Source organism: Aulonocara stuartgranti, assembly GCF_965226115.1.
Source record: "Aulonocara stuartgranti genome assembly, chromosome: 9".
NCBI classification, from domain to species: domain Eukaryota; kingdom Metazoa; phylum Chordata; class Actinopteri; order Cichliformes; family Cichlidae; genus Aulonocara; species Aulonocara stuartgranti.
In genome coordinates, this window is record NC_138960.1 from 7,245,841 (window position 1) to 7,359,570 (window position 113,730).

The 113,730-nt window shown below is 41.4% G+C and overlaps 1 protein-coding gene and 1 long non-coding RNA gene across 11 annotated transcripts; both read right to left on the reverse strand.

Moving 5' to 3' along the window:
* Positions 1-13,063: 13,063 nt before the first annotated feature.
* LOC309713859 lies at positions 13,064-17,270 on the reverse strand. Of its 4 annotated transcripts, XR_014278713.1 has the most exons (4): positions 17,074-17,270; positions 16,830-17,000; positions 14,599-14,730; positions 13,064-14,510 (listed from the first exon to the last, which is right to left on the reverse strand). It is a non-coding gene; the product is annotated as an uncharacterized lncRNA (long non-coding RNA). The 4 variants fall into 4 exon arrangements; XR_014278714.1 differs by having other exon boundaries at positions 13,064-14,730; positions 17,074-17,268; XR_014278716.1 differs by lacking the exons at positions 13,064-14,510; positions 14,599-14,730 and adding an exon at positions 16,564-16,750 and having other exon boundaries at positions 17,074-17,267.
* Positions 17,271-21,504: 4,234 nt separating this feature from the next.
* Positions 21,505-70,468, reverse strand: svila (supervillin a). 7 transcript variants are annotated; one of them, XM_082547629.1, is made up of 41 exons: positions 69,838-70,467; positions 64,219-64,282; positions 61,802-61,893; positions 60,163-60,226; positions 59,927-60,060; positions 59,119-59,848; positions 54,263-55,132; positions 53,640-53,807; positions 52,994-53,028; positions 50,937-51,001; positions 50,195-50,331; positions 49,212-49,307; positions 48,473-48,779; positions 47,828-47,893; positions 46,593-47,082; positions 45,357-45,516; positions 43,398-43,530; positions 40,884-40,937; positions 39,285-39,356; positions 38,694-38,750; positions 37,208-37,373; positions 36,619-36,702; positions 35,831-35,917; positions 35,122-35,299; positions 34,855-35,027; positions 33,915-34,070; positions 32,795-32,931; positions 32,000-32,144; positions 31,775-31,920; positions 31,435-31,610; positions 31,027-31,180; positions 30,634-30,913; positions 28,561-28,715; positions 28,322-28,427; positions 28,011-28,218; positions 27,798-27,931; positions 25,913-26,068; positions 24,294-24,437; positions 24,007-24,128; positions 23,739-23,894; positions 21,505-22,277 (listed from the first exon to the last, which is right to left on the reverse strand). In XM_082547629.1, the coding sequence occupies exons 1-41, from the start codon at positions 69,893-69,895 to the stop codon at positions 22,191-22,193; spliced, it is 7,002 nt and encodes a 2,333-aa protein (XP_082403755.1). In that variant the 5' UTR covers positions 69,896-70,467; the 3' UTR covers positions 21,505-22,190. The 7 variants fall into 7 exon arrangements, with proteins under 7 accessions (XP_082403755.1, XP_082403753.1, XP_082403752.1 ...); XM_082547627.1 differs by lacking the exons at positions 21,505-22,277; positions 49,212-49,307 and adding an exon at positions 22,284-22,614 and having other exon boundaries at positions 69,838-70,468; XM_082547626.1 differs by lacking the exons at positions 21,505-22,277; positions 47,828-47,893 and adding an exon at positions 22,284-22,614 and having other exon boundaries at positions 69,838-70,468.
* Positions 70,469-113,730: the final 43,262 nt, after the last annotated feature.

Consider the following 113,730-nt stretch of genomic DNA (forward strand, 5'->3'; position numbering starts at 1 on the left):
CTGGCGACCTGTCCAGAATGTATCCTGCCTCTCGCTCTATGGTAGCTGGGCTAGGATCCAGTCCCCCTGCGACCCTGACGAGGATAAGTGGAAGAGACGGATGGACACCATTATCTGTTTCTCCATTCAAAACGGCTCCATGCTGTTGCTAAATCACACAGGTGTGGGATGTGTTATGCACAAATTTTTGTAATTTTTAAAACTTCAGCTCCATACCCATTAACCATGAGACTATGCAAGAGGGAGTTGTAGTTCTTTGAGAATGAGTCCTACTGATTTTGAAGGCTTTTAAAAAAAATAAATGTCCATGAGGCTAACAAAGGTTACTTTGGTGCTTGATTAGCTAAATTAACGCCATTCATCAGGTTGGGAAGATTGTAACTTCTGCCTGTGCTTGTATGAGTTTCCACCCACAGTACAAAAGCATACATCTTAGGTAAACTGGTGAGTCTACATTGAGTGTAGCTAAGGATGTGAGAGTGTGGGGCCATGTGTCTTGATTTCTTAGATCCGTGACGGGCTGGTGACTTGTCGCAGGTGTACTCTGCCTCTCGCTCTGTGACAACAGGGACAGACTCCAGCCACCCACACTCTAAGCTGGATAAGCTTTTAAGAAAATTGATTCTTATTAACATTCTGTTCTCATCAACCTCTGCTGTACTTTGTTTTCAGCGCTCGCTATAACAAAATAACTCATTAAACAGGTGCTTCATGTTGGTGTTATCAGCTGTGTCAGCTGGTGTAACTGTACACTCTATCATTGCTTTTTGCTCCTGCCTGCCAAAAAACATTTAACTTGTGAACTTAACAGCCAACTCAAGAGTATGTTAGTCGGCTCAAAGCAAACAGAGCCTGCTCGAAATCACTATTTTAATCCGTTTTTCAGGTTTTCCATCTGTTTCCTGGGAGTCTGCGGAGGCTTTGCAAATACTGGTTGTATCTGCCTGATGTTAGACGATAGCTTCTCAAGTTGAGTGTTGGGGACGGGGTACGGGTGTCTTTAACAAGTGGACACATGCTCAGACGATGTAAACAAGCTTCATGCATACTCGAGTTGTCACACACATATAAGCATGCTCGCACGCTCCTCACCTCTGTTACGGCTCACCTTCTGGTGCCTGCAGGACAGTTGGATGTGGGCCTTCATCTTCATCTAGTAAACATACACTCTCACTGTCGGGATGACACGCTTTCCAAAGTGCATGCTGAGTCTGAACGAATACGCGTGGACCCACAAATGAACGCTCGCGACACCCCACTGACAGGCGTACAAGTGCACACGCGCGCGACCCCCACAGAGGAAGTGAGATTAGCTTTTTTGCTGCTGCTGTAATTCAGTTACCCCTCACTGCCGGAGGCCAAATGGCGAGCGGGGAGTAGGATTCTGCTGTGTCTGTGCTTTGTGTGGCTGTCGGCTTGCTTATCCCTGCCGTACACAGGTGAGTGTCTTTTTGCATGCCTGTCTACTCAACCCCTCCACATCCCCCCTCCCTGTCTCCACACAGCCTCGACACAACCTGGGTGCCCCCTCGCTGCTAAGCTGCCGCCTTAAATCCACTATTGTGATGGGTAATGTGTGACACGCTTCCCCTTAGGAATATTACCATTGGCATCAGGGTGAAATCTCAAACTCTACAAAAGTGTTTGTATTCATAAAAAGGCCCTATTAGTACCTAAATTATCCAATCCAACTTTATTTAAAAATTACGACAGAGTCGAGCAAACTGCTGTCCAGTTAACAGACAGCAGTAAAATACACAAACACATTAATACTATGGAAGCAGTACTGAACAAATTGGGGAAAACATTTTCCTTCTCTGTTAGCTCCTTTGTTCTTCAGCTCACTAATGGTTTCTTTTTTTTAAAGCTTTTTTTCCCCTGTGTGGCTTTCAATTGTATATTAATTCCTTACATGACAACCTCCCGTCAAAGGGTTTATTTTGCATGTCAAACAGAGCCTGATTTTAGAACAGCTAGAGTAGCTTTGCATGATTCCCAGTTCAGAATAATCCTGCCTTATACTGTTCTTTGGTCTAGGCCTTTCCATTTAAATTTAAAACATGCCATTTTAGCTTCTCTCCCTCTAGGTTGCTCTCTAGTTACGCCAGCTTTAATCTTTATTCTGATTGGTCGGGGTTCTGTACTCCCAGTTCTGAACTATTGGTTTGTTCCAGTTCCTGGTCGGAATTTTCAAGCCCCTTCAACTAGGAATTTGTACTCGGAAAGCCAAAAGAAAACCCACCAATCCCGAGTTAAGAATTCAATCCAAGATGGGGGCAGCGAATGTAAACGGTAGTAAAATTGTAAAACTCGTAATCTATTTGTGACTCACTATAAATAAGCCATAAACAAAGCACTGATCAGGCTCTGTCCATGGATGTGCTACACTGACTTGTTCCTAATATTATAATATGTCCCTGATTCGACCATATTGGGAATATCTCCTGTCTATAACATCACAAAGATGTATAAGTGACACCAGTGAGGAAGTGCAGTATCCTGGATTCTTTCTAATTACGAGTACTGTGAAAGATGTCTGGATGTTTAGAAGTCTGTGGGAAAAGCTCGTGTCTCTTTTGATTCATGATCTCAGTAAACACTTTCCTGATGAGTTTATGGTCTCAATCACTAGTTTCAGTTCCTATTAAACACGATGTTCTTTTGGGAACGATTGTATTCCTGAGCGCTTCGGTGACTTATTTTGGCACATCATTATTTTATCCATTCGGTTGATTAGACCTGTTATTGCTGCTGACCTGTTTCAAATTAACTTTAAAGCATATTAACTTTTTGGCTCCTAATCACACTATACCGGGACTTCTCGATGCCGTGCGAGACTTAAAAAGAAAAAAAGATTAGCTTCATGATCTCAGACAGTGAAAGAAGGGCTGAGAGGGAGAAACTCGGGATGCAACAGTGGAGACAGAATCAAAGAGTAAGTTAATAAGGTGCAAATGAGTGAAGGTTTAAAGAAGAAGATGAAGGCGAAAAAGAGACAGAAACTGATTAGGAGTGGGTCGGAATTCAGCTTGAGAGAGTCTGCGAAAAAAGAAACTGCTCAGGTCTGACTTATCCATTTTTTAAGACGTAGAGTAAATGAGGCCCAGTTCAGAACAGGGTCTTTTCATATAAGGATTTACATTGTGTAACAGCAATATTAATGTATTGTCATTTTACTATTTAAGTAAGCTTTGTAGACACAGCAATAAAATGTTGATTTTTTTTTTTCATCAGCAAGTCAAACTGATCAGATTTCTATGAAGTCATGATAAATAAATTACCCATCAACTTTGAGGTCGGCTGGTCCTTGTGTCCACCTTGATACACCGTAGTAGCCGATGCAAGGGAGGGTTCGGCTACCTGTTATTGTACCCCTACAGCCGTGATCTATGTGGTGTGTTCGCTCTCGCCAACTCTGCCCCCAACAAGCTCAGTAAAAGCTGAAACCTAGGGTACGTTGGCACGGAGGAGGGATTTTTGGGCTGAGATTGTGGTGGCGACACCAACGGGGCCAACCAACAGATCACAGACGAGCGGTGGAGCCAGTGAGCGGCTGGCGTGCCAGAACCAACGTCACTGAGCTGCAAAGTTGCAGTGCACACATACCTTGCATGTAGTGAGTCATGAGTGCGCACACGCATGTATTCACATGGTGGGAGGCAGCTGTCTGGCACAGGTTCACCACAATCCGGGGCTCTGCCTTCCCATCACCGCGGACCCCTTGCCAGGCCAGGCTTGGAAAGAGGTCACATTCTCCAAGGTGTGTCTAAACAGAAATGACATGTGGATGTGCTGGCACGAGATGCCGCTCTCGGCTCTCTACCACCGCATCTCATGCTCCTGCCAGAAAAGCAGCCGTGGTTGTTTTCTTTCCCCCTCTTTTCTCTTCTCTTTTTCTTCTCCCTCCCTGTGAAATGCAGCCCGGTGCCAGAGAAAACAGAATCAGTGTTTGTTTTAATGGTTGTTCCATTCCTCAGGTTTATCCTGACTTAAAAATACCAGTAAAGTGGGGAGCGAGCTTGACAACTGGAATGATGCTTATGTTAATTTGGGTATGCTATTGCTTCTTTTGCCTGAGGAGTTCTCTCTGTCATCTTTCATTAAACAGCTTTTCTACTGACTGACATGTTTGTGGAAATGTATCCCCGTGACTTATTCCCTTCATAACATGACAGCATAGTATTTATGGTATACGATGTATCATCAGATCTTTCTCAGGGCAAACGTCTAATTACACACTGATGGACAGCTCTAATAACAAATGCATGAATTAGTAGAAGGTGTCAAAACACACGTATACACACTGTTTTACAGAAAGAGTAAGATTCAAAAAAAAAAAAAAAAAAACGGGAAAAAAAAGAAGATCTGTTCTGGAGGATGCTGGTGCTGGCCCGATTCCTGATTACTGCGAGCTGTATAATTTGTGAGTGACACCTTCCTGTGAAACAGGATGTCTCCATTTAGACTGAGGTGAGCGGCGCGCATTAAAGATCCCCTCCAGACATCTTTTAAAACATTTAAAAATACTTTGCTTTGAACAATAATCTGTCCGATATGGTATCAGTAGGTGGATGTGTTGCTGGGAGTTTATTTAAGTTGCTTTCTGGATTACGACTGGCTTCCAAGCTAGCTGTGATGTTATAAAATTGGACTTGTACATGCATGTGTTCAGCTCAGACTTGAAGTAAAGTTTTACAGATGCAAATGGAAAAAAAAAAGTAAAGCTTAGATTTTAAAAACTGTCTTTATAGTAAGTGCTGGATGTGATCATCACGTGTTGTGCTCTTGTCTGTTTGTCTTTGAAACAGCACAAGTGAGCACTCACATCGACGGAGCATGTGCTCTCTGGCCAGTCTTCTAGTTAGACACAACATGATGCCCTATGCCTAATATTTTGTTGGTTCCCCTTTTGTTGCCAAAGCAGCCCTGACCCATCGAGGCATGGACTCCACTAGACCCCGAAGGTGTGCTGTGGTATCTGCACCAAGATGTTTGCGACAGATCCTTTAAGTCCTGTAAGTTGTGAGGTGGGGTCTCCATGTTTGTCCAGCACAGTCCCACAGTTACTCGATTGGGTTGAGATCTGGGGAATTTGGAGCCAAGTCCACACTTCAAACTCATTGTTGTGCTTCTCAAACCAATTCTGAACCCTTTTTGTTTTGCGACAGGCTGCATTATCCTGCTGGAAGATGCCACAGCCATCAGTGAGTACTGTTTCCATGAAAGGGTATACATGATTTGCAACAATGCTTCGGCAAGTGGTATGTGTCAAAGTAACATAGATGGCAGGACCCAAGGTTTCCCAAAATCGCCCAAAGCATCACGCTGCCTCTGCCAACTACCTTCTTCCTGCAGTGCAAATATATGAAATATTTAAAAATAAGCTCTGGTATAGTTTCTTAAAATTCCTGAAAAGAATCCAAAAACAGCTGCCGTTTGATTTCAGGGGCTTGATGTTCTTCAATTTCAATTTCAATTTGATTCAATTTTATTTTAAAAACACCAAATATAACCATAGAGTGACAACCCCAACAATCAGATTACCCTCTATGTCCAACTCCAGGCCTCGAGGGCCGATGTCCTGCAGGTTTTAGATCTCACCCTGGGCCTCAATCAAATGATTAGTTCATTACCAGGTCTCTGGAGAACTTCAAGACACATTGATGAGGTAATTTAACCATTTAAATCAGATGTGTTGGATCAAGGACATATCTGAAACCTGCAGGACACTGGCCCTCGGGGCCTGGAGTTGGACACCCCTGCTCTATATGCAACCACTTGGCAACAGTGGGAAGGAAAAACTCCCTTTAACAGGAAGAAACCTCTGAGAGGACTAGGCTCAGAGAGGGGCAGCTATCTGCCATGAGCAGTTGGGAGTGATAGGCTGTAGAAGCTGGAAAAGAGCCAGAGAAAAAGAATAACCAATGATTAAATGCAGAGTGGTGGAGTCCCGGCATAAGGGAGGAGTCAGGGTCACCTGATCCACCTCTAATAATAGGAATGTTTAAAGCCTAATCTTAAAAGCAGGATGTTAGATATTATCAATATTAATATTGTGATATTCATATAAATCATTAAATGTGGGATATTTATGGAAATTAGAAGAGACATGAACCAAAACAGTAAAGCTGTAATCCTGACAATCAAAATAATGAGCTGAAAAAATGTATCCATCGTTAACAGACTTTTTGAAAACGAGACATAAAAAAACTCTTGCAGGTTTAAAAGTCTAACACCAGCAGAGTTTAATGTGTTTCTGGATAAAATATTCCTGCTTTGAGATTTTAAAATGGTAAAAAATGTCAGGGATATCAAGTCAACCTAAAATTTGGAAGCCTAAGAGAAGCAATCCTGCTTTTCAGGGAACAAATTAACTGCTTCGAGAAAAAACATTCAGTACAATTAAAATAAGTAACATCTTAATTCGAAGTCGCTCAAGTCCAACGCTGCTGCTGTGCTTTCCCTGCTGATAAGCTTTTTAAAGCTGACAGCGCAGGATCACAGCTATCTGGTGAATGGAAATGCGATGAAAGCTACCCACACTCAGCGGATTGCTTTGGCTTGCATCATTCTGCATCCCTGGCTGAATTAGTGCTTACTAGGTGGTAATAAAACAACTCTAAGCTGCAACATTGAGTTCAGGTCGAAAATGGCTCAGTACAGTGCGCTGGGAAACTACACTTCTAAGTCTAAGGCGTGTCCAGGTTTGTCGCAGAGCTGATTAAACTCAAACATGTCCTGTTTTTGATCGACTGCCGCCCTGGAAGAGAGCGTGGAACATCACCTGGATCTAGTTTGCACTGACAAATCAAACCCATTTGTGGTGGGTGGGCAGGGAGTTAACCAAAACAGGGACTTTAATCATTTTATGTATGGTAGGAGTTTATAAGTTTTAAATATACATTTATGTGTTCTGGCCCTTATAACTGAGGATAAATCACAGCAGTGATCAGGCTGTGGAAAGGACACAGACACACACTGAACACAGCAGGCCAGGTAGCACGCTGAGCTCAACACAAAGAACAGGGATGAGGTCCCTGGGGACAACATGGAAGTGGACAGGATCAGGTTTGCAGTGGACTTACAGTATGTGTTTCAGAGGATTGCAATGCACGCACAAACTGAAAGGTGAGATGTCATTTGATGCCAGACTATAAATATGATTGTTTTTATTGGCAGTATGGTAGCATTAAATAGCGTGTGATTGCTAGTTTAATCAGAACATGATGGAATAAACTCTGTAGAGCAGTTATGGATTTAAAGATTTCATTTGGCAGCTGCACAGTCGCTGAATTAGTTTTTAAATACACAGTCATATTGTTTATCTGTTTGTGACAGCTGCACTGTCCACCTGCAGATTATCCCCTGAGTCCATTAGCTGTATGTATGGACCCGAGACAGAGAAGCTGCACATTTGTGAGGTTGTGTCAGTATGTCATAATAACCGCACCATTAAAGGTGCACCCTGATGAGACCCAAAAACCAAACATTCAAGCATCACCAGCCCCATCAAGATCACCCGAGTCACTGGAACACAAACATTATAACAAAGAGCGTTGATGATGAGAACTCGCGAGCCCAGAATCCCTAGTCTGGAAAACAATAGTAAAGACCAATAAGCCGAGAACATCAGTGTGCTGTGTGAGAAACATGTATGAAAGTCTGCACGGAGAGCTAGTGTCCACCAGCACAGCATCACAGATGTAGTAAGGACCCAGAACACTGCAGAAGCTGAGGGACACCGAACAGACCCGAAGCCCAAGCGGGGCACCGGCCAGCACGACCCAGGCGCCACAGCCCACCCCCAAAGGCCTCAGACCCCGACCAATCGTGGAAGCGAGAGGCACTCACCCCAACCCAGTGAGCTGGGTGAAGGGACGGGACAGTGGGCACGGAGGGAATGCATCACACAGGCCAACACAATACATGTGTCACGGTCTGCGGAGACAGGCTGTGTGGTGGTGTGTGTGATGGACCCAGGTGCGTACACAAGTGAGTAGACGGGAGTGAACTTAACAGAAAGCGAGCCTTTATTATGGCTGAAGACAAAGTGTACAAACAAAGCAGGGATAGCGTGACTAAACTAGACTATAACTAAACTGGGAAAACTAGTACTGTGACAAACTAAGAAGACTCAGAGACTATGGTGATAACTGCAAAGACTGACCGTGAAAACATGGAGGTGGGAACACAGACGACGCGACACAGACTGAATGAATGAAACACAGAGACTAAATACACATAAGGGATGATCAAGGGAAGTGGAAACACATGAGGGGAACAGATGATACACATGAACCTAATGACAGGACTGGGAAAGTGAAACTACATACACTGACATTAGACACAGACTTTCAAAGTAAAACAGGAAACATGGGGATTAGACGTGACCTGAACTGAACATAACCACACAGACATGACGCATGACAGGTAGACGCACGGACCAGGGAGCCTGAATACAGGAGGAGATGACACAAACAACTAAGAAACAAAGGACTAAACAGCAACCTCGAAATTAACTAGATGAACTAAACTAGGGCACAAATGAATACCAAAATATATAAGAACTCAAACACTGGGTCACAGACCCAGCCCATGACAACATGGGAGGCAGATCAAGGAAAAGGGAAGGGTGGGGAGCCAGAGTGCCAAGTCAGACAGAACTGGCAGGATCTGGCAGTCTCCCCTGACATATCCTGCATTAATCCAGCCCCGCCCGGGCGGTCGACGCAGGCCCCACCCCCAGGACTCACACCAAGCTGGACCAACCCAAAAGCAGTTTTTCAGTTTTTTAAAAAATTGGATAAATATATATTTAAATCATGTATGTTATCCAGCTTCCTGATTGGGGACATCTATAAATTCTTAAAGTTAATTAAGTACATTTTCCTCATGCCTGATTGGTGTGAGCCCCACCTATAAGTGGTTTAGTGAGTTGCATTAAAATTGATGGAAGGTGGAACAGGAGAAAACGAGGCAGTCGCAGATAGTCCGACCACCATCCCAGCCCACCCTCACCACTTACAGTGAGTCGTATTCTGCTCTGCATCAGTATAGTTATGACTCGTATGTGTCAGTGTCAGTGCACTAGTGCTGTGGATTAAAAGAAGCGAGACAGGTGCGGTCATACCAACCCGTTGAGAGATAGTAAAGAAGAGGCAGAGTCATTGACCCCCCATCCTCCCGCAGACCCACAGATCCGGCACCCAGAGGAGTCTCTAGCCCGCCCCCACCAGCGGAAGAAAGAGGGCAGCCCAGAGCATCCACCCGGGAATCTCCAGAGAGACAGAAAGTAACCGATGAATTATGACCGGCGGTTACATCTCCTGCAGTAGTTGCGGTCACAGAGGCGAGGCAGAGGAAAGCAACCAGAAAGGGGTGGAGCTACAGAGAAATCAGGGAGGGGGTGAAAACAAGCCCACCAGACCCACGGCTGGGCCCGTACGTGCAAACTAAGCACAGTCGGCCAAATCAAACGTAATAAATTTTTTAAGGAGGCAGATACTCTTTTCACTAATATTTCTTCAATTGGTATTATTCAACCAGTGATTAATGCTAAGTGATTGCTTGATTTTCTAATAATAAGTATTATTTTCTTGGCAATGGCTGAAGCAGTGAGTGTGGGTTTAGCTCTTTTGGTTGGAAGACTAATTGCAGTTGTCTCACTGAGGAAGCACAAATGAGGAGATAGAGGAAAGCTTTTGAGTTGTTTCAAGCCACGGGTGAACACACTCATAGCTCACTGTAAGGTGGTAGAGAATATTTTGGCTGTCTAATCCAAATCTTTGGAACAGATTAGAGGCTGACATGAACTTTTACCATGAAAGATGTGATGAAGACGTGAGATTCCTTTCTGCTCCCATGTTGTAAAGTGAAGTGTTGCTGTTAAACTGAAAATCTGGATTGTCCCAAATGAGTGAGAAAGCACAGGGTTCAATTAAGGAACTGTATCCACACAATGGTTGAAAAAGGAATTAGGTTACTACGTTTGTCCTGGAATACTAACTCTAAATAGTTCACCAAGTCAGTCACTTTGTTTTTTCTGTAGTCATATCACCAAAAAGTTCACATAAAGCGCTCTGGTACAGGAAAAAGTCTGTCTAAAACTCACATTCACCCACTAACTCAACAGTTATGTCATTAACCTGTCTTTTCAGGAAAATTTTGGCCTTTTAAATTTCAATTTTATTTAAATTGAAACGATGCACCTTCTGTTTTCTTCACCACTTACGGTCATCACAGTGGAGCTTCTTAGCCACGATCTTCAACTAGGCCATCAGAGATAAATGGTTTAACTGTTCTGACTGTGAGGCTATAACAGAAACAACAGTAACACCTAAATTTCATAAATGGTACTAAAGTACAGTTTACATTTACAGTAATAGGGTGACCGTGTAGTGTCCACTCCATGGACAAAGACTTAACACTTTTTTAACATTTAGAAAAACATGTTAATTATCTTCCGGTTTCATTGTGTGATTTATGATTTGAAGTTATTTTCAAAGGCCTTTATTTTTGGGGTAAATAAAGGCCTGCTGAGCAAGTGCTTAAAAGAAGTGTACAGACTTCATAAGACACAAGGTTTAACACAACATTACCACAAACGCCAACCTGTTGGTGGCAAAGCTGAGGGACGACATATCCTTGGAGTAGAAGTGGCTGACCAATCAACTGCCAGCAGCATGGCTAAAGTCATCCAGAGAATGATATGAACCCTGCATTGCGGACTGCATTCTTTCTGCCAACACATAACATTTTATTTTGAGTCCCTTGACAGAGAAAGTTTGGAGCAGCTTGTAGGTCAAACATTTTATCAGTCAGATCAGACCGCCAGCCTGTCCATGTCCTCCTCTGACTGATTTTGTTCAGCTGTTCACTACTCAAAGTAAGTCCTTATTAGCCTCTTTTATTAAATGCTAATTACGCTTCAGACATCAGCCAGATGTTTGCACACTGCAGCTCTCGTGCTCTCCAGATAGCAGCTGTATGTGTGTGTTTGCGTGTGTGTGTGTGAGAGAGAGAGGAGGTGGGATATTAAATGAGTCTCTTAGTCACCTGAGATTGAACTGTGCCATAACAGTGATGGAAATGTGCTGTTAGGGGGCTCAGAGCGTTCAGCTTGTCTCCTCATCACTCTGCAGCGTGGCTGAGGACTTGGACAGGGATTACACACTTCAACATTTGGAGATGAACTAAAGAGAAAAGTGAGGTGTTTTTGTTTCCCCAGCTTTGGGGTTTGGAGAGCCCAACACTGAGGCAGCGAGTCCTAAGGCTGAGTCACTCGCTCCTCTTGGTTACACTGCTTTGTGTTTGTGTTTGGGTCCCTGTTTGTCTCAAATTACACACCTGACACCCCCCCCCCTTCCCTTCAAAAAAGAAAGAAATTCTGACCAGTACGTGTTTTCTTTATGACACAAGCAACCTCTTCCTGCTCCGTAAATCCAAAAATCCACCTCTGGCTTACAAGTGTAGCAGAAAATAACTTGTGCAGCGAGCTGCTGAACAGAAAGCAGGCACAGCCATTGTGTATGTCAGTGGAACTGAGCTGGAATTTTAGCGAACTCCCCTTCACTAAACTACCACCACCCAGCATGCAGCCAGCTCTGCCTTCATCATCACCCACCTGGTTAGCAGCACCCACCCCCGCCCCCTCAAACATCAACTCGTCTGCTCTCCACAGCAGGCTGCCAGGCCCGGGGCTGGGCCACAGGATGGAGGAGCAGGAGGAGGATGGGAGTGTGTTTGTTGGTGTTGATTAGAGGATCAGATCTCTAATGATGCCAAGTGGTGGTGGGAGGGCAGTCTCTTGACTCCGGTCCAAAGGCTTTCGATTTGAAGGTGTGCTGAACACTTGGAAAAGCGCACACACGAATACACGTAATGATGAAGAGCGTGGTAGGGGAGCAGCTTTAAAAAGATACTTTTGATTGATTGGCAGATTCTTCACGCAGCAGCTACACTTCTTTACCCTGGTGAAGGGAATAAGTTGACCTAGACCTGTGCTTTGAGCCATCAATTGCAGAGGGAAAAGAAATTATACACAGGATGTAGCATACACAAGCTGGAGCCTCATAAGAGGGAAATGAATGCCAACATCTCACCAAGCACCACGTAAGTTGTTTTTTTGGGTTAAATCTGGAGTCAGCCAGTCATCAACCTTTATTCTATCCAAAAACTGATTTTTGAATTTTGATATATAACGTAGAGCACAAGGAGTGCAAATGAGTCATCCATGACTTGTTATAACAGCAGTACAGCAGCCAAATCTATATACCACACAATGTGACGCGAACAAATCACCTAGGTACTGTTATACATGTGCTGGTGGTCAGAAAGTAGAGGTTTTTATGTAGAAGTTGGTTGGCAGTAGTGGAGATACAGGTTGGTAGAGGTCAATCCCTGGCTGCTCCAGTTGCACACTGGAGCAGCCAGGGATTGACCTCTACCAACCTGTATCTGTTTGGCATGCACTGCCAAAGTATCCTTGGGCAGGAAACTGAGCCCCAAGTTGCATCCATCGATGTGCGAGTGTAAGCTAAAGCTCTGAGGTGTAGAGTTAAAAAGGACCTAAGTGAATGAGGCGTATTGTAGAGCAGAAAAGTGCGATATAGAACCATGTCCCACTCTGACCACTGAGCCACCAAATGTGGAAGAAAGTGGCAATCTTGCCCCCTGCCTGGCCTCAGTCAACTGGTGCACAAGTGTCAACTTCAACAGGGACTTCATTACACTGTTACTGTTTGTGGCAACAGATGGGAAATGCTGAAATAAAGAAAGAAGGATGTGGTTCTTCAGAGCAAAAGATTGCTGATTGGAGAAACCAATCTGCACATTGTGAAATGGTATCATAACCACTCAGTGACTCCTCTAAGGAACTACTTTGGAGTACCGAGTTGGTGACGCTGAGAGGTGGGACAGCAAGCAAAGGCAAGGCAAGTTTATTTGTATAGCACAATTCAACAACAAGGTGATTCAAAGTGCTTTACAGAGACATTAGAAACAAAAACAAATAAAAAGCATGATTTAAAATTGATTAAAACAAACAAGCAAACAAACTAACTAATAAACAAACAAACAAACAACAGTATATAAAATCAAAACAGATAAAATCAGAACAGTAGATAAAATCTGTAGTTAAATGTAAGTTTTGAAATTTAAGCTTAAAGTGTGGATTTGGTGCTTTATTCAAATGCAGCTGAGAACAGGTGAGTCTTCAACCTGGATTTAAATAAACTGAGTGTTTCAGCTGATCTGAGGCTTTCTGGGAGTTTGTTCCAGATATAAGGAGCATAAAAGCTGAATGCAGCTTCTCCGTGTCTGGTTCTGACTCTGGGAACTGATAAAAGACCGGATCCAGATGACCTGAGGGATCTGGAAGGTTCATACTGGGTCAGGAGGTCACTGATGTATTGTTGCCCTAAACCATTCAGAGCTTTATAGACCAGCATCAGGACTTTAAAGTCTATCCTCTGACGGAGAGGGTAATCACCTGGTTTCCCTGCCCTGCTGTGATTAGGTGGTGGGGATCTGCTTGATTCCTTGATTGCACTGTGGCTGATATTCCACTTGCTGGATATGACCGTTGTGATAGAGGGGCTGATAATATGCTACCGCCTTGGTAATTTCTCACACTTGAATGTTTCAGATCATCAAAATAATTGTAATATTAGACAAAAATAACCCAAGAAATACAAATTTCAGTTTTTAAATCATGATTTCATTTGTTAAGGGGAAAAAATAAATTTAATAACTTTTTGTGCAACCCTGTTAATCACAGTTAATTCATAACTTAATATATCAACATGGCTCCCAAAAAGTACCCCTCACCCCCAGACGGTTGTGCCAGATGGCTACCCCTGAGCCTGGTTCTGCTGGAGGCTTCTTCCTGTTAAAAGGGAGTTTTTCCTTCCCACTGTCACCAAAGTGCTTGCTATTAGGAGGGTCATCTGACCATTTAAGTTTTGTCTGTATTATTCTAAGGTCTTTACATTACAATATAAAGCGCCTTGAGGCAACTGCTGTTGAGATTTGGCACTATATAGAGAAAACTGAATTGAAAAAATGTAACCAAATAGAGCATAATGTATCGCAGAATATATGGTCACATCCTACCTAGCATAAACTCACTAAAAAACACTTATAATGTTGATGTGGGCATTTACACCCAGATGTTCTTGAAAACTTTGTGAACTCCTGATGTAAATAATGACTTATGGTGACAGTAAATGCAAACAGTAATTTTGTAAACAAGAAAACCAAATGGGGGAATCTTCAAATGAAGGACTTGAGTTATGTAAAGTCCTTGTTCACACACTTCCTCCAGGAAATTATGACGTTTATTTAGGCCCGATTCTGTTTTGTCAGTCTCTTCAATTCATCTTCCAAGTAGCTGATATTGTTCCATTATACTCTTTCATAAATACTATAAAGTGTGCAGTGGGGGAGCGGTGAGTATTTCAGAATAAAACTTGTCAAGTCTCTTCTTTTTTAGAAAGATTTTCACCATCAAACTGAAAAAAAAAAAAGCTTATAATTACCCACATATGTCTGTCTGATGTCCCATCTATTACTCGGAACGTGTGCAGAGGAAGTCCAAACCTGTGGAATGAAGTCTAAACTCCTGTAGATCTCATAATGTGGTGTGCAGTCCCCTTCTTTCTTCTCCTCCAGCTGTGGAGCTTCAGGTAGTACAGAGCCTCCATCCAAGCCTTTAAAAGAGATTGTCCAGGTCTGGTCAGGAGACAGGGAAGAGATGCAGTGAGTGAGGGCGACCTGAGGCACGTGGCTACGCTCCACATTATATAAATCCACAGCACTTTTATGGGCTCCATCAGGGTAGAGATCTAAATCTGGGTTAACAAGCAGAGCTTACCGCTAAGAGTCCAGGGCACGAGAAAAGAGAGAAAAAGTCTCCTGTCTGAAACTCATTTCCCATAAATCATCTCGGCTCACACTCTTTGAAGTGGCTTTCTTAGAGTTTGGACAGGAAGTGTCGGGCTTAGGGGTTTTTTTCCAACCCAAAGACAGAGAGGGGAGGAATGAGGAAAGGAAAGGCAAGGAAAGGAAAAACAAGAGAGGAGGAACACATATGTGCTGTGATGCTCAGAGCAAGTAGTAATCCACACATAAATAGAAACGCTGCGCAGCATGCAGAAGAATATGTGCTAAGCCCGGTTTGGACTCTCATTGTTTGCTGCTTGTCATCTTCTGCGGATGCAGGAGAGGAGGAGGAGAGGGGAGGAGTGGCGCGGTGTAGGCTCCCTGCCAAATGCAAATATTGTGGAATAAATGGCGGTAAAGCTCAACCGTTGCCACTTTGCACCTAAGCCTGTGTTGAATTAACACTGCTATCATAAACAAAACATTATGTTAACGCGGCAGCGGGCTGAGCATCGACAGATGGGTAAGAGCATTAGGGAGATACCCGCCAAAGGGTGCTTTTCACCTCCTGTTTGGGCTATTACAATTCACAGGCGAGTCATGGCTGCAAAAGCGCCCATGGCATATGGCCCAGTAAATATTGACTGATATTTTAATTACCCTCTGCATAATCTAATAATTAATCACAAACATTACAGTTTCACCTTTACCCGGTGCCGCTTTTAAACAGGCACAGTCACTTTCTGTGGATTAAGAGTTTTTCATATTTTTAATGTGGCGGCATGGAGCAACACTCTCCTAATGAAATGCCTTCCGGTGCTTTCATTGAATATGTTTTTCTCAGCAAATGTTTCTCTCATCATCTAATCAAATGTTTTCTTTTCTATCACAGTCTACATCTGAACACATATTTGTGGATTTTAGGGCACATTTTACAAATCCGACTGGCTTTCACATGCTTGAAAATAATATTCCCCTGAATTCTATATCCAGGCTGGAGAGACTGGAATTTGACCCAGGACCCTGTGGACCTTCTTCAAAGCGGCCTAAAAGGGAAGCAAACCAGCTCCTAATGACAGACTACATTATGTTGATGAACCCCAAACAGAGGCCTCCATTGCTTTGCAAGTCTATTAGAGAGAGCTCTAGATTTTCTGCCTTTTCTGTGCTTGAACCACAACAGGTTTCAGGTCATGACTGCAGACTGTATATAAAAAATGGAAGTAGCACCCATTGATTTTGCAATTCCACATTTAAAAAAGTCAACACTACCACCATGGTGGGTTTATGGCTTCCACCATGGTTTTATTATTACTGTCTTTTCAACGTTGGAGTTTATTTAAATAAATCCTGCATGTGTATCCTGCAGTCTGGAGACTGACTTGCGTTTAGAGCCAGGGCCAAGTGGCCACCTGAGGAACTGCACGGATGTAGCTGCAGATCTGCATCTCGGACAATTAGCAAAATGTAGGCTCATTTAAAAGCTGGCACAACATTTGAGCGCATTATTTTATGAAAGCAATATTTTCTTTGTAACTGCAGAGATGCATAAAGTTGAAAACAACAGTTTTTTTAACAGATATTTCTTGTTGTCTGAAACAAGCACACAAGCTTACTGTCACGGCTCAACGGCACGAGGGAACAGGGATGGACACAGGCGCAGAAACCAACCCGGAAGCGAGGTGACAGAAAACAAATGATTTATTTCCGCCCACAGGTAAACAAAGGTGAAACACAAAGCGACGCCACCACACTAGTGGCGCGTAGGATTCGTCGGTGATAATGAGGGCGACCTAGACACCTCTAGGAGACGGCTGAACAGCGGGGACAGCGGGGAGGTAGAAACAGGACTAGGTAGGGGCCGGGGGCACTGGAACAAGAGGAGATCACGATCAGAGGGATCCAGCAGACAACCAATAATCCTCCGCAGTTGAATTGAATTGCCTTACTTGGTTTCAGATGGAGGGGACAGGTGGAGCGGAAAACCCGGAAGCGGTCGAGGCGTGGGGAGGCAGGCAGGTGAGCGGTGGGCCGGCAGGCCACGTTGTGTAAGCAGCTGGCGGCCCAGGTCCAGGAGGACGGGAGCGAGGGGAACAAGATCTCCACTCCGGGTGCTATCGCTGAGGAGAAGAAAAGACAGGTCAGTCATCACACGGCGTTAAGACAAGGTTTAGGATGCTCCACTGAACTAACATGGGAATAGCAGATACTCAGGCGATGAGTGGTTGAGAGCGCAGGTCTGATATACCGCTGGCACGATTGCTCACAGGTGGTCAGCCAGGGAGGGGCAACCGGACTCCGCCTAAAGGAGGAGGAGCCGCTGTCTGAGACCTGCAGGTGCCCCACCAGACCATGACACTTACTCTATCTACACTGCTGCGAAACAGTCATTGGCCCACCTTAAAACATAAATTAATTGTCATTAATCACTTCTTTTCTGTTGACTCAATAAATGTAACTTTTTGTGATAGCTTAAATCATCATTTAGAAAATACATTTTCTATTTACTCAGGCTATTTTGGATTAATATTAAAATTTGAAGGAATGCTTTTTCCCAGCACTGTAAGACAGCATTGTCCTCTGGGTAAAACGCTGCCTATGAAATGTGCTCAAAATCCCCAGACTTAGCAGCAGGGTTTTTTTTTATTGAGTTTACTGTGACACATAAATGTTTAACGGGGCTTTTGGAACATTTCAGTCCAAATAAAAACATTTAACACACGTCACAGGAAGCTGATGAATGATGATGTAAGTTGGGAAAATGTTCTAGTGCATAAAATCATCAGGAGGCAAGAAAAGTCTAAATATTTGGCCAATCAGAAAAGAGAAAATACAGGAGGAGTTTCAAACACTGACACTGCACTCATTTTTCCACAGTACAACAGGAGCATCTGAGTGTGCTGCATTCATGTCTTGCATTCTGTAAAGGGGTCGTATGCAAAGAAAAGCTGGTGGAGCTAAGCTCAGAAACTGGGCTCGGAGTCAAAAAACGAGATACAACACCCTCGTGCACACACACACACCTGCAGGGTGCACAGCAGCATCCCACTGTCTTCCAGGAGACACAGAGGGGAGGGATGTGGAGGAGCGGGTGGGTGGATATGCACCGGGTCGCCACATCAAACTCCTCGCAGGCCAGAGGAGTTCAGAGCAGGCATGTGTAACACAGCGATTCAGCATCCAGCAACTTAGCATGCAAGAGAGGGCGAGCAGATGAAAACCAGCGAGAAGCACGCAGAGCCTTGCCAATCTTTTCGGAGAAGGCGGCAGCTTCTTCTTCTTCTCCTCGCTCTTGTTGCTGTTTCTAGGCAGGCTGTTAAAACATTGAGTAACACATTTGAGCAACAGTTGGATGGGTGGAAACCTGCTGTGTATATTGTTCTACTGTGATTGCATGAAATTCCCCTCTAATTGCTCTTGTTCCTCCACACAGGCCAACAGCTGATATTGAGAACATCTGAGAGCTCTTAGTGTGTGTGTGTGTTTATGTGTGTGTGTGTTTATGTGTAGAGTTGGAGGACAGCCTGGAAAATTAGGCAGCAATGTTTGACAGGTTGGACAGCTGATTGTAGCTTTCACCTGCGACTCGGTGTAGGTGGGCATAGAGGGGTCCATAAAGGTGCCATATGGAGACCATACAGACCAAAAGTGACAGGAGACTCTGACAGACGTGCCCCTGACTTCATTTAAAGACATACATCTGATCTTTTTCTTCTGAACAATGCTGTGCTGAGGATTATTATCTTTGTAGTTTTGGAACGTTTCCTCTTAATTTGTCTTTGGAAGATGAAAAAAGTAAAAGCCTGAAAAGAAACGCAAAGATTTAGTTTGGCATGAGAGTGGTGCGGTTAGTGCTGCACCACCCACAGAAAGCAGGTCCTGGGTTTGAGTCCCCCATCTGGTCCCTGTGTAGAACGACATAGCGTTTGACAACTCTAAATCATCTCTCTCTGTGACAGGCTAGAACCTTTCCAGGTCGCCCTCTGTGGCAGGATAAGCCCCCCCCCAAAAGAAATCTGAAAAAAAAGAATCTGAACTGGATAAGAGTTACAAAAAATATAATGCATAATTTTTTCCCTCCTGTTTCTAATAAACTTCCATTGTGCGCATGACATAATCTATGCTTACACAATGACAACCTCTGTGTCGAGTTGTCATTGTGTAAGCAGCTCTATTTAGGTGAAAGTAGCATCACCAGACTGCAAACAAAGTATTGCCTCAGAATCCTAAACCTTCAGAATCTTTAGCATCAGCGTCCTCGGTCAGTCTCAGCCCTCTTTAATAATATTAACAGAAACTAAGGTGACAACACTAATTTAGGGCTGGCTGTGGCTCGGGAGGTAGAGCAGGTCACTTGCTAAACTGAAGGTTGGTGATTTGATCCTTGGCTGCTCTCTGATGTGTTCATCGGAGCAGGAAAGTTAGATAGAAAGCACTCAGGTGTAGGAAAAAACTGCTCAGTAAGACTAGAGCTATATGCAAGCACATTACATGATGTAGTACAAGACCACTTTGCTTCCATTTAAACTCAAACTGTGACTGAACCTTCAGCTACAGCTGAGGCCAAAGAGCGTCAGGAACGCCTCACTCTGTTGTTAGAAAAATATAAAATGGCAGAAAAACTGTCTGAAAGGAAGAAATAATAACTTCAATTGCCGTCCTCTGATCAGACAAATGACTGGACGAGTCACATGCTGGCTTTAAAACTTTGGGAACCTCTTCTTTAACTCCTTTCTATAATATTTGAGCACATCCAAGTCTGCAGACCCAAGAGTTTCTGTACTCATAGAAACTTGTATTTCACTGCCCTCTGCTGGTTGATTAAGAACGGTTGACACTCTGGTCTCACACAGTCCAACACCACTCTGAGTTCTGATTTAAGAGTCTTAGCTTGGTATGCATAACAATTTTGAGACCTCTTCTGAAAGAAGACATGACACCAGAGGTCAGTTAATAAACAACAATATTTAACAGAAACAATTCATTTTTCTTTGAAAATATTCCTTTTGAAACGTCTTGATGTATTCTCAATCATCCAGGTAAGTAAATCTCCAAAAGTTGATTCTGTTCATCTGGACGTAGCGTTTTGTGGGAGAAACGTTTCGTCACTCATCCAAGTGACTTCTTCAGTCTCAGCTGACTGCAGGTTTCCCCAAATCTTATAAACAGTACATTTGCATAATGACTGAAACCAGCCCACTGAAGGATAATGGGCTGGGAGGTCAATAATGGAGGACATCTAAAAGCTGACGTGTACCGTAAATCTACACATACGGATCAGCATTTAAGGTTTGACTCTCATCATCCACTGGAGCACAAACTGGGTGTCATCAGGACGCTACAACACAGAGCGAACACCAAAACGTTTCTCCCACAAAATGCTACGTCCAGATGAACAGAATCAACTTTTGGAGGTTCCTTTTGAAATTTACTATTTAATGATGGCGGAAGTGGGTCCTTGGTTCAAATCCACCTACTGGCTGGGTTTTGTCTGTGTTCTCTCTGGCTTCCTCCCATAGATGTGTATTTAGTGAACTTGGAGCTTTTACATTGCAGATAGGTGTAAATGGTAAATGGACTGATTCTTATATAGCACTTTTCTACTCTCCCGGAGTACTCAAAGCGCTCTATACAACATGCCACAATCACACCCATTCTCACAAGCATTTTCTCTGTACTTAGCGCTTTCTGACTACATTCACACACACATTCATACTCCGATGGAAGCATCGGAGAGCAACTTGGGGTTAGTATCTTGCCCAAGGATACTTGACATGCAGACTGGAGGAGCCAAGGATCGAACCACCATCCTTCCCATCAGTAGGTGACCTGTGAATGGTTGTCTCTGTGTTAGCCCTGTGTCACATTGGAAACCTGTCCAGTGTGTTCCCCACCGTTCATCCTATGGCAGCTGGATCAGGCTTCACCCGACAGACTATACGCAGTCCTGTGAAAAAGTAATTTCCAAAGATCATAGTAATTTGATCTTTTTAAAAAAAAAAAAAATTTTTTATTCTTTTTTAACAAGCAATAAGTGGTAATCACTGTAATGAAATCAGTTCACTATAACAATCAAACGATGGAAACTAGTTGGAACTAAACTGACTTCTCAGCTAAAAGGCTTTTATTTATTTATTTTTTTAAAATCACAGTTTACTCATTTATGCATGAAGGTAGGTCCTCTTTGTTCAAACAGAGAGGCTGTGAGCTTCAGAGTAAGCATGGAGCCAAGCTGCACCCAGCAGGTGAGAAGCTCCATAGAGCAGATACTCCTCACATGACCGCTGGTCAGTGCTGGGCCCAGATACAGGCATGAATCGATGCCCAGCTTTAAATCCAAAAACCACCGTCACCACACAAAAGTGAACGAGCTCTCCCTGTGATGTCAATGAACCTCATGGGAGTAGGTCAGATCTTACACAGACAAATGGATAAATCAGAACTTTAATGTTTACGCGAGACAAATCATTTTCACTATCAAAGAAGGACATGGCCACTGCGACATCAGCCGCGTGAGTTGAGGATCACTCCAAAAACACAAGGGTTTGACAGGAAACTGGAGTGCATGTAGTGTCTGTTTGGTCAGCTGAAAAAGATGAAAGAAAAATGAAAAAACCCAGAATGTTCAGATATCAAACTTTCCAGGTTTATTTCTAGAATACATCTTTATATCACAAAACAGTCTCCAAAATGCAGACTAGGATCTGTATATAAACTGTACAAAGCAAGGCACTATACACTGAAAGAATTAAAAATCAAACATTTCATCATCATCCTTTGTTTGCCTTTAATCAGGTCTGTATCTGTCCCACAGTAATGACACCGTCATTCATATCAAGAGCTTCATTTGATCAGTAAACAGCAAATGGTGATCTGTACAGCTGGAACATGAGACACAAACCTCTGCAACATTTATTATACACTTTATTTTGTTAGGTTTTCAATATCTGTTGAGATTTTTCTTTTTTTTTTAAAAACATTCTACATGGATGTAATATAAATATAATTTATTTTTAATGCACAGACATACATAGCAGAGAGTATCATGTGGAGGGAGTTCAGCAGGCTGACAGACCTGCCGACACCAACATGGCTGCAAGGCTGACAGTGTAAGGTGCTCCTGCTCAAAGTACACAAGTACATACATTAACAGAGTGGGAATTTACATGACTGCCATTAAAACATGCATCCACTCACAATCCTCTCCTACAACCAAAACACTGGAGTATCTTTTCCCCACACATCCAGGCAGCCCCACCCTTGGAGTCTGAGTTTTCTGATGACATCAGCAGCGCCCAGTTTTTCATCATTCAGAAAAGTCCTTTGGCTTTCTTCAAGTTCATCTGCTTCCAGCCGGGCAGAGCGCTGAACTCCTCTTTGCTCATCTCCAGGGCTCTCTGTGGGATCAGTCACACTCAGAATCAAACAGACACGACGCTCTGCTGCACACACTGATCGCAAACTCAAAGTACTCAGTCCTGTAGCCTGCACTGTGAGTGACAAACATCTGAACACATTCATGCATCAGTGAAGTTAAAGACGCATTCGATTTTCCAAAGTGCTCACAACTCCAGGATTCAGTTCACACGCGTGTGAGTTGTGAGTGAACAGCCTGTAACCAAACATGCTATAGTAGAAACACGGTGTTAGAAAGGAGAGAAAATGGGTGACAATGCTGAACAAGGAGTGAACATCCCAAATCAGACAACTCACCTTCCCATAAGCCCCCACACCCTGGAGGGTGGAATCAGTGAAACAGGTAAGTTCATGAAGGGACAAAAGGAGCGAAACATGACACCATTAAAAACAAATGGAAGAAGTTGGAGAGTCAGAAGGAATGAAAGGAGGAATAAACAAGAGAAAAATCCTTAAAAAACAAACAGAAGTGAGAAGTAACGTTTGACTCATACACTGTCCAGCTGTTTGAAAAAAGTCAAACTACACGCTGGCTGCAAAGATGCATGACCTCAGCTGAGAGTCACAGATAAGGAAAAGAAAAACAGAGAGGATAAGATGGAGAATCAAAAGGTGCAGCAGCAGTACTCATGCTCTGGGGAAGGTTGCTAACATTCTGGGTCATTAAACCAAACCAATGACTTGAAAGACAATTTCCCTGAAGTGCTGACTGAGCTGCAAAATTAGGAGGCGATCCTGTCTTGGTTCACCACAACAAGCAACTACTTAATGTACTGTATGCAGCACTTCAGTAGAGGTTGTACTACCTGTTGTTGCCTATGTATGAATGAACTTAAAACAACTTAAAAACAAAAAAAACTGAGGTTCCTTCCTGGTGCTTCCTCACCTCCTATGACAGATTTTCTGGAAAATTAAAAGGCCGCTCCTTCCCTAAGTGCCTGTCTTGTGCTCTCTTACAGTGTTTTACAGTAGTGAATACTAACATTTAGTATTCTAAAACTAGACTACAGTCGATGTAGTCAATCTATGTTGTGACCGGCACAACAGAGTCCAGAGAAACTCTATGAGGACACAAACTTATGTGGCTTCAGAGCGGTTAGCTCGTAATGCCCAAGTTACCAGGTAAATTAATGCTGACCATCATTAGCTGGAGGGAAGCTAGAGCTAATAAAGCCCTTCTGGCCAAATTTAAAAGTGGAGGGCTGACATCAGCAAGTAATTTGATTCATGGTGGTGACCTAAATCGACCCAAGGCTGTTGTTCTTCTGACTGAAATAAGCCAACTAACTCACAAGCCAACACAGACCAACTTTACAAAAAAAGATTGTTGTCAGCTTAGTTGGAAAATGTTTTCTTAGAGACTTTTTGACAAGTCATTTATCAGTTCTAAAACGAAGCAACCTTTAAATAAATCACGGGCTCTTCAAACTGGACATTTTTACCTGGAAGTCCTCATCAGACAAGTAGACCTCCAGGCGGAGGGGATCCACTCCCTCAGGCAGCGGCCGAGCTAGGAGATCGGCCAGCGGATATGTGGTCTTACAGAGCCGGGCCAACACATCCTCCACCAGAATAATCTGATGATAAATTTCTGCCTCCTAGAAACCAAAACAATACAACATAATTTTTTTGAGCTGATATCCAGACGGACCTGTATGCGAGTCTTTGACTTGTGCACTATTTGCTTCATATGTTGATATTAGTACGCACCCTCTCAGTGATCTCAGCGATGTCCTCTCTGTGCTCCCAGCTGGGGAACATGTTTGTGAAGGTGAGTGGCTCCAGACCAGCGTGGATCAAATATGCTTTGGGAGGCTTCTTCTCATTCTTTTCTGAGGAGAAAACGCAAGAAATGCATTTTAAAACAAGCAAACATCCTTCATTAACAACCAAGATTTCATTTATTTATCTGGGTTCCAAGATCCTGGGGTTGGTTTAGCAAAAGTGTCCACAACTACTGGATGGGTTGTATATTTATTAGGAAGAAAGTGGAATACCTCTGCAGTACTGCAGAACCGTCTCCATGGCACACTTCCTGTCCGAGTCCCAGCGGATTCGGGCCGAGCCAGTGCTTTCACTGTCCTGAGGCCACCAGCCCTGCCACAGGTACACCTCATGGTGGTTGTCCACCAGGAACAGGGCTGATAAATAGGTGGAAAAAAAAAAAAAAGACGATCACATCTGGTATGCTTCGTTGTCAGATTTTCAAGTGTTCAGTTAAGTGGTCATTTTTGTTCAGTGCAGCGCTGGACATGACTGATGGATTTGTCCTAACAGTTGAAAACCTAGACCTGCTGGTTCTGGTGAAAACTCTCAGCACACACTAAAGTTGTCATTCCTAGCATTCATTTCAATGTCTCATTATGGGATGTGCCTCAATCTGTATCCCTTCACGAGCATTTATGTCCTCATGCAACTCTTGATTGGCTGGTGATTGCAATGACCATGTTGGACAGAACCATCCACCAACTAGCGTGCACCACTACGCTGTTATTATTCAAACAACTCTTCTTGTTTTGGATCATCTCCCAACCGAGGGCTAAACAGGCTAGTTAGCTTAACTCTCTACAGACAGCTGCATGGTAAGGTAGTTTAAAATGCCAGGCATCACATACAGTCCTCCTTGTTATCACTCCAGCTAGCAGTGACTGAACCCTCTTTCCTCTGGGCTCAACTGTGCGTTGGAACAAAGTATCGAGTAAAGACACCAGGGCTGCTTGTTTTGCTTGAAAAGTCTCCAGCGATGGGACGCTTCTGCTCCAAGTGTAGCCTCAAGCAATGCTCAGGTCTGTGCCCTTACTGCTACTACTGAGATAAGCTTTTCTGGCAAAAACAAACAGCAATAATACAGAGAGAACCCCAACAAGAAGACAACCTCCTTTGAGCAAGCACTTCGCAACAGTAGGAAGGAAAAACTCCCTTTTAACAGGAAGAAACATCTGTCAGAATCAGGCTCACAGGGGAACAGCCATCTGCTGTAACCAACTGGGGGTGAGGGGAGGACGACAGGAAAAAAGATACAAAAAAGACAAAAGAAGTGCTTACCCTGAATAATGACTGCATAGTAGTGCAAGCTACTTAATGGTAGTTGGTTATTGTGGTCACCAACCAATCAGCAGCCAATTAAAGGAGATAAATGGTTTATTTGAACCATGCAAGGAGTCACACCCCATAGTGAGGGGTCTCATGCATCTCATTCTGAGAACTGGAGTTATGGAAGTAACTTTAAGTTATAGGGAAGTGATTCTGGCAGACATTACAAACATTTAATCCTTAATCACACCGCCCTTTGAGATTCTACTTCTTTTTCAATTATTAAAAATATTTGGTCTTCTCTGCTGAGTTTAGCTGAATTTCTAAAGCTGTTTTCATATTAAAAATACTTTATCAACCATGTCCAAAGTGCGACCCTTACTTGTAGCACTCTGGATGCAGCTGATGACATCAGCAAACTTAAAATCTCGAGCACAAGTTAATTGTCACATCCCTCAATAGACAACTACATTTAGAAAGTTGTTGTTCAGCCTGAAAACCTGTTTCAAGAAAACTCTGGACTTGTGTTAAGAGATTAAAGCTGCTTCAAAATGAGTGCAGACACCGTGTGTGTCTACTGTACCTGGTTGGGAAGCTGCATACAGGTCCTCCTGTAGGAAGGGCATGGAGTTGACCTGCTTGGGATCTCTGGCGGGATAGAGAAATTCCACAGCTGCAAACTCTCCTGAACTGCTGCTCAGCTGGTACAGATGAGGTGTGAAATTAAATCTGCCTGGATCTGAGGGTCAGAGGGAGAAACAGACAACGAAATGACAAATTTACAGCTGAAAAAAGTTAAAAGAATTAATACGTACAGTTACTTAAGTGCTGTGTTTTTGTTGTATACTGTACTAATACACAGAGCTTAAATATGTTTTTTCTACCACAATCTAAAATCTGAATTATATGAACAGCTGTGAAATCACAGTAATTCGTGTGTTTTTTTTGTTTTTTTTTTTAAATAGCTGGATACATTCAATGGTTTTTGCTTTTGAAAATTTTTTAAACAAATATATTAGTCAAAAAATAAATGGATAAAAGGAATACTTTGAAATCACATCAGATTTGATCATATCCCGATATAACCTAGGTTACGTATTAGGAACAAAAGGATGCCACATCCTTTGATGGAAACGAAAATTACAACATCAAACTACATACAGCTGAAATCAAAGACAGCCTGAAAACAACTCAAAAATGGCACTCAGTAGTTTGTATGACTCCTACATGCTAGTATGCATGCCTGACAATGTTGGAGCATGTGGCATGTGTCCTGGGGGATCTCCTCCCAGATCTGGCCCAGCCTCTCACTGAGCTCCTGGACAGCCCGAGTTCAACCTGGTGGCGTTAGATAGACCACAACATAACGTCCCACAGATGTTCTATTGGATTTAGGTCAGGCGAGCGTGGGGCCCAGTCAATGGTGTCAATTCCTTTATCCTCCAGGAACTGCCTGCTTACTCTCACCACATGATGCCCAGGACTACCTGCACCAGCGCAAGAATCTAATCCTGATACTTAATAGCAGCCAGAGTGCCGTTGCCATTTTGTTACCGTTTTATGGTATCATGTGACAAGAAGATGATTTCATGGCCACAATAAATGTCATATTTAACAATATTATCCGTAGTCTCCATCAGAACAGGACAATAAAGAAACAATATTATGTGAGGCTGCAGTGTTTGGACTTGCAGGCACAGATGAAAAAAATAAGTCCATGCATCTGCATTAAGTGTTTAGCTTGTGATATTTTCTTAACATCAAAAAAAGATGACTTCCAGTTTTTATTATTACAGAATGACATGCATTTTTGGAGGTTTGATGTAAAATAATTCTGCTCTCTTACACAAATTAAATTCTTCCCAAAGCTTCCCAGATCTGGATCCGTATCATCTGTGCACATTATTATGTCGTTTATACTTTTCTAAGTATTAAAACTGCTATAGATCAAGATTTGCACTTGACTGCTGAAATTACTCTTTTTTTTTTTGGTCGTACTAAGTAATAAAAGCCATCGGTTAATTAAAAACACTAAAAATATCTTTCAGGGGAATAACCTCTGAACAGATATGATATTTACTAGTTCAGTGAAGATGAATATTGAGTTCATGTGCTCAGTAATTCCAGGAGCAAATCAGCATTTTTGCCTTTAATAATTTATTTACTGATGTTTTAGAGGTCCCTTAGAGGTAATCAGGAACAAATTTTGGGCTTAAAAGACTGAAAATCTAATCTCTGTCGTCATGAGTTGAAAAAGCATTATATATTATAATGCTATTCTGCATTATTTTATGCTAAAGTGTGATTTAAAATCCTGCTTTGAACACTGACCACCACAGCTTAAGCTTAGAATATCATATTTACTAGTGATACTATTCAGAAATGCCTGAAATGAGTGAAGTACTTTCTCTACAATTGTGAATGCAGGACTTTTACTTGGAAAGGAGAATTTTGACAAGTGTTCCCACCTTGCAGCATGCAGTCGTAGGCTTTCCTGTCCCGCCTCCCGAGGGCTTCCCAGAAGCCCGTGGGCTCTGCTCCCTCATCACATTCCTGGATGGTGACCTTGCTGCTGCTGTGAAGGCCGGCTTCCAAAGGACAACTGCAAAAAAACAGAGTGTGTCAGACTACGTGGTCACAACTGAACTCCTGACAAGTGGAAAACAGAGGTTTGCACTCACTGTTCTTTGATCTTATTGGCAGCAGTGCGCGCCACCTCCCGCGTGTGCACCTGAGACTTGCAGCCATGCCACAGGTAGATGAGGGCCTGGCTGATGCTCAGCAGCACCATGGAGACTCTTGAGCGCAGGCTGCTGCAGTGACAGGCGACCTCCAGCAGATGGCCCTCTACCTCCACCTCCCCACGCACACAGTACAGACGCCAATCATCTGAGACAAAGAGGGCAGATGAACGGAAGTGAACGAGATGGCCAAGTTATTTGGAGGTGTTTAAAACAAAGAAGTTAAAAGCTGTCCACTGTAGTAGGCTTACTCTGCGAATTTTCCTCCTCCTCTTCCCTCTTTCCTGAGTGGATGACCATCCCTCCCTTGAAGCACTGCAGGAAACATGGAGGCTCCTTTCCCTGCTGGACTTGAACCTAAAAAAACCCCAAAAAAAACAAAAGATGTCAAAGCAATCATACTCCCATAAAATGAAACTGTAGACTAAGAAAGGCAGGAAACAAATTTCTATTCCATGCAAACTTGGTCTTTCAGACGCTCTTGTTGTACCTGTGCTCCACGCTCTTCATCCAGCTCCACCGTCATGAGTGCTGATGTTCCTTTCTCGCTGACGGTGGAGTTGCGGCCCTGCCAGAAGAAGTAGCAGCACTTTTCCTTCCCCGCTCCTGTCGTCTTCAGCTGCTCCGGGTTCTGTCTCTTCCCAACTGTAAGGGAGACATTCATCTGAGGTCTGTGTCTGCACACGGCCACAAAACCATGATTCATGAACATACATGCTGCTCCTCAGTGTCCTAGTAGATGCACCTGTGATATAAATGTGGATATCCTAGGTCCTCTGACCTTGAGGTTAAAGTCATCAGGATTCAAACTCGCCTGAGAATTTTAGTAGATCCATCTACGGTATGAATTAAAAAAAAAATCCTGTTCAAGTTATGAAGATCCGAAATGATTGTCATCTCTGAGCTGATGAGAGGTTTTTGTATCTGCAGGCACGAAGCTGGTGTGTGACTCAATGAACAAACGAGCTCTCTAATAAATCAATAAATGTCTGATCTGCTTCGAACTTGGCAAGCTTTCTGCAGAGTCCAATTTTAGGTCATTTGGGTAATGTGTGGTCTCAATCTTTTCAATGTTGCTAGGCAATAACCACAAAGAATATAGCAGATTATGTAACAGAATAACAAGTCAAATTTAAATGTCTGTTTCTGTATCGATTTTTTAGTCGGTGCCCTTTTCCAAAACTCTTTGACAGAGACCTGGTGCTCATGAATCGACATCTGGGGGGAATTCCACAACAGCAATGATACCGCTGGAAGTACAACTTCCAGGAGAACAAAGCTTCTTAAAACCCTGTTCTGAGGCAAAGGCTGCCAAGCAGCCTTTAATCAGATGTGGCTGGTGATTTTATACATCTGGTTTTTATGTCTTGGTGGACGTTTAAATTAGAGTTCATTTAGATGCTGCTTCAACATAACCGCTCAAATATGCTTCTGAGGTATTTCAAGAAGGCTGCGCAGCAGTGAGACTGATTTATAGACATTTGATCAAAGCCGAAGATATCACAGACCGACTGTCACATAATTCTTCTGATCTTGGAATAGAGTATAGACCATAGTTAGACCCACCTACAAAGCACAGACTGATTGTATGAGAGATTAAGACCATCACCTTTGCTACTGCTTATATTCTGAAAAAGGTCCCTATAAACAAACTAAATCTCATACCATTCTCACATGCTAACGGCACGTTAGTGTGGAATTTTGGATGTAGCTTACACGATAATATTAGTAATAATATACAAGTAGTATTACAGAATTGACAGAACAGAATTTGAGTATTGGGAAAAAACAGTAGTGTACCACCATGGCACCAGACACAGCACTACTCAATTAAAACACAGCAGACAGGTCCAGCATAACCACTGATTTTCTGTGGCTGTCTAAAACTGATCACAGCAGTGGTGAAACCAACTCTTTCTTTCCTCCTTGTACTCTCCCCCTCTTGTATTCTAACAAGCATTTAGTTTGTCTAATCTGTAACATAAAACTGGAGTTTGTGGTATTCTGCTTCACAAGTCAAGAGCAGCGGCAGGAGCTGAGCCAGCTTCACTGAATCTGCAGACATTTGGCTGCGTGGTACATAACTGATTTCACCAACAGTCCTCCCCAAAGGTGTACTTTGGTGTTCTTGGAAGTACTCTGAGTCAGAGAGGATGTGCTATGTGGTTAAATTGGCCTAGATCTGCAGTAACAGACATAAAATCAAGGATCCTGTGGTTCTGTGGTTTAGGTAAACTGGAAATAAATGTATCAGTATTGTAGTCAATACTACAACTCACTCAATAAGACAACTTTTAGCAGTGGAAAAAGCAAAACATTATGTGCAAACTCTGCATACAAATGAAGAAATTATAACAAACATGACTGATATACTGTCTCCACAACTCCATCTGCTGGCCGGTTTGAATGATTGACTCTTCTAAACACATCCCTGCACAAGTGGTAGATTGGACACAATCTACACAAACAAGTCTGTTTTGACTAAAGTGGTCCTTTAGGAATGCAGTTCATCAACTACTGCAAAATTACAAGGTTTACATGAATATATGTGCTCAGTACGCACCAGCAGTGCTGACCATGTATTTCCACTTCACTACATAGGTGTCACCCTCGTGGAACTGGCCAATGCTCTGGCGCGGCAGGCGGCTGTAGTCGAACTCCAGGATGTGCCAGACCTCCACTGCCAGAGTGCTGATCTCGTAGCTGCGCCACTCCTCTGCCTCCACCAGGCCGTAGCCCCGGCCCACATTGAAGCCATCCAGAATGGTGCAGACGGGTGTCTGATGGAGGGTCAGCATCAGTGAGGTATTGCACGCACTGGGCTGATCACGGGTGGGCTGCTCCTGGTGGGGATTGAAGTAGAAGAAAGAAATAAGTGTGCTGAATCTGCTGAAGCATGTTACTCCCACAAAAACAAAAAATGAGGATGTAGGTAGAATAAAGTGTTTGCTGATACCTTTTGATCAGTACTGTGATCGCTGCTGTTTTTTGTAGGACTGGGAGTTTTCCTGGAGTCGCTCCAGTCCAGGAACTTTTCTTTGAACAGGGTGGTCTCATTGTGTTGAGTCAGTCTGCCAAACACTGCCCAGTCAGGGCGACCCTGGCCTTTTCTACATGCGAAGCGGACACAGTGTATAGTGCATTATTATTAAAACCAATGAAGATGCCTGAAACACACTCCTGCAATGTCAGTTAATTTCTGAGGCCTTACTTAGACCAGAAAGTAAAAGAGAAAACATGACCATCTCTTCAAAGCTCTCTGCACAAAGGGCAAAAACACCATGTGTATGCAGACTTCCTGTGATTGACATTCTCAATATCTGTACATAACCATGCATCTAAGCTGTAGTATGTGTTTCCATACTTGGGTATGAGTGGGTTACACTCTCCTGGGTCCAGTGGGTTGATGTCACAGTTTGTATAATCAAAGGTGCCATTCCACAAGTGCTTCGCCAGCTGGAAAGCCACCTTCCTCTGCGCCAAAGTCACTTCCTTCCCGTGCCAAATGTACATCTCACTGCCAAAGTCAAAAACCAGAACCTGCAGAAAACAGAACGTGGTGTTTTCTCCAGAGCATTTATATCACCACTAGAGGGAGCCAAAAGTCATTTTAAATCTTACATGCTTGCACATGATTTTAAAACTTTATTTTAGATTTGAGATGGATTTACAGTTTGCAACAGTTTTAACTTAATTTGTCTCACCTCCTTAGGATTGAGCAGACAACAGCGAGGCATCTTGGCCCAAAAATCATCATCTGGGACCAGTTTGTCATCCATCAGGCGATAAATGCAGTTGGTCTCCACAATGGCGCCCTCGTACAGCTCATCTTCATCTGGCGTTCCTGCAGCTGCAAGAGCAAACATGGAGGCATTGGATTTCATCTTATTGAAACAGTTTCTTGGAGTTTTTCACATTTGAATCCTTACACTGATAACTCGACTGCCCCCCCAGGATCTTCCAGAACTCCTTGACAGCATGGTTTGTGTTAATGCCCTCTTCAATGACTTGGACATAGTTGGCTCGACAACCCAAATCTCTTTTGCTCTGGATGAAATTGGCCAACTCTGAAGCCTGAAAGACAGACAGACACACAGACACACACACACACACAGCATAAAAAAAGTAGACACTTCCATCTTAACAAGTATATTTATCTCATTTCTAGTCAAAATTTATCTCATTACACTTAAAATAAGACAAAATCAGCTACAAAGCAACATTCCAGTAAGATATAGAAACTTCTTCACACGGTGAATCTTGAAACGAGAGAAAAACTAGAGGATTTTCACTTGTTCCATTGGCAGATTTTTTCCGCTTATTTCAATGTAAAATATCTTGTATTAACACACGAAATAACTGTTAGAATATAAAGTACCAAAGTTTATGAAGTGAACTAGAACAACCCCATGAAAGCTGTGGACACCGGCTCACAACAGTCCTTTGTGTCAGATTTAGGTCACTAGTTTATTCAGCTAAAAGGTCATCAGAACACACACACACACCTTCCTGAGCTATGCCACTGTAGCTTCCTCCTAACACTGTTTACATCCTGCACTTGAAGCCCGTCCCACATGCAGCAGTGAGACCCTTATACCACATGATTTCAGTTCTTAGAGGGCTGTAAATTCCCAAACAGTAAGTATACTGTACTCAAATCTAAGCATACCAACAATAAGCCGTTTTGTAATCACTGCTTTGCAGCGCTCTGAGTCGTAACCCACCTTGCTCTTCTCAATAACATTGGCAAACTCTCCGATCCAGATGAAGCAGTGTTGTGGCGTGATGAGCAGGAAACAGTCGCCGCTATTCAGGGAGGATGCTCGCGGCTCCACCAGTCGGGTCTGGATGTGCCGGCGGCCTGGTTTCACACAGACAGGTAGTCAGATCGTCACATTATTGTACTTGCAGTAACAGGGCAAGCATCTGCGAGTCTCACCACTTCATCAAGTATGTTATCTACATTAACTTCTAATTTTCCTGCAAATAAATAAGGGCAGCAAAACAAATATTTGTTAGAGTTTTGTGATTTTAGGATGCTTTTGGCTTCTACCATCTACCAACCATCAGGTTGGGACAGCTAACCTCCAAACAAAACAGTAACCCCAGTGTTGAGGATTTACTCTGCATTACAGACAGCAGGCTTTAGAGGAGTGGATCAGCCTGGGGCAGTGTGAGGCACCCTGGTGAGAATGATTTGGAACCACAGCTGTCACCAACAGACATAAGGAGGAGATGCACAGACATGCTCTCATCTCCAGTTTTAGATATCCTCCGGTCCTCTGGAAAGGACACTCTTGAAGAAGCATCCTCCAGAGCTTTGTGTGAACTGGTTTTTGTTTTTCCGTTCCTTAAACGATTAATTGTAGCAGCTGCTACAGACTCACTGACTGCAATTTAAAAATACTGAGCACACACAGTTTATTAACTTGTTATTCGGTACTACAAATTATTGCCTGGAATTTTTTTTCCACTTTACACTAGCTGCACTGTTTTTATTGTATTTTATTATTTTTCTTTGGCAAAATAACATTCAGCAGGCAGCACAGAGTTTAGCATCTTAGCAAGATGCTGCTAGATTTAAATGTGGGATTAATGGAAATAAACCTGCATGAGTGCTAAGCCTAAAATGTGAACCTGAATTAAAACATTGCAGAATCACAGCACATTAATCAAAGAATTTCTGAAAAACTGCAAAAACCAAAGAGCTATTGTCCTCGCTTTTAACAAAAGTATTCAAATATGGTGCAGTGGACTGAATAAAAAGAAAAGTAGAATTATTCCTGTTGTGAGGGTAGGTGTTTCTGTACATTTAGTGCAGTGTTTCCAGTATCTTTAACTGACCTTTGACCTGCAACAGCATTAGTTTCTTGTAAGGCACAGCGCTGTTGTTGGACATCTGCTCTGAGATGTTGACGCTGCGCAGGTTGACACTGCTGAAGTTCTCCTTGCTGGCCAGACCGGCGAGAGCCACTTCAGAGAAACCAGAGTTCTTATTCACTGCAGGAAAAAGAGCAGAGCACAGAGAACTGACATTAGACTGCAAGAAATACACACAACAATTTTAATTTATTACTCTTCATTCTTATACAGCAAAGACACATCCACCCAGTACACACAGCCATGACCACAAAGCTCTACTGTGTCTCACTACAGCAGGTACTAAAGGTTTAATGCTATGAGAGGAGGTGAAGGAGGATGTTACACATCAAAGAGTGTGGGTTCTTGTCTTCACAGTCAAAACAAGCTGCTGTGCACGTGTAGCTCGTAAACAAAGCTGACTTTTCCGAGGACTGCTCAGCACAATAACAGGAAAGGGACACGCATGCAGGTCTGCTCACATCCCAAAGCAGTGTGCGTGGGTTCATTCAAAGCAAGTGGAGAAGCTTTTAGAGTGCATGATACAAGTGAGCCTTTCTATATGAGAGTGATGCTATATTGCCCTCTTTTTCCATAGAAACACTGACTCAATTGGTCAATACATCTCTCTGTCAATATAAGGGGCAAGATATTTGCATTTGCTGATAACATGAATGCACACATCACAGGGAAGAAGAGAGAAGAGATTTTTGGCCTCTTTGTGCATCTGTCAATTTCACCAGCCTCCCACAACACGGCACAGTTTGACATGCAGGGTAAAGTAGGAATGGCAGTGTCCAATGCGCCTGGCAACAACCGCAGGAATGATAAATTACAACAACCTGTTGGTGCTTGGACAAATAGAGCATCGTCAAGGAGACTGTATATTATTTTAAACAGCTGCTCCTCATCCATCCTCACTCACTCTTCTCAGCCTTCATCCTTTTGCTCTCCAGCAGGCCGATGTTGAGCCTCTGCTCCGTGTACTCGTGTCTGATGTCCTCCCTGGCAGCCAGCATCTTTAGAGGGTTCCTGGATGACTGGACGTTACGTGCTGGGCGCACCGCCCGCTTGTGCTGTACCATCTCTGAGGTCAGCCTGCAGAGAGGTCAGCGGTAAAGGGTCACAGTTAACAGGAACAAGTCTCACCCTCAGTGATGAGTCAAAACCACATCAGGCATCGAGAGCTTACTTTGGCACCTGGGGACCGAAGATGGCATCAAAGTCGTCATCTATCTCCAGCTTGTTGGTGACGGAAGGAAGTTCCTCCACTTGGCGGTAGAACTTGGAAAAAGTTTCGTCTTCGAGGGTCATCACTTCCTTTACCTTCTTTTCCGTCACTGTGATGGTTGCTTCTGGCAGTCCAGACACTGAGGACAGACAGAAAGAAGCGACTCTTTAAAAACCACAAAAATACAGAAAATGGAAATTATTCACTTTCTTTGTGACTTTTAACTGGTGTTTTAACAAGCCCCACTAATAACAACCAACCATTCTGTGTGAGGGCTTTATCTAACACATAATTACACAAATTGACTTTCATTTATCTTAGGTGTCTAACATGATGCTATAGACACAGTCCGCAGTACATGGTTTAGCTGTGGCCTACTGTCTTCTATTACAGGTTGCATGCTGACCTGCACGGGATGAATATGGATCAGATTGTCACACAAGCCCACTCAGAAACGTCCGAGTGAAAAGATCAAAGTTTACCTGGTTCTTCAATATTTAAAAAGAACAGTTTTGCAGCAGCTCCATGTCAAATGTTGCTTTTGTAGAAAATAGTTTGATATCACTTGTATCGTCTAATGATATCAAGAAAAGATAGTTTCTGCAGCTATCAGCTTCCATACCTACATGTAAGCAGGCACCATTAATACTCGTGTCTGTGAAGGACTCACTTTTATTGTTGAGCTTGCCCAGGAATGACTCCAATTTATCCAGCTTCATGTCTGACTCCAGGTTCAGATCTGGCATGGCCTTGATTTCTGCACACGCACACACACACACGCACGCACACGCGCACGCACACGCACACACACACACACACGCGCGCACACACACACGCGCGCACACACACACGCGCACACACACGCACGACAGAGCCAACAAAGTGTTTGATTTTAGGTGAAAAGGAAAGCAACATGAGGTTCTGCTCATACATGTCACGACTAATGTTGCTTCTGTTGACTGAATAATGAGTATAATGGAAAGTTACAGTCACAATGCACTTCCAAGGCCTCCAAATGTGAACTCTTCAGCACTTCAGACTCATGCACATTAGTCCAGGTGATTGCCTTCCCCTGGGCTACGTTCTATTAGGCTTTACAAGCCAATAGAAGTCTCACAGCAACACGAGTCACATTAGTGTTGGTGATATTGGTGGTTTGGATGAGCGGCGTGATAAATGGCAAAAAAGACAAAAAGAGTAAACCTTCAGTATCAGACATCTGTTCCATGTCTTTGGAAAGAAAAGCAAAAACAGAATAACACAAAAGTATACATTTAGCACCTACGCAACATGAGCTCAGAGGCTAACGAGGTAACAAAGTCGCGTCATTAATTTAAATCGGATTTAAGCAATGGCTGAACTCTTAAAGTCCTGAAAAACCCTCCTGAAACCATCTGTTAACATGAAAGCAGGGTGACATGCTCTAACAGGGAAACACAGAAATGAAGTGCAACTGACCATCCTGTGGTTTAGAGATGGCAATGCTGCCATTCTTGGGTTTGGACGGCACAGGATTCTGAAGAGCAGCAGGGGAGGCCAGACCTGCAGCAACAGAGACGTACATATACATGTGATGACTCAGGTACAATCTGAAGGGGAAGGGCTGTTTGTGATTTTAGTAAAAACACAAATTCATTTGTTTTCATAGTTTCACAGGCAGATGCAGTACTATCAGTTTGTAGGTTCACACAGAAAGCAACAGGTGTGGGTGTCTTTGCATGTGTTGTATGTTACAGAGCTCTGGAATAATAAGCAGGAATAGTTAATGAAACTGTCCATCGTTTGCCACGTCAGGGTAAGTGCACAGCTAATGCGGAAAGCTCCAACCATTAAATCATTTCTGCTTCAGCGAAGGCCTTGGAGCAGCTACTCTGGCCTGATGGAGGGAAAACGAGAGTCATTCTCCCCAAGCTGCTAGCTGTGGAGCAAGCTTTTTTTAAGCATTCAGGACACAGAGCTGAGGCTGACGTTAACTCTTTATTGCTCTGCAGCAGTGCATAACGAGCACAGGTATGCCAGTGGAAAGTGAGCGTTTTTGCCCTCTGACCTTTCTTCACCATGCGTGCAGCCACAGTGAACTGGGTCGAGTCATTGGCAGCTCCGTGGCCTTTAGACTTCCAGGATTCCTCTCGGGCCACGATCAGCTGCTTCCTCTCCTCAATGGACATGTGAGCCTCGATGCTCTCAGACTCCATCTCTGCCTCTGCTAACCTCTGAGAAAAGAGGGAGGACAAGTCAGTGTCAAGTGTAAGAGAACACTTCTCAGGTGCCTTACTGCATCATTTGTAATGTGCGATGCATTCCAGGGAGCATTTTGTGAATGGGTAACCCATCACATCCCTGCATTTATTTAAATGTCCTTCATAAAAGTGCTTGCTATACAAACTCAAAGCCCACAGGACAAATATGGCCCTTTACAAATTGTCATATGGCCACAAAATCTTTTAAGACTATTTATAAATTTTACCCTGCTTAGCTGAAGCTGCACAACGATCATTAAGCACCACATTTGGAGTCACACGCCAAATTAAACAGCGTTTCCTGTACTTTCATGGAAGTAAACAGACTGTTGATAACAAGGTCAGAAAGTCTCCAGAGACGTGGGAGACCGAATGCTTCTCGGCATCGACCCACGGATCCATTTGCTGAGATATAAACTCAGTTTTCTATTCTGCACGCCAGCAGAGGTTTGGAGTCGTAGAGGCGCTGCAGAAAGCTGCTGAACTGTAACGCAAAATATGTGTTGGATCCAAATGGCAATGAAGAAGGACGAAAACTGCAGAGAAGCTGCAGTTTATTCACAGCTTTCAGGCGTTTATGCACAGAAACTTGATGCCAGAAGATTCGACTGTACAGTGCAGCTAACTTGCTCTGTTAAAGCTGTAATGTAAAGACAATGATTTTATAAACACCTCCAGTCTCCTAGTAGCTGTAATATTCAGGCTTTTGATTAACGCTGTGGTCAGCAGGGCTGTGAGGTGAGGAAGCGAGGTTGTTGGGCTAAATGGCACGTCCATTAAGTTAACTTTGTATGGACTTCTTAATGCCTGGATGTGGGTTTTATCTGGACAAAAATCAACAACATTTTGGGGAAATGCCAGATGTGATTCTCATTTTTGAGTGTGGCCTTTGAGTTTGACACTGTTCAAACTGCACTCATCACTAAAATCTACCCATCAAAATGGACACAGTACTGTATCTTTTGCAGTCTGTGTGTTTAAATGTTTCCCACATTCATAAACAACAAAGTGCCCAAATACACAAAGAGTACACACAGAGAAAATGAGAAAATCTTTGCCTCACACAGCGCTAAAGTCATTCACCTCTATTTGAACAATATTAAGAAATGACACATGACTGTGTGGGTGTTTAAAGTAACTCGTGACAGTAAAATGGAAGAAGTCTATTGAATATAGCAGACTGCAACTCATGGTGCTGGAGCTTTGATTGCTGTGTTTGTGTGGTGGCTGCCAGCAGTGAGTGGGAGGGGGAGGAATTGCCCAGAAAGCTGTGTATAGCTTCGAAAGGGTCACCTTTCGTCTCCAGGGGTGTTTTTCATCCACCTGCACGGGTCTGCGAGATCTGATGGCCTTCACAACCAGAGGGATGGATGAGGAAGGTAAGAAAAGATGAGGATTATGGATGAAAAGACGGAAGAAAAGATCCAAGCTCTGCACAAGCACGAGAAGCTGCAGGGGCTGCCATGCTGGCCCTGTGCTGATAACGATGTGCGACTTATATCAATATCAGTGTGCTAGTGCCTGAATGGTTTTGCTTCCCATACACCGCAGTGGATTTTAAATCAAAAAGTGCAGACTTCAGCTCTAATTCACCAATTACCAGTTCATTAATTAACCATTAAGGACATTTTTATACAGTCTCAGTTTTTCAGAAACTCAAAAGTAAATGGTGGTGTACAGAGGCAAAAATTAAAGAAATTCCACCACTGTCCAAATATTTCCGAACCTCAGAATGAACACATTAATAATGCATATTAACCACAGTGATGTGGCTAAGGAGCAAAGTTGTAGAATAGGGTTTGTAATGTGTGAGTTTAGTGAAGCAGGTGTGTGAGCAAGTACAACAAGCAATGCAAGGCAGCAAGACCTGTTGACACGTCCTACCTGGCTGGCTGATTCGGTTGCATTGTAAGGAGGCTCAGGAGGAGTAGAGAAAGTAGCAGCAAACACTGGCTCCTATGGAAGCCACAGAAATAGGAAATGTACACATACACATGAAGGGGATGATCAGGAGTATAGCAGCTGCAGGGGTGTCGCTGGGATTTTAGAAACACTGGCATCATGCGAAACAAGGCTTTAATGTATCAGTTTTCTAGTTACATGTAGTGTGAGACTCTTTGCAAAAACAACTGTACAATGAACTCTGCAGCTCTGGAGATTTTTCAACGGGTTTCAGGAAATAACAAGTTGTGTCACAGACGAGGCATTGGGATGATCTCAGTTTGGGGTTAGAGGCTCCAAACTTACAACAGAAAGTCTTCATTCCAGATGACCAACAAGGGAGGGGCTGATGAGGAGCTTGACTTGCATTAGTAAGTAAAGGTCAGGGTATTCTAGCCTGTGTCATATTGAGGGGAGTGTAACAATAAAAGAAAGAGATGATCTAATTTAAAGTGCAGTTCAGTTACTTTGCAGAAACCTTGTTTTGCTGTAACATTACAACAAAATGCAACAGCAGTTATTTAGACTCAAACCTGTCGGGTATGTTATCCACCACTACCATTCATTCAGTCTGGTTCAAGTGTTGTGGGTGAGCATTGTGTATAAGACAATCTGATCTCATTTGGTTGAATGGTTCTCATTAATTACCAAAACGCTGTTGCCTCAGTAGTGTTTCCCCAAGACGTACAGCTGCCTGCTCTACTCTGTATGTGCACAAACATGCTCGCTTAGCTGGTTAACTTCACAGTGAGGGTTTAAAAAAAGATTCACAATATGGTTCTCATGGACATCTTGTTTACTTTTTCCACTGATGTACCATAAGCTGAATTTAAAGAATTATGTCATGTTTGTGTTTTTACCATTTAAAAATTTCCCCGTTAGTGGTTATTGATGGTTTTCCTCACTTTTAATCATTTATATTCTTTCTTGTTACTTGTATCCACCAATGAAACAAACACATTGTGCAAACAATACACATTAATAATAAATTAATAAAAAAATCCCTGCAGCCACATTAATATGCAAAGCCACAGCCCTGAACCACTGGAACAGAGATGAAACTGGAAGCAGATTGAAGCACGCCAAACTGACTCTTGAGATTTTAGACCAACTTTCAGACAAATCTTACGCCACAAGAAACATTTGTCATAAATGTGAGTCGATTAGAGAAGCAGAGGTTGCGTGCCAAAGTCAATATGATAAATGGGAAATTTTTAACTCAATTAAATTAGATTCATAGTGTAAGACAGAACAGGAAATTCTAACACAATTATAAATCTGAAACCTGATGAGCAGTGGTGGGATGAGGAACACAGCATAATTACAACAATCAGAATGATTATTAATACAATTTGTCTTTAAGACACACCCACACGCAGTTCCACCACCAGTACCACCACAAACAGACACACAAACGTAGCTCTGTGTGTTCCACCAAGGCTAAGAGTTTTCAACAGGAAACAAAGTTAAAGATGGAAAAATGAAAACTAAATGCATTTGACACATACGTGCACACACGTTTGGTTTCTGCACGGGCCTTACCCAAAGCTGGTCGGACACAGCAAACTCGTCAATCATCATCATCGCTTCATCATCCTACAGACGAGCAGCCAAAGAAAAAGGGACAGTTCCCAGCATTCATTTCACACACAGGCCAAAGCACATTACTCCCGCTCCCTGTGAGTCTTTACAGATTCTATACTCCAGGTATGACATTTATCACGCGGGTGAATGGTTAATTTCTAGGTAAATATCAAGTTTGTAGTATGTGTAAAGTAAAAAGAAACAAAGTCCATCAAAAAGCAAAGTTGTCCAAACAGCCTTTATTCTGCTCTACTTGCCGTTTTTCTCTGACTCGGTTCTGTATCTGCATTATCTGTAGTTTTGCACTTCTTCGATTCAAAACAGGAAACCTGATGAATCATGTCTACTCGCTCGGATGAATTGGAGGATGGAAACAAGATGAAAAACATCAACTGCCCTTCCCCTTGACCTGGACCCAGCCATCACTTCAAATTGATTAGGTCTTGAAAGATTTCCCTGATTTGATTAAGACATATCTTTAAAAAAACAAAAACAAAAAAAAACCCCAGAAAAAGCTCCTCAATCAGTGTGTCTGATTGCACACGATGAATCAAAGCTACGTAGGTAAAGTACTTCCTGACCTTAAACAAACTACTAACCCAAAATGAAAATATGTATGTGTAAAGCTGTCGAGCTGAGCAAACCTTGATAAGCTGCTGGAAACAAAAACAGCTGTGCCACGGCAGCTGAATATGTCTAAACAGAGAGGTGCGTGTCCTGTGCCTGACCTAACCCTTCCTTCAAAAACAGAAACGCAGTCAACATGCAGAGGAAAGAAATCAGGTTTATTTTTTTATTTTAAAAAAGAAAAAGTAAAGGACATGCAAACAGAGACAAACAGAAGAGTGAAAGTTTACATGTAACATGCAGTTAACTAGAAACAAAGGCCTAGCATGACTAAACACAGAGGCTACATTTTACAGTTCAGTTAGTACAACACTCACATGTAGCTGACAGTTTGAATACTTTTCAACTCTCAGAGAAAAGTTAAACTCTACAAAGTGCTCTCAGCTTTTCTCTGGAGGGGAAATTCATCTCAGTATGTGAGTCATTCAGGCAACAAATAGGATTAAAATCCAACTTAATTAAGCTTCTTTAATATTCATAACAAGTATAAAACATACATGAGGCAAAACTTCAAAATTTGGAAGTCAAAGGCTGCAAATACTCATGTTCAATCATGTGTTCCAAGTTTTTATGAGTGACTGGCTACTGTTTCCAAGATGCTCAAGTTTTTTACATTCTACATTTATATACACACACCCTTCAAATGAGATTAAATCCTGACTGATTAATTTTCACGTTTGTTCTATTAATATTTTATCGTCATAATGCAAAATAAAACTCTTAAACAGCAGGATTATTCTATGTCAACTCCCCCCAAAACTTATTTAGAGACTTGAGATATCCATTTCAAGTACCAGGTATACTATCACAAGTACAGTTATGTATAGTTTATTACATGGCTACATGTAGTAATACATTCATTCGAGCGGGGCTAAATGAATCAGAATTAAGTGAACAGCTTAGGAAGAGTGGCCCTATGAATATTCTAGCCTGCGTGCTTTCACTTTTGCTACTCCAGAAATGATTCATCACAACGCAAAACTGCATTTGTGATTGTCAGCCTTGGGATTATATTACTATTATATAAATAGGGTTTCACTATTTATTAGAAATCTGATAAGCTAAAATGTTGGGATAACGTAAAAGTTACCCAAGTATTTGAACTGCGTGCGTTTAATTTCACTGCATTTATGCATTTTCGGCCTAAAATCAAATTGGATTTTAAAGGTTTGACGTATGAAAAAATTAGTATCCTAAAAAGAAAGGAAAGGAAAGAAAAAAATGTTCATGATTGAATAGTGGCAGCCGCAGGCTTCCATATTTAGGAAATAAAAACAGCATGCCCCATGAAGTATTGTGTGACTGATCCAGACACCACAGTATGTATTCTACTGCCAGGATGGAAGACATGCAGATTATCTCTTGATACAGTCCAAGAACAAAAACATGCAACAGCTGCTTGAGACAGAACAGAGAAAAGAGAAAAAGATCAAAAGACGCAGACAAAAACACGACCTCTCTGTTTAGAGATATTGAAAATTGTTACCATGTTCCTTGTAGCTCTGTTCTACAGAAGTGATTGTTTAAAGGGTATCAGTCTTTGATCAGATTTTTCTTTCTGTACACGTCAGCAATAGAAGATCGAGAACACCTACTGAGCGGCATGATCTCAGAGGCTGACACATTAAATACTTGCTTTCATAATGCGACACAGTCGATCAAATCAAATGAACCAACTCACTGCATCACTTCTGCATTCAGGTCTTGTGGACACAAAGTAGCAGAGTCAGTCATGAATGCATGCTGCTATGACTACGTGCAAAAACATGAGCGATACAAGGGACAACCTCAGGCTTCTCTGTTGACGTGCTAATTCAGCAGTGGGTGCTCACGTCAGGTGGTTACCTTCTTCTTGAAGCTCTGCTCCACCTCCCAGAGTTGAGCATTCTGCTCTGCTGCAGCAATCTTCACCACATCCTGCTTCTTATTGATCCTGTTCCTCCAGTCCTCCTCGCCACTCTTCTTTAACAAGGCGACTCTGAGTGGGGAAGGGGAGAGGATCATGAGCTGTAGCATACAAATAAATGGTATATGGACTGATTCTTATATAGCGCTTTTCTACTCTCCCGGAGTACTCAAAGCGCTCATAATAATAAATAATGTTTTTCAGTTGAGTTTTTTGTAGTTAGAGGACACTTTTCAAAACAAAAAAAACCGCAACAAATCCTTATTTTGGCTAGGCTTTCAAATTTAATCCAGAGCATTTATGGAAAACTTGAGCAATTTGTTTAAGAGGTGAGTTTTATGAAGATGATTTTGAGACACTTTGTCAAACGTGACATGACAAACTGTATGTTAAGGATGGCACAAAAGCAACTACACGCTGTGGTTTTAATGAAGAGCCATTGAGTTTGCAGCTGCAGGCAGACTCTTTATTTCCACATGTGCCGAAGAAATACAAAACCTTACTTCCCCAGAGCTTTTAGCCCAACCTGTCACAATAGTAAAGCCAACAAAAAGCAGCCATGCTCCTCTACATTTATGAATGAGAAGACAGCAGACATTAAACAGAGGCAGCGAGCATGTCGTTTAGGAGCTGCAGAAGTAAACAGTGTACAGACAGAGCAATGACAGCTCTGATCCAATTACACATAAACATTGATTAGAGAAGCCAGTCAGTGTAACAGGAGCTGGGAAAGCAACTCAAACCTCAACCCTGAATTTTTCCATCTTTTTAATAAGGAAAACTGGGATTAGGTTTAAAGTACTCGACAAGTCTAAAAACCTAAACGTGAGCAAGAACAGAGCTTCAATTATTGAGCTCTCATCTGTGAGCTGGGGCAGACAGGACCAATATATGCAAGAGGTCAGGGTCCTGGCTGTGCCCCACTTGCCCCCCCATCACAAGCACCCCTCTGTGACCCAGCGAGGAAATGTCCTGTTCTGCCCCCAGGGCTACACAGCAAATGCAAAAACAGGATGAAAGCAGCACTCAGTCCAACTTGCAAGCTGTATCTGGGATACAGACCCTTGCTCCAGAGAAATGCTTTGAACGTGGGAACGACACAAATTAGTCAAAACATGGTCAAAGAGTCAGATTTACGAGAAGCACAATAACTAGTACAAACTCCACAGGCTTTAACACCAGTTTACATGCAACTTTATTATATCATCAGTCAGTTTAGAGCATGATTAGTGTCCTATGTCTGCCAGTCAACTAGCACGAACAGCTCAATTATCCCAGTATGACATAACAGGACTTATGTAAGGATTTGCTCAGGAATCCAATACTCAGCTTTAGTTTTGTTATATAACAACAATGAAATGTAATGAAAAAAAATCTATAATTTCTTTTCTTTATCATTTTGCTTCTGTTAATACTCCAGACTTCATCCCAGGAAGCTCAACAGTAAAGAAAAAAACCCTCTAATACCCTAAAAACTCCTCCCTCTTTGCCCTCATGATGTAATTTTGAGTCATCACATTTTATCCATTCTTAATTTAAAAGTAAAAGAGCTGATCACAAATGTGCTATGACTGATGACCATTCATGAATAATGAAACCATTGGTCCTAATCATTTAGCATTTTTATGCACCGACGCCTGTTTTCAGTGACCACGGCATTTTGTCTTGAAATACATGTCTTTTCTTTAAAAAACAAAGACATTTAAACTTATTTTTATTGTTAATGAATTTAAAAAAAAAAACATGTAGCTAGCAGAGCAAACCGTGATTTCTTTTGTGTTGCTCTTGTAGGATTAATTTACCGAGAAACAGGTAAATGGTATTCTGCAATACGTGAATATGGTCAGACATGCAGTAAATATATATTAAATCCTATCTTAGCACACTTCCATGCTCACCTCTCTCTGATGGACATGTGTCGGGCCATCATCCTGTCGCTCAGTTCGTCTCCCTGCTCAGGTTGAACCGGGTCAGCTGGGTGTGTGTTGCTGTCTGTGTCTGCTGCTTCGGGGAAGCCAGATGTTGCTCTGGATGTTACCACAGTTGATTCCAGCAGGTCTGTGAGTGTGAGCACACAGAAATAGTGAGAGGAGAGGGGGAGAGAAAATAAATAAATAAATAAAAATCAGTAACTCAGCAGCAACTCCATAAACATTAACTGTGACCGCTTGTATGATCTTTTGAGGAAAATACATTAACTAAGAATCGCTGTGTAGGGTGTAAACCCTTTAACATAACAGTCAGAGGTGTCACAGTGCAGACTCAGCATCTCAAAGCAGCATCGCAGCAATCATCTTTCATGCTCACCGAAATAATCCCGTCCACCTCGTGAGAAGCAGCAAAGACACTTTTCACAGCTTTAAACATCTCTGCCACAGCTGTAATCAAACAACCCACACTGGAGACTCAGGTCAACGCACTATTCCTTCCCCCTGCCCCGAAACAAGTTCCACAGTTCCAGTTTGACTGATTTCTATTTTCTGACAAGCCACATGCTGACACAGAGACAGTGAACGGCCCGGTGTTACTGCAGTGCTCAGATACAAAGGAAGCCTGAAAACCACAGTCTGAACTCAACATTTTCACTCAGACACACAGGAAGTGGGTTGGATTAGAACTTGTTGACGGAAACCGATACCAACTGTTAGCATAGTTTGCTCCTTAAATTTTTAAAACCTATTTTAGTCTTCTGATTAGCTTCACTTTTTTCATTTATTTCTGTTAAACTCCAGTGTTCTACCCAGAAACACTAACTCTGCATGCTAACCAAAATAAGCTTCCCATTTAACACCAAATTAAGTTGCAGGTGCACCTTACTAACCAAGATAACAACCTACTGCTAGCTTTAACCTACAAGTCCACAGCACTACCCTCTGATCCAAATATTTCCAGTTACTAAAAAAAGGAAATATGCATCTAGCCATTCATCCATCCTCTTCTCCTCTTCAGGGTCTATAACACATATCGCTGTTGAATGTTAATATAGACAAGTTACAGTTATCATTCTCCCCAAATCTTAATGTAAACTTGGCAAGTTTATAAACTTCAGTAAAGACAGAACAAACAGCAGAGTAGTTCAGGCAATAAAAAAGCAGACTGATGCTTTTGAGCTCCTCCTCCTGCTGTTTTCTTACCTCCGCTGGTGGCCCTGCTCCTCTGGCTTTGCTCCTGGCTGTCCTGGAGCCTGTGGCTCTCTGAGCTCCACAGCACTTCCTCTTCTATCGCACTGTCCGGCCACTGCTGCAGCTGCTCCTCCTCTGCTTCTTCCTCCTCTTCTCTCCTTTCTCTCCCACTCTGGGGCTGGGGCAGTGCTGTCTGCCTGACTGCTCTCTCAGGAGACGGCAACTTCCTCTTCCCCCCTCCCAGATCAATCTGGTCTTCCCCTTGGGGCAAAATGTGATGCCTATGGTGATCTGAGGATCCCTGGGACCCCCCGACTGGGCCGTCTGGTTGGCGAGGGGGTAGAGACCTGTCAGAGCTGGGATAGGTGGGCTCCACGCAGGCTGCAGTGGATATGTGGATGTCTCCGGCGTGGTCACTGGACACCGTCCCGCCTGCTCTGAGTGCAGAGGAAGACGAGGAAGATAGGTGGTGTCCAAACCGAGAGCCTGTGCCGTTTTGAAGCTGTGTAATGCAGACAGACAAAGAAGTGGGTCAGTTTGCTACAGAGGCTGAGAAACGGCTCGGGCAAAGTGCACACACAAACAATCGAGAGAATAACGCTGACTAGTCACAGCCTGCCTGACTCAGTGCACTTCCTGGGCATCACACAGCAGCCTCTCTTAATGGTCAGCCCACATCACAAAGCCATGCCAGCAGCCGCCGACGCACAACGCATGACAAACACTTTCAGTTTTTAACAACTAGGTTCATAATCCATAGAGGAGAACTAACCTGGCACTTCTGCTGAGGAACAAATGACAAGCAACAGAAAGCAGCCATGTCAAGGAAACTTGCAACATGTATCCATCCATTAACTCGCTTTTGCTTCAAATTTCTCTCTCATACTTCCCCCACAATCAAACTTTCAACCCCTGTGGCTGTAGATGGGAGTTGAACTGCTTTTGATTTCCCTCTTCTTTGTCACAGAGACATCTTTTAAAGCCCACAGACTTGCTGATATGTGTGCTTCATCCATCCACGCCTCTTTATTGAACTGGGGTTGATGACTCAGAGCTTTATCACAAGCTGGGCCATGCAACGTACATTCAGAATGAAATCACACCAATGTGGAGACGAGCCAAAAAAGAAAACACAGAGCGTGTTGTTCACAGAAATGGACGGTCATTTCTGAGAAGAGTGCTCCCGCTGTGTCAGCCTCCACTGATGCAGGCAAGTGGTGGTCGGTGACTGTTCAGAGGAAGCTTACTTGTAGGTCTTCTACCAGACTGTCACACAGCTCCTGCTCATCACTGAGGTCTACGTCTGAGAGCTCCTGGAGCAGAAACACCAGCATGCTGCAGTTCTTGTTTCATGGATTTTCTACTTTAGTAGCAGGAGTTTAATTATAACCCCTGCAAACCCACTGACTAACAGATAACATGTCATCATTGCAACTTCTCAATTTTTCCACCTTTAAATGTTTTTTTCCCTTTTCCATATATCATCACTTCGGTGCTCTCACATTTCTTCATTTTTCAGTGAACACTAGAATAATTCTGTCATATGATTCCATCCATGCCCAGTTGAAACTCTGTTAACATTCATTACCCTTAAACAGCAATCTGCTCCCAGAGCTGGACAGCAGCTGTTTAGTTACATCATCATTTATATTCATTAACAGAATTTTCACTTTTCCTCTTGTGTTCTCTAAAAATATTAATTCACGTACTCTGTGCATAAGACACTGGCTTGACCGAGTAAGTCATGACACATTATTACTACATTTATACTCCACCTTTGTATTGTGTGGCACTAACAGAGTGAATGTGTACAGTAAGAAAGCAAAGTTAAGAGGTCTTCTCCCAGTGAACCGAAGCACTGGAGAAACAAAGTGACCTTGCTGCTTCCCCACCTGTTCCATATCTCCCAGTGTGATGGGCTGTGTCTGGTAGCGAGCGTTGGCCCTCCGCTGCCGCGTGTCCCCTCTTGTGTGGGTGACCCTGGTTGGGGGCTGAGCCAGCCGGTTGAACAGCGCCATCTTTTCAGCCAGGCTGAGGGTGCAGAGGTCAGGCTCCTCCTGAGTCTCGCTCTGCTTTGTATCTTTTTCTTTTAGTGAAGACGTCTGCGTTGGGCCCCGGATCTCCTTGGTATCCTGCGCCCGCCGGGCCTCCCTCACTTGCTCATGGGCAACAGCACTTTGCTGTGAGGATGCCTGCAGGCTGAGGAGGGGAGAAGACATCCAAGAGACAAAGAGGGAGAGGAAAACGGAGACTTCTGTAAGCTTGTGGGGAGCTCATGCAAGCCAGCGAGTGGCATGTCAGAGAGAGTGCATTTTCTGACAGCCAATAAAAGTCGCCAACACAGAGCCAAAAAGGTTTGCTACACATGCAGGGTGAGTCATGCTCACCAAGCAGTGAGTTAAAAACCCAGACGTCCTATCTTAGCAATTAATTCATGTAGTTTCCTCCGATCACACATGAGGGCACCAAACCTTAAAACTGTGCATTAGAACTTTACCAGCAACTCAATCCTATAGTTTAAAACACAGTGAACGAAGAAAAACTGCATAGCAGCCAAGACTCAAACGTGTTAGTCAAACACCGCACTTCGATGTGAGCATACATATCCGTGCACACACGTCTGCTGTGTACCTGTATGGTGGGACAGTGCTGTAAACTAGGGTGGGGCTAGGGACGCGTGCTACGGCAGCGTGAGCGGACACCATTTGTGGCACGTGAGATGGGGCGCTACAGTGGTCAAGGACAGGGACACAGTCATACACACACAGAGGACAGAGAAGACAGGAAGGTGCAAACATGAAGACTAGGATGGTGGTTAAAGTTTCATGTAGATGTGAGGACAGTGAAAAAGTCAGAGGCACAGCTTTCTTTAAGAAACAATTTCACGCAGAAAGAAAGGTTTAAATCTACAAAAACTGGTAACACCCTAGAACTTCATCTTCACAGCAAGGTCTCTCCACAGATGGATGCCTACACACAAGTGCACAGTTGAGTTTGTTCCGCTTTGATAATCTAGGAGAACTTCCCTTTAGAGCACTTTTCAAATAGAACAGATGTGCATGTATTTGCTTTAATGCACTTAAAGATTTTACACCTCTGATTTATTGACCTGATATGTGCTGTCAGGAACACACAGATCTGTAGATGGAGTCTTAGTGGTCATTCCCCGGCCACAGCTTGTGACAAAAAGGGGAGGAGGGTTGAGGTTTTGCTATTATAGCCCCGGAACTATGCAATTCTCATCATACTGAGCGATTAACATTTTTGCTCCTTTTAGATAGTCTCCAGAAACATTTCTTTGTGAAAGGTTTTAAAATGAGTACTATTATAGTAATAAAAATTAAAGTAATGAGAATAAAAACCCACATGTGAAACATTTTCAGAGTAAAAAAATCAGAAGGTTCTTAGTAAAAGGACCAGACGTACTTTTTTCTTGTGTCACATTTGTACTCACCATGGGCTCATTTTCAAGCTTACATTTATTTAGTCATTCTTCCTGATAGAACTATATAATTATACACTTTTTCTTTGCCTATCAAGAAAGTAAGTTACCCTATTATTGTTAGAGGTGTCTTTCACATTACATAGCATCAAACAAGGTGACAGAGCCTTACGTGGCTGCGATGACTACTTCCTCAGTTGTGACCGGCTGAGTTCTGGATCGATCTTGTGTCCGTCTTAGTCTCCTGTCCACAGCAGCATTCCTGGACCGCAGTTTAGGAGCTCCGCCATCGACGCTCTTCTCCAGTTCCTGGATGGAGATAATTAGGGTAAACATTGGTCATCTTTAGAAATGAACACAGCTGATTACAAAAACTGTATAGACCTTCTCTGGTCCTTAGCAGATCTTGCAACTAAATAAATAAATAAAAAATTTAATTGCTTTTTTTTTTTTTTTTTTAAAGCAAAATGAACAAGCAAAACTTCCTGCACCTTACTGCTTCCATATGAAATAAGAGCAACATCTGAGACTCTACAGGCTGAGAAATGAACAGGCTTTGGATTGAAGCAACACTGAAGAGGACAGAGACACAATTCTTCCACAAAAACGTGAGAGCCTGACACAATCATACAGAAAAGGTTTCCTTCAACTCCTTCCTGCTAAAAGTGATTCTAGAAGCTGCTGAATTATGGCACAAATCATTTCAGGAATAAGGCTGGCTCAGTTGTGACTCACATCTGCAATCAAAATTTCTAAATCCTCAAAGTAAGAGAAGGACAGGAAATTGAAATCAGAATACTTTATTAATCCCAGAGTCTGAAATCATACCCATAACTGGAATGAAGTTTTTCCTCAGCTTGGAAGCTCGTACTCAGACAATATAAGATGCCCAACAGGCTGAAGTCAAAACTCACCCTGAAGAGAGAGCGCTTAGCTGCGACGCTCAGCTTGGCCCGTTCATCTAGCTTCTCTTCATCAGCTGCAACAAAGGAAAAAAAAGTTAGAGTTAGAAACCAGTTCTAACTACATAAATTCTGCTTCACAGTTCTCTGTATCATCTATACTTTGTTTTACGTTTTGGTTTTTTTATCTTAATATTTTATTGTTTTATGCTACCATAGACACTCTGTAAAACACTACTTAAATTTTCTGCCAAAGACACTAAAACACCAAATTATATTGCCAGAAAGAGCAAATAAGTTTTGTAATGTGATTATTTACATATATTTCTATTCATACACTAATGATTCTATTAAGTGTACACTTTGAGTACACAAAATAAAAACAAGGGTTTCAACAAATGTCCTTGAAACCACGGGGTACGACTTTACAGAAACAACAGAGACTCTTTATTTCTCCATGAACACCAACACATTCCAGGCTTCTTGCATAAGTAACCCTCATTTCCTCCTCAGTCAACAATATCCTCCTCTTCCATAGCTGTCACTTCAGTCCTTTGCCCACCACTTCACCCCAATAACAGCTCTGCATGGCTACGAATCTGTGAGTTTTATTGACCGTACACAGTCTCTTGTTGCGAACTCAGTGCTAGTTCAACCCTGTACAGTATGTACAACGCATTATACTTATAATATCGCATTAAACTGCCATCATGTAAGGACATTTCAAAGGCAGACAATTTGAACAAACTCGTTAAGCTAGTATTAGCTTAATTAGCTAGCTTGCTCTAGTTTAAAATGTACTAACAGTGGTTATTTCAAATGACTGTAGTCACTAGTCGCTGATTAAAGATCCTGCTTTAGTCTACATATTTACTAAATTATAGGTCAATAAAAAAAAGAATGTTATGCAGTAACACTGACATTATTATAATATGCAAAAAACTGAAGTCACTTTAAAAGAAACTGAACACTTTAGCACTAGCTAGCTTTGGATAAAAATGGTAACAGAAGAGCATCTTAAGATGATAGGTACATTTATGCTCGATAAACCTTTCCCAATAATCTAATTATTTAACACACAGAAGTATGACAACTATTGTGTGATACCCATCAATCGTTATTAACACCATCTGGCTTAATGGCAGGGAAAAAACAAACAAACCACTAAACCCGTCACTGGAGTCACTCAGGAGACTATAAAAAGATGGACAGGTGTGAGGAATATACACGCTTTATTCTCTGCAAGACACATGCCATGACATCATCAAACAGCTATCCCTTTGACACTGCAGTGCTGAGCTCTGGCCTACATAATACTCGCCAAAGCATCCCGACCAAGTCATGTTTATAAGAAGCAGATGAGCTGGCTCTGCCCTAAGCGGGGCCACAGTGATGTTATGCTACTGTGAGCACCATTAATGACTCTGTAAACTCCACTTCAAAATATCACGCTTTCATATAAAATAAAGACGACCTAAAAAAAACAGATTTAAGTCACCAGGCCTCCATCCATGTGTTTATTACTGAAGCCACTGAAAACTCATTCTGTTCACTTATAGATGAGTGCAGCTGTAAATAATCAGTAATGCTGTTTTCATAGTTAGTCACTGACCACTGAACTGCAGATACTACTACATGAACCTATGCAGTTATGATACAGAGCAGATATAAATGGAAAGACAGTTGAACTAAAGCATGAATGTAACTGCATTCTTTTTCCATCCTCGTGATCTCAGCAGCCATCCAAAGAATTATAAAAGAAACTGTGCTGTATCAGTCTGTGGCATGACAATGTGTAGCGTTTAAGTTGGCTCTCATGTAAAATTAACCAAGAAAACCCTGAAACTGAAACAATGTCCATGTGATTCAGCATTTCCACATGGATGTCTACAGAAATATTAGATGTGGTTACTTTAATTCATGAGCTTTACTTTTGTTGTATGATATCTATACCGGAGTAGAAAATAAGATGCAATGAGCCTAGCATTATATCTACTTATTATTATACCTACTTACTGTTACTGTATTCTGAAAATCTAAATCTGAGGTTAGTGAGAAAAACTACTTACCTTCAGTAGAAGCAAAGTCTGAACTCACACAAGACCTTCAAAAGCACAAAAAGAAAAAGGTGATCAGTTCGAAGCTTATGTATAACAATAAAAAAGGTGAGTAAATCAGTGGCGAGTGGTTAGAAGGCTAGCGGCGTGCTGAGAAAAGCACTAGTTTGTGGTATGCTGGAAATGTGACAGCTCGCGTTAGAATTGAAAAATGGAGAGAAAGCAGACCAAGCTAGAGAATTAGACAGCATTACATTAGTCTGCTCTGATCCATGGTCTCGGGACTTGATTACTGACAAAGGCCAATTCATGCGTCCTCACTGTGGTCACGTGTGATGACCACTGCCAAGGCCCAATCAGAGGGACCTTTGGCCTTTAAGCTTCCTTGTTTGCTAATGTCGTTAGAATGAAAATCAAGGAGAGGGAGGGTGTTTAGGTCTGTATATGTGAGCATTATTCTCACTGGCCTGTTTCACTGTGATGATATTGATAAGACTATGGTACCTTGGTAGAGACTAATATATATATTTGATTACAGGTCACCCGAACATGACTAAAATCAACATTTCGTTGCATTCCAAATTAAACAAAGTTGTGATTTCTTTTAACATGCATGCGTTTCACACTCAGCTGTGCATTCTTGAATCCAGAGCAGTACCTATCAGTTTCATGGCGCTCAGCAGAAGTGATGGGCTGTGTCCTAAACCTCTCAGAGGTCTTTCTACTCTCCCCAGGATAGATATACTGCCGGGGCCTGCGCCCCCTGTCCCTTTCCCCTCTCCATGGGGCCTCGTAGCCCGTCAGTGCCCTGCACTCCTCCATTTCACTGGAGGGGCCATTCAAGGAGAGGGATCAACAGACAGAAAACCCAAAGGAAAGAGAGAATACAGAGTTGTCAGGGAGAAATAGAGAGGGACATGGTGCAAAATAAAACTGTTTAAAAGCAGAGGTGTTGAACATTCAACCACACCTCTGGTTTTTAAAATCGAGCCTATGAGCAAGCCCATGCAGATTTTTTAACAGTTTAAACACACACACACGAGCTCCAGGCAGTATCCAAACAACTCACAGTGCCATTAAAGCAGAGACAAACACCGTACTGCAGGACGATTAGTGTTAGCAAATTAATGCATGTATGCCATGTCTACAGATTAAATGAACCACTGTGCTTGGGATGTTAGCATCACACCAGACGTAGCTGCTTGTTAGTCGTTGAGTAGCCAGATGATGTTAGGTAATAAGCGTCAGCAAGTACAGGCCATGCAGCATTTTACCACCTACAGTTCATTCCTGCGGCTGGTTGGAGGAGTGGTGGTGCTCTCCATGTAGGAATGTCTGAGCTGTGCAACAGACACCCTGGTGTCCTGGTGACTCTCTCCATTACTCAAACTTTCTCCTTCTCTGACCTCCTGGGGTTCCTTGGTTTGGTGTTGCAAGGTCCTCTGATTGGGTCCTTGTTGATTTCCAGCATCAGACACGGATCGGCTCAGAGCTGTGGTGGAGCTGGAACTTCCTGGCCCTGTGTGAGATGTTCTGGGCTCAATGTGGGTCGCAGCCGGTCTTTTGTGGGCACGATCAGCGTTTTCCCGCTCTCTGGGTCGGCGCTCCGCCGCCTGCAGACAGGAGGTATACTCTGCTTCCTCCCGTCTTGGTCTGCCTCCAAGTCCCCCTCTAACAGGTTCCTCTGCTTCAGCCTCTCTTTGCATCCTGTACACGACCAGCTCCTCCTCACCTCGCCCTCTCCATGGGTCTTCAGTGCTCCTCTCTCTGCGCCGGATCTGTGAAGGCAAGACTGCTTTTCTGCTCCTCAGAAGGCCCTCTGTCTTGACCGCCTCAGCCTCACCAGCTTGTTCCTCTTCCACCTGCTGTTGCTGCTGCCCAGTTCTGGATGTAGAACCAGAGGTCATGGACAAATAACTGGGGTAATTGCCAACTTCTTGCCCTCCCTGTGGACCAGACTGGCTGTGCTGAACTTGTGGATGATGGTGGGAGTAGGCCTGCTGTGGGCCTAGTGGGTCTGCATGGTAGCGTGTAGAAGCCTGGGGCTGGTGCTGAAATTGTCTGCGGTACACTAGGCCTTCTGTAACATTTCCGAACTCTGGGCTCTTCTGGCGGCCCTCCTCCCTGACAAGCCTCTCCCTAACTCTGATTCTTCAGGGAGACAAAGGACTGGTTAACATTTGGAAAACATCAATAGGCAAAGCATAGCTCTCATAGAAGCTCAGAAAGATGACTTTGATTGTGATCCTTTGTGTGTCAGCCTTTGAGCACTAAAGGAGGAGCTCAGCCTCTTGTTTGACATTAGGGCTGGACACTGACAAAGCATGCAGATTTTATATTTGGATGTAAGACCAGTATAAATACTGGCTCAGATGTTTAGTCTTCCTGACTCAAATATTTCATAAAACCATAAACATACCATACAAGCCAGATTAAAACCAACATACATCTTTGCCTGATATGAACTGGTTTAGAATTATTTCCAGGCTCTCTCTCACACTGGCAATAATGGTTAAATTCTTACTAAGATCTGATTCTTGAAGAAAGTATTCAAAAACAAAACAAAACACCCACAACTCACAAATCCAGTCACCGACAGCATAATTGTTAAAAAGGCAATACTGTACGAGCATTTGTCATTGTTGATATAATATGATCCATCACACAGCTGTTACCAAATGGGGTTTAAGCTAAACACAGCAAAAGGTGAGTGAGAAATGAAGTTATGGTTGGAAGCCAAGGGGACTGGAGCTGGTGACAATGAGGATGAGGATGACTGTTCAGCAGACGTCCAGAGCTCAAAAGCAGAGATTATTAAACAGTCGCCTGCCGGTCAACTCAGGACCCTAAGTGAGTAAATGCAGCATCATCACAGAAATTTATAATAATAATAATATTTAAAAAACTGGAGCCCTGTAATGAGCTGCTGTTTAAAAAGCACAGCTCACAAGGGTTGGTCCAGATGAATGGGAACATGGTAGATGATAACTGGGGGTGAGAAACAACCAGCCTTTGTCTACCTTGAAGGCCAGTTGATGAGGGAGTGGGTGTCGCCTTCAGCATCAGTCTGGAGGAACCAATCAGTACTAAGTTTCGTCTTTGCACTGCACCAAGAGAAACCCAATGGGAAACGTGATTGACTGGGCAGTTGGGTCTGAATTCAGTGTTGAGGTCTTTTTCTTGAAGCATATAAGCCGAGACAAAACTATATTACACATTCCACTGACTTCACATTAAGACTGACTGAAGAGACACTGAGTTTAGCAATCAGCACAATCCCAAGAACACAAGTTTAACTCCCACACGATACATTTAATTGCCACAGTAAAAATATGAATAATAAGTCTCATATTTAAGGCTTGTTGAATTATGACCAATGGTCAGATAGTGCAGTTATATTACATCAGATCTTATTACATAGATGCTATCTATAGATACACTCATTTGTTGATAACACTGATGCTATCTGGAGAGAGGGCTCTTTAAATGTACGCCTCTGTAGCTGAGGTTTTATCTGCAGAAGCAGATATTCAAGGGAAATGCCATCTCACTCCACCAGAGCCAGATGAGTCATGCTGGCCCTCTGATGCTGAGTAAAGGCAAACAGTGTGAATTTTTCACTAAGCACAGATCAGAGTTCAGCAGAACTGGAAAAAATGTTGATCAGTTATAAATACATTAAGAGATCAACTGAAGAATGAAGGGAGGAAACAAAAATCAGTTTGTGAAGCAAATCTCTTTTTTAGGGATACAAGAACCTGAATTTAACAGCTCACTACACAACACAAAGTCATATCTGTTAGCCTTGGATTCAAGTGGGGAAACAGACCTGACGCAGGTCATGAGGTAGAAATGTTTTACTTGAGTAACTGGAGATTACAAATTACAGATAGTCTTCTGACTGGACCAATCAGTTTGGCTCTTCCTCAACTATAGCAAGCCTCATGTCTCTGTGTGGAAACATTTCAACTCCTAAGCAAATCGATAGTTGCAACAGAATTAATTTTGACCAGCTGACTGAATATTTAGAAACCTTAGTCTACTGAATAAACTGCTAGCTTCCAGTACTGACACTTGTGGTTCTGTAAGAATAATAAGTTATCATCTGCGTATAAACGTATTGTGATTTATTGTAGATTATACACCTTTGATGAGGCTATTCTGTTGGACTGCTGCAGCGAGCGCCATTTGTGAAGCAAAGATGTTAAAATCCTTAAGATATCCACTTTATTGTACAGCACTTAGGAAAACACTACAACTTGATACTACTACAAAAATAACAAACTAAACTAAACTGTTAGTGGATAATCAGTGCAGCTCTGCACTTAGTTTGCAGAGCTGTGGCTTGGGTGGTAGAGTGGGTCTACAAACTGAAGGGTCACTTGATCCCACGCTCTTCCAAGTCCAGAATGCATGAGACTTGCAGTAGAAACTCATTTGTTGAGCTTGAGTGCTCAACTTTGTGGAAAGGCACTATATAAGTACCATTACAGTTAATTGTTGTTTTGATTATTTTCTGTCACCAGTTCCAGAAAGTTTCAATGCTGATAAAGGAGATGAAAATGATCGTGCTGGAATAAAAGTGCATCAAGCTTTTGCTAATGATGACATTTGGGTTGCTCTGAACATTTCACTACAAGAGCTAAAACGTAGCATTTCATGTTAGTCTCCCACACATCCAATGAAAAAGGAGAGCGGAGACACTCCTATTTGCTTGTTTCTCCTCAGGGTTCACTGGTCTTGATCAGACCCAGCTGTGGGTCAGAGATGTAGCTGTGGAGTCACACTGAGCTGCCCAGTAACACAACACCCTCCCTGCACCATGGACACACATACAACCTGGCCAAGTTTTGAAACCTGAGAGGGAAACTGAGGAAAAGAAAGAGGGGGCGATGCAGAGGGGAACACAGATGGATTGGGAATAATGTCCCGGACGGATGTAGAAGCAAGGAATGCACCTTCATATGTTTGTTTGCAGTGGAACAGTGCAGGGCTGGAGCCTGGTCATGATCTGGGTTGGGCAAGAAACAGGGGTGCATACACGGATTCTCTCTTTTCCAACAGTTGTGGAGCTGAAACAACTCTTAGTACGTCCCCTCTAAAGAGCTGCTAGCTCAGGTGTTTTAATATTCGGGTGTCATTTTTGTCCTTTTAGCCACCATTTAAACATACAATTAAAGGATGGACTCACAACGACAGTGTTATCCATTCCTCCCCTTAGGCAAATGCAGTGTATCATTTTGGTGCACATGCTAAAGTACTATCCACAACTTAGTAAGAGATCCTCTGAATCTGAAAAATACCCCAATTTGTTCTTCAAGACATCCACCTGAAATCTCTAGAATAAACATACAGCACAGAACAGCACAGGCAGACCAATCTGCCCAGTTGTAGGTGACTATGGGAGCTGGTCTGTTCCAGGACGAGCTCGGATTGCATGACCTTGTATCAAACAAGAGTCCTGCTAAGAGAACGACCTTGGACATGTGGAACGAACAGAGCAACAGTGACAGAAATAGATGGAGAGATGGATCCATCCTTTAAACACAATGCAGTGTGAACAGCTGTTAAAGTTCTGGTTCTGGTTCAAACCCCATGTTTGTATGTGAAGGGGATCTTGGGAGCTTAATGCAGAAAAAGCCTCCCGAAACAAGGGACAATTTATGTATAAAGTAAAATATGAAACCCCTCAAAAATCTGGAGTCACGTAGAAAACTCAGGGTTGTCCATTTTCAACCAAATCAAACTTAAAAAAAAGAAAACGGTTTGCTACAACAATGTGTCTTCCTCCCTCCACAAGTCACAACAAGCTAATCTTGTTGTGACACCATTGTTACAATTTAACAATGGTGTCTCAGTTACCAGCAGAAAAACATGGATACATCTATGTTTCTGCAAATGCAGTGACGTCTGACCTTTTTTATTCCATGTTGTGTTGAGAGTGTTGCTGTGTTAGAGGGAGTACTGCACACTTTGGTATAAAATTTGATCTTTGCTTTTTTCAAAAACAAAAACAGTTAAAGTACCCCAAAAACTTTAGCAAAAGTGTATTTTACCATTGTTATGTATAAATGGATTTATTAAAATAAAAAAAGATCTACCCCCAACAAAAACAAAGATGAGATCAAAACACTCACCCCTGTCTGCTGAGGACGTTCTGGGCCTGCTGCTCAATGAATAGGTCACCAGGAGACGCACCATGTTTAGGCGAGGAGAGGGAGGGGTGCCTGCCTTGCTTGGGTGAACTGGGTGGTATGCCAGTCACTGTGTAGTCTTTTGCAGGCACCTTAGCAGAGGAGGACGATGATGTCACATCCATGTATGAAGAGGAGGATGGAGGCTCAGGCGGAGCGGCCCTGCGCTGATTCTCCAGGTTCATCAGCCTCTCCCTCTCTGAGAACAACTCCACCCTGGTGTGACCAATATCACAGCCTGGGTCCGGGTAGCCGTGTGGCGGAGCTGAACGGCCTGCCCTTGGGCTAGTAGCTAAGGTACTGGTGTAAGCACTTAGGGTGATATCTCTGCCTTCCTCTCCCACCAGCTCCCCTCTATTACGTCTCTCTGAGCAGTCCGACTCTTTGTGAGAGCGGGGGTAGCGGGAGTGATGGTCCAAGTCGGGTTCCTGATCCAAAGAGATGCCGTAGCGTTCGGCCAGCTGCCGGCGCCGCTCTGCCTTGTAGCGGGCGATGCGTTCAGCCTTGGACTCCAACTCAGGAACACCTTTGGTCGGACCCGAAATGTGAACTGGCTCAGTGTGGATGAAGGACTGAGGCTCAGGCCTGCATCGAGCTCTGGACTGGCGCTCTGGAGCCATCAACTGCATTTCTGGGCTTTCAAATCCCTCCATGCCATAACGCTGAACGGTAACTGGTGCAAGAATAAACAAGTCATGTCTTTGTTGTGTAGAAAGAGACACGATAGTCTGTAGTACTGTTCTTGTCTCACCAGCACAGGGGTCAGAGGCCCTAGTGTATCGTGGAGTGTCCTCCTCCAGAAGCCGGTTGGCCACCAAGGTAGGCAGCAGAGACGGATGTACTTCACCCTCTATACCCTCCAAGCGCCGAGCAATGCGCTCCTTTCTAAGCACAGAAAGAAAGGGAAGAGTCATCTTTACACATTATTATCCTATGTAGTATTATCTTTATTACTGTAGCATATTTATAGATGCATCATTATCTCACCTGTTCATTTCCAAGTCACTTGTGCTTGTGGTAATGCCCTCAAATAGTTTCCTCAATTCAGAGACTTAACAAAAATAAATAAATAAGCAATAAAATCAGTACAGAATAAGCAGATCTAATTAAATGTTTAATTGGTCTAAGATGACAAATTTTGGATAGATTTTGGCTCACAGGAAATATTTGTAGACATGCTTTGGTAATCTGTAATATGAACACATACCACTGAGCTCACATATACATATTATCATAAAATGTTAGTTTGATTAAATCATTGATGTTATATGTTTAATGTTTCTGAATCATTTCCAAAATACTATTTTCCACTAATCGACACAAAATCTCACAAAACCAACTTACAATTTATGTTATTTAAAAAACAAAACAAAACAAAAAAACCCAGAAAAAAAAACCCATGAATAAACCCTCCTGAGACCACTGGTTTAAGAGCCCTTATGAACTCGGATGCGTCTTACTTCTATCAGTGGTCCAAGCTGGTTTGAGTCCACCCATGAATCAATGAAATTACAAAAGCACACCCACCCGTCTATATATAGACTACACAAGTCAATGTCAGCATAAAAACCAACAGGATCGTCTGCATCTTATAAGACAGGATTGCAACAAGGCACAAAAACAGGAAAATTTCTAAAGGGGGGGAAAAAATTCTCAACCCATCAACGATAAAAGCTGGGAAGCACCTAAATCTGGCTGCCCAGACTTTGGTTATTTAAAATCTTACCAGAATCTATAGCAACAACAATTACCAAACACCAATGATCCCCATCTAATGGAGCAGAATGGCAGAAACCTCCAAAACAAAGGTTTGCCAAGTTTCAAGGATTGTTCTCAGGAAAGCTTCTGACATTTCACCATTTCACTTCAGAGATACTTCAGCCAAGGCAAAAACGTCTGCCTTTCATTTATTTACATAAAAAAAAAGAAAAAACATAGTTTTGACTTTGTCAATGCAGAGCATTGTATTGTAAGAACTGCAGAGTAGGATGAAGCTGATCTGTGGAGTGATGGGTTCACCAAAGAAACAGCTGATTGTAATTATTGTAATTATTTGTCACAACATAAAAAGATGGATCCATCCACCCACTTCTGCTCCTCTAATCCAGGATCACTGCCGTTTCTCTGTACTTTATTTTTAAGAAAAGGTATATTTCAAATATTCAACACGTATTCTCTAGTGAATGAAGAAAAATCAAAAATCATATTCAAAATGTTTACTTTTGATTTGATTACTTACTATGTTACAAAAGTCCACAGAGTTTATACATGAGTCAGTTTATAAACAGCTAATCAAAAGCGTCTTCAAACTTATGTGTACATTCCAGTGTGAACCACTACAGGATCTTTATTGGAACTTACATTAAATAAACCCTGTCAAGAAAACAAGTGCAGCATAATAACAGCAGTTCATACATAACATTTTGCAAAGCTGGGCCTTGTAGAAAAACTGGTTTTACACAAATGTTGACTTAATTCCAACCTGGCAAACAAGCTGCTGTTACACAACAGCAACTCTGAAAAACTGTGGGAACGTTGACAACGTCAGAGTCATTTTCAGCAAGAAATAATAAAAAAAAGTAAAAAATAAATAAATAAATGAATAAATAAAAATCACTTCACTCACCTTTGGGGAGATTGGCCAAGAGACTAACATCTATATCCTTGGCGCTTTTGGCTGGGTCGTCCTTTTCGTCACAGGAGAATTCTTTCTGGAAGCTGAGGGGTGCAGAAAAAATACCAACTCTTATTGAAACAGGGCTGAGCTGTGGGAAACTGGATTTGTTTACATTGTAAGCAGTTGTGAGGGGCTCACTGAATCAATCTGAATTTGATCAAACACAAATCACTGAACTATTTGCTAGAAGCGTGGTCGGTTTGAGAGGTGGTCAAGAATCTAATCAGTCAGTGGATTGCGGATGAAGCTACAAAAGTATGCAATTAATCATCCGAACTGTGCATTTGGAAGTGAGACTGTAAATTTCATCAACTTCTCCATCTCCAAATATTCATCTAGATATTAGACATTTCTGACCCGTTAACACCCCGAGCCTCGCAGATATGCAGCAAATTTCTCTGTCTCTCAAAAAAAACAAAAAAAAAACCCCCAAAACAACATATTGAAGTCATTTATGGATTTGATTCAAAACCACAAATTTGCAATATAGCTATAAAAGAGCTGGCAGCAGATTACTGCTGTGAGGAAACAGTCAAGAACTGGGAAAACCCAACTCGCTTGAACTCTGTGGCTGCTGTAAGGGACAGAAACCACGGAGTTGTGAACACCCTGATACACGCGTGCATGGTGGATCCTTTCTCATCACAACACAGGAACATCTCTTTTCATCACTACTTCTTCATCTTTAGATATGTTCACCATGCATGCAAAGTGCTTTCAAAACAAAACAAAACAACACCCAGATTTTGGGCATCGATGTGCCCAACAGTCTTATAAGTGTAGTGAAGGAAACTTCACAGATTAGAGTGTTAATAAGGAGGCCTGATGGTGTATTTGACAAACAGCCAACAACATTATTGAGCACAAGTTAGTTCCTCACCCATCTGAAGTACTGTCTTAATAAAGAAATTTACATTAAAGAGAATATTTTTTAATGTGATTCATGTATGAGGAAGAGAACACAGGTGTTTATATGTGGAGCTCTGATCATAGAAAGAGAGAGAAAAGAGAGGAGAGGGACACGGGAGAGACCACTGCGAAGGTTGCTTCTTAGTTCTAGAATGAAAAGAAAATAACGTCTCCAAGAGAGCCAGAGCCACTTTGTTTATGTGCAGCAGTCTGTATCAGCAAGTGCGTGTATTGATGAACAAGTAAAGCAGTGTTGTGCAATGTCATTGTTCCTATTCTTTATTGTATAGCATGGGAAGAGTAAGCAAACAAAACATGGAAAAAGGAAAAAGATTATCCCGGTTGTGAGGTTGACTTACGGTGCTGGATTTGTAATGAGAGGAACCCCTGATAACGGACAAGGTGCAACTCTTACAGTTCACTGTGCATTACCATCAGCAATTCTGCAGTATTCAAAGTAACTACTCTGCATACAGCACTGTGCCTTCAGCTAAATTCTTCACTCTTTCTCGAGGCTTTTAAAGTGTTTCTTTGCACTTTGGTTTGCTTTTTCACTCATTTTCAGCCCAGTCCTTCTACATGACCATCGCAAAGGAACGCTTGTTTGAGCCATTTAACACTGACCTAAGAATCATTAGAGCATAAAATGGGACCCAACTTAAGGGATAACCAGTGTTGGGTCTAGATAACAGACAACTTAAAGAACGAGCTTTAATTATTTATTTAGACAATTTGTTACCATTAGCCTGTGGCAAAAACACATCATTCTTTTTAATTTCGTGACCTGAATCTATGAAAATGTTCAAGATAGCACAAGCATAAAATAGCATTTTTGCAGGAACAAGGTGAGAGCTATTAGCTGAACACGTGACATATCCTAGCATGGCGTTGGTATGCCCTTTAAAAACAAGAAAAAAGAAAATAAATTCAGCAAAGACCTAAAACAGGACCTGAGCGATGCATCTGGCCCTTTGGTTGATCCACTTCACTGTTCAGTGAAACCTCAGGCATGGCTGTCAAAAAAACGCTCTTAAGGAAGGGAAACAGGAAGGAAAGGCTGAGGTATGCCAAACTATACAAGGACTGGATTGAAAACCTGCGCCAACTGATGAATACAAATTTGAAATTTTAGGTCAAAATCTTTGTCAGTATGGAAGAAGTACAACAGTATCGATACAGCTACCTATAAAACTCAGAGTCTGTCATGGTTTGTGGCTGGATTTCAACCAGTGCTTGTTGGACAAAGGAATTTCATCCACCATGAAGTACTAGGTGTTTGATTAGAAATGGCTTCAGTGTTCAGCATTACAATGATCCGAAACACATGACATACCTGACACAAACACAAGGAAACACTATCAGTCATGGATTTGAGCTCCCCTGCAGGAGCATGATGCCTGTTTGCTACATTTCTAAGTAGCACCTTTACTTTTTAAAGGTCTTTTTGCACATCTTACCTCAATGCTCTCTTCTGTAGCAATCTGGGATTGCTTAGTTTAATGGGGTTCTCACTCCCAATTCCTGTGGACAGAAGAAAAGAGTAACATTTATTCATGTTCCACGGTCCATTAATTTCACTTTGAACCCGGGGTTGTGTCTTCAGATGAACAGATGATCAGAGCAGCGTAGGCATGTTAACGTGAAGCAGCTCTCTCTGCAGCTCCTTGGCACAGGACCACATTAATTAAGAGGCCTTCCACAGAGAAAACGAACAATGTGGAAAACAATCTACCTGTCCCACTGAATCATATCGCACAATAAGTAGTCTATGTTAGTTCACACACACACACACACACACACACACACCATTGTTGCATTTATATTCAGACACACCGTCTCCTTCTTAAGCATCAGTCTATGTGTTGTGTATGAGATCATACATCAGAGCGTTTGACGGCCTGTGTACAGTGCAGTTTCACCACACATCAAAGTTGCAGTGCAGATGGGATCATTGTCACTGGGTAGCATTTCTACACTGCACCCTCCAGGAATACAGAGAGCACAGATAGTTTCCTCAGCCATCAGAAGCATAATGTATGATAAAACCTAATTACATACACAATCCAACTTTCTACAGTCTGGTGTGTATTAGGAAGAAAAATCAAGTCGGTAAACACGGGAACAATGTGGTATAAACACCTGCCTACAGAGACATACAGCCTCAGTACCCCCCCATCCCACCAAAATGGGGCATTAGTGGGTATTAAACATCACAACAGTCTCATGAGAAACCCAAGTTGTGCAACACATCCCTGTAGGGAACATCTATGCTTGCTATTTGCTCTAAACCTCAAACGTGCGGTTCTGGCTGCACTTGGACCTCTGAGTAGCCAGAGCTGTGCAATTTTGGGAGAAACATGTGGTCCTACTTCCATCCCCTCCGAGATCACCTCAAGGTCAAATCCCCCCACCCCATTAAACTTGCCCACTGCTCCACCCAAACCCCTAACATCTCCCCAGTGGCTACCCACCCCAAACTAACCCCCGCCCCTCCCTTCCCCATTCCAGATCTGTTAGTCCCTGTTAAAGATGTTTGGGTTGATGCTTTCAATCCCTCCTACTTAAGCAAAACATCATCTGAGACATTTGAGAAGAAAGGAGGCCTATTTGGAGAAGGTGGTGTGCGGGTATGGGTTTAGGGGTAGTTGAGTATTGTTTCAGCTGGATGGAATAGGGCTGCTGAAACACAGTGAGCCTTGAATGATAATCTTATTCAGAGTTGACTGCGTTTTCTTTTGACCAGAGTCAAAAAGATTAAGTCAACATCATTCAAGCAGGTATAAAGTCTCTTTACTGATCACACATAGATGAAGTTTAGATTTTATACAAGCTTAATTGCAACTTAATCTTTGGCAGTAACAGACTTTTGAACATCTAATTTTTGAGACCAGCAAAAGGTTGAGGAAGCTATCATTTCTTGATATTTCTGTGATATCATCTCAGACAGATTAAGGTCAGGACTAGGCCATTTTTTTTCTTAATTTAGTTGTGCTCTTTGGGTCAAAGTGTTTTCATCATTCCATTTTTTCCCCGAGATTCAGATCTAGAACTGATATCCTGGTTTTCTCCTATAAAAAGCTGAATCCATTGCTCCCTCGTGACTACGATGCTCCCTCCACCGTGCTTCACACTTGAAACGGTAAGGCATTCGTGTTCGGTGGTTTTCTCCTTTCAAACAGTATTTTTTTTTTTAAAGCTTAGCTATATGTCTAATTCATCTTGTATATGTTTATTTGGTTTGCACCTAGTATTTTTTAAATTACAGTTGTTGAGATTTCCATTAGCAATAGAAAATGAGACAGTCCTGAATTAAGCTTCTCACAACTTTGAGTTAAAGCTATAAATAAATGCAATAGAGAGTTTTCTACACAATGGAATGACCACTATTGACCAAACGTCAGCTACAAAGCAATACGCGATATTGATGATACACGAAGCAGTATCACTTAACATGTGGATGACTTTACAAATGTAGCCTTCTTTAAACAAGTAGTGTTGAATATTAGACTGCTGTACTGGAGGGCAGCCTTCCAGCTCTGGTCCAGATGCCAAACTAAACATGTGACTGTGTTGGGCTCAACTGTCACAGTTAGGTTCCAAAACTCTTCAATAAGTGAAGGCTTTGTTGAGCTCCACAGACCACAGCTAATAGCCATGTTGGAGACAATTGAGGTGAAGTGAAAGACAACATTTATCCAGAGCTAACAATTACAACTCCTCGTAATTTAAGTGAAATCGAAACCTTTGTTACTGGTAAAAAGCCAACGTGTGTCTTATATCCCACTGCTTGTTCAAGAAGCATAAAGAAAGAAAGAAAGTGATCATTTACCCTTTCTCCACAACTAATGCTATCTTTTACATAACCATACTAAATTGATACAAATTGTTGGGTGTTTTAATACAGACTACCACGGCCACAGCAACCACAAGATTACTTTAAAAACATCCACAATATTGCATCGCCATTTCATCTTTCTGTACTGTGATACCCACATGGAGCCATGAATGCCAGGTTAAAGGAGGTGAAGTCTGATGAAATCTAAAGATGTTTAATGCTGTTAATTTAATGAGTAAACTGGAAATACATGAGAATAAAGGAGTTAATTTACTAACATTTGGATAAGAAATAATAATAAAAAAATAATAATAATCAGGCTTGTTCGAAGGCATTTTTGAGGCTCAAAATGTGGTTTTAGTGCCAGGGCTACAGTTGGGTTATGGTTAGGTATAAGGTAAGGGTTAGACATTAATTTTTCATGGCTAGAGTAAGCATTGCCAATTAGATGTCCTCACTAAGATATGAAAGTGTGTGCGTGCGCGTGTTATGAAGCACACCGGTTTCAGTACTCGTCCACCTTACCCCAATTGTTCTTGGCATCATTCATGCTTTTCAGATGTCTATAATGTAAGTGGTCAGTGGATTTAAATGTTTAGGAATAACAAAACTGAAAAATATCTTAATTTCCATTTAAATTATAGTGTGAAACAAAACCAGATGTAAAGTTTAACTAGCTGCTTTTGCAAAAAATAACCCACGCCTTCTTACCCTTGGGGGCAGCCGTCTTATGCTATTGTGAAGTCTCAGACTTAATTCTTCACAAACCAGACCTGTACTCCTTTTACACCTCATATACTCTATATGCCGTGGCATGTGGTCCATCAGGAGTGACACCACCCTCCACCACCATCCCCACGGTTCCCAGAAAGGGCCTCAATTCATTCGTCATTCCAGACACAGGCATAAAAACCTCCACAAAGATCACAGATGTCCCACAGCCTTTGATGCTGGCTGTAATCTACAGAAACACTATGGCTGCTATAGCCGCAAGGGAATACGCCAGGAATTCCTCAGCACTGTGCCCCGTGTGTGTCGACGACGCTGTAAAGGCAGCTTGATGCAGATAAAACATGAGGATAAAATCATTTCACGATTCAGTGGAGTGTCATTGAGGTTCTGAAGTGTACAAGCCTTTTATGTGATGGTATCAAAGGTTGTTGTATAACACTGTCTGTTAACAAAGAAGCTAAGTTAACTTTGGAAAGGCTCTGATAAACTTGACAGTAACATGAGGCTAAAGCTCCATGTCTTAACCCACAATACACCCAGTGTGGCAGCCAAAGAGGCATCAGTGGCTGACCATACGTCTAATTTACGATCCAGGATTAACTTTGATTCCTGGGATTACAGCAGGCCCAAAAGTAACCACCCTTTATCTGTATGAATTACATCACACCTGAAGTGCCTGACATTTAAGTCTCAGCACCCCCCACCAATTTTCCAGTTGCCCACCGATTCTGTGTGCTGGGAGGCTCAAGCTGCAACTAAAGCCTCCACACTAACAGGAGCTTAAGAATTAAGGCATTGAGGGGGGGGGGGGGAAAAAAAAAAAAAAAAAAAAAACAGATGGAGAGACAGAAATTAGGTGAGGCCACTGCTACCAAACAGTGTTCTAAGCACAGGGATGCCACAATAAGCCAATTAGGTCTTAAACACTAGTATTAATGGTTATAAAAGCAGTTCAGCTGCAAAGTCTGAATGAAAGCGTACTTCTACAACCTAAACTCCTCAAACAAGCTTCAAAGCACATCCTCCTCCGAACAACACAAGACTATTCTGTATGCTCACATAAAAGCCTGACACTGAGGGCCACCTGCTGCAGATTCACATCCATCTTAACACAGACAAGCAGATCTAAACACTCAGGTGTCAGTTAGAAAATATAATGAGATGCATTCAGACAAACACAGGTATCAACTAGTGGCCAATCAGTGGGTGTATAAACAGGGGTGAAGGAAATAATGCAAAAACTGTAACGTAGACCTCAACACTGATAATATTAATCTGTGATGCCACATTGTCTCTAATGCCGAGTACTGACAGGTACAAACATGTCAGTACTTCTCACATGTTTGTACCTGTCAGGACGTCAGCCAGTGCTTCTGATATACACAATATGACATTTATATATTACAAAGCCATGAATAATTGGGTCATTTAGAGCACTAGACCAAGCTTTGCGTTCTATTCAAACCTTTCGAATTCAAAATTGTTGATTAATGATTGACAGCAGGTGGTTAGCACTGTTGCCGCGCAGCAAGAAGGTCCTGTTTTAAGGAGGTTGTCGTTTTGAAATGGCGTTTTGCGATGTATTTGCTGGCTTTTCACTGAATGCTGTTCTTGTCCAGTTCACAAATTTTGTCTGAAAGAGCTGACCTTAAACAAGAAACTCAAGTTCTGAAGCAAAAATTTTAACAAAGTTTTTGCCAGCAGTGAAGTTGCAGTGTGCCCTCTGTTGGTCAACCTATGCAATGACCCTTTCATTTTTCAACTTTTATAAATGACAATACTGACAGATCAGACACTACTAGCTTCTCTGACAATTCGCTGTTATAAATGAAGGACATGTGTAGTGAAAACATTTAGTCAAATAAATTGTGTCAAGTACAAAAATATGTTGAAAGTAGATATTTCTGCAACACCCCATGTCTTGCTTAAAAATAGTTACTTTGTCCTGATTACCAGGTTCTCCTTTTCCCTGCACATGGAGACCGTCTTTAACAGCTTACTGAGCTCAGCTATTCACTGCTCTCTTATGACACAGCATCTCTGTGTCCATCTCTCTATATCCATCTCTATTTCTCCATATCTATCTCTGTATCTAGACTGAAAAAAAGAAAAACCTACTGAATACTCCTAATGACCCAAATCCAAAGTCAGTAAATTTTGTTTAATTCAGTGCAAAACCATATACGCCTTCACAACACATCCATAAAACTACTTTTTCAAACGTCCAAGTAGGTATGGAGCCTTGAAATAGCTTCCTACATAAAACAGCCCCCTGCAGTATTAAGAATCCCTCATCTTTACATAGTGTCCTTGGAGGCTACAGCTGCAGTGCAAGGACAGCTGGCTGGAAAGCAGGACAGTGAGCAGAGAGGAAGGGAGTCTGCGGTTTGTTGCCTGCCAACTTCTACGAGCTTAGAGTCCCAACAGCCCAAACCAGAGTAACCTGTCCCCAAGCTCACTGCCTGAGCTACAAAATCTGAGCTGCAGAGCCCTAAGTCACTGCACTTACCTTGGCTGCAGAACTTGACGTGACTCAGGTAATTCGAGATCCATGGATTCCGGTACATTTTGGCAACAGAGTCAGGTGAGAGTTTAAGACAGAAAAGAAGTGAAAGACACGGGAAGACAGAACAGCTGACCGAGAAGTGATGCAACTACAAAAGTACTCCGTCAGTGCTCCGGGACAGGCAGAGAGGGAGGGAGAGGCGAGTCAGGTAGTATTAGAGAGAAGCAGGATAGAGGGAGGGAGGGGGAGAGAGAAAGATGTCCCAGCCGCAGTACCAGCATAAGCAGTGGTGGTCCTGACAGGCAAACAGAGGAGTGCTCAAGCTTTTGCTGCACTACACCTCTTCTCAGATTCACTCCTCTGCTCTGGCTCCTCTCACCAACCAATGTGGACTAACCGGTGCCCGCAATAACAACAACCTGCAGGTCTAAAAGCTGCTCAGCATGGGCTAAGCTCATTAGCCAAGGGAGCAAAATTAGGCCCCTTCTCTACTGCAGACTGGAGCAAAGTGTCCTGCATGCTTCAGAGTGAGCCTCAGAGAAGAGAAAGAGAGAGAGAGAGAAAAAAACAAAACAAAACTGTGCATGCACGAGAGAGAGAGATAGTTATGCGAGTCCCACGAGAGCACTGCCTTCCCTTGGCTCACACACTCGAGTGGGATGCCAAAGAAACCGGTGCAGAGCGTCAGAAAAGGGAGGGAAGAGAAATAGTGCGGAGTCTGGAGAACGAGAGTGGAAATAATGAGGGCAGGAAGAGAAGACGAGAAAGTTCAAATGACCCTCTCAGTCTGATGAGAAATTCCAGTCATCTCTCAGCAGGGACAAAATAAAAGGAACAGCATGGAGCTAGGCAGAAAAAAAAAAAAAAAAAAGCTGGGAAGGGCAAAGAGAAGGTACGAAAGAAAGAGCGAAACAAAGTCAGGAAAAGAACGAAGGAGCGTGCGAGCTGTAATGGGGGAAACAGAAATGTGTCTGCTCGTGACTAATGTTACCATTACACCAACAGTTTGCTTCTTCCTAGAACAACTAATAAGAGGTGCAAAGGGAAGAGAACTAGGTTGATTTATTGATATCCCCACAATTCTCCTTTTAACACACTAATCAAACGTGTTTGTGTGATTCAAGCCCACATACACCAATGTTACACAGTGAGTCATGGCATGTAGAAACCCATTCTATTCTATTGTATGAATATGCTTTACGTGATTGCCAAGAACAAGACAAATGTGCTTGCACTCACACACCTCACCTATACGTCAATGTGACAACGACATGCTTATCACTGTAGTGAGAGGGCACTACAGGGAGGCTGGCACAGTGCCTGATGGTGCCTTTAACAAGATACTGGGGGGGGGGGGGGGGGGGGGGGGGGAGTGATGCATCTTATCTTTCTGCAGCACACAGAGAGAAAGCTGTCAGCGCCAAACACACAGCAGTCAACATAAAGCAGATCTTTTGGATGGAACCAGCCACAAATGTCAGTTTCTCAATTCAGTGGCTGAAAGGTGTCAAGGGGGGGGGGGAATAAAAACCACCTTCTTTAAAATATATTCATCTCAATGGAGCTCTTTTAAAACTTCCTGCAAATCTAAACTAGGTTATTGGACTGTACCGAAAGCACAAACATGCATCCATCATAACATTTGACGAAGAACATAAATCAGCCTTTTCCCACCACCTTGGACTATAAAGGTGTGCTAAGATGTAACAGGACTGTCTGACGATGGTGTGTAAACTGTAGAGGTGGCATGTCTGGACCCCTCTCCAGGATGAGCTCATCTGGCTCAGCGTGTGAGTGGCGCACATGCACACATCCATCACAGAGCTGCCAGTTCACACCGTGGCTGAGTGGGTGGAGAAAGCGCTACCTGCACGCAACGCTCAAAGTGTTACTTTCAATGTCAGTAGTTTCGCAGACTGACAGACACCTGACAACTGATGCAGTGTATTCATAAAATGAATGAGTTTGCATACAAGTGAATTTTACCTAAGGAGATAAAGGAGCTAGAGGACACCGATACTATCAGCCAAAGCTGGCCGTTAGCCGACCTTTAGCTACTGATAATCACAACTGCTGATAAATGGGGATTTCAAAACGCAAGAAACACCCATCGACAATATTATGAGTGTTGCTGTTTAACTAGAGGCCACTCTGCAACTTCCCTGTTCAAGTGAGATTTCAGGTCCTAAGTTTTAATTAACCCTCAGCTTTCTGTCTTTTACATATCAGTGGGCCTTTCATGCACTCTCAAAGCTTCGACATGGCATGACCAAAAATACCTACAGTACTTTCAGTAACAGGGTATGAAGGCTGGAGATATACTTTAGATAAACTATGCAATGATTCGTGCTGAAAAACAAATTATTTAACCATCAATGGTCTGAGGATGTTTTTTTTCCCCTTTTGAAAAGGTTATCAGAAGAATATGTTAACAGAAGCATCGTCTTTTAGTCTCATCCACTCACCGTGGGTCCGCTTACAGCATCAGGCAGTTATCCGTTTCCATCCACCATTCAGCGTTTACAAATGCGTGCAACCAAAGCCTGCTTAAATCTGAATAATCACCAATATCACTCAATATTGTCCTTGCCTACAGTCTCTGTATGTTCATACCTGTTTACAGAAGTTAAGGTCAGAGGGTTTGAATAATTAACCAAAATCCTCTTTAAGCAACTTCTCAATAAATTGTTGAAAACATGCAGAAATTTATTTAATTTGCACTTTTAATTTAAGTCAACCAGCCACTTTAATTATGTGCATTTAGCCATTTGTCTTGCCGTTAATGCCAACATATTAACCCCCCCCCACCCCACCCCCCAAAAAAGAAAAAAAGAAAAAAAAAACAAAACCACATACACACCACCCACACATATTTCTAAATGTGTGTGGCAACTGTACTAATGACGAAGAAAAACTTTTACCTCCCATCTGGATGTCTGCCTTGTATGTAATGTTTGATTTTGACTCATCGGCTTTAGGGATGACATCAGTTCAACAAAACCACTAGACTGCTTCTGCCCTGTTATTATCAATCATGAGTCTTCAGTGCCAAGGGTGGGCAAGACTTTACAGGTTGCTGCAATGATGCACTGTTCTTGTTTTCTTCGTCTTTGTGGTGGATAATCAGATTTTACTTGGCAGGATTACAGGATGACGCAGTACTGTATAAACAAGCGCACACAAAATAATTTTAAAAGAAAAAGATTTTTAAAAGCTGTTTCATCAAATATGGGGAATGTGAACAGAGTATTGTTTAATACTTCAAACAAATCAGATGACCTAAGCCTGCTACTGATTACCTAATTTAAAAATCAGTGTTTAAGCTTAATTTCACTGTGTTTACTTCTTTTAAACTCTTTTTAAATCCATGTTATAATGAAACACAGAAAACAATTCCCATTTACTCTCCTTAGAAACTCTGTGGGAGCTTGCGTTTGCTCCTGTAAATGCTCACATGCAGACTATAAACCAGCCTACAACACGTAAACGAATGGTTGAATGGAGACCATAAACTGGAACAAATGGCAGCGAACATAGAAATTTAAGACATCTTTGCTGTCACACAGAAAAACACTGACGCCCATGATGAGGGTATGTAAATGTCTGACTACAACTGTGTTTCTATTGAACGAGAGCTTTTTGAGGAAACCACTAAAGTATCAAAACTCATCTATTATATGAGAGAAGTGAGAATTTGTTCTGATGGTCAAAGCTTAGGGATGATGGGTTTATGCCAAAATAAGCATGCATTCAGTGTGAGTGCAAAGCTTTTGGTATGGTCAGAGATTGTGACAGCTCAATACTGACGCTTGGAATGATAGTAAATAATTCACAGTATTTTTTTCTTTAAGGGCAAGTATTAAAATAAGTTGAATTGTCACATGCAGTCATTCTGCTAGTTTGCCTAAGCAAAGCCTAAGCAATAAAAACGGAAAACAACTAAATTGTCAGCTAATCAATTCATAGCTTAAGCCATGAAAACAAATGAAATGTAACTAGCATGAAAAGAAAAGTAGCTTAACTGTTAAAGTTATGAAAGTAATATTTCAGATGAAGCTGCGTTACCCAAGATACTTTAAATATGTACTACAAACAGTGTCATTTGGTACGTAAGCAGTCGGTTGTTAAAATGCGAGGATGTATGGGTAGGTTAAGGCGTTAAACACTGTGAGAAAGACACTTTACGTTTTTGAAGTTTAGCATGACTGAGAGTGAAGAAGTTTGTGCTTAATATCATAATAGCAGAGACACACCTCACCACTCATCATTCCCCAGATGTTCACATTCAAGGTGGACGTTGTTTCAGTCTGGACAAGCTCACATGTGCAGCCAGTCATGGGGTCATTATTAGATAAACACTTCCAGATAGGACATGTTTGCACTTAGAATGACCCCCTGTGTGGAGAGGCATCACAACGTGTCTGCGAGGAGAGAAGTGCCTAATGGCTGCATCACATTCCCGGTTGGAAAACCTCTCTAAAGACAGAGAATGTGGAGAAAGAGGGAAAAGAGCGAGCTTTTCCAAGGTACTCTCTTTCTCTGGGCTCTTTTGCAGTGCTCCTAGAAATAAAGTCCAGATTTATAGCATCCCCGAGGAAAGATATCCGTTTTGTCTGGCCAGAGAGCAGTGCACGGTTCCATTGCATGTGGCCATGCTGTCTCTGCAGATACATAACAGAGCTCAAACCCCGGCATCACAGTCATAAATTCCATATAGGGGGGCTGCCGAATGAAAGGTAAAGATATTCATATGCACACGTGAAGGGAGTTAGAGGAGGGGAGGCTGAGGATAAAACTCCATTTGCCATGTTGTTAAATGTCTTTTACTGGGCATGATGGGTTTTCAGTATGATGCAAACAGATTCTTCTAGGTGCCCTTTGACCTTCAAATAGTGTGTTAAGACAGAAGGTTTTTGCAACATGTCACTGACAACTTGATCTCAATATAGAGCGATTACTTTAAAAGAAGTTTGGTTCCTCTCCCAGTCTGGATGCTGAATTTATTGGAGGTTTTTGAACTTATGACTACTTTAATTTGGACCATTTTAAATCATCAGACGAACTTCACACTCATGAACTGATGCCAATATCCCCATCTCCATGATCACTAATTTTTTGTTCTTATAAATGTAACCCCACAGTGATTCTGGGTCTGCTGACCCTTCTTAGAACAGCTCTGTATCTAAAATAAAATGCCAAAACCACCCAAATATGATAAAACAAGGTTTAAAGTCTTCTCTTCAACTAAAACACAGGAGTGCCTAGAAATGTTATATTTTATAATATATATGAAAGACACAGCTGCTGTCCCATCATGGTTTCTGGACTCATTTTGCATCATTAACATTAGCCTCACGTCAGTTTTATGGAGAAGTAGGGCTGTGCCATTTTATAGCATCTGCACACATTTCTATGCAATATGAAAATGTCACATTGTTAGGTCATTGCAATGTCTTGCATCCAAGTTCCATAGTATGAGCAATGAGTGTGAGAGCTCCATGCCCCCTCTGTTTATGATTTACTTCCTAAAAAGGGAGGTACTTGAACAACCTTCAACAAGGTATAGTATTTTCAACATATGCAGATATTTAAAAAAATAATAATTGTGATGCAACTTTGAAGCTAGGCTGTCTACCCCATCCAGAAGTGAAAATAGTTAGACCAGATGGTGGTGTACCAATTTATCATCCAATGCTAGCACGCTTAGCAAGTTACATTCATAAATTGTATAGAAGTGACAACTGCTCCCTAAAGGTGGGTGGGTTGTGTGAAATAAAAGGACTGAACTGAAGAACCGTTTCTAAACATTTTTCACCCAATAAAAAAGCCCAACATATGTATTCCTATTAAAAGGGCTAGTGTTAACATAAGTTGGCTAGCTGACTCAAATATGAAACTTTATGGGATACCTGAGCTCTGAAAAGCCGTTCAGGTCAGATATATCAGACCTCAAACTTCAAAAGACGTTCCTGGACAAGATCTTAAAACTTCGTTATCAACTTGCTTTCTGAACAGACTTTGAAACTTTACAGTTATACTGAAAATAGATCCTGCAACGCTGACCTTCTCTGGCAATAGTGCTCTATTAACCCCCAGAAAACCCCCCACAAACACCTCAGCATAGCTTTCCCAGAATAACACAGATAAGAGGTCTTAAGCAGACTTCATTGTCTCTGAAGTGCTCCAGCAACTCAACTCTAGGCCCAACACAGAGTTAAAACATGAGCTAACTAATGTTCTAATATTGTATTACTTTTTAAGAGGGACGGAGGTGGAAAATAATTTAATTACCTTAATTTCCCATAAAGCCATTAGAAAAATGTCATCCCTTATTTTTGTTAATCTTGTTTGTTTTTTCCTCTGCATTTTGGTTTTTAATTATCTTTGTTTAAACAAACAAACAAATTAATAAATAAAAAGGTGAGTGAAAAAGAAATACTCAGTGCATCATGGGTAGCCCCCAGGAGCCTTGATCCATTGCAGTGTAACTCAGGGAGGTTTTGGGGTCACCTGAACCAGCCCTAACTATAAGCTTTATCAAAGGGGGCCTGAAAGCTGAAGGCTCTGCCTCCCATTGTACTTTTCCATGCCATAGGAATTACATGTACGGCAGCAGTCTGAGAGCAAAGTGCTCTACTGGGGTGATACAGTAAGATAAGATAACGCCTGATTATTTAAGACCTTATATGCGAGGGGAAGGATTTTATATTTAATTCTGATTTTTAACAAGGAGCCACTGTAGAGGAGCCAGTATAGAAATATGAAAATATGCTCTCTCTTTCTGCCGATACCAAACGCAGATCCAATACCTGCAAATAAATGTGAGCTTATCTGAAGTCTACTTTGAATAAATTATCCAGAAAATAACATAACTCAAAAAAAGAACCTCAACAAATTTTGATGAATTATTTCCTCCCGTGATTAAGTACCTAAAATATTAACAGTCAGTGGACAACACGCTTTCCATACCTGTAACTGCAATTAGGATTAATATGTAATTATATAAGCCATCTGCTCCTCAATGATTATGTGACCCACGAGGCATGTGATGCACCTGCAAAGCTGAAACAAGTCTAAACTACCCGATTCCAACTGAGCCCTGGGGAAACATCTATACCCAAGTCAGCGTGCGTACACACATACACGCGTCCGCACACACAGCTTTGAGCGCTTAAATAAACACGTGTGTGCTTTAGAGTGATAAACACTGCACATCTGGTGAGAGGAGAGAGCGCTACAGAACCAAGATTCTTTATCAACTCTGCTTGCCAGAGAATTTGTTTCCACCCTCAAGCACCACGGACACCTTCCCAGGAACTGTCATCCTGGAGGATGGGAACGCTTAAGGGTATGGATAGAGATACTGGAGGAAAGCTCATGTCTCGACCCAGAGTGAGGCGAGCCAGCAGAGTGGAGGCTGCCACTGGTAAAGGGAACCAAATGTAGCTACAATGATCAGTGCCTGGCAAGATGCAATTATTTCCAGAGTTAAGAGCTGGGAACTCAGTGAACTATGGGCTTGGTAGTCCAGCTCTGCTATGTCCGAATAAACATTATCAATGGCACAGGTACTCAGCTAAGAGCAATGAAATACCTAAATAAACTCAACTATTTTGCTAAATAGTCTCTCCTAGCAGTGATCGTCATGTCTTGGCCAGCAAAAGCAGACGTGGCAAGTCAGCCCCCGTGTTTGACTTCTACATGGTGATTAAAAAAAAGAACAACGCTTTACCTTGAAAGCATTTCAAGCACGGATGCAAAGTCCCAACTTTTTCCAGATTCATTAAGATTGGCAGATACATGAAGCATAAAGGTATCTGCCAATACCAAGTGCAGATCCATTAGTAGGGTTACATTCATTTTTATATCTCTGAGGAAGAGAATTGATCTAACTTTTTATAACAGAATGTAAAAAATAAATACATCGAAAAAATATATACCATTACTGGAATTTATTAGAAAATGTTGGAGAGTAACAGGGTTAAGTTAAAGTTAAATGAAGACGTTTAAAAAAAAAAAAAAAAAAAAAAAAAAACAACACGTGTCCAAGGTTTTCATCAACTTGCTTGACAACAGTTTGCAGTCCAGTTAAAAACGATTGCAAACATTCAAAGAAAAGTTATTGCACATGTCAAATATTTCCGCTGGCCCTTTGCTACAAACTTCCTGCATTCCTCCATTATGTGTTAGCTTCCCTGCTAGCAACCTGCACACTTTTGGAGTAAACAGAAAATATAATTAACAGAGTCCAAGCCCCACTGACTGGCTCAATCAGTGGGCTCACTGATCCAATCCAGGATCGCAAAGATATCGGATCAATCCGTCCCTAGTTTACAGAACATAGGGAATTATGTCTTCTCTTAGTGTCAAACCTGATGATTCCAGTTTTTCAACATTCACATCAGTTTAAGAGGAGTTCTTGAGCTTCATTAACATATAGACTTGTGGATAGACTGTCAATACAGTGCTGGCAGTACATTCTCATAGAGTTAGTTCACCCTCACTTTACATCAGCTACATCTCATCTACTAAATCCAACACCACAGCTCAATGCTGCAGCTAACACTTAATGTTTCAAGATAATCCAGGCAGACTTCATGCCAAAATGGGACATGGATTCAATGACACAATCTGATTTGAACATTTGAACCACACACGACTGTAACAAAAATCACAAATGACTATGCTTTCAGCTGGAGAACAAATCCAAAACCAAAATTTGAGGTCAGTGCCAAGGACAAATACTTTACCTCCTACATGCTATTACTTGCGCTCCATAAATCACCATTCATAAGATATCAGACCCAGAGCTTCTGATTTTAAAATAAAAGAAAAGCTGTCATGTAGGAGTAAAAATGAACAAGAGTCACCACAAGGGATCACAAAGACTAATAAGCGTCCTGCAAGACTCTGGCTGCTACGTAAAGAATGGTGTATATGCATCTAAGTGGCTTCACGGCAAAAAAAAAAAAACAAGCTTTCAGCACCACAAAACTTTCTAATCTCTCCAAATTATGCATATTGTCCTTAGTATATATTTTTTTAAGTTTTCTCTTTCTGAAGTATCTGTGGCTCGTTGAATTTTCTATGTACTTCCTTACAAAAAGTCCAGGATTCCAGAACCTTGTGAGATGTTACAGAGACATGGTTAAAAAAAATGCAAGCATAAACACAAATCCAGAGGACTTTCTCCAAATGACCGTACCAAATTTCAATCCTTTGTACCATAGACAATATACAAACATGGACTAAGCTCGTGGTTCCATAAAGTGAAGCCAGTGCCGAAGTGCCTTCAATAAGCATTCTTATAAAGACCAGTAGGGGGCGACTGCTTTGGTTACAAAAAGAATTGTACAGTCTGTGGATCCCTCACTCTGTGAGCTCAGCAAACACTTCCCTGATGATTTTATGGGCTCAATCATACTGAAGGAAGGTCAGTTAGTAAATTTTGGTCAGGAGGATTAACGCCTGGTAAGTCTTCACTAACCAACTGGTGCTAAGCCCATCCTTTAGATGCAATCTATGCATTTTGATGATCCAGTGTTTGACTAAAACATTAAAAAGGTAGAGATACTTTTCGTGCTTTGCCAACACAGCTTTGCTACATGGACACATTAGCACAGTGCTAATTCAGTGTTTAAAAAGTTTTTAAAGTCACAGAAAGATCAGAAGGAGCTATAAACAAACCACAGGAAGCCAGTGTACTCCTAGTGGCATTTTACACAATTTTATCATCACTTTCCTTAAAAATATTCAATGGCTAACCAGACAATGGAAAGGTAAAGCTATGACCTGTGAAGCCAAGTGTCATGCTGATCCAGTGATTTGACAAAGGCAAAGTATGTCAAACGAAGGAACCTTACAAGGTTAAAGGCTGATCTGTAATGACAGAACAGTAAACAAAACAAAGCTTAAGCTATTCTAAGTACTATTTAATACATCAGTCCTGTGGTTTAGTGAACCCCGGCTAATGACAAGAGGATGTCCAGGCTAAAATAAAGCTGTGGACAACACTAACCCTTCATAAAGGCTCGTTCTGTTCCTTAAATAAAGGTCCAAGTCAAATTTATTATGTCCTCTGATAGAACAGCACAGGACCACACTATCCATCCTGACAGATAAACCAGCCATCAGATCCTGAACTCAAGTCGCTGGAAGGAAATGATAGACAATCACACTGCCTCAAGTTCTCCAGATGAGAGAACACATACATTAATACTCTCACACACATACGCGCGCGCACGCACACACACACACACACACACGCGCTTCCTGGATTAGGTGCTTTGGATCTCAGCCAGTGAAATCATAGAAAGTCTGACATCACGACAAACAGCTGAGAAAAGTAAATGACAGTCAACCACTGACAATGTGTAACCAAAGACGGTCACAACGTCACCGCTCTGCTTTCCCTTCTTCCTCAAAGTCGGAAACCAGATCAGACCTCAGCCAATTAAGTGACTGAACCAGGGCTCGTGTATTTTTGGAGCAGAGGTAAAAATAACTCCCTTTGCTCTGGGTTTTCTGACTAAATGATGTATACAGGAGTGTTTGTATATGAAGCCTGAATATTTCATTCCAAATAGTTTGGGTGTTTTCTTTATTTTGTTTTTTTTCCTCCATGAAAATTATTTTTAAGAAAGACTTCCTCACACACCACCTGCAGGCAGTTTGACTGTAGCTGGCTCAAGAACACTGCTAAAGCTCGTCATGAGTAATAATTAAAGATGGGGTTTGTATAAACGGAAAAGCTTGTGTAAAATGTTTTGTGTGTGTTGCCCTGTTAGGCAGGGCTCTATTTCTGTCTGTGTGTCCTGACGGAGCGAGAGCAGGTGCAGCACAATGAGCAACTGTAGTCTCCCCAACCAGTCACTCACCACTGAATGAATCACACATGGAGGAGCTCACCAGCCCCCCAGATTCAAAATCTCACTCAGGCCATTAGTTTGCTTGAAACGTACACAGATAAAACAAATCACTGAATAACTCCCACCCGACATATTTTCTACAAAAATCATAGATAAGATATGCAACAAGTCGCTGTTAAAAGAAGGCATGTATAGACTGGTGCAATTTAAAGCTGTTAAAGTTCAAATACACAAAAACTCAAATACACCGGCTTATTATTAAAGCCTCTGTATTATAATCTAAACTGTATTTCAACGACACCACTTAAAAACGACATTTTAGAACAGCAAGTCTGAAAAAATATGGTGTTGATAGGAAACAATCTCAAAATCATCTAATATTTGGCTGCATTATTAAAATCTTTTAAAAAAAAAAAAAAAGTAACTTAAGCACATTATTTCACTAGCCGTAGAGAACATACCTTGATAATGTAGGTAATCAAAGAGCCAATGATCCTTAGTAAGTGTTTCTGGTGGATACAGAAGTCTTTCCAGGATATTGGGGTCTAACAGTTCTAAGCCTTGTGGAAGGTCAGCGCTCTGGAGGCTTGTGGGATAGGACTACTGGGGCATAAAGATAGACTGACAGGCCCAGATACCCCCCACCCACCTTCTATCTACAAGCCTCCTTTAGGGACGCATGTGCGGTGGCCAGATCTACAGCAGGCGTGAACTCGAGAGGTGGGTAGGTGGATGACAAATTTAGAACGGTGCTTTCCCAGTCCAACAGCGGCAGGCCAGATCAATCAAATGATGAAAATCACAAGTACTAGTCATGAGGCCAATTAAACCGAGGACAGTGAGAAGTCAAATCAAAGGAAAACGCTGCACTCAAAAACTGTAATCGAAATTTGCATTTATAAACTTGGGATGAATTTAGGAACTTAAAAAAAGCTCATAGTTGTAGTAAGGCCTGATTTGACCATCCCAAACCTGAATTCCCTTCTTTTTAAGCAAAAAGGTTATGGACTGCTGTCATGACACTCCTCTAAAATTTATTGATAAAATTTTGAATTCATTGCTCACTGTGAAAACAAAGCAGCTGCTTTATAAACTTTATAAATAAAAAACCATTTACCATTTTAGAGTTACTGAGTGTGCTTTGCAGTTTCTTTGCTTCTATTAAACTTCTTTAAGGTCAGATGCAATCTTTGCAGGAACTGAATTCAATCTGTTCCCTTTGAATAATGTGGTTCACAACAACCAGTCTGTCTTCAGAAGAACAGATTTAGAGTCTTTATGAGAAAGGGCATCTTTACAACCCTCATCACTTTAACTGGAACATCAAAATCCAAGTAGTTCTTGGAGAAATTGCAAGCGCGTATTCTTTTGAGCGTAAAGAAAAAAAAAAAAAGATTAATGCAGTAAGTGCTCTCACACACACTATATTTTGTTATGGTAACTAAGATAAGACCTGTTTTAAAAAATAAATAAAAACCTGACAGAAAATCTGGAGTTATTAGCCAAATTAGTTTGTGACTTTGATAAACATCAGTTATCTATGCAGGAATTTGCTGATTCCAAAACATTCCCACTTAATAGTACTATTAATAATAGTTAATAGTACCACTCCTCTTACAGACAGTATAGTGCTGCAGAGGTCAAGAAAACTGTATGGAATAGTTGTGAGTTGTTCTTCCTTGCTTGCGCCTTGGACATAAAATTAACTTGCTTTTAATGGAAAGTGTCTAAAAATAAACTCATTGGCAAAACTGGTTTAAGAACTTTGACATTGAGTGCTGTCAGAACCTCAATCTCCCTAAAATAGACCTCTGCTGGTCTCTTGGATCAATTTCAGCTGTCAGGCCAGTAATCCTTCCAGTGTACACAAACTAAACAGACAAATGCATTTGCATTTTGTCTGTCTCGCACAAAAAGCTCAGGTCATCTTACTGGTCTCCAAACACATAAACTATGGACTTAGTAATGAGCTTAGGTCTGTAAACAGTCTGTTCAAGAAGCAGAGAAAGCTCTTTCTATTACACCTTCCTTTCAGTCTGTCCACTCTTTGGACAGACTTAGAGGAAGGAAGGAACTCAAAGACTCAAAGATAAGGGTGGGGGCTCTGCAACGCACAACGTGACAGGCAGCCTCATGTAGTAGGTAGGCAGAGAAAACGTTACATGTCTTTTGGGTTTTTTTTAAATAATAATAACAATAACAACAACAACAACAACAATTATTATACATATTTTGGAGTACAGAATCAGAGACAAATACTTCCACTGTGGCTTGAAGCTTTACAGCAAACAGCACCATCTAGTGCTGGTCATGCAGCATAACCACAGTATAAATACAGGCCTCAGTAGCTTTCTAATTCCTGACATCACCTCATTCTCCAGAATTTCTGGCTTGTTTATGGCTGTGTGAAAAGGTAAACCGTAAAAGTAATTCAAAGTTTTTTCAGCTGGTATAAAAAGCAGCTGTGGGCACAGGGCCAAGCTTTGAGCTTCTGTAGTATTGTGCTCTGAGCTTTGAGAGCGATGGGGTTCAGCTGCTCCAGAGCTAATTAGCAGAGCAAAGCAGTTAGAGAAACATTAGCTCTTCCAAAGCCAGCAGAGAACTGTGGGAGCAAATGTGATTTCAATTTAGCCCCTTGTTAAGTCAGAACTGAATGCTGATTGCAAACATGCCCCGACCACACTGAACTGTCAGCAAAACAGAAAAATCAGGGCAAAAAGCACTCCACTCCTGTTTTTCCATAAACAGTTGCAAACAGACCACAACAATGCCCCAGGATGCAGAAAAACTGGAACTATGAGTACTATTAAACCTGCTCCCTTCATTGGCTGATGTCCTTTGATGGGGATCAGCCATGCAGGCAGTCTGAGCATACTCAGCAGCTCCTGTTTTAAAGGAAGATTCTGGAATCAGCACAATCAAATCCAAGACCATGATTCTCAGCTGGAAGAGGGTAGAGTGTCTACTCTGGGTCAAAGACAAGTTACTGTCCTACATGAGGGACTTTAGGTGTCTTGGGGTCTTGTCCACAAGTCCGCAAGACTGACAGATGGGGGCAGCAGAACAGATCTGTTGTGGTGAAAAGAGCTGAGTATAAAAGAAATTAACATTCCTACTCTCACCTATGGTCCCGAGCTATGGATAGTGACCAAAAGAATGAGGTTGCGGACACAAGCAGCGGAAAGGAGTCTCCTTCCAAGAGTGGCTGGGCTCTGCCTTACAGATAGAAGCTCAGTCATTCAAGGGGGACTTTAAGCACAGTAGCTCCTCCACATCGAAAGGAGCCAGTTGAAGTGGTTTGGGCATCAAGCCTTCTGGACGCCTTTTAGGTGAGGTATTGTGGGCATGTCCTACCATGTTACAACTGTAGAAATAAGATGTTTCGTGTTGTTGCCAGTTGAATTTCTCAGTTGCTCCTGTTACCTTTGTTGTTAAGAGCAAAGCTCTGACCCATGCCAAGCTCAAGAAATATCCTGTCTCAATGTGATGCTGAAAAACAAATTCTCTAATGCATTCATTACTTCTATATAACATTGATGAAGGGCATTTCTTCTTGTCATAGATCATTTTGCAGAATCCCTGTACCAGGTTTTATGCACAAAACCAAAGCATTATGCAAAAATATGTGTTTAAATAAACCTGGATGATCGTTTAAATCTTTAGGAGAAGAGTTGCATGGAGATAACATGTAAACAGTCACAAGAAATAAACTGCAAATAAATAAAGTAACTAAAGAATCAACTGTTTTCCATGACTGAATATCATTCAGACTTTAAGGAAAGAAAAGTCACTGTCTCACTTTTGTAATGAGCAAATATAACAAGTCAATAAAATGAGAACAACCAGCAAAAGCTGGATCTCCCAAATGTTTGCTAATTTTCCAGAAAAGTGACAAGTTTCAAAATCTATTTTAACCTAGACGTCTAGCTTTTAAATACATAATATCCAGTGAATTCATCTAAAACATTAACTGAATAAAAAGTACACCAAATATTTTGCAACCAAATGCTCCGTCTACAAAAATTAAGTGGGTGGACATGTACTATTCACATGTTCAGTAACACGGCAAAACTTCAAACCTCACCTCGATTTTGCTGCTTGTTTATGCCCATCAGAGCTCAGCTTGAACCTTCATTCAACACAGCTCTGTTCTCTCAAACTACACAGTAAGCATCCAGATGAGTCGGCACACTCAAAGTTTCTTTCTCTTGTTAAACAGTTCACAGTCTCTACTTTCAGCTTCTAGTGCAATGTGCATTAGGTCCAGACCTTCCATGAGCACCTTATACTGCAGCACAAGATTTCAAGGTGTCACTAAGTGGCCATAAATAGACAGTCAAAGAGCTGATAAGAGCTTCAAAGAGGGCAGATAAAGGAGTTAGAGGGTCAAACAAAAAGGAAAAAATTGGGGGTAAAAAAAGATGTGTCTGATTAAAAGTTAAAATTGCAAAGAAAAGCAAAGAGATGACCATAAAAAGATGCATTTTTCCCCCGAAGCTGTATTTACACAGCAGACATCTTATCTTGACAGCACCGTCGATGACAGTTCCAGGCCCTCTGCTCCCTCTGTGTCTATCAGCTGTACTCCAGTCTTCTCTCTCGCCTTCATCATCCTACACTGCCACTGACCTACATGTCTACTTGGCAGCAGCAGAAATGACATTACACTAACCAGACCCCTCTTTCACCAAAGCCTGCCGCTTGGGCCCCCAGTTAGACTAACGGGCTTTCAAAGGACATTAATGGGCGGATATGTCCAACACAAGAGCAATCATACAGCTCAAATGGGACAAAAATGGAAAAAAGAAAAAAAAAAAAAAAAAAAGAGAGAGCAGCTATAACAAGTAAATGATTGGCCAGAGCATGATGAGTGGGCTGTACCTTTCATAGCTCCCCTGCTTCCAGTTTTTCTTTATGAACAGATTGTCTCCAGGAAAAATATCCAGTCAGAAGAAAACAAAAGAAGCAGGACAGTGTCAGACTGTCAGAAGGTTAGGACTGGACAGACTAGTGTGGAATCAAATGGTGGCTCACCAGTAACCACAGCTTACAAATCAAAACAGGGTGGGTTTTTGGCGGTGACGAGTGCTGACCTGCTTAGGCAGCAACAGTTAGCAAATAAGTGAGACTTCTGGGAAGGGATCACTATGAAACCAGTCAGGGGAAGTACAACCAGGAGTGTGTGCCTGACATCATGCTGGTGATAAACAGAAATGGGAATCTGTCCTAATCAGCTCCAACAAAGAACGAGAATTAAAGGGGGGGGGGGGGGGGGGGGAGACCAAGTCACCCGGCAAAGATAGGAAGGGGAGGAATCCCTTTCCATTCCTTCCAGCGGCCCTGATGACTCAAACAGGGGAACAATAAACCAGAAAAAGCAACAGCTCAGAGGCCGCTACTTTCCCATATGGCCGCAGCCCAACAGCCATAAGCAACAAACGCAGGCACAAGCAGGATTCAGGTTCTACGTTACATGTTGTGGCAGTGTTTAGCAGGTCTAAAAATATGAAAAATATGAATCTTAATAATCTTCAGTTACTAACTAAGCTAACCACATAAAGCCAATAAGTGAGACCTGCTTTCAAAGAAGTTTCTGAAGTTTTGAGATTTTCTACCATTTTACAGATTATGAAAAGCAATTATGGAAGCAAAGGTTATGGAAGCTTCAGCTTTTCCTTAGATTCCCAAATACTTTTTATGAAGACTTTTATAAGCTGTTGCCTACTTGGAAAATCAGCAGAATAACCTAAACCCACGTCATCTTAGGATGAGTGAAAACCCTGTGTTGTTGGTCCTCTGGATGCCACCAAACCACCTTATGACACAAGGACTCAAAAGATCTGCTGTGAAAAAAGTAATAACCAGAGAGCCTCAGAGTACTGAATTTTAAATATGATTACAAGCATCTTTTACATTATCCTGAACTTTAAAAAATAAAATAAAATCTGTAGAAGTGAAAAATAAAAACAAAATATCGCTTCTTCTATAAGTGTAGCTGTCAGTTTAAAGAGCATGGTGTTAGTAATCATCAAAGTCTTAAAAAGTTAGCAATCAGCAGGCATAAACGAACATTTTTTATTTGGACCTTCGGTTTGGTCTTCAATGCAGTGTCATCGGTCTATGTTAAGGTTGAATGCTCCACTTTCGCTGGGCGGAGAACAGAGGGTTTAGCAGCTGCCTGCTGCTTGGAACAGAAAGTGAGCCAAACAGCGAGCAACAAGAGCAGCAAACCCAAATAAATCTGACTTAAGAGCATTAAGGGAGAATGAATATTGTGAAAAAGTGCTGTAACCATCTCAGACTAAGCTGACAAACAGCCCAAGTAAAGACTGGTTTAGGGCAATCAAACAACAAGAGAGTGTGTAGATGTGGAAAGGAAAACAAATAAAACTGTAATTTTTAAAATCTACTACAGCTGCTGATTCTTATAGCGCTTGGTAACCTAACTGGTTTTCAACATAACCAGCAGGAAATGCATCATCAGATTAATATGGATAAACAAGTATCACTGGTGTGTTCAGAAGTCTTCAGCAGCTCTGCAATTGTGCATCAAGGTTACACATACAGCCACGTGGCCGTGCCATCTCAGGCATTCTGCACAAATGCTTTCCTATAAAACAGGGGTAGGCAACCTTTCTGATGACGAGTGCCATCTAAAATTTCCCCAGACGTCAATGTGCCATATGATTATATTGTCTGTCAGCCTGTGGCACTTAGTGATGACTCCGTCTTTAAGTCATCACCTACTTCTGATCAGCCCTAACTGCCTAGACGTGACAGGAGGAGGGGTGATGATGGGAGCACCTGGAAGCACCTGGTAACATCACACATCATGACCTCACTCAGCTGCGTCTGGTCTCTCGTTTCTGACTAAGTATAACTAATTTCAAATATTTGAACTGACACAACTGACATGACCTAACTGCAACCTCTTTCTTGTTTCAGGCCTGCTGTCATAGAGAGTGTCCTGTTTCAGCATGAGTCATATTTATCTCACACAGCACTGCGAGCTACAAGTTTCACACACACATACACACAGATTTTATATAAGTGAGAAAGAGAGAAGTTAAATTGATGGGTGAATGTCAAAAAAAAGGTTTCGTAATAAGAATGTACAGTAGACACATAACATACACATACTCCTAATTTATGGAGAGAACCGTGTGGGTGGATTTGGAGAGAGTGTTTATTTGTACTGGAGGTGGGTCCGTGTAAGTATGGACACTGAAGGAACTCAGGAAAATGAGGACTAAATTATGGTTTAAGCAAACAGCAGGAAGCTGTAACAAACCTGTCAGCAAAGACTCCTCTGCTACTCAAATATGCACAGATTCAGGTTCACAAGGCCAACTCCACAATGTTTCTTCCAGTTCAAAGAACAACTTCATCCAAAGGCTTAAACCGAAAGGTTTTGTTTCAGAAAGAGAGGGGAAAAATAATGTATACCTCCACCAAACCAGGCAAGCTGCAAAACACAGTGAATGTCAAGACCAGTGGACAACCTCCAGAGCTGAAACATGAAGTGAATCCAGTAGGTACTCAAAATCTGAGTCATTACCCATGAGCTTCCAAACGTCCAGCTGTAAGGCATCATCATAGCCACAGGTGTACTGGAGCCAGACACCCAGTCTCTGAAAAGGCCACATCCACGATTAAACTGTATGGGCACAAACACTGTTAAAGCCTTTTCTCAGTTGATTATTCTGACTGTGTCGTATGGAAAGCTCCAGAAACTTCAGTTCTGTTGACTGAAGTCCAGTGTTTTATTAATGTGTTAGTTAGCACTAAGAATTCCACGTGTCTCTGTGTATTCTTCCTTTACACTTTATGAATAAGACTTACTAACCAAGCTAGCTATTGTTAGCTGATACGTTAGCACTTTACCTTATATGGATGAGAATGTAATATCAACAACATGCCAGCAGGCAATATAAAAAGATAGGAAGGAAGGAATCCATCCACCCTCTTCCACTTATCCAGGGCCAGGTCACGGGGGCAGCAGTCTAATCAAAGAAGCCCAGACCCTCTCCCTCAGGCCACCTCCTTCAGCTCATCAGGTAAATCGAGAGCTTCACTTATTCACTCAGCTTTCTCTTCACCACAACAGACTGGTAAAATGTTCACATCACTGCAGCTGCAGCACCAATCCATCTGTCGATCTCCCGCTCCCTTTTCACCTCACTCGTGAACAAGAGTTATGCCACTTGACTATGCCAGGAAATTCTGTCCATAAAAATTATGGGTGACAAAGGGCAGCCTGGGAGTTGCTCCCCAGGAACAAGTATGACTTACTAGATAGGACCCATATTTTATACTGTATATAGTCAAGATTGATAATAAAAATGACACCCTTCATTAGACGTGTGGGAAAATTCACCACAATTAGCCTCCAAGTGGTACAAAAGATTGCAACAAGAAGGTTCTGGATTCAAACCCACTGGTCGACTAGAGACTGTGTGAAGTCTGCAAGTCCTCCCTGCTTGTATCCATGTACTCCGACTTCCTCCCACAGACTAAAGGCATGCACACGTTAAGTTAATTGATATTCTAAATTGGCCGTAGGAGTGAATAGAAGCGCGCGTGGTTTATCTGTTTTAGCTGTGCAATAGTCTGGCCCATCTCTTGGCCTACAATAAAGGAGGTAGGCTCTAATCCCTCCACAACCTTGAGAAAATGAATGAGTGACTGGTTGGATAATAAACACAGGGTTTTAAAGGGTTACACGTGTTTTCTTAGCCTCTGAAAAACTCTGGATTGTTACTGCAGATCTCAGGTTAAAGCCAGGTTCACTTTCTGTGGGAAGGAAGGTTGTAATCTGAAGATTCCCACCTTTAAAACTTGCCAGCATTCAAATTCCAGCTGTCTGAATATATAAACATTAACCAAATAAAACTACACAAGTGATCAAAATGGAACACCAACCTTTAGTGCCGCTTTACTGCCGTGTGTGATTTAAAAATTACCCATTTACTCTGACGCAATTTATTTTCTAAGACCTCTGGCAGCATACACTGTAAACTTTTTAAAAGTTCTCTTTAAATGATTTTCAAATTGATATTCATAATAAAATATTGTACAATTAATAACTTTGACCTTTTCTCCAACTACACTAGATTACAGGACCACTGATCACGCTTAAGAAAAAAAAAGAACTGTAATATATTTGATTATTTGTAACAACAAAAATAAAAATAAAACATTGGTGTGACTCAATGAGGGTCTCTATATAAGCACTCAGTGTCACATTTAGGCCACTTAAGCCCGTGTGTGTGTATTTGGCAACATACTACCCTATTATGGCAACACAACAGCTACTGAGGTTCAATCTTTGTAACATCTACAAAGACGCACAACATAAACAGCAGAAAGTTTGGCCATCAATGGCAGAGACGATGCTAGCTAATTAATAATAAAATATTGAATTATCAACATAAACTACCTAGATAACTGCTTTGGAAGAACCAATAAGAAACTATAAGCTCTGCCTACCCTCACAACCATGATTGCTACAACAGCAGGATGAGACACTATAAATCCAAACTGGTTGATGCGATTTAAATCCTACAGGTATCCATGTGGACAGGAGAGAACGCCAGCTGCCCAGAGGAGGAACTGTTTGTATGTGCCAGGCTCCCCTCAGAGGTACAAAGCAATGGGGAGAAACAGACACGAGGCCAGCCGGAAGCCAACAATAAAAACCGAACAGGCTGCCAGGGCCAGTTCCTCCAGGTTGTTAAAGACTAGCAGAGAAATATGAAGCTTTTCAGTAACCCATTCGTCTTCTTCACCTTTAACTCAGCTTCAGTAAAATGAGCAATGAGAAAACAGGCAACAATGAGAAAAGAGCCTCAGTGCTACAAGTCTTTGAGTAGGTTGTGCCATTGGGGCCATTAAATGAGCTTGCTTCATTTCTTCATTGCTATGCTGATGATATACAGATTTATTTAAACATTACTGACGATCTTGCTATGTCTTTTCACTATTTTTGTGAATGCATGCGAGGTTAAAGATTGGTTCAAGAGTAATACTCTTGTCCTGAACGAAAAGAAAACTGAGATCGTGGTGTTCGATAGTAAAATCCCCCGCGACCAATTGTGTGCTGCTCTGATGCCTTTTGCTAGCTCCCCTTCTGATTATGGAAGTAATTTGGGCATATTACTGGATAGCTCGTTTAAATTTGGCAAGCGTCTGCCGTAGTGAGGTCTAGTTTTAATCAGCTGCGCCTCATTTCTAAGGCTAAGCGCTATATTCCGCATAATGACCTGGAAAACTTATTCACGCATTCGTGACTTCCAGGTTGGACTATTGCAACTCTCTTTACATTGGCCTGTCCTCCTCGTAGGTTACACACTCCTGTCAGAGCACTTAGATCTGCTACCCAACTTCTTCTGGAGCAACCTCGTTCTCGGCTGAAGTCTCGGGGCGACCGTGCATTTGCTGTAGCTGCCCCAGTCTTATGGAACAATCTTCCTGTTGCTATCCGGGCGTCTGACTCTATGCCACTGCTTAAATCACGGCTGAAGACTTATTAATTTAATCTTGCTTTTCCACCTAGTTAATATTTGGTGTGCGTTGATACATTTTTATCCGTTATGCTTTGTTAACTACTTTTATGTATTATAATTGTCATGGTTTTATAATTGATACGTGCCAGGTCCTTTCTCTTTTCCCTCCCATCTCCTTTTTCCTATTTTATTTTATTTTTTTGTCAAGCACCTTGGTTTTTTTTTAATGTGCTTTATAAATAAAGTTTATTATTATTATTATTATTCATTTCAGAGAAATCTGAAGTAGTCCAAGGTGTAAATAAATCTGGTCAGTTTCTAGAAACTTCTATAAACAAAAGGGCCGACCCAAATACCATTCTCGGAGCTTTAGAGCTTAAGTGGTAATCAATGGCAAATAAAGCCGGCAAGTGCCAGCAAGAGAACAAATCAGGTCAGATTTTCTAAATGCAGCAAATATGAACAAAACCATGAAGAAAGGCTATGGTGGGATTTCAGCTGTTTTTACATGCAAAATGATGGCTGAGAGAAAAAGTTAGACGCAGCACAAGGGTTCTCATCCTCCCCACACCACCACAATGTGCACTGATCACATGCTGCTCTGCCTCACTGCTCATTCATCCAATTAAAACAGCAGAGAAACAGCAGAGAGAGGCAAAGACGGCTCCTGTGCAAGAAGAGCAAGATGTCATTGTAAAGCAACATTGGAAAACCCTTCTTTATGGGTATAAAGAGGATCTATCCAGTGACAAAAGCATCAAGGTGGCAACAGTAAACTAAAGCAGTGAGGAAGAGGGATGTTAGGGAAACAAACTGAGCTGGTTTTTATTTTGATATTTAAAAAACATAAAATATTTTGTCTTTTACAATAAATTAGAGCCAGGAATACGACACAGTATTATAACAATACTTCACTGACGATACATTATTGTGACTTTTAACATGTTGCGGTACTGTGGTTGAGTATTTTAATAATATATACTGCAATTTTTCACCTTTTGCATCTACAAATATCAATTTTATCCAGTGAGATCACTTTTTTAATTTTCTAGCTGCAAAGGAGGCTGTCAAACACACCAATACTGCCACTAAAACCTGCAGTAAGACAGACTGCCAGCTATTAAATGGCGTCAGGCTGGCAATTACATGCAATCCGTTTGTAACAGGACAGCAATTACTTATGAAAAACAATAAAAATAAAAAATAAAATCAAACATCTGCAGTTGTCTACATAGACAGAAATTCATATTTAACCATTACATTTGGTCTTAGTCTCTGCACTATAGGAATATAACCAGAATATAATGAGCTGGCAGCCAGTTGAGCTGTGCTCGTTAACAAAGACACATTCAGACTGACGGCAAACTGTCTGCATTTATAAATTAAACAGCAATTATTTGCATTTCCAGGGCATTTTAATTTGTTTTTGTTTTTTTAAATCTGAATACACAATATAATATTGCCACAAAATAACCCTTAATGAATTATTTTTGCATAGATAAATTATGTAAAAACAAAAGTTCTGGCAACTTTAAAAACACAGCATAATTAATGTGAATACAAATATTTCAAAGGACTTTATCAATCTCAGCTTTTTTTCCCCATTATATCACAAACATTGTGCTGATTAAACATTACTTAATATAAAGTACATGGTTGCAGGCTACATCAAAAACTGGAAGCTCATTAAAAGGAAGAGAGTTTGAGAGGAAAATATCAACTGATGGAAAATTGGAAACATAACATAACAGCAGCCACCAGTGAGAAGTTGTCTATTGTATGCACAGCCAGGGCCCAACGTTCATTCGCCTCATTATCGCTGCACATTATTATGTCCCTGACAAATGGTTACCAATAACTGGTCAGCCAAACACACAGAGGTTCATGCATGGGTGATCGCAGGAAATATAGGACATGATTGTCCTCTTATTTCTTTCTATCGTACAAAACATTCAAAGTTTCAGAGAGGAGTCGCTTTTTACAAGAAGTGCAAATGGACCCAACTTAAATACTTACAGGATGAATACTTAAGAGTTCAATTTCCTTCCTCTATCGTCCACACCTCTCAATGCCACTTGATCCTGAAACAACAAATCATTAACTCAGTCACTAGGCATGCTGGAAATTTCAACTTTATATCAGAGCAAGTACAGAGAACAAATACAAATTAACATTGTGTTCTGTTCTTGTGACTGCACGGACATAAATGAAAACAAGTAGTATAGCTTCATATTTATAACAAAGTGTGAAAATATCTGGTTATTCTCCACAACATAACAGGTCATAATGCTGTGGACAAAAGAAAAAGTATGAATTTGAAGAGATGAACTGATGAACTATTACAAAAGCTACTGACATGCCTGTGCAACATTGTCTCCATGACATACATCAGCCAATATGGAGGAACAGGCTTCGGTGCCTGACAGCACTTAATGACAGCATCTCAGCAGTTTCCAGTACACAATGGGTAATGCCATGAAATTTATGTTGTTTCAAGATTTGTCAGGATCAAAGCAGACACCGTCCAGCCTGAACAGCCCAATACATTCTTCCTTTTAATGGTCTTGAGAAGGCCATTTATGCTTTCATCGTATCAAGACAAGATTCCTGCAGTTTTGTTGTTGTTGTTTTTTATTTTAAATGCTTGATTCAATGAAGCACCTTTCAGCATTGCATTCAGATCAAACTGCCACAGCTGGACTTCTGATTAGTAGACATGAACGCAGGTTGCAGTCAGTTTTACTTTAGAAAGTTCCTAATTGAGTGATGCGGCACGGTTGAGTGGCAGCAAAAATGAAAGCTAAATATTAAGGAAAGGTGCTTCAGTAGTTCCTTTATTATTACCCCCCTTAAGTAAACAGTCAACAGAAGTGAGGAGGGACACAGATCACCAGGTTATTTTCTGCTTCACTTCCCATCTTATCTGATAAAATATATCTGCATATTATCAAGTTAACAACGTTTTATTCCCACAAACAAACGATAAGTGTCTAAGAGGCACTTTTTGTAGTTGATCTTTAGGACGCTGTAGTTTCAACAGGGCAGATATACAACATCACTATCTGCCATTACACTGTAAAGCAGTCTAATGTGAGTGCACGCTGCATCATTTTTGGACTATTAAACTGCAAACACTGACACATTTTATCTCTCTCTGCATTGTTCCTTACCTTCCTGGGAAGTGTATGATTATGTTTAAAATAAAAATGCTCACTTGCAGGAGCTTTCCTCAGGTTATCCATCCATTTTTAAATCAGCCACACTTTCGGCTTAGCTTTGCTGTCCAGCAGTTTTTAATAGTTGCGAGCTTTCAGACTGGCTCTTACAGCCTGCTGGGATTCTCAGTTCTGGAACTCTGGACCATCCTCGCCCTCCAGATCAGGTCATCCACCCCTCTCCGTTATTCAATGTAACTTCTTAGAATGGTTTAAATGATGCCTTTAATCAAACATTTGCAGCACTTTGGTTAATTTGTGTTTTGCATGAATTTGCTAAAAACTGACTCAACTAACACGTTATCCTCCCAAACCATTTACATTTCCACCCAATAAAGGCGGCCATGCTCATTTTTTCTTGCTCAACGCTCTACATTTGTTACTTGGCGGCAGACAGGGTGTGGGTACTGTAATGAGAGCCAGCTTTTAGAACTGATTTTTATGACGAGAGAAATTAACCAGACTACAAGATAAAGCAGGAGAGGGACACCAAAGACTCTGCAGTACAGTTCACTTACTTGGGACACACCTGAGGCTCTTACATTTGCAGGTCTGGGGAATTTCTAGCACGCAGAGGGAAACTCTGGGTTACTTACAAGCTTGTTTTCAAAGAGCACTGATGTGGAACATAATATGCGTGCAGACCCAAAAGGTCACTCAGCCACTTAAAAACACACAATTCCAGACTTTTTCTTTTTGGGTTTTCTGTGCAGTTTGTTCCCAAGATCCAGTTCACAGAAACACTAAAAAGGCAAAAACGTCCACTCCCGATCGTTTGATGAGGGCAATCAGAGGGTATTGCTTTTGGTTTTGTTTTTCAAACACCACTGTATTTAACTAGAAACTAACTCAGACCCACAACGTTTTTATGAATAATTATGAGAGTTTGGGAGGTTGATTTATTTGTACCGAGGCTAAAGAGGTGGGAATGTTTTGAGGATTGTAGATCTATAAATCATTGCTGTTTTGCATGTTTTCCTCTTTGATGTCATGGCAACCGAGCCCACCCGAAACAGATTTCCACATCAGCTAATCAACAGACACTGATAGACAAATGCATAAGGTCCATCCATGCTACAGGTGGAGCCTCATTTCATTGCCAATACTGAGCCATGTCTCCCAGCAGGAGAGTCATTGAGCATCTGCTTTCAATGGAGGGGGGTGGTTGGATTTGTGGGAGGCAGTGGTCCATCAGACCCAACTGAAGTCTCAGCCCCAGCTCTCTGAACTGGGGCCCCCAAAACAATGACGCAACACCCAACAGGCTTATGTAACTAACCTCCTCTAGCAGCTTCTCACTCTGAAACACAGAAGGTGGAGACCCTGGGAACACTACACTGTAATTGAGAGCACACATGCGCTTGTGCTTGCATACAATGACCCAGAGGAGCGTTCTTCTCAACCACATCTCCTTTGGAGCCCAGTCATACCAGCTATTTGGAAATTAAAACTTAGCCTAAAAGCAAGTTCACATAGGTCATCATTTGCACTTAACTGTGTAAATAAATAAAGCTGCACTTCAAAAACTAGTTCTCATGCTAGAGCTCAGTTATTATGAGAAGGAAAAATGAGCAAAGCAAGGTACACTGCCCTTCCAAAATGCCTACATGACCCAACTGAGCTGTGAGGAGAAAAACCACACCATCCTCCTGATCAGCATCAAGAGTCAAACATAGCTGTTCCACAAGTAAACCACATTGGAGAAGAGAAGATGGCGTAACTTGAGCTGATAACTCGCTAGGCTGCAATAACCACTCCCAAACATCTGCAAGTCTGATGGGAGGGGAATGGGTTTGGGATTTAAAAAAAAAAGAAAAGAAAAAGAAGGAATTTCACGATCAAGATAACAATAACAGAAACGTAGTCAAGGCTGCAATTAGCACAAACTTGGAAAGTCAGTAGGAAAGGCATGGTTGTGAACATAAAAACACTGTTTATGCCAGAGACTGACCACAAGTCACGAGTCAAAGCTTGAAAGGACCATCATCATCAGTCCATCCAACCCAAACTCTTCCCCACACATATACTCAATTCCACGGCTTTTACTTCCTCCTTCGTTTCCGACATAACTAAGGCCACTAGAGGGTGAAGTGACAACCAAACATAATTATAGGTCATCATAAAGCTGTTCAAACATGCATTCTGTTTCTCTCTTTTTTAATATTAGTCATAAATATCACGCAAACTTTTTTTTAAGAAATTAGGATTACCAATAAAAAAGTTAAAACATTGTGACCTTTCCAACAGATGATGTTTACATTGTTTAAGGTTTTCAGACTATCCCATACACACAACACCACAGACTTCACTAGCTAAAACAAATGGATCATGGATTTAGAACAACTGGTGTAATACAGTTGCGTGAAATCTTAGAGGATGGGTAAAAAAAACAAAACAAACATTAGATCAGGCTTGTGAAACTCACAGTCCACACATCCAGGTAAGATCTAGGCCAAACTGGGTTGTACACTCACTCAGATCTAACCTAGATGTAATGTTTAACACCACTGGCCTACATCATGGGCCAGCAGCGGCACCAAAGGGTGCATTTTATTCCCCTGGATGGATTTGCAAAGTGTTACCACTGCAGTAAAGTTATTACTATTTCCAATTTTTCAAAAGAAAAAAAAACAAACACTTTTATAGCTGGTGTAGTGATGTCAGCCCCATTAACATGGAATAGAAAAGACCACAAAAATAAAAAGATTTCTAAATCTTTAAAATTTGTTTGACTAATAAAAAAAAGACTAGTTTAGATCCAGGATAGACTCCATGCAGAGGATTTATGCCTTTGCAGATCCACTCCAATATCTAAATTGGAAATATATTGTGCATTAATTGTACAATGACTTCTTCAAATAATTGAACAAATAGTTCAACACATACAATATTACCCAACAACAATAATAAAAGTTAAACTCTAACGTCTTATGGTGACAAGAGTCACCTGAATAGCAGTCTGAGGTGGAGACAGGACCCATGCATTAACACCTTGGTTACACAGCTAATCACCACAGATTATTATTAAGTCCTCCAACAGGTCGGAGGCTTAATCATCACCACCGTGATCACTCATTGATATGAGTCTCTCTAAAAGTCTCTGGATAATAATCACTAGCTACACATGCCCAGGTATCGTCACCAGTGATCAAGAGTTCTTTCTCCTTATACTTTTAGGACATTGTTTCTTTTGCAGGCTAAAGGCAAGGGGCCCTGAAGGCCGAGCTTTTAAGTGGACTTAGAGCCAGTTTAACAGAAGCATGTACAAAAGCTATGAGCCACCACTTATACGTAAGATTATGAAGCCAGTGTCCCAAAAAACAGCAACAAAACTGAAATGGATCTTACCTTCTTCAAGCTACACATCAATATGTAGACAGGGCAACATGAACAAAGGGAAAAGCTTCCTGTTCAGGGCCATGACAAACTCTTTTGTTGTTTAAAAGGATCAACAAAAGGTCACGTTAAATGTGATCCACAGAGGGAGGGAAGCACCAAAATTTGGCACAGGGAAAGCTCAAAATTCACACCTCAGTCTACAGTCAGTCCACTCTGTGGCTATTAGAGTAAGCACAGGGTTGTCACGATCCCTCTGCGTTTGCTGATCTCACATCAGTTTGGTGAAGTGGAATTGCTGCTGATTAACTTCCATTTCCAACAGTGAAAACAGAACACAGAAGTAGCCTTCCTAATTACCTGCAGGTTATCTATTTTTCAGACTCCTAGCAGCAGACTATGGGCCAAAGAAGGAGGAAAGGATAAAATACACTTGGACGCTACTCTGTGTATGCATGTGGGTGTGGGTTTGTCTAAAGTGTGTAATATAATTTGACTAAATGTGCATTTATCCAAGTGTCTAAGCACATTTGTTACTACCCTGCAGTCCAATGATGGATGACACTGTTTAGAAGAGAAAATGTTTCTTTTTCCATTTCTCTAAATGTAAGCACATACATGCTGCATGAAAGTAAGGGGTGTACTGGTTGGTGCAAAACCTAAAGGTCCATCCAGCAGGCTATGTACAAGTTACCAACACAGAAATATACGAGTTTTCAGCGCAGCTTGGCTTTGCTGTCCTTCCATACAGAAGTGTCGGCCTCCCTGCAGCGATCTTAGGTGTCATAGTACATGGCAACATAAAAGAAAAATGTCTACCGTGACATAAGCTTCGGGTCTTTAGTTTCACTAGCTGTCTAAACCAAGCCTCATTGCCGTCCTGTAATGATGTGTGGATGGTGACGCCTAATGTAAGCAGCCTCCTCCACCTGTAGAGAGGATGGGCTCACCTGGATGTACGTACCGCGCGCGACCCAGTGTTTCAAGGCTCACGTGATAAATGCCACACCGCTTTATGTTTAAAATACACCCACATTTAAATACATTATATAAAGAGCCACAATAATAACTAAAGCACCGACGCTCAAGAACTGATATCAAACGTTAGCTCCAATCGCGTCTTGATACAAGTTATCGCGCTTGACAGCCTTCAAACTTCTTAAACTCCACTTATTCTGCAGCTCTGAGAAAAAACGGCCAAGTTCAAACGATGTTTTAAGTTCTTTGTCGAGCTAGAAAGCCGCACGAGCTCAGTTTACACGCACAAACACTCAGTCGCATTCACTTACCGACGCTGTCCCGGGTGAAAGAGCTTGTTTCTAAAGGGCTGTGAGAGCACCACCAAACGCAAACTCTGTTAATATCCCGGAGACACGCACGCGCACAGACTGTCACTCACACGCATAAATCCGCCGCCCTCTGTAAACGCCTTCACTTCAAGCCCACTGCATCTACAAGGAGAGCTGCCGGCAGGAGATTTTCAAAATAAAAGCTTAATTGAAATAGTTGAAACTAGGAAAAGCCAACACTGGCCAACCAAACATACACTTATAACAAAGCGTCTGTTTGCTTTCATATTTCAGTTCTTCTAAAACAGTTCTTCTTCTGAACATTATCGCGATTTGATGAGCGTTTGGGTATTGTACTCAAATATTTTGTTGATAGGAACCATAAAAGGCAGACTGTAGCACCGCTTTTACGCAGCAATTAAAGCAATTATTGCCTGAAATATGTTTTCAAGTAATTTGAAAACGCCTCGGAATGTGAAAAAAAAGGGGTTTTAGTGGTTTAGTAGTTTTGTTGGCATTCATTTAATTCTGATAAGTGCTTTCTGCTATGCAATAAGCTGAATTTGAATATAATTTTCTATATATAAGATACAAATTTTCATATTTGTATTTTTTCAATTAGTTGTGTCTGTGTACTTGTGTGCACGTGTGTCTCTGTTAATAGATTTAAACCGTATCTCACAGGGGGGTCATATCCAGAGACTACAGGTGGAATTTAGCTTCTAGCTAAATCTGGTACAAAGCACATTTTCCCTTGTGTAGTAAATGTATTTTGTACATGAAATAAATAAGCAACAAACAAAATATATTTATTTCTTGACTTCTATTTTCTTTTGTTATTTGTTTTCACTGTTATACTGTCCCTTATTGTCACTCTTAGCACAACAGTATAAACAATGCATTTTGGACTTTATTCTGAAGGCAACATCCCATTAGCGCTGAACTCAGTATCTTGGTTAAGCTCTACAGTATGACTTGACTCTGAATGTTCTTTTTCAAACAGCACATTTACTTTTCTCTTCAGAATCAATGTGAAAGTGCATGCCATCTGTCGCTGGTGCGCCTGTGTTTAAAAGTGAAGCCGCTACTTCCTCCTCATTCTCCATGAAGCATTGCTTGGCCTGTATGCCAGCAATCTCTCTAATACACACACATGCACGAAACACAAAGCAAAGCACTTAAGAGATCAAAGGACAATCAATTACCATTCTGCTCTAATGGCAGAGTTAACTGTCCACATGTCCCCTCCATTAAAAACAAGGCCAGATCAACATTCAGCGTGACCACAGTTTGAGCCGCTGCTATCTCTGTGACTCCATCCTTTAACAGCCTTGTAAAATGCAAAGTGCTGAAGGTGAATAGGTCTGTGTGGTTTTTTTTTACTTGCTGTCACTGAAAGAGAGGATACATTATTTGGAGGTTTAAAGTGTTCCATCAGATGTGAGTTGCTGAGGTGGAAAGATAACCATGTGACTTTGTTTGACTGACTTGTCACCTCTGCTCTTTGTTCGTGTTGCCTCCTTTGAATGGTCTGCGCAGCAGCAGGTTTTGAGGCACGTTGCTACGGGAAACAGGCCAATGGCAAACAAATGATCCCCAACCGCAGTCAGAATTGCTGATGAGCCTGTAGTAAACATGAAACTCTCCAGCAGCCATATGGAAAACACTGAGCTGCTGGTTGCAGTGTAGGATAATATTCCCAGTTATGCAGAATTGTGGTTGCAGTTCTCTGTCTTGTTGTTGCAGTTATGTGCTAACCATGAAAGAGAAAAGATTCTTTGTTTACAAAGGAGGACTCATACATAAAGCTTCTGTTGATGCTGAAACGCTACCAAAGATGTTTCACGCTGCTGAAAAGGACTACAGTTATGATGTTCAATGGAGCATTCCATAAATGCCACCAGCTATATAAAAGCTGTAAATCAGACACACAGAAGACAGACAGAGCAAAGGCTGCCAAGTGACCTTCTGCTGTCACTGCTGATATCAGATGATTTCTTAGTTCTCTCTGATTAGAAACAGGTTGCTTTCAGTAAACACTGGATGGATCTGAACGCAAGGCATCTGATATAGCCTTTTTGTGTTTTGGTTTTTTCAAAAGGCTTCTTATGTTGAAATCTGTTCCAGTGGGTCCCAGCAGGTGGTGAATCAAGATGAATGCCATGATGTGCTCCCATGGCACGTTGCTCAAAGTGCCAGGACCTGCAGCTCTTAAAGCATCCAGTGTGAGGGCAAACGTGGACATTTTTAAAACCGTTTTGGTCTCTGGCTCATTCTTCAGTTCACGAAAGACATCAGCTTGTGTGAATTTTTACATTAACGGCTTTCATGTATGAGGAGAAATGTCATTCTTAGTGAGAGTCCAAGTGGATCCAGTTTTGTCTTCCCTGGAGTTCAGTTGTACTAAAAGAGAGTTAAAGAGTTTACTGTTCAGTTTGAAGGGTGACTTTCTGCATTGGCCAGATTATGTAATGGACATTCAAGAAACATGCTCAGGGGCTCACGCATAGTCTGGGACTCATCCAAGAGGCAAAAGGGGAAAAGAAGCAAAGAAAATCTTGGGTATGTTTGTTATTTCACATATTTCACCTGCCCCTTCCTGCCCTGCAATGCTGAGGTTAGTAGTTTTTCCCAATCTCATCTAGCTATCGCTGATTGACTACTTCCAAAAAGAATGAACCAGGTAGAAATGAGGTTAGCCAAGGACGAATGCGAAACCTTTTTGAAAATTGACTTTTTAAAATCCATTCAATTCAGATAGACATGAAGCAGTTAACGTTAAACTTGCTGAGACAAGACAACATGTGAGCTAATCTAAGTTTATTTGCCTTTATTATTATTATTATTATTAATTTTTTCATTTTCCTGACAAAAATACAAACATAAAAGTGTTCATTCCTTTTTGAAGTGGAAAGATAACAAAAGAGTCATTTTTATCATGAGCGTGAGTTACATATGAGTAACAGACAGCGAGAGAGAAACGGTACAAGAGGTGCTTAAAAAAGGAAAAAAGGAAAGGAGGACAACAACAACTGTGTGTGTGTGTGTGAGAGAGAAAGAAAGAGCGAAAGGACACATTAAACATATTAATATTACAGTATCATCCATATAAAAACTATTAGGAAACAGTTTATTAATATTATATAATTTTAAGCTTTTAGTGAAGCTGTGATATTTATTTATTCAGTAAGGCAAGTCTGTGTACATGCACCTGTTCCTATATGATTTCTCTAATTATTGATGAAAGAATGAGTGGCTCAAGAGTTGGGAATTCGCCTTGTAATCGGAAGGTTGCCGGTTCGAGCCCCGGCTTGGTCTGTCTCGGTCGCTGTGTCCTTGGGCAAGACACTTCACCTACCGCTTACTGGTGTTGGCCAGAAGGGCCGATGGTGCGATATGGCAGCCTCGCTTCTGTCAGTCTGCCCCAGGGCAGCTGTGGCTACAACTGTAGCTGCCTCCACCAGTGTGTGAATGGGTGGATGACTGGGTGTGTAAAGCGCTTTGGGGTCCCTAGGGGGGGACTAGTAAAAGCGCTATACAAATACAGGCCATTTACCATTTACCTGATAATCAAAACAGGTTGACTAGGGTCCATCAAGCAGTTGTGCAAATGGTTACTTAATAAGCTGGACATGCTTCATGCTGACTATGCCTTATTTCTAATATATTGTTCAGAAGATATAATATATTTTGTCTGGTTAGATGGCTCCTGTGTCAGATTAGGTTAGTAATAAATTTAAATTCTTTGCAAGACTCGGCAAAGACCGAGTATTTATACCCAGTACCTTACCATCTTTCATAAACAGTGTGATATTATCCTGAAGGGGATGCCAGGGACCCAACACTGTAGAAGAACTACTGTCTTGTATTCAAAATGGCCTAAAAAGGTACAGAAGACACAAGACTTTAGACCAGCAAACAGCTTTCACTCGTACGCACAGCTATTAGCTAAATGCTAACAAGCTTAGAACAATGATAACATGTAAATATCATGTTATGTGCGCTATACTAACATGCTAATTAGCAATAACTTAATGGAAAACAGGTATTTGGATGGCAAAAGGGTTAAAATTTAGACCAAACAATGCTGCTAAATGAAGGGCCTGGGATTTTATTCTCTGAGGTCTCTAAAAAAACATTAGTTCAAACATTTTAAAAGCAGCAAAGCATTTATTGGTGGATATTTTATGTCAGTCCAGCTGGTAGTTATAGCAATACTTAAGCCTGATCTCAGACTAGATGGGACTTTAGAAACATACCAAATTGGTATAAATGGTGCAGCAATCAAAATTCTAAACTAACATTAATTATAAACTTGGATTAAAATCAAATCAAACAATCTGAAGATGATTTATGTACTTTATCGGTTCCACTTGTTGAAAAAATCCTTAAAAAATGTAAGAAAGTAAGAAAGTTTAAGTTAGAAGCTTGTGTTACTACTTCTGAGGGTGGGGAAATAATTAGCCACAGCAAATTAAGTGAAATATTCTCAGTGAAATATTCAGTGTAAACTTCTGCTTTTTAAAATAATGTATTTACTTTTAATTTTAACAAACCAAAGTTGTTCAAATATGAGAATCCTACCTTCTGTCAGTAGAGCTTCAGGGGAAAAACAACCCACCGGGTCCATTTTTGTCTGTAAGAGGACCACCAACCATCACGGGAATTCTTTCTCCCCCTTCCCCAGCTCCCCAGGTTTACACCAGGGTTGAAGCTGTTTTCACAAAACATTATCACAGTACATCTAGGTTACAGTAATGCTTCCCCCCTTTTTCCCATTTCAAGCGAGCACCTTTGTGTGCATGTGTGTGCACTCTACCAGCACTGTTTCTTGGAAAAAGATGAAGGCCAGTAATACTAATTTTACCTTTTTTAATGGTGGGAAAGCATATCACGAGATCCATATTGTTGTTCTAACTGTAACCCTTTAGTCTGACAGAAATACAGAGTGTTATGGTCTATAAGCAAAACCAGGTTCTCCAGCACTTCAGGACTGGTTTGATGGCAATTCCATTTGGCACTCACTCCACAAGATCCACATGTGGCTCCAGCTGACCTTTGAGGCTGTCATGTTGCACACATGATTCTGACATCTGTTGAACAGCCTGAGTAACCTCGATGTTCTCAGCCTTTACATAAAACAGAGACATGCTGAGTAGAAGCCATCTGAAAAACATCATCATCTTGTACATCTTGTCAAAATCTTGTCAAAGCAAAAGAATTAAGAAACAATTTATGATTTAAAAAAAATTACCTCCAAAGAAGTTTTCTATGATTTTATAAAGATCAGACAAACCAAACGGACATGATGTTAGTTAAGTAAACTTAAGTAAAATTAAAAGTCAAAAGCACCTCTAGTGGTCCCTGCAGGCTGTCATTTCTTTACATCCTGAAATTTGTCATGCGTTGGATGAACGGATGCAGAGAACAATGATCTTTTTCTGTCCATTCTTAGAGTGTTACAAGCAACGGAGTTAAAAATACGTCTTTCCTGAGAGTGTCACTGAAGGAAATACCTTCAGTCGAAAAGATTGATATGCTTAAGAAGTTCACAAATTCACAGGAAACTTTCAGAGCTTTTCAAGTTGGACACAATATGGATTAATCCTGGAAAATGTAATCCTCTGAAAATACAACTGTGACCATTTCCCGGGAAATGCAATGTCAGGAAATGGTACAAAAATTTGCTTAGATGCAATATCTTAAAAAAACGCTGTATAACTGCACTTGTACAGAAACATCTGATCTGTTGCAGGTGGCTTACACTGTCTCAGATGCTGCAGGTACCTCAAGGCTATTCTCGCTAACTCCAAGTTGCTAATGGAGGCTATAACCTATTTCTGTGTTATTACAGTAGGCAAGGCAGGGCCATAATGCTTTTATGGCATATACACTTTGTGCAAAATTATTAAGTGAGTATTTTGACCTCGTCTTTATTTCTATGCATATTTTTTCACTCCAAGCTACATAAACCGCAATACTTGTTGGATTTAAACATTCTCCGGTGATATTTATTTGTGTAATGTGGCCCAGAATGCTGAACATCTTATATCAAAGTGTGCACTGTTATTAGGCAGCTTCTTTACTTCAGGCAAAATGGGTCAAAAAGGGGACATAATGGACACAGATAGCTCAAAAATTGTAACAGTCTTTTGAAGTAGCTAATAGCTTCCAGAAGCAAAGATGCTCAGTACCCAGGGACATGGCCGAAGTAAGGAAGGCTGAAACACAAGCACCACTGAACAAGATGCAACACTTTTATTTTTGGATTTAAGGAAAAAATAGATTTTTTTGAACAACAGGGTATTTTCTTGCTTTTTGGGCAGAGGCAGGGTTCCACTAGCAGGCTTCTGCATCTTCATAGTTCAAAGCAGGCTTGGGTGCATGGTTGAAGCCCTCCAGACCATTGGTTCAAAGAAGTGAAAAAAGCAAAAACACAAAAACAGTTTTGCACCTAATGTAATACCAGAAAGGATAAGTCCAATTCAAAAAGGCCCACCATGGGCTACGATGGAAAAAATGATAAGACTGGGCTCTTGGAATGTATGTCAGGACATCCAACCAAACTGGGAAGGCTTCAAAGAGTAGAGTAATGCGAGGTTTTCAAATGTGACTCCAGAGACACAGTTAGGAGATCTCTTTCCCATCATGTTGATGATAACATGTGGTTACAGACTTAATGCACCAACACTGTGCATTTTTCCACCAGTAAAAACTCTGTGATGAGTTAAACAGCCACTTTATAGTTTGAAAGTTTATCTGAACAAGTCACCTGAAATACAAAGACTGTATTTGCTCTTATGTTCATAGCCTTGCATGTTATTCAGTAATGTTTCAGGCCCTTGCTGTATATAGTCATGTTTGGGAGGTTTCAGAGCAATGGTCGAGCTGGGTTTGCGTGGGTCTGTCTCATTGCTGCATTGTAAATGAGTATGCATTCTTGGGCATTTAACTGTGCCGCTCTGCCCCTCATCAACCCCGTGACTAGTAAGCCCCCAGTAATGAGGTCAAAGTAGCAATGTACTCTGGCAGCTTCAGAAACACTAACAAGACCTCTTTTATTCCCTTTTGTTGTCTCTTTGGATGGACTAGACTCAGTGTTGTTTACCTTATAGCCATGTTTTTTCAAAGGCCTTTACCCTTTATTGCTTTTAATTTCCACCGAAAATATCGATTGAGAGCAGAAGCTTTTGTGCCTATTGTGGAGAAAAATGCAGCATTTAGGACTCATAATGGTTATCACAGAGAAATTATATAAGGAATAGATTTCAAGAAAACTTTCTTCATCATCAGTATGCCTGATGATGGACCTCCATCGGCATGAGAGCAGGCAATGGCCTAACGAGAGAAAAAACCCCACCATTAGGTACAACATTTTGCCTTTTTCAAGCTAAACAAATTCACCCAGTGCAATCTATATTCTGCATTTAAATTATAGTGGATGCCTAAGTTGGCCTGAATGAGATGTTATTCAAGGCCGATGATGTACTCTAATGAGTGTCATCTTGGACTTTAGTGGAGCTTTGTTTGCACACCACATTGTGTAGCTCAGAACTTTGTCTTCCAGTTGACCTTCTTTATGTTTTAGAAGAAGAACAACACATTTTCACAGTTTAGTTTTGCGCAGCAATAATATATCAAGCTCTCAGCCACAGCCTGTATGCAGTATAGTGTAACTCTGAACAAACACACTGAGCAAGCTGAACTTAGCCTAACTTTGATACGTGCCTAAAAAATCATCAAAAGGTTTGAATCTGCCACAGTTAAGATGTTTATTGTGTTTTAAAACATAAAAATAAGCAAAAGGTTTTGTATGTAACTTGTTTGCCCTGAGCTTGCAAAAGGCACCACATTGCTTTGGAAGCTCTGCAAGTCACAAAATCAGTGGCAAAAGTTCTTATTGAGCTTATTTGGTTCATATACCAAAAAATCATTACATCTATGTGCCTTAAGACTTTAGCAGTACTATAAATCTTCCTATATATGAAATTCCTATGGTGAAAATGGAAGTCTTTTTTTTAATGGATGGACTTTTAGCTCCCAATGGCTAGCAAGTAACCTGGCTCTAACATTATAGCAAGTTTACATTCTAACTGGTTCACACAATTTATTCAAGTGATGTACTTATTTATATATTTATAACATACAGATAAGCTAACACACGGCCATCTAGGTTGCAGCTAGCTTGATAGCTTGGTTGCTAATATGACGATAAGTTCTCACATAAATGATGCGCTTGTTAAATGGACTCCAGCCAAAATGCTGTCAGCAAACCATTTCCATTTTTGGAGTTTAGACCTTCAAATGTACAACAGCAACAAAACTAACAATCTCTGGCCCTGTGATGAAGAGAGATTATTATTATTATTATTATTATTAATATTAATATTTTGGTCAGCAGTGTAAAGTTGTGTATGGCATAATGTTTAAATTTGTGTGAATTTATAATTTATTCATAAAGATACTTTATATGTTTAGCAATTCCATGAGAACTTGCTTTAAAACTATGACCTTACAATGTCATGACCCTATCATGATGTTGACCCAGATCTTGTAAACAGTGATTATAGTGATTAGAGAACTCACTATGTTCTCTGAACTATGCAGAATAATTGGGACAGAAAGAGAGTTTAACATAAAGCTCTAATCTAATCTCATTAATCAAATCAAAGCCAATAACCTGCATATCTGACATTATTTAAGCCTGAAAATACTTACAGTTTTGGAATACATGCGGATGTTGTTAGATTCCTTAACTGTTTCCATGAAGGTTCTGAATGTACCCACTTTATATCACTGACTGGAGGATAAAGGCAGGGGGTGGAAGTGACCTATTGTAAGTCACTGGCTGTTAGGATTTAATTCCAGACTGACCCCATAAATTTGTTCCACTTATTAAGCCCTACAAATTACATCTGCATGCTTTCAATGGCCTTTGGTAACAGTACTGGTTCGAGGTGATGGTGCAGGAAAAAAAAATCCAATTCAACTTGTCACTTTCAGAATTGTTTTAATGGAAAATTAGGTAAATAATGTGGCACTGAAACATAAAAGTGCATCAAACTGACCCAATACTATAACATAAATGCTTTATTTCCCAACATGTTTTCATAACTGTTTAACATATATATTGAAAGAGATGGTTCAGTTGATCGGGTATTAATCTGACTGAGAGAGCATTCGTTACTTTGGTGTAAGCAGGAGGCCCTTACACCAAAGTAACTTTTACTAAATATTTTTAACATCTATCATTTTGATTTTCTGGGCCTTTAACTTTTAGTCTTTAAATGACTTTCCTGTAGAGAATTTTAATAGGAGCTCACAAACTTTCTTATATAGTATCTGTGCTTTTAATGTGAAGCTGGAGATATCACAGGGCTATATTAGCATAGCCTTGGGGAAAAAGGAGATAGCAACCAGCCGGCTGAAGAAAGAGTCATGCGTCTTTGACAGATTAAGGCAAAGTGTTTAACTTTGGGCAGCATGGCAGAGTGGTGGTTAGCACTAATGCCTCATATCAAGGTCTTGGGTTTGAATCCAGGTGGCTGTGGTGTTTCTGTGTGATGTTCTTCTTCCTGTGCCTGTGAAGGCTCTCTCAAGGCCTAAATCTGTCTAACTCTAAATCTATGCATGAAAACTTTTCTTTTTCTCAATTAGTCCTGTGATTGACTGGTAAAGATGCAGTGTCCAGGCTGTGCCCTTCATCTCAGCCTATGATATACTGGGTAGGCTCCAGACCATACATGACTCTGACTCGATATGCAGAAAAAGTTGTTGGATAGCTAAACCTGCTTGATCTTTAGGCTAGGTAGCCTAGTCTTTAATCAATCAGTTTGTCACTGTTACAGGCTGATGGTGAAAAAATAATGTATCAATCCTTGTTAGCTATTCCTGTAGCACATTTCTCCTTATTAAATTAGGCTCAGAAATTATGAAAGCATGTGACGCAATCAAGAGGCCAGTCAGCCAAGAGGATAAAGTACTATAGGCTAACTAGCTGCTAGCTGCATAAGTATGTGCAGTATCTGCTAAAAATGTTTTGTTTTCTCAGAAATACATGAAAAGACCACACTTCCATGCCTGCGCTGTGGAAATCAGTTCACTCACATGACCACACTTTAATGGTTCTGTTTCCCAAACCTCTACAAACCCAACAGTAAAAACTGCTTCCACCTAATTATTACGTCCCCAGAAGGGATTTTGACCCAGTTCTCCAAGGTGTGAGTCGTGCATTTGCATGCTGCACCTCTTACTGACAACTGTTTTTTATTATGTTGCATCACCACCAGGGAATTCATGCATCCACCACAACAATGCTGTGAACTGACTGCCTTTTATTCTGTGGTGTACCAACATAATTGTAAAACAATACATGCCACCAGCACATAACGCGTTTGAAAGAGGTTGCGGTCATTTCACGTTAATCTGTGAGATCAAAAGTTTGAGTGGCATTAAAATAGTCCTATTTGAACTAATTGTGTGTGGAATATTTGACTCAAACAGGAAAGAATTTGATACGATAGCATTTGTTGGATTACATTTTGTACGCATTACGTGAAGACCAAGACTTAAACAGAACGGATACATAACTGTGTTTTTTCATGTGTGCATTAATAATAAACTGATTCAGCTTTGAATGCTGCTCTAGTACTGTGATTTTCACAATTATTTAGTTGGCTAATAACAGACCCTGTACTATGTTAAACATGATTGTTAGCCCTTTGATGTATTGCGTCAGAGTTAGCATGACGAATCATAGTGCATATGTCATCCTTTAGTGTGGGTAGAAATGAAAAACAGGTGTAAAAACTGTGAGTCCTACGTGCTAGCGAATTAAGGAAACTGTATGTCATAGGGCTTTTCTTAAGGTTGTGTTTTTCTAAGATTACAACCCTGCGATGAGGCCAGGCCATGAGAATTTCACATCTGCAGCTGATTATTGTGAAGTAACAACAAACTATGTGAGATGGCTGGGATGTGGGCTGGAAGGAGCGGATGATATAATGTGCAGTCACTTTAAGTAAGGTCGTGGTTCACGGATAATCACAGACTTTTGAGAGGTGATTGCGGCAGAAGACCTTGTTTAACCAATACACGGTTAAAACTACTATATTAGGCCTATTCTCAAATAGAGCACAATCGATTTCATAAGCACAGAAGTTATGAGAAAGTGTGTTTGTTTTTACCTTTAAAGTAAATTTTTGGAGACTAACGAGTAGCAGCTGGATACACTCTCAGCCTGATCTATGCAAATGGGTGAATGGCATTAATTAGCTGTCCCGTTGCTACATTGTACACAACCTTTTCAGCCTTTGTAACTCTCCATGCCACAGTCAATCAGTATCTGTGTAACCACGCCTGGTATTCTTCTCTTGCCAGAGTCACATGGAAAAATGAACAATATTTGAGAAAAGCGTGTGCCTCTGGGGCTCAAAGGGAGAATAATGACAAACATATAAATAATGCAACAGCTCAGCGGGCTGTGCAGATTAAAGAGGGAACAGAAAACAATTTTCCTGTTGCTTACAAGTGAGACTTGTGTTGATGCAAATCTTTGCACGCAAGAGACAGAGGACAACAGAAAACATGACGGAATGGAGAGGATAACAAGATGAGAACAGGAAAACGGGGAGGAAACACAAGTGAAAGACAGCTGCATGAGCTGATTATCAAAACAACGTGTTTGCATGTGTGTAATCCAGTATTTCTATGGTTGTGAAGACCAAGCCTGTGAAATGAGAGGCTTTGTTTTCTCTTTTGCGGGCCTAAAGGTAAGGCAGGTGTTAAGTCAGAAAATGACCAGAAATTAAGAAGAAACATCAAATGTTCCTAGTAAATAAACTGTAACATCAGTCTTGCAGAATTCGCAGCAAACTCCAAGACAAGATAACATACAGTATCGCAACATGGAGCTAATAACATGAGTGCAGTTCCTCAAATGACCACTTGAGGCAGGCTTTTTTGTTTGCTTTGTTGAAAAACCATTTTATTATACTTCATTTTTTCATTCATGTGGATACTGTACATGTTTAGCATTCATTTCATTGTTTAGCATAATTCATTTAAATGTTTAGTAATAAATAATAAATGAAAAAGGTTTTTGATCACAAGTTTGTTTTTTTTCATAAATAAATATTCAGAAACACATTTTACTGTATGGTTTTGAAGTATCACTGTAACGCACATAAACTCATACAAATGAGAAAAGTATCCAAGGCCAGCATGTTCTTGTCAGTGTGAAAACTTATTGTCATTTTATTATTGTCATAAAGCGCTTTGAGGCGACTGTTGTTGTGATTTGGCGCTATATAAATAAAATTGAATTGAAATAGATTTTTAAATAGCTCTTTCTAGCATTATTAGTACTTTGACCTCCAATCTAGACCCTGAAGGAAAGGTCAGAGGTCAAGTGTGACATGATATTTAAATACTTATAGTATTTTAAATATGTTGACAATACACACCAACACTTTTAGAGTTTCAGAGTTCCCAAGTTATCACGCTTTTCTTTTCAGTTTTTGAGGACCTTGGTGTATATAAGGCAAAATTGTTAATGTGACCCCGACTCTACACCCCCACAAAATTTTATCAGAATTTATTCATAACTTTATTGTGTTTACAGACAGAAAGAATAACACGCCTGCACACAAATGCTAGCAAAAACACAACCTCCTTGGCGGAGGTAATAGACATGTCAGCAGCCTGGCACAAAAATGCTTTTGGTTTCATGACTGATTTCCTTCTTCATGATTACTTCACTGAAAATTCCAAAATGCTTTAAATGTTTCTGTGTAATTTTAAACCCCAGGCAACATATCATCACTTCAATCTACACCTCTCCTCAAGTTAAAATAATTATGAAAAATCCTGAGTTCGTAATGTGTTTATAAAATACTTTTTAGAGCTTGTGATGTCTGAAATAGTCAAATATGGCACAAGTGTAAAGGATTGTACCCAAAATAAACAGTTACAAATCTGGCATAACTGATTAAACTGTACAAGTGCTGCATTATTCCTGAATGAGACAAACTAACAGACCAAATGTTTGGGAACATGCTACTAAAGGTGGAAGGTATGTAGACTGTTTAGCCTGTATCTAACTGAGAATTAAGAAGTACCATGTCTGTACTTGTGACACCTTGTGGAGAAACATAAATCTCAGTTACCTCCTTACAGTGAAATATCATCTGCTGCTTCCCAAGCCCTGATTGGCTCTTGTGTTTTTTCGTATAAATGAAAGAGTCATAGACATAGTGTATAGTTGCACTAATCTATTTGCCTGGAGCTATTTTGTGCCTTTGTTTGTGTCTTATTTTGCCTGTTTGTGTGACCTAGTTTATGTCTCCCCGGCTTCTATGCGCGTGAGTGTTTGTCTCAACAGAAACCCAACCTCTGTGGCACCACAGCTGCTCGGTCACTGTCAGATTCTGTCAGCGACACAGCAGTAGCCCGGCCTCTCGGTCACTGACTCTGTCTGTTGGGTTGCCAGATCCAGGGTGGTCTCTACAACCGCAGTCATCCAACTCATCCGCCCCTGTTGTCAGCGTGATTATGTTGATTTACTAGTACTACCTCACTCCTTCCCACCTCTCAGTACATCCATCCTCTCCTCTTCTCAACCCCACTGCTGCCATACATTTATAACAAAGCTTCTCTGGTCATGACACACAGCAGTGTCCACACTGTAAGAATAATAAGTCTTTAGAAACATTTTCATAGACTTGTAGTAGACTTTGAGTGGTGCAACTGATCACAACCTATTTATAGTCAATGTAAATATACCAGAGTACTTATTTTGCATGTGTATCACAGCTATCAGACAGCCAAGTGTTCTTTGGAAGTGTTTTTTTTTTTTCAAACCAAATGTGAATCATGAATTGATGCACACTGGGACATGTAAAAAGAGGCAAATAAACGTCTGCACAAGTGGAAAGGTTTTTAACTTAAGTGTAAAATCTGCCTGATGCTGGAAGCTGCTGAAGCCATAATTCATAGAGTTATTGTCTCCAATTTTTTTTGAAAGGAGACCAGATTGTTGAGTTGTTGGTAGCTTTATGTGTTCTTTTATAGTGCTTTTCTACTCTGAGTAGAAAAGCACTTTACTTAGCTTACCTCATTTTGCAATGCCTTAGTGGTTTCTATCTAACATTTACACACAGGTGGATGCATGCTTCTGATTAGCAGACAACATGCTCTACCTTCTGAGCTACAGCCACTCTCGAACTCTGAAAATCTTATTGTAACTTGATTCCAGGTATTGCTTTTACGCATTGTCCTAGTTCAGTGGTCAGCAACCTGCCATGGGTTAGAACTAGGGTAATACATACTATATGTCCCCTGTCACCTGCGTGTGCTGCTCTTTTTCTCCCGTTGTTTGGTAGGAGGAACTAAAGTGGCTCTTTTGATGTTGAAGGATGCAGACGCCTGTTGTTGCTGGACTGAATATTTATCTCCATCAACTGTAACACAAGGCAGGCTTTGCTTGGCATTTGGTTTTCAAGAAGTTTATCGTTTATCTTCTGTACAATTGGAATTTCTAATGCCGACGTGCTGTCGTGTGTCACAGTTGTCCTTGTTCAACAAATGGAAAAATTTTCCCTGATGTGAAAAAATGATGCGTAAAGCTACCCAGCGCGTTTACACGAGAAGCCAAGTCATTAGATTGGAGTGCGATAATCTGGTG

Excerpts from the sequence above, each read along its gene's own strand:
- svila (XM_082547625.1), bottom strand. The coding sequence starts at position 69,895 with ATGTACCGGAATCCATGGATCTCGAATTACCTGAGTCACGTCAAGTTC. Across the intron at positions 28,716-30,633 it reads ATACATGGTCAGCACTGCTG|TTGGGAAGAGACAGAACCCG; the intron begins GTGCGTACTGAG and ends TCTCCCTTACAG. Across the intron at positions 22,615-23,738 it reads TGTCTGATGAGGACTTCCAG|GGTGTGGGGGCTTATGGGAA; the intron begins GTAAAAATGTCC and ends TCCACCCTCCAG.